At 40.7% G+C, this 143,658-nt stretch overlaps 6 protein-coding genes across 8 annotated transcripts; 3 read left to right on the top strand and 3 right to left on the bottom strand.

Annotated features, from left to right (window-relative positions):
- Positions 1 to 106: 106 nt before the first annotated feature.
- On the bottom strand, positions 107 to 3,749 carry LOC100921946 (C-X-C chemokine receptor type 1). The gene is made up of 2 exons (XM_003765941.2): positions 3,662 to 3,749; positions 107 to 1,852 (listed from the first exon to the last, which is right to left on the bottom strand). The coding sequence occupies exon 2, from the start codon at positions 1,847 to 1,849 to the stop codon at positions 797 to 799; it is 1,053 nt and encodes a 350-aa protein (XP_003765989.1). The 5' UTR covers positions 1,850 to 1,852; positions 3,662 to 3,749; the 3' UTR covers positions 107 to 796.
- A 33,640-nt stretch (positions 3,750 to 37,389) lies between these two features.
- On the top strand, positions 37,390 to 66,769 carry ARPC2 (actin related protein 2/3 complex subunit 2). 3 transcript variants are annotated; one of them, XR_004232791.1, is made up of 11 exons: positions 37,390 to 37,448; positions 39,369 to 39,403; positions 40,637 to 40,749; positions 45,941 to 45,986; positions 49,272 to 49,458; positions 51,297 to 51,390; positions 60,959 to 61,085; positions 63,129 to 63,229; positions 63,566 to 63,666; positions 64,476 to 64,666; positions 66,291 to 66,479. XR_004232791.1 is itself a non-coding variant. In XM_031958067.1 (11 exons), exons 1-10 carry the CDS (start codon positions 37,405 to 37,407, stop codon positions 64,588 to 64,590), a joined length of 963 nt encoding a protein of 320 aa, XP_031813927.1. In that variant the 5' UTR covers positions 37,390 to 37,404; the 3' UTR covers positions 64,591 to 64,602; positions 66,291 to 66,489. The 3 variants fall into 3 exon arrangements, 2 of the variants coding, with proteins under 2 accessions (XP_031813927.1, XP_012401798.3); XM_031958067.1 differs by having other exon boundaries at positions 64,476 to 64,602; positions 66,291 to 66,489; XM_012546344.3 differs by lacking the exon at positions 64,476 to 64,666 and having other exon boundaries at positions 66,291 to 66,769.
- A 19,653-nt stretch (positions 66,770 to 86,422) lies between these two features.
- Positions 86,423 to 88,258, top strand: GPBAR1 (G protein-coupled bile acid receptor 1). The gene has a single exon (XM_031958064.1). It carries the CDS (start codon positions 87,018 to 87,020, stop codon positions 88,050 to 88,052), a length of 1,035 nt encoding a protein of 344 aa, XP_031813924.1. The 5' UTR covers positions 86,423 to 87,017; the 3' UTR covers positions 88,053 to 88,258.
- A 49-nt stretch (positions 88,259 to 88,307) lies between these two features.
- AAMP (angio associated migratory cell protein) lies at positions 88,308 to 92,583 on the bottom strand. The gene is made up of 11 exons (XM_031958062.1): positions 92,369 to 92,583; positions 91,806 to 91,964; positions 91,035 to 91,154; positions 90,769 to 90,908; positions 90,465 to 90,609; positions 90,136 to 90,219; positions 89,906 to 90,021; positions 89,642 to 89,745; positions 89,417 to 89,507; positions 89,139 to 89,293; positions 88,308 to 88,769 (listed from the first exon to the last, which is right to left on the bottom strand). Exons 1-11 carry the CDS (start codon positions 92,487 to 92,489, stop codon positions 88,694 to 88,696), a joined length of 1,311 nt encoding a protein of 436 aa, XP_031813922.1. The 5' UTR covers positions 92,490 to 92,583; the 3' UTR covers positions 88,308 to 88,693.
- A 266-nt stretch (positions 92,584 to 92,849) lies between these two features.
- On the top strand, positions 92,850 to 94,950 carry LOC116422227 (probable hydrolase PNKD). The gene is made up of 3 exons (XM_031958066.1): positions 92,850 to 93,009; positions 93,416 to 93,563; positions 93,665 to 94,950. The coding sequence occupies exons 1-3, from the start codon at positions 92,946 to 92,948 to the stop codon at positions 93,837 to 93,839; spliced, it is 387 nt and encodes a 128-aa protein (XP_031813926.1). The 5' UTR covers positions 92,850 to 92,945; the 3' UTR covers positions 93,840 to 94,950.
- TMBIM1 (transmembrane BAX inhibitor motif containing 1) lies at positions 94,538 to 132,429 on the bottom strand. Its single transcript, XM_003765938.4, has 12 exons — positions 132,313 to 132,429; positions 111,552 to 111,760; positions 101,863 to 101,963; positions 101,475 to 101,539; positions 101,068 to 101,121; positions 100,527 to 100,577; positions 100,237 to 100,276; positions 98,775 to 98,812; positions 98,193 to 98,280; positions 97,808 to 97,903; positions 96,379 to 96,432; positions 94,538 to 96,011 (listed from the first exon to the last, which is right to left on the bottom strand). Exons 2-12 carry the CDS (start codon positions 111,721 to 111,723, stop codon positions 95,865 to 95,867), a joined length of 906 nt encoding a protein of 301 aa, XP_003765986.1. The 5' UTR covers positions 111,724 to 111,760; positions 132,313 to 132,429; the 3' UTR covers positions 94,538 to 95,864.
- Between the last annotated feature and the right edge of the window lie 11,229 nt (positions 132,430 to 143,658).

Genomic DNA, 143,658 nt, shown 5'->3' with positions numbered 1-143,658 from the left:
GTTAGAAGAGATCTTAGAGGCCATCACCTCCTCCTCCTCTCACTTTACAGATGACCTCCTCCTCCTCTCACATTACAGATGGGGAAATTAAGGCCCAGAGAGCTAAGTGACTAGTCCTGAGTCACACAGCTAATAAATGTCTGAACCTGAATTTGAAGAGAGGTTTTCTTGATTCCAGGTCTGTCACTTCATCTACTCCACTATGCTGCTTTTTGGACGTGGTATGGTTGGATCATGACATGTCTTTTATGCCAATTTCCCAAGATATTCTTCTGGGGAATTTACATTATGGGCCTCATAAGCAGAATAACCTTTTAAGCCAGGATTGCTGACATCGATTTATTTTGTGCCTACTATTTTTAAGTGCCTATTTTATTTTTTACATTTATCAAGTGCCTACTATGTTCCAGGGACTGCACAAAACACTGGAAATATGAAGACCAAAAATATGCCCTGCTTTCACTGATAAACAATTATGGACAAATCAGATATACACAGGATAAATTAGAAGTAATCTCAAAGGGAAGGCACTAAGGTTAAGGAGGACAGAGATTATATTTCAGGCATAGGACATGAAGAAAATTATGACAACCACCACTTGATCTCTAAAAAGCTGTCTCTAGGCCTGCTTTGTGCGGCTCCAGCTATTCACAGTTTAAAGACAAATACAGTAAAATTCTGTTAACAGCTTTCATCCTCACATTCTAAGTTTCATCTTCCAATCCCATCAATCCAATGACTTCTTATTGGTAGAATTTTTTATCCAGGTTGTTGAGAAATGCTGAAATGATGAGACTCAAACAGCAGTAGAAACAGAAGAAGAGGCAAATGATGAGGATGAAATATTGCAACGGGCCAAGAAGTCTTTACTGACTATGCCATGGGCAGCCAGGATTTTAAGGAAGCTATGGCGGAATTTATGTCCGATGAAGGCATAGATAATGGGGTTGAGGCAGCTATGGAGGAAGCCCAGTACCTCAGTGACATTTATGGCCTGTTCAATCACCTCCCTTCGTGAACAAGTGTCCTCAATTAGGTGGGTCCTCAGGAGGGTGTCAGTGACCAGCACCAGATTGTAAGGCAGCCAGCAGAGTAAGAACACAAGCACTACAGCAAAGATGACCCTCATGGCCCGATGCTTCTGCCCCATGTGCGCCTCAAAAAGGGTGCGCATGGTGAAGCCGTAGCAGAAGAGCATGACCACTAGGGGCAGGACAAAGCCAAAGGACTGGGACAGCATCCTCAGCACCAGACGCCCTTTTTCAGTATTTTTGCCAAAGTTCTCATAACAGACATAGCCATAAACGTCTAAGAGGAATGCTTCACGGAAGAAAAGAATGGGTATGGACAGGAGCAAGGACAGAACCCAGATGCCCATACAGATGAACTTTACCCAGTGGCGTTTCTGAGTCAAAGCACGGGTAGCATGGACTATGGCTAGGTAGCGGTCTACACTGATGCAGGCCAGCAGCAGAATGCCACTGTAGAAGTTGACATCCTTCAGAAGGGAGATGAACTTGCAAAGAGTTGTGCCATAGATCCATCCTTGCACCTTGGAGGCAGCCCAGATGGGCAGTGACAGGGCAAAGAGCAGGTCAGCTATGGCCAGGTTGAGCAGGTAGATATCTGTGACTGAACGGTTGAGCCGGTTGTAGAGGATGACAAGCACCACCAGTGAATTTCCCAGCAAACTCAGAAAAAACACAAGACTGTAAACAACCATTACAAAATACTTGTCCAGTCTCCAGGAGTGCTGGGTGCAAGGAGCAGCATCAGTTGGTATAATATCAGTATAATTGTCAAATTCAGCACCCCAAATTTCCTCACTTACAATGTACTTTTCAGCCATGTCCTGTTGAAAATGTCAGAAAGAAAATATAATCAATTTCCTTGAGTTTAATGAATTCTTATTAATAGTGGTTGTGAATACATTGTAAAAAAAATGAACTACTTAAAAAGCCTTAGGAACTCTGATTAATGTAATGACCAACTGTGACTACAGAGGACCAGTGATGAAGAATATTACCCACCTCCTCACAGAGAGGTAAGGGACTTAATATGTAACACATCTATTTGGACATAGCAAATGTATGAATTTATTTTATTTGACTATTTATATTTGCTACAAGAGTTTTGTTTTTACTTTTTTAATAAGGTAGGAGATAGAAGAAAAAGAAAATTAACATTTGCAAATTTCAAATTTTTAAATGTAATTTTAAAAAGCAAGGTGTGTACATATATGTATGTGTTATTTATTTTTTTTAGGGGGATTGGTATTGGAAAAATTGACAAGGGCCTTTCTAAAAAGAATCATATATTTTGTGGCCAGCATCTTTTACACTTTATTAATTGAATGTCCCAGCTTCAGAATGGGCTAAAACTAAATATGGGAAGATAGCTTTAATTTAATTGATCTCTTCCAACCTCAGTTCTAGAATTGTAACAACCCAACCCCACTCATTCTCAACTCTGCTTTTTAGCTCTTTTCTCACCTGTACTTCTGTTCCCAACAAACAAATGGAATTAGGAAGTTAAGAAATGCCCAACAAGTACAGGACAAAACCAACCATAGAAGAAACTGTTTAGTGGTGAAAGGTGACCCTAGTCTTCTTCCCTTTCTTATATCCTTTTGTCCTTTGTGATTTCCACTCCTTTTAGATACCAGGAAATCACCATGATCTCTTCTCCCTATCAAATCTTGCTCTCAAGGAAGAAACTACTATTCATCATTTATACTTCAATTAAAAGGGAGGTTGCATTTTAAATTTTTTCTCTACTTGAGAAATGATACGTTAGTCTCTATTAAGGGAAATATGTATCAGATTATTTGCTTTCTTAGGAGAGAGGGAGGTAAAAAGGGAGGGAGAAAAATCTGAAACACAAAATCTTACAAAAATGAATGTTGAAAACTAAATATGTATTTGGAAAAATAAAACATTATTCAAATGTATATTTTAAAATAAATGTGAGCATTTAGGAGGATAGAACACTATTCCTGACCTGTCCCATGAAATCAAGTTTTAACAAAAAAGTAACCATGTCAGGAAAAAGAATATTAGAGCTAGATTTAAAGATAGTTTCTGTTCTTGACTTTGCTACTGACCAGATGCTATGACTTTGATCAAGTTTCTTCTCTAAGTTTCAGTTTTCCAGGTAATTTTTAATATTATGTATCTATAATAAATTAATTTCAACTAATTGTAAAATATATAAGGATTTTTCATTCATTTATTTATTCATATAAGCATGATAAATAAATCTTGTTAATACTATTTTCCAAGGGTCACAAAACACTTTTTCTCATAATCCTGAAAGGTAGAAAGGGTAAGAATCATTATCCCCATTTTACAGATGAAAAAACTTAGGCTTAGAGGTCCTCAATAGACACTTATTGAACTCAATAGAAAGTTTTCATTTGAATAGGAGACAAACTCTTAAGACAAAGGAGCAAGTATCTAATTTGTGGCAATTGGGGCATTTGTCCAAAAAGGAGAAATAATTTTTTAGATATGACTTTCTCAGTGCCACCAATTCTACCTTTGAATCTCTGGTCCACATTCCAGGAAACAATTAAATAAAAAAGCAAGAGAGGGAAATCAAATCCCAGAGTAAATTTCCTAACATTCAGAGAAAGACCCCCAAACCAGAGCTGGCTTCTTACCTGTACTATCTATACAGCGTCTCCTCCTGTTCTCCCAGAACAGATTCACAGTAGAGTTTGAAAAAAAAAAAGTGACTTTACATCTAGGCGGAACATGATGACTATAAAGGAAAACCACAAACCCATCCCTCCCTTCTGGGCTTTGCCCCACCTCTGGAGAAGGAAAAGAGGACCTAGACAGTCTTCTCCACTGAAAAATGTATCACTTCTCTATTCAAAGAAAATGCAGCATATAAAGAGGAGCTGAAGTTGGAGAAAGAACCATGTTGGGACCATGCATATGGTCCATAGCTTGGTCAGTGAGAGTCAGCAGTAATGCAGTGGCGGGGGGTGGGGAGGGGTGGGGGAGATTAGATTTGTAGTCTACGAACCTTGTATAGAAGCCCAGCTCCATAATTTAATAATTGTATGATGTTGGGAAAGTCATTTCCCCTTGTCTTTATCATCTGCAAAATGAAGACTGAGAAGGTCCTTTCCGGTTCCAAATCTATGATCCTACAATCTCCTTTCAGTGTTTGTCTCTGGGTGAAGACTTGTCTTGATTTGTGGCCATTGCCACTTGTCAATGCCTATCTCGTTGGGTCATTTTGTCTCACACCTGAAGTCTACCTAAGGTCTTCCATTAAACTCCATTACAGAAATTTCCATACCCACCACCATTTCCTTCTGATGGCACTATAATCAGTCTGATTGATCTTACTATCTCCCAGCCTGACTCAGCAGAATATTTAAAACAAACATATCTATAATGCCTTTAAGGTGCATATAGCATTTCCTCCTCCTTACAACATTCCTGTGAGCTCAGTAGTACAAATATTAGTAGCCCCATTTTTTACAGAAAGACTTGAAATTGAAGTTTGGAGGAGGAATGGCTCATTCAACCCATGTGTCTAAACTCCATATCCAGAATTCTATTTTGACTTATCTGAAAAGCAAAGTTACACCAGCAAAAGCAGACAGCAATTCCCTTATGGATTTGTTCTCCATAGCATCCCCAAAGTTCTCCCACTGATGCCAGAAATTCTTCCAGCAGCTACCTATTCATTCATTCTTTAGGGTAAAAAGTCATTCCTTGGGCCCTCTTAAAATCAAACTTCACTGAGTGGGTAACATTCATTCCTTAACCACTTGGTACAATGGAAACCCTTTAGAGAATTCTGAAAGTAAAAGAGTATAACAAGAAAAGAGACTTACTTAGAAAATAAACTTCCTACTTCTCAATTGTGCTGAGAATCTACGCTACTTAAAGTGGATTTTTGATACTGTATACCCCTATATCAGAAAATGTTCACTTCTTTTGCATCATGAGTCTCACTGTCCATTTGATAAAGCCTAGGGATCTCTTCTCAAACAATGCTTTTAAATGCATAGAATAAAATATATAGGATTACAAATTAATCCAGTTTTATTGAAATATAGCCATCAATGGGGCAGCTAGGTGGCACAGTGGATAGAACATCAGCCCTGAAATCAGGAGAACCTGAGTTCAAATCTGGTCTCAAACACTTAATACTTCTTAACTGTGTGACCCTGGACAAGTCACTTAACCTCAATTGCCTTAGCAAAAAAGCAAAAAAAGAAAGAAAGAAAGAAAGAAAAAAGAAAAGAAAGAAATATAGTTATCAAAACAATTTAACACAGAGAAGTTCATGGATTCTAGGTAAAGAATCCTTGGTAAGACTATTGTGCCATAGTTTCCCTGAATTGTTCAGCCTCAATTCCTTAATAGTTCTGCCTCAATCCCCCTGGTTGCAATCCCCCTTTCCTATTCACTAGAATTGAGATAATTAAGGCTGTGGAGATCTGGCATTCCAAAAGAACATAAAACTCCAGATGTCTTATCTCAGAATCTAATTGGCAGCCTGTACCTCTATCTCTCTAGACTTCCTGTCTCTAGCTTAATACATCCTTCACTTCCAATTTATCAGAATTATGGTCCTATCCCCAACCTCTTAGAACCGAATTGATGGTCCCTGCCTGGAAATTCCTGTGCTCACCAGTGTTCAGACTCCATCCCTTGCCTTTGTCTTCCCTGATCATTTGGAGCCATTCAATGCCGAATTCTTTGAGATGAAAGTCCAATTCAGCCCTGTGGGGCATGATGAATTCTGATCTGCCCCCAGAAAATCTCTCCCTCTCAGAAACTCAAATAAAATATTAGAAACTCTCGAATCTCTATCTTGTCTCAGTTTCTCCAGCATTACAAGGCTTAGAGTGATAAAATATAATTTATTTAATATCAAAGATTATTCCATTTCTTGTTGTTGTTTTTAATTTCCAGTGTCTAATATAGGACTTTGAAGTAGATGCTTAATTAATGCCTGTTGATTGAGTGCTCCATTGTCTTCCCTGCTCCTCTTATTGGAAGCTGCCTCACCTCAAAAGACCTGTTTAAGTCTAACCTGTAACATATGCTGACTGCAAGAATGACCTAAGGGAGGTTATTTAACCTCCCAGTATCCTTAGGCAATTTTTTAAGACTATGAGTGGAAAAGAAGGTACCAATCAGCAGAAGTAGAGTTTCCTCACTGACTATTCCCTAAATCATTGTTATCTCAAGCATAGTCTCCATCCCATCTACCCTACTTCAATTCACTTATAAAGTAGTTGGTTGGCTATCACTATTGTCAGTTGCCTCGATCAAAGCTTCTTAACCCATGGGTTGTGATCCTATATGAGATGGAGTAACTGAATGTGAGGATCATGAAATTATGATTTGTTATGAGTAATGTTTGATTTGTGTACCTACTTTATATACCTATATATCCTGGAGCAAGTAAAAATTTCTTGGGTGAAAAAGGAAAAAGTTTATGAAGGCTTGGTCTAAATCATAACATTCAGTGGAATCATGGAGAATCCCTAGCTTCTATTAAAAATCAACTACCACAGGTCTTTTCCTGATTCCTCCCCACCATTATCACCCAATAATCACTGTTCCCTCCCTTCCATAAGTATTTGCTTATCTGTGTGCATTTTATATCTCCTTATAAGTTTCCTTGAAAGCAGAAATAGTTTCATTTTTGTCCCTGTAACTCCAGCACCATACATCACCTTGTATATAATAGGTTCTTAATAAATGCATTTATTTTAATTGTATTGGTAGAAACATTTTTCTCCCAGATTGGCTATTGTTTCAAAGCCTCACTAATATTGTGTTTCTTATATATGACTCCTAGATAGCTACTAAAACTGCAGAATAACGCTAGAGTTATAAATACACTTAGAAACATAGCTGAGACATTAATGGTAACTACATTTGGATTCAAAGAAACAATTGGCAGTGCAATGGTATCCTGGCTGGATGGCTTTGAAACTCTGTCAAATCAGTTTGCTAAACCTCTACCATTAGCTTATTTTAAGATAATAATTTATAGGTTGCCCTAAGATTTGCAAGCACTTTACACATACTACCCTATTTTGTCCCTACACCAAACTGGTAGGTGGGAAGGAGAGCTATGTGCTATTATTATTCCCATTTTTATTTTAGTGGGGGTTTTTTCCTCTTTATTTATTTATATGTTTTACTTTTCAATTCCAAACTCTTGCCTTCCCTTTTAGTCTTTCTCCCATTCATTGAGAAAGCAAAAAATATGACATACATTATACATATGAAATCATCTGTCTTGAGTTTATATCCCTTTACATTCAAGGTCCTAGATCACCTATTGTTTTAGTCCCATCTCAATAAACTGATTCTAAACTCCTTGAGCACAAAGGATAATGTCTGGACTTCTTTCTCTTCCCTACAGACACTTACACATCATAGATGCTCAGTAAACTGATTGTTGAATAAATGGATAAATGGACTAGATGAAGAGATTTCCTTGCGAAAGGAATTCTACCCTTGTATTTTGAGGAAAAAAAGAATATAGATGGTAAAATTCTCCTAATAATGAAGGTTAAAAGATCTGCCAAACCTAGAATAAATCTTGTGAAAAATCCTAGCAATCCACACCTTGAGCAATGACTCCAGTAGCCTAGACTTTTTCCTATACTATTTAATCCTAAACTTTTTTCTTTTCTTATACATTTCTATTTTATGAGACAAAGGAGGTCATTTTTCTGCCTATTATCTCGTTGTTCTGCTTTGTTACCTGCTACAAGGCAAATCTTTTCGTTTTCTTTGAAAAAATAATCAGAATCTAAGAGGCAGCTTATGTAGACAAGATTAATAATGACAGATACTCTTCTTGGTTCTTAGCTCTGCTTCTTTGCCAATTCTCCCACAGTTCTCTATCCCTACTGGTACCTCAGCTTCCCTTCCCTTCAGCCTTGAGGGATTACGTTTGCTCACCGTTACCGCTAAATCAACCAAATATTTCCAAGCATAGACAAGGAATTGATTTGTTCCAGAGTTCAGAACCAGCTAAATCAAGGGTTGTAGTTCCAAGAAAATTCCAGCAGGGGGAAACATTAACTATAAATCCAACAATGGACTAAAGACTCCTGGGGTTGGATTCATATCCACACCTCTAGCCTCTTTATGCCTGGGAAGACCCTATGGACCTACAAAATATGATTCAGAAAACTTTTGAGATTTCCTGTAAAAATAAAAAATAGCAATTTATTTGGACTTAATTATTTTCTTTTATAAAAACATCCCAAAGATCCATATTTAAAATTATTTATCAAAAACATAAAACTATTTGATAGATTCCAATAATTTTTTTAAATTCAGTTTTCTATTATAATCTGTTAAGGAAGAAACAGAGAGAGAGAAGAGAATGAGGGGGAAAAGGAGAAGGAGGAAGAGGAGACAGGAAAATTTAGAGAAATACAAGAATAAAATGAGAGAAAAGATCAAAATATAGAAAGATAGAGAGATAAAGAGGCACTAACCCTGCATTCCTGTTATAAACATAGCCTATTTATAGTGTATGATGTTTCTGGAAGCATACCCATTTAAAATATTTATATACCTAATAATTCTGCACTAAACTTTATAAAGGAAAATCTTAAAGTCCAGTAATAAAAAAAAATTAAATTTTAGTAATAATGAGAAATTAATACCTCATTATCAGAATATGAAAAATCTAAAAACAGCTCTCTTATTTTTTTTTTGTTTTAAGTAAGAGATGTATTTATTTTGACAGTGAAATATTCTATCAATATCAAAAACTCAAAATCTCACATTTACAAGAGATCTTAGAGATCATCTCAAAATCACTGTATAGCAGTGCTCAGTTCACATTTAAATTGATATTTTAGTCGTGTTTCTCCAATGCAAGCTTTACCTAGCCCACCTTCATGTCATCTGTCACTGTTGTACCTTTACAAATCAAACATCAGAAAATACATCTTGTGGGAATTAAACTATTCAGCTTTAAGACTTCTCCCCTGTGGCTGGCTGTCATGATGTGAGAGCTCACCATATCTGGCCAGCACCACAACCAGCTATGCTTCTCCTTAACCATATTCTTGACATCTCCTCTGCCCACCATATCATCTCCTGTTTTCTACCTCTTCCTCTGAGAACAGTAATCAAATGAATGCTACCACTGCTGCTAGGGAAAATGTGTCCATTGGCTCTGCTTGCCATCTCAGTGATTTTCCAGACCACAACATCCCTCCCTAGACACTATTCCTCTCTCTGTTTTCAGTCCCTATATTAAAAGCAAGGTTTTTAAGGATAGAAACTGATATCTATATTTGTATATTCAATTCTCAGCACCATGTCTGGCACACAATAAACATCATAAATGTTTTTCACTCATTCTGTACTTGAATGAGTGATTTTTTTTAGTCTATTTATCTCTATCAAACTTCTATAATTCTAGCCTGAAATTTTTGGATCCTGATTCTGTTCTACAATTAATCAGCTATCCCTCCCAAGTTTAAATCCTCAGAAGAATTGATGGGCCTTTATCTTAGCCTTCATTTTTTTAATGGAACAAATAAGTGAAATTGACCAAAATAGGGTTGAAGAGAGAATTTTACAGTATTCTACAATTATTCCATTCGTCTAAATATATTGCCTTTTAACATTTCCCTTCTTCTAAATGTCTAGAAACCCTGCTTTAAAAAAGAGAAATTAGAATTATCTAGCCCATTCTAATCTTGATAAGCTCATTCTGGCTCTTAGTGATCACCACTTCCTTTCCTAAACATTTATAAGTCATCTTATACATTCTAGAAATTTGACTTCCATTTCAAATAATTTATCTTCTTCCCTTTTTGTGTAAATCAGGGTACTTTTTTTTGTAAAACAGTGGTCCTTCACTATAGCTGTCCATTATTTTTATTTTGTTTTTTGCTGAGGCAATCGGGGTTAAGTGACTTGCCCAGGGTCACACAATAAGGAAGCATTCAGTATCTGAGGTCAAATTTGAACTCAAGTCCTCCTGACTTCAGGGCTGCTGCTCTATGCACTGCACCAACTAGCTGTTCCTATCCATTGTTTTTTCAGAGACTATCAGCAGCAGCTCAGCCATCACATCCACACATGTACCACCTAATGTCATTTTCCCCACTCTAGTGACCTGAACATCTTGAAGGCATTTAAGAACTCCTCTGATTATTTTCTCCCTTATCTTATCTTTACCATTTTTGTTCATGTCCACCCAAGTTGAAGAACATTCAGAGAAAACAATAGCAAAAGGAAAGTTGAGAAGGAACATAGCTTATAGGATCATTGGGCTTATTGATTTAGAACTGGAAGGAGCTTCGATGAACATCTAGTCCAACTCCCTCATTTCACAGAAAAGGAAACCTAGATTGAGGCAAAGTTTTGAGTCTGGAGTTCTAAATCCTGGACACTTTCTAATTCATTGAACTTGACTTTCTAATCTTTATCCATTAGAATCTTTTCATCAACCATAAACAGGGGTCCTTTCTGATCTTTGATACTTTATAGTCACTAATAAAGTTTATTTTTTTTTATCCTTTTGAGAAAAACTCCTCATTTGAATCTTGTTCTGAACAATTAGAAGAATTGGTTGCAGAAGTGAAAATGGCAGTCACCCTGGAAGGATGTAACCATTGCATTTTAAAGTCAAAGAAATATAAGGATAGGGAAGCTGTGCATTATCTGACATAAATCCTAGATTTGGGGAAAACAGATTTCAATGTGCTTACTGAAAATATAGATAAGATTCTACAAGAGGGCCCACAATGGACCACAAGTCCTGAAGAGGTAGACCTGAATTCATATTCAGCTTGAGATACTGTGTGATTCTGACCAAGACATTTCACTTTTGTTTGCCTCAGTTTTCTCATGTGTAAAGTAGGAATAATAATAGCACCTATCTCCAAGAGTTGTGAGAATAAAATGAGATCATTTTTGTAAATCTTTTTAAAAGAAGTTCTACATAAATGCTGTTATTATTTGTATTTGCAGTGCTATTGTTCATGGTATTTATCTCTAGCCTTCACTACTTTTGAACTTAGTGTTCCTGGTATCCAACTTAATCATCATTTACCTGCTATCTTCTATATCCTACCATATTTTATAGACCTTTTTTTAAAAAAAATTAATTTGTGGCTCTTTTCAATAATGAGATAATTCAAGCCAATCCCAATAGACTTGTGATGGAGAGAGCCAACTGCATCCAGAAAAAGGATTGTTGGCTCCGAATGTAGATCACAACATATTTTCACCTTTTTGTTATTGTTTGCTTGCTTGTTTTTTCTTCCTTATCTTTTTCCTGTTTGATCTGATTTTCTTGTGCAGCATGATAATTGTGGAAATATGTTTAGAAGAATTGCACATGTTCAACCTGTCTTGGATTACTTGCTGTTTAGGTAACAGGGGAGGTAGGGAAGGAGGGAGAAATTTCTAGAACACAAGCTTTTGCAAGGGTGAATGCTGAAAATTATCTTTGCATGTATTTTGAAAAATAAAAAGTTGGCCAAAGAGTCATCATAGTTTTAGCAAAAACAAGTTGTGCCTGACTAATTTCATTTCCTCATTTTTTTTCATAATTACTGTGCTGATAAATCGGGGAATTCTATAATTAAAATTTACTTAGACTTGAGCAGGTAGTTGATTAAATCTAAGATGTCATTCTTGTAGAAAAGATAAGAGATATCATGTTGATATAATGAGTAATCTCAGCCTTGAAGAAAAGTTAAGAAAATAAGTTTCTCTCCCTTCTTTGCAGAGATGGAATACTAAGCTTGTGTGTCCTTAATTATCAGAGTTAATTTGCTCAAATCAGTTGTCAAAAGAGGTAGTAGCTTTGTTGGTCACCCAATGGCCCTTCCCTAGTCCAGGCCTGGCCAGTTCTGCCTGGCAGCAAGAGAACAAGGAGAGTTATTTCAGGATTGTGCTTTTCAAACTGATAATCAGGATTCCCGGAAAGTTTCAGGTAAATTCCAAGAGTCACATGATCTAAACCTCCTTTACTGTTGTTCAGTTCTCTCTTCCTGATCCCATTTGGGGTTTTCTTGGCAAAGATACTGGAATGGCTTGCCAATTCGTTCTCCAGCTCATTTTACAGATAAGGAAACTGAGAAAGACAATTAAATGACTTGCCAGAGTCATACAGCTAGAAAGTGTCTGAGGCCTAATTTGAACTCAGGAGAATGAGTCTCCCTGACTCCTGGCCCAGTTCTTTATCCATTGCTCCACTCAACTGCAACTTCCCTTATTTATACAAATATGGTCAAATGTGACCAACATATTGATTGGTTTTCCTGAACCAGTTTTTTTCTCCCTTATTCTTTTAAAAATCTTTGTTACTAGGAAAGGTTTGTTCAGGAGAGGACAAGGAAGAGATATAGTCAAAACTAGGCAGAGGGTGCAGTGGGGAAAAAAATTGAATATATGGTCAAAGATCTAAGTTCAAATACCAGCTCTGCCCCTTTGCTAAGTTTGTGAACCTGAGCAATCATTTCATCTCTGTGACTCAGTTTCTTTATCTGCAAAATGAGGGGGTTGGGCTAGGTGACCTCCAAAATCTCTTATAGTTCTAAATCAATGTGTGATTAAAGATATGAGCTTAAACAATTGTATCCAGTGTGGGAATCCTATCTATAGTATCAAAAAAATTTTAATTAAAAAACTAATTAGGTAGCTCTTTGTCAATAGAAATAGGTATCTGACATATCACTCCTCTGTTGATAAATCTAAGAAAATGGGGTAAATAAACAATGAAAAAATAAATGCAAAAAAAAGAAAAGAAAATGGGGTGGCAGTATCTAATGGCTGAAAGGACAAAGTTGGTGGCTGTCTTAGTGTAAGTCAACATGAGGATAGTTGGAGGCCATATCAGTTCTCTATGTAGGACACCACAGTCTCTGTCAGATGATCCTCCCAGATTCCTCCTGTCCTCCATCCTCTTCATCCTGGGTAGCTGAGAGTAGACCAGACAACTGCTCCTTTTCTCTTCCTTTACTCAGTTTCCTTATCTGGAAGGCAAGCTCCTCTCATATGGTAGCATGCCTTGTCAAGGCACATCATGGTTCTAGGAACATAGGAGGAATGTTAAGGCAACTGCTTCTAAAAGATCACCTGATAAAGGTCCAGGAAGAACCTGGAAACTCTGTGACCTGGCCTGATTCCCTCTGCTCTACATTTATTTTTAAAGCCTAAGTTGGTTGATGAGCAACCTGTGCATCCATATTGATCCTCCAAACAAATCCCATTTCTCTCCTTATTATCATTGTTTCTCTTTCAGTTTTTCTTCAGAATTTAATTCCCAAACATCTTCCATCCCTCCTGGCTTGACTTCTTCTCAAGCATTTAAGTCCATAGAAACTTATCTAGATTAGAGGACAAGAGATTGTGTAAGGGCTAGATGAACTCTTTTCATCCATCTCTGCTGTCCATCTGTCCCCCAACTCTTGCTTCTCACTCTATGAAGCTGTTGCATGGCAGGAGCCGTATCCTATAAACTATCTCAGCAAATGAGCTAAACTAGGTTGAGAATAATTGACAGATCTTAAAGCCATTGGCAAGTTAGGGAAATATCAGTCCCAAATATGTGAAGACTTCCCCTGGCAGAATAGTGAATGAAATAATAATTTGTTCTACCAGCAATGAAAGCAGCTAATGCAGGAGCTGTGGAACACTTAAAGCTTGGTCAAACATCAGAGACACCAAGGTCATCCTGGGGCCATCACCTGAGCCATCTTGACTTTTGTCTTGCCACTGGACTTTGATAATTTTGAAAGAGACAGTGAGACTGATAACTTCATACAATTCTGCCTCACTAAAAAGCAGTACATCACCCCATAATGTCACTGACCCTTTTTGAAAATAAAGAACAAACAATAATAATTTTTAAAAATTTTAGTGGATACTTTTAATTACATTAATTAAAAAAAGTTTTGCACAAATAAAGCCAATGTAACCAAGATTAAAAGGTAAGCAGAAAGTTGGGAAACAATTTTTACAAATAGTATTTCTGATAAAGGCCTCATTTCTAAAATATATAGAGGCCTGAATCAAATCTATAAGAATACAAGTCACTCCCCAATTCATGAATAGTCAAAGGATTTGAACAGGCAATTTTCAGATGAAGAAATGAAGTTATTTATAGTCAGATGAAAAAAATGCTTTAAATCATTATTGATTAAAGGAATGCAAATTAACCTCTAAGGCACCACCTAACATCTAGCAGATTGGCTAATATGACAGCAAAGGAAAATGATAAATATTGTAGAGCATATGGAAAAACTTAGACATTAATACATTGTTAATGGAACTGTGAACTGATCCCATCATTCTGGAGAGCAATTTGGAACTATGTTCATAGGGTTGTAAAACTGTGCATACTCTTTGATCCAGCAAAAACAATACCAGGTTTGAATCCACAAAGACTTCATAAAAAATGTTAAAGGACCTATGTGTATACAAAAATGTTTATAGAAGTTCTCTGTGTGATGGAAAAGAATTGGAAATTGAGGGGATGTCTATCAATTGGGGAACGACTGAACAAATTGTAGTATATGGATATAATGGAATACTATTGTTCTATAAGAAATGATGAGCAGGAAAATTTCAGTAAAATCTGGAAAGACTTATATGAAATAATACTGAATGAAATGAGCAGAAGCAGTAGAACATTGTATATACAATAACAGCAATATTGTACAAATGGTTAACTTTGCTAGACTATTCATCTCAGCAATACAATAATCTATAACTTGTAAATAAAAAGCTATTAAAAATTTTTAAAAAGAAAAAAATACAATAATCTAAGATAATTCCAAATTCTTTGATGGAAGATGCTATCCACACATCTAGAGAATGAACTATGGAGTCTGAAATCACATCAAAGCATACTGTTTTCACCTTTTTGTTGTTGTTTTATGTTTCTTGTGGTTTTTTTCCCTTTTATTCTGATTTTTCACAATATGACTAATGTGGGAATATGTTTAATATGATTGTGCATGGATAAGCAGATTATTTGCCATCTTGGAGAGGGAAAAGGGAGAAAAAATAGAAATCAAAATATTATAAAAGTAAATATTAGAAAGTATAAAAGTAAAAAACTAATAAATTATTTTAAAGGGGAAAGAAAAGAAAATTATAGGAAAAAAGGAAATAACATTAAAAATTTTTAGCAAAAGGGCAGTTAGGTGGTTAGGACCTGAGTTCAAATCTGGCCTCAGACACTTAACACTTCCTAGTTGTGTGACCCTGGACAAGTCAATTAATCCCAATTGCCTCAGAAAAAAAAAAAATAGCAGTGACTAAGATAAAGGTATAACTATTATAAAGTTTGCAGGTGAGGGGTGACTAAATGACACAATGGATAGAGCACCAGCCCTGAAGTCAGGAGGACCTGAGTTCAAATGCAACCTCAGACACTTATCACTTCCTAGTTCTATGACCTGGGACAAGTCACTTTAACCCCAATTGCCTCTCCAATTAAAGAAAAAAAGGGGGAAAAAAGTTTGCTGATGAGACAAAATTAGAAGAAATAACTAATATACTAAATGACAGAATCATGATTGAAAAATTTGACTGCCTAGAACATTGAACAAGGCAAATAAGATGAAATTTTGTAGGGTAAATATAAAATTTTACAGTTGAACTTAAAAAAAAATCACAAATACCAAGTTATTGAACAGTCTGTCTGAAAAAGATCTGAGGTTATGGTATGGCAAGGTACATGTGAATCAACAGTGTGATACAGGAGTCAAAAAAAGCTAATACAAAACTGACTCACCATGAAGACAGGGCTAGTACCCAAGAATAAAGTGATGATAGTTTTTATGTACATTAACCACTTCTGCAATGGAGTACTCAGTTCTAAGTACCTTATTTTGGAAAGACACTGATAAACTAGAGAATATTCTAAAGATAGCCAAGATGATGGGGAAACCAAGTTCATATCATATAAAGATCTTAGGAAAGTGCCAGGGATATTTAGTCTGGAGAAGAGAAGATTCAGAGAAAACATGAGAGGTTTCTTCATGAAATAGGGACTGGGCTTATTCTGTTTGGACTCAGAGGGGATGAAAAGTGAATGTAATAGAAAGGCAAGTTCAGGACCAATTATAAGGGAAAAAAACCTTACTGCTAGTGTTATTCAAAACTGGAATAAGTTGCTAACAAGTCAAATCAACATGCATTTGTTAAATTACAACTAAGTGTAAGGCACCGTGCTGAGCAATAGAAATCACCCCCAGAAGTGGTGGGCTCCTCCTCATTCAAACTCTTTGAATAAAGGCTATATGACCTCTTGTCAAGTATAATACAAAAGGATTATTATTCTGGTACAAGTTAGATTATATTGCATCTAAATTATTTTCCAACTCTGAGATTCTATGATTCTTAGTTCTGGGTGTATTTACATTAGGAAATATTCATTAGAATTATTTGTGAAAATTCACCCCAAGAATGAACCAGGATACTGGGCAAGCTCCTTCTCTTATGTCTCTAAGACAAAATATAAGGTGCCTAAACAAAGTGAATATATTAGAAATGCTTAAAGATGCCCCTGGAGAAAATACTACTTCCTCTACTATCTTTTCCATAAAGTATAAATTTGTCTTAAGTCCTTGTTGTCCCAATAATGAGGTGTTTGTTCTGACATTGTTGGTATCTCCTTGACAAGGTATGAATTATCTAGTCCTTTCAGTTGAGCTATTCCTTGAATTGGGTCTGTAAAAGAACTACCCAGCAGAAAACTGGAAAAACAATTTTACATCCAAGGTTTCTAATAAAGGCCTCATTTCTAAAACATATAAAGAACTGACTCAAATTTATAAGAATACAAGCCATTCTCCAATTGATAAATGGTCAAAGGATATGAACAAATTTCAGGTGATGAAATTAAAGACATTTATAATCAAATGAAAAAAAAAAATTCTACCATCTACCATCACTACCATTAGAGAAATGGAAATTAAGACAACTCTAAGATACCACTTCACACCTTTCAGATTGGCTAAGATGACAGGAAAAGATAATGATAAATGCTGGAGGGAATGTGGGGGAATTGGCACACTAATACATTATTAGTGAAGTTGTGAACTGATCTAACCATTCCGCAGAACAATTTGGAACTATGCCCAAAGAGCTATCAAACTGTACACACCCATTGATCCAGCAGTGTCTCTACTGAGTCTGTATTCTAAAGAGATCACAAAAAAGAGAAAAGGATCCACATGTGCAAAAATGTTTGTAGCAGCCCTTTTTGTAGTAGCAAACAACTGGAAACTGAGGGGATGCCTATCAGTTGGGGAATGGAAAAATAAGTTATGGTATATGTATGTTATGGAATATTACAGTTCTATAAGAAATGATCAGCAGCATGATTTCAAAAAGTCCTGGTGAGATTTATATGAACTGATGCTGTGTGAAATGAGTAGAACCAAGAGAACATTGTATACAGCCACAAAAAGATTGTGATGATCAGCTGTGATGGACTTGGCTCTTTTTAACAATGAGGTAAGTCAAGTCAGTTCCAATAAATTTGTGATGGAGAGAGCCATCTGTATCCAGAGAGAGGACTATGGGGACTGAATGCAGATCACAACATAATATGTTCACCTTTGTTGTTGTTGCTGTTATTTGCTTGGTTTTTTTTCTCATTTTTTTTCCTTTTTGATCTGATTTTTCTTATGTAGCATGATAAATGTGGAAACATGTTTAGAAGAATTTCACATGTTTAATCTATAATGGATTACTTGATATCTAGGGGAGGAGGAGGGGGAGGAGAGAGGAAGGAAGAGAGAAAATTTTGGAACACGAGGTTTTGCAAGTGTAAATGTTGAAAATTATCTTTGTATACATTTTGAAAAATAAAAAGATATTTTTAAAGGTGGGGCTACCCAGGAACTCTAGAATTTAGAAAGCTAGGGAGATGAAAATGCAGACGGACTTTATGTAGACATAGACCATTTCCTGAGACAAAGCCTGCACATGGCACCTCAAGGGAAGCACGTATACTGGGAACCCAGTGCCAAATGAAGATGGAAGGGGAGAGATCTACCTAGACCAAGTGGAACATTTCCTGAAATATGCAGGAATCAAAGTCAAATAGCAGTATGAAACAAAATCACAATGTAGAGGAGCAAACCATTCTTCATTGGGACAATGAATGATGGGAAATGTGCAGATGTAGGAATGAGAAGAAGACGACAAAGTGATCCTGAATTGTTTTCTCACCACAATACCAGAAGACCAATGTTAAAGCATGCTATCTATCTTCTGTCACAAAGGTAATGGATCCAGGATACAGAATGAGACATATAATTTTGGGGCATGGTCAGTGGGGGAATTTGTTTTGTTCATTATGTATATTTATTACAAGAGTTTTTCTGCTTTTTCCCATTGAGATGGAAAGAAATAAAACAGATTTTTTTTAATATTGGAGACGAATTAATTTCAATTAATGTTTATTAAGCACCCACAATGTGGCAGATCATCATGCTAAGTGCTAAAATACTAAGAACTTATAATAATAGAATCAAACAAATACATACAAAGCAAGTTATATATGGAATAAATGAAAAATAATTAAAAGAAGAAAGGTAATAGAATCAAGAGGGACCAGTAAATTCTTCTTGTAAAAAATTTCCTATACTCAATGTTTTGTGAGCTTAAGGGAACTTGATTGAATAATAAGAACTAAATTCAAATGTTCCCAAAGGAAATTCTAAACTGGGCTGGGTGACATGAACCAAAAATTTCCAACATTAAATTTAGTCAGTGTGAGTTTGGGGCTTGTGTCTTTTGTGCTATTAGGAGTATCCCATACCCTAGGAATTTGGCTTTTCCTATAGGAATTTAGCTCATAGAATCCTAATTTTCACTAAATTTTTAGATATTTGATCTCCACCCATTTAGGTTTTCAAGTGCTTACTTATCCTTAACTCTAAAATGGCATAGTCATTTCCTCTTAAGATTACTATCAGTTCCAAATCCCTGTCAGTTCTGACTTATTCATGAGAATCAAATCCAAAATAGCAGTTCCCCTCATTAGTTCCTCTACTTTTTGAAGAATTAAATTAAGACAGATTTTAAAAATATATCAGCTTTTCTGTTTTTAACAGAAAACTCAAGGAGATATTGAAATTATCACTGCTACATCATGCCTCCTTTTAAGATTTATTATCTATTTCCAAAATTTAGTATCCATTTTCTCCTTCTTGCCAAATGGCCTATAGTCTACCTCCACTACAGTATTACTTCTATTTCCCCTTCATTGATCCTTATTGTTTTCCACCATGCTTCCCTATTTAGGTTCATGGATTTCTACAAATAAGTATGTAAATGTTACTTTACTACCTCTTTCAAGTATTTTATTCATTTTAAATATGCAGGTCTTTTTAAATTCCAAATTCAGTGTAATTTCTACTATATCACTTGCTTGATTTCTGATTCAAAAGGGGGAATCCCTATCACTATCCATCTCAAGAGTCTCAAGTATCCAAAGGAGACACTAAGAATTCTAGGGAGAAATTTTCACCTGTCTGAACATAGTCAGGGAAAGAATAGAGCCAAGATGCCCAAAGTGGGATTTGTTGGAACCTGGGCCACCTGATAAAAGGTAGTCATATCTATAAGAATTGAAGTGAATTCATACTGTGTTGTGAGATAATACCTTTTCCTTCTATCTATGACTGTGATACTAGAAGGAAAAAAAATGTGTTTTTGTTTGCCAAAAATTTCTGGAGTTCAGAATATCTAGTGGTTCCCTTAGAAGGAATAGATATGTGAATTTCGCCATTTGATGTGGAAAGTGGGACTAGGAAGAATTATAGCTGATTTATTTTAACCAGACCAAAGAACAGTATTGGGCAGTCTTAATAGTGAACTCTTATTTTTTGACTTCCTGTAATAAATATACCTAAATTTAGTATGAGTATGTTTACCTTTTGGGTTTAGAAAATCTGGAGTAGAGATAAAACTTTAAATGTTGAAATAAGATACAAGCTACATCTGCAGATTTCCCAAGAGATTAATTAAGGAAAACATGGGCTGAATTTGTGAAAATTTTATGAAATAGTATGTGAAAACAATTACTTTACCTTTTAAAACTCTAGAATAAACCTAGAGGAACATGGACCAAAATGAAGGGGAAAATATTCAAAGCAGTTCAGAAATTTTCCTATCTTGCCCAATAAGGAGTACAAATTCTCTGCTCCTACCCATCTTTAGTTATAGGATTAAATTTATTATTGCATAACTGTCTAGGCTCTTCTGTATTTGTGATAAACAGTACAGCAATTGAAGAAATGAGAAAAGGTATTTAGTGAAGGGATGCAACAAATTTCTCAATGCAGAATTTACTCACTAAAGTTTGGGGTGACTGAGCTCAGAAAGCATAGCATCACAAGCCAGGAACCGAATGGACATGGTTTAGAAATTACTTAAAAATAGGACGCAGGGGGCAGCTAGGTGGCACAATGAATAGAGCACCAAAAGTTAGGAGGACCTGAATTCAAATCTGGTCTCAGACACTTAACATTTCCCAGCTATGTGACCCTGGGCAAGTCACTTAACCTCAATTGCTTCGGGGAAAAAAAAAAAAAGAAGTAGGACACAGGACCAAGGATGAGGGAATGGATGGATACCCCAAGGCACTTAAATGGTCTATAAATCCCATGACAAAGGACAAATCTTTTACAGATCCAAGCAGAACACTGTAGTTATGAGTTGGGGAGAAGCACAATATCCACTCTTCTGCCTTCATCCTAAGTGAAGGGTCCACTAATTGTTGCCTGCACAACCCTTTTCTCTCAGCTTTCCATCCCTAGAACTTCAGGTTGCTAATTTTGCTGTTTGATTTTCAATTAATGCTTCCCTCTGCTGGAAAGTCTTTCAATTACAGCCCTAGGGCAGAAGGAAGTGGCTCTTTGAATAAATAAATGAATTAATGGGTATTTATTAAGTATTTACTATGTACCAGGCACAAGAGCAATGATCCCTGACCACAAAGAGATTATATTCTGTGATAGGGCAATTGATTGACTGGTTCTTTCCAGAAGCTAGCCTTAATCATAGAATGGGTGTGGCCTCAGTCAGACTGAGACCTGTTAAAAGACCTTAGTCTTTGTAAAAAGACCAGTCTTCCATCGTACCCAGTCCTGATTTCCACTGGCCACTGGACTGAATGGGCTCTGGAGGGGAAGGTGAGGCAGGAGACATTGCACAGCCCTCCCTCACTTAATTCCACTTCACTTGCATATCATGGCATCATTTCCCAATGTCCAGGTTCTCTTCCAGAATGGACAAAACAATAACCACCACCCTTCAAGGAATGGATACTATTAGAGGTATAGGTAGAAGGTGGGAGATTGGGGTGGGAGATTTTTGAGAGTAATACACATAGTCTGACTGAGCGCCAGATATAGGGACACTCATTGATCAGAATCTTAGGTCCCTATTCAGTTTCTGATCTGGGGTATTCACGAAGGAACCATGAAATTTGTACAATTCAGTCTTTCTACTGAACTAAGTAAACCTTTCCTCCAGTTTCATTTTTCAAGGGCCAAAGGTGGGGTAAACTGAGATACCAGAAAAGCAAGTAACTAATGAGTCACCTTGTACATAAGTGATGAAACAGAAATAACTCCCATAGGAGTAGGAATTTTCTCTTTCTTATTTTCTCCTTTATCCATGGTGCCTCTTAGAACTCAATTGAAATCAACACTTTCTAATAATGATTTTTTAAGATTTTCCTAACAGTGGAGGCAGTATCTGTTCCATTCTGTCATTTAACAAAACAATGTCTCAGCCCCTCATAATTATAAGCATTAGATAATAGACCTCTAAAAACCAAGAGAACATTAGGCTGGAATAGTGTGCAAAATATCTCCAGATGTAAATCATTCCCCATGATGTTGCCATGAGGCAAAGAAACTGTGGCCAGTATGAGTTCAGTCAAGCCCCTAAGGACTTTGATTACCACATATTTATGACCCAGACACAAATCATAATTTCCCTCCTACCTCCACCCATAGAAAACAGGCCAACACACTCATCCTAAAACAAATCATCCTCCATCCATGATCAAATGAACCTGACAAATGGAAGCCTCACTCAACTGATAACTCCTCATTCTATGGCTAGTATAAGATTGAGAGTCACCATCTGCCAAGTCAAATCCCTCTCTGCTACCTCAACCCTATCATGCTCAGCTCTGGTCTTCTTTACCTTCTCTTTCCATTGTGACCCCTGGAATCACCTGCTTTGTTAACAATATCATGATCACCTTAGACCTCTTTCTTTTATACTCCTTCCGGAGAAACCTATCTTCTTCCAAAATATTCTATCTCTGGATACCTCTTCTGATGCCAGATTGTCTTCTTTCATGCCCCTAAACTCACTAGGCCAGAAGAGATAAGCATATTCATTAGTTCTCCCATCGAGAGCCTCCCACTGCTACCATCTCTCCTCCTTTATGGATCATTTTAATTCTACTTCACCCTTTTTTCATTGTTGCTATACTCTCTAGGCCTCTGGCTCATCCTCCTTTCTCAAGGAATTCTATATCTATATTAATCTTCTTTTTACTTCAATATCCCATTAGTGAGTAAGATCCCCAGAGCTTAAATATTATGTCTTCTCAGGGCTCTATGGGTAGCACTGAGGAGTTCAAAGTGATTCTCTAATGTCTATCATCTTGAACCTTTACCAATGTGTTCTCCCCAATATTATCCATTGAGAATTATTTCAATCAGCCAGACTTAAGCACCTTAAAAAAAAAAGATATATAGTAAGAACAGGAGATACAAAAATATCCCCTCTCCCTCCAAAAACGTTTGTGATACACTCTTCGACAAGTTACAGAGTCCAGTCAAAAAATTTATATCAAGCACATACTATGTTCCAGTAACAAAAAGAAGCAAAAGATAATCCCTGCTCTAAAGGAACTCCCAACTCAAAGGGGAAGACAATGTTCAAATAAATATTACAAAGCAAACTGTATACCAAATAATTAACAGAGGGAAGGCACTAGAATTAAGAGGGGTTGGGAAAGGTTTCTTGTAGAATGTAGGATTTTAGTTGGCACTTAAAAGTAAGCCAGGGAAGTCAGGAGGTAAAAATGAGGACAGACAGGATTCTAGACATGGAAGATAGCTAAGAAATGGAATGTTTTAAGGGACAGCAGATTCAAAGAAAAGTGTGCCTAAGGTCAGAGACTACATATGGCAAGAGAGTAACTCACAGTTTGATTATTGGAAGTCACTTTTTTACACTCATTGGGTTCTTGAGAAATTCCCTTTAGGAAATGGGTATTTCTTTACTAGATTGTAGAGTTTTGAACTTATGTTCATGCCTTCCCACAGTTCTCGATGCAGATGCTGTCATTGGCTGATCTAGATACACTACCAGGTTACTGATGGGAAGATGGGAAGATTGGAAAATCCAATATCCTCTTCACCCTCTGTAAATTGAAAAGTCCTCCTTCAGCCAAAAGGGATGAAAGGGAAGGAGATTTAGGTCAGGGTCAAAGCTAAGGCCTGTCTTTCCTCCCCTAACTCCCAATTAGATCATAGTCATGGATTTAACTTGAATACCCAGTTCATTGGGAACTCTCAGATGATTCCCTTCTTAACTCATTTTTAAAATGACCCCTATGGTATGACCAAGTTTTCTCAGCCTGATATATTAGTCAGGTACAAGATCACATCAATTCCAGGACCTATTGTACTTGATTTAAAACTTATGATTAAGATTGAGTGAGCACTTGGAAGCCATGACTTGGTTGAATAAAACAATCAGCCTCACCTTTACAAATATTTTACTTCTATTCAAATAATGTTTAAAAGATTTTAAAATATTATTGTTGTATAATGATTCACTTCAGAATTCTCTGATATACATGTTATTTTTTTTTCTTTTTTTTTATTATAGTAACTTTTTATTGACAGAATCCATGCCAGGGTAATTTTTTACAACATTATCCCTTGCACTCACTTCTGTTCCGATTTTTCCCTCCCACCCTTCACCCCCTCCCCTAGATGGCAAGCAGTCCTATATATGTTGAATATGTCCTAGTATATCCTAGATACAATGTATGTGTGCAGATCCAAACAGTTTTCTTGTTGCACAGGGAAAATTGGATTCAGAAGGTAGAAAGAATCCGGGAAGAAAAACAAAAATGCAAACAGTTTATATTCATTTCCCAGTGTTTTTTCTTTGGGTGTAGCTGCTTCTGTCCATCCTTGATCAATTGAAACTGAATTAGGTAAAAAATGCAAACAGTTTACATTCATTTCCCAGTATTTTTTCCTTTGGGTGTAGCTGCTTCTGTCCATCATTGATCAATTGAAACTGAATTAGGTCTCTTTGTCAAAGAAATCCACTTCCATCAGATTACATCTTCATACAGTATCGTTGTTGACGTATATAATGATCTCTTGGTTCTGCTCATTTCACTTAGCATCAGTTCATGTAATTCTCTCCAAGCTTCTCTGTATTCATCTTGCTGGTCATTTCTTACAGAACAATAATATTCCATAACATTCATATACCACAATTTACCCAACCATTCTCCAATTGATGGGCATCCACTCAGTTTCCAGTTTGTAGCCACTACAAACAGGGCTGCCACAAACATTTTGGCACATACTGGTCCCTTTCCCTTCTTTAGTATCTCCTTGGGTGATATACATGTTATAATAGCAAGATATACATTTAAAATCTGTGTATATATACATGTATGTCATTTAAACACTAGAAAAACAAAATAATTTGTATATTTTAAAGCTCCCTTAAACATCCTGGCTTCCCAATTCATCCTTCTCTCTTCTTCAGCTACATCCACATACAACTATAACTACATACAACTACATCAACAATTTAATTCAACTAAGCAGTAATTAAGCATTGTAACTACAATGCACACGATATAGGGAATTTAAACAGTCCCTGACCTCAAGGAGTCAATTCTACTTCAATGCTACTTCCACCTACAATGATAATCCTCTCTTTACATGTAGACCTCTCTACATGTGGGTTCTTTCCCTACACTTGGGGTCCCTCACTACATTTTTGCAAGAAAGATACAGTACTACACATATCATGATCAAGTATTATTTATACCAGGTAATCAACTAATCCCACCTATAGTAACTAACAAAATATGCTAACACTAATACTTTTATCATATGAGAACATCTCTATGGAATCAGCCAAAGCCATTAAATTAATTTATATTTTGTGGGTCTTCTATAAAATAGAAAACTAATTTGGAACCTACATTTCAAGTGTGTGACAATTTAGAAAACAAAATATTAGCCAAATCCTTGATATTAAATTGCTGTGAAGTTTGGGGAGGAGAGGAGAAAGCTAGTCTTAGTCTTCTTTCTTAGACAAACACTTTCTCAGTTGCTTTTCCCCACTGAAGGTCTGAGAGGTCCAGAAAAAAATTCCTCCCAGAACTTTCTTTCATAAAAGGGCTCAGAATTTCCAACCATTCATTTCTCAACAGGCATTTACCCGTCTTAAGTTAGCAAGCTCCCTCCTCTTCATTTTCCTTTTATGTGGTGTCATCCTGCATCAAATTGTAAGCTTCTTGAAGGTTAGAACTGTCTTTTATTTTTATTCTCAACACTTAAGTTGTAAGTCCTTAACATTTTCTATTTATTATTGACCATTGATCAGAACATAACCTCAAGAGGAATGGGGGATTTATACTTCTCAATGTGGTCCTAGCAGCATCACAGGCATAGTAGTGAACCAGAAAAATCTAAATTACACCTAAGAAAAAAGGGCTTCCTAGAACTGTGAGTTATACTTTTGTTACATCTTATGCACTATCTGCCTTAGATTCTGCATATACTTTGGGGCAAGTGTGGCCTCAGTTTGGAGAAAATGTTTGTATCAAATATTCTCACTTTAGTAAACCACTTTAGTAAATACTTTCTAAAGTTGTATAGCTGACTAAGGGTTATCAATAGTTATAGTTAATGGTGGAAGCACAGTAGTGGGACAATGGTGGGGAGAGCAGAGAGAAAAGGCTCATAAATACACACACCCCAAAAATCAAAAGTAAATATTATAAAATTACAAAGAATAAGTATGGCCCCAAAGAAGAGAGATTAAAAAAACACCTTCTCTCCCCTCACTCCTTTATAGAGATATGGAAGTAATTGATTCATTGAAAAGATTTGATTATATTTTCACATCTTTTCAACATATTGATATGTTTTTCCTCATTTTTTTGTTTTCATTCAAAATATATCTTTAGGAAGATTCTATGGGAAGAGGAGAGAAAGCATAAATTTAAGCAATATAATTAGGGAAAAGAAATCAACAAAAATGAAATTTAAAAAAGAATACGTAGTTATTTTAGCTCAGGGAACCCAGACTGCTAGGGTGAGTAGGGTTTGAGAAAGTGAGCCCAGAGTATGTGTTCCAATAGGAACACCAGGATGAGTCATTATAAGAAAAATTATATATACATATATATATAATATATACATGCATGACACAATATTAATAAAGTCCTTTAATTAATAAGCACTTATGTGTGCAGACACTATGCTAAAGATTGGGCTGGGGGGAGGAGGTTACAAAAGCACAACAGTCCCTATCCTTAGGAAGCTTCCGTTTTCATGGGAAGACATTATTGCTAAGGGTGCCCATCCCACTCCCGAGTGCTCTTGTACTTCTGTTGACTATGATCAGTCCTGGTGTGCCTGACCCCAGAAGAGAAATCATCTGACTTTTCTCTTATTGCTGGCTCAACTTGAATTATTCTAAGAAAACCTCCTTAAACAAAGATAGGTTTTGGCCCATGCCTAGGTTCTCCACAAAAGGGATTAATCAGACTTCCTTCTGAGAAAATTACTCAATGTACAAAGAAGAAGATATCAGGTATAGAGCAGTTATTTCTCTCACCTCAAAAGAAGTGTTTTAAACATAAATGTGCACTGATAGTTAAAACATGAATCTGGAACTCAATAGTCTTATTAAGTTCTTCCAGGAGATACTTAAAACATGAAACACTTTTGCAAGTGCTGACCAGGTTATTTCCCTCAGATCGACATTGCTTGGCCAATTCACTCAAGGGCCACATCTTTTCAGGCTGACATGCATGACTGTATTCCCTCTGTTGGTGATTATCTCCTCCAAAAAAAGTATACTTTTGGGAAGCACATCCTTCTTGGCAACCAGTCCCTAGACTCATCAATGATTCCAGATCTCTTAAGCCCAAGAGATAGCTACCAAAGACGGGAACATCCATTTTTCAGAATCACCTGAGCTCAGAGGGAAAAAAAGCAGAAGAGGCAGCCAGAGACTTGAGATCCAATCCTAGGCTCATTCAGTTTGTGCAGCCTTCTTAGTTACTACTGGAGAGGGAGGAGAGGCACACACATAAAGCTGTAAAGAGTCTCAATCCACGTACTCCCCAAGAAAGGAAGAAAGGCAAAGACAAACCCAAAGAAAGATGAGACAGAGAAAAGAAGGCAAAAAAGGCTGGAAAGTTATCTTTTAAAGCCAGAACAAAAGGTAATACTTCTCAGCATCCCATTATTAATGGATTTGCCCATGTCATAGACTTAGATGTCTTGATGCTTCTCAATAAGACGCCAATTGGCAGATTCAGTCTCTAGTGGAAGAGTCAGTCCAAAGTTTATAAAAGCTCAAGTCCAATAAACTCATAAAGTTGATTAGAGAAGTGCTAATACCAACCCCTACATTTGTTAACAGGGAATGATAATACCTGTACTCCCTATTACCTTTATTGTTGTGAAGAAAGTGTCTTATAAACATTAAAACAATATATAAATATGAGCTGTTATTATTCCCAAGTAAGGAGTGCTGACTGGATAGCCTAAGGAAAAACTAGGAAATCAATTGCTGATTACTAATACTTGGAATCAGGTGATCTTAAGTTTGGTTCTGCATTGCTTGGCACATAACAGACATTCAATAATGACCCAATGATTTATGATTTAGGCTCTCTGGATCTCTAGGTTTTCTCCCTTGTAAAAACGATGGGAATGGGCTGTTTACTTTGATCCCAGTGTTTATGTAATCTAAAAACTCCTTTAGTCATTCTTCATAAGCTCTTGGAGTTTGCTACTTCAGTTGTAGAACTTTGTTAACAGTTTCCTTGAGGGCAGAATTATCTTCATTCCAGAATTCCTTATTACATAAATATTTATGGAATGAACTCAATGTCTTCAGGCAAGAGTAACCTGTTACTAGGGGCTGGAAGAGGTAGGACAAAATGAAATTAGACTATAGGGATGGTTGGACTATAATTTTGTCTATATTTATTTTAGCATTCAATGCCATTTTACACACAAGAAAATAAAATGTTACTCAAGTTCATAAGGCACAGTTAAAATTCAAATCAACTGTTCTTCTGAATCCAAGTCTATTTCATCATTTTGATTTGTTCCTTGTCATTCCTTGTCACCGAGGCAAGAAGTGGTATAGTAAACATATTATGGTGCCTCAGTCATTTTATTCCAAGTCTAATATTCTCTCTCCTTCAGGAGTGTCAGGAGTGGGACTGTTCATTTGGAAAATTTGGAGGGTTGGAGAACACTCTTTGCAGTTCTATGCTTTTGTCTCCTGGTGAGTGGATGCATAACCCACGCATTCCCATGAATTCATTTGACATTTAAGATGTATCTGTACAAATCACCATAGATATGAAAGAAGTAACATTTAGCTAACAAGAGTAGCTGATATATGGATTTTCAAGCATATTATTTAATATGTATTATATTTGATCATGCCATCTGTAAAATCAGTAAAGAGGTATTATCCCCGTTAAGAGATGAGAAAATAATCTATAAACCTCTATTAAATACTTGCTGGGCACCATGCATGGCACTCAGGATACAAAAAGAAATAGCCCCTGTAACCCAAGAGTTCATATTCTATCAGAGGAGAAAACATAGACAGATATAAATATATACTAGACATATACAAGGCACGCACAAGATTACCTAATGCTAAGAAGGCATTAGAAGTTAAGGGGAATCAGGAAAAAGCCTTGAAAAATGGACTTGAACGAGCCAGGATAATAAGACAGATGAGAATGTTCTGACATGGTGAAACCAAAAAACACACAAGACAATGATGGAAAAGGGGCCAGGGGAATAGAACTTGGGGAATATACTTAGAAAACTGGAAAAACAGGAAGGGACCCGGTTGTGAAGATATTTGATGCTAGAGCTAATAGGGAGCCACTCGAGTTTTGAGTGTATTGGAAAGAGGAGATTACATGGTCATATCTGTGCTTTGGGAAAATCATTACGGTGGAGGATAATGGACTAAAGTGGGATGTTCAACAAGACTCATAGTCAAGAAGCTAGTAACCCGGTCCCATCCTGACTCCAAATAGCTTCCAATAGACCATATTTTTTTCAATATTTTGAGACATGAAAATAGTTTCCCTGCAGATTGCAAGCCAAAAAATCACAGAATTCCATGTGTAAGATCTTAAGAGAGCCTCAAAGTCCCTGCCAGGTTGTGACTTGCCGAAAGACATAGCATGCAGGCTTCTGCTTCCCAATCTCATCCCTTTCCCAATACTTTCCCCGGCTACTACTTGGTCATTTCCCTCAAGGCTCTTAATAGATCTAGCAAAAAAAAAAAAAAAAAAAAAAAAAAAAAAGATCAAGGGCAGGATACATTACATAGCACAGCCTAAATGACACAATTCTAAAACAGGAAATTTCAGCAAAAGGTGGAAAATATGCCAAAAGGTGGAGTAAGAAATTCAAAGGTGGCTTCCTGGAAGAGACACTCTACCCCATTTTTGGGGGGGAGGACTTTGGCAGGCTGTGGTTTTCAAGGAAGAAATTGTAAAGATTAGTGGGGGGGGGGGGAAAAGGGAAAAGGGAGGAGATGTGAGGGAAGAGAAGAGGAGGGGAGGAAGGGAGGGAAAGGAAAGGAGAAAGGGAGGAGGGATGGAAGGGAGGAAGGAAATAAAGAAGGAAGAGAGGGTGGAAGGGAGGAAGGGAAGAAGGAAGAAAGAAGAGAAGGAAGAGAGGAAGGGAGGAAGGGAGGAAGGGAGGAAGGAGGAAAGGAAGGAAGGAAGGAAGGAAGGAAGGAAGGAAGGAAGGAAGGAAGGAAGGAAGGAAGGAAGGAAGGAAGGAAGGAAAGGAAGAAAGGAAGAAAAGGAAGGAGGGAAGGAAAGGAAGGAAGGAAGGAAGGAAGGAAAGGAAGAAAGGAAGAAAAGGAAGGAGGGAAGGAAAGGAAGGAAGGAAGGAAGGAAAGGAAGGAGGGAAGGAAGGAAGGAAGGAAAGGAGGGAGAGAAGGAAGGAAGGAAGGAAAGGAAGGAGGGAAGGAAGGAAGGAAGGAAAGGAAGGAAAGGAAGGAAGGAAAGAAGGAAGGAAAGGAAGGAGGGAAGGAAGGAAAGGAAGGAGGGAAGGAAGGAAGGAAGGAAAGGAAGGAGGGAAGGAAGGAAAGGAAGGAGGGAAGGAAAGGGAAGGAGGGAAGGAAAGGAAAGGAAAGGAAGGAAGGAAGGAAGGAAGGAAGGAAGGAAGGAAGGGAAGGAAGGGGAAGGAAGGAAGGAAGGAAAAGGAAGGAAGGAAGGAAGGAAGGAAAAGGAAGGAAGGAAGGAAGGAAGGAAGGAAAGGAAGGAAGGAAGGAAGGAAGGAAAAAGGAAGGGGAAAAGGGAAGGGGAAAAAGGAAAGGAAGGAAAAGGGGAGGAAAAGGGGAAGAAAGGAAGGAAAGGAAGGAAAGGAAGGAAGGAAGGAAAGAAGGAAGGAAGGGAAAGGAAGAAGGAAGGAAGGAAGGAAAGGAAGGGAAAGGAAGGAAGGAAGGAAGGAAAGGGAAGGAAGGAAGGAAGGAAGGAAAGGAAGGAAAGGGAGGAAGGAAGGAAGGAAGGAAGGAAGGAAGGAAGGAAGGAAGGAAGGAAGGAAGGAAGGAAAGGAAGGAAAGGAAGGAAAGGAAAGGAAGGAAAGGGTGGAAGGAAGGAAGGAAGGAAAGGAAGGAAAGGAAAAGGAAGGGAAGGAAGGAAGGAAGGAAGGAAGGAAGGAAGGAAAAGGAAAAAGGAAGAAAAGGGGGGAAGGAAGGGAAGGAAGGAAAAGGAAAAGGAAGGAAGGAAGGAAGGAAGGAAAGGAAGGAAAGGGAGGAAGGAAGGAAAGGAAAAGGAAGGAAGGAAGGAAGGGAAGGAAGGGAAGGGAAAGGAAAAGGAAGGAAGGAAAGGAAGGAAGGGGGAAGGAAGGAAGGAAGGAAGGAAGGAAGGGAAGGAAGGAAGGAAGGAAGGGAGGAAGGAAGGAAGGGAAAGGAAGGAAAGGAAGGAAAGGAAAGGAAAAGGGGAAGGAAGGAAGGAAGGAAAGGAAGGAAAGGAAAGGAAGGAAGGAAGGAAAGAAGGAAGGAAGGAAGGAAAGGAAGGAAAGGAAAGGAAGGAAGGAAGGAAGGAAGGAAGGAAAGGAAGGAAAAGGAAGGAAGGAAGGGGAAGGAAGGAAGGAAGGAAAGGAAGGAAAAGAAAGGAAGGAAGGAAGGAAGGAAGGAAGGAAGGAAGGAAAGGAAGGAAAAGGAAGGAAAGGAAAGAGGGAAGGAAAGAAGGAAGGAAGGAAGGAAAAGGAAGGAAGGGGGGAAGGAAGGAAGGAAGGAAGGGGGGAAGGGAAGGAAGGAAGGAAGGAAGGAGGGAAAGGGGGGGAAAAGGGAAGGAAAGAAAGGGAAGTAAAGGGTAGGGGGGAGAAAGGAAGGAAAAGGAAAGTTTGAGGAAGGAAGGGGAGGGGAAGGAGAAAAGGGAGGAAAGGAAGAGTGGAAGGAGGAGGAAGGGGAGGCGCCCCCCAGGCGGGGTTTCGGCCGGGGGCGAAGCCCGCGGGGCGGGGACACGGGGACCCCGCGGGGAACCCTGCTAAGGGAAGGGGGGGGGCGGCCCCAAGCCGGGGGAAAAGGCGGGGGCCGTCTGGGCCCTGAAGCGGGCGGTGGGGCGGAGGCGGGCCCGCCGCGGCGGGGCTGAAGGGGCGGGGGGGGCCCTTGCGGGGGCCCGGGTGGGGGAAGTAGAGGGAAGGGGGGAGGAGGCGGGGAATGGCGAGGGCCGGCCCCGGGGCACGGGTGGGGGGAGGCGGGGCGGTGGGGGGGCCCCGGGGACCGGGGCGCCGGTGGGGGCGGCTAGCGGCGGGCGGCGGCGGCCCTTGCGAGGGGGGGGCCGGGTTCGGGCGGCCGGTCCCTAAACCGGGCCCGGAGGGAGGGGGGGCGGGGGGGGCGCCCGCCCCCCCAAATCCCCCCACCCCCGGGCGGGGCAGCCCCGGCCCCCCTTTTGCCCGGGGGCGGCCCCGAGGCCGGGGGCCCGGGGCCGGGGGGAACCGGGCGCCGCCTCGTGAGGCGGCCGCCGGGTGGGTGAGCGAGCGCGCCGGGGCCGGCCCCGAGCCCCGGCCTCCCCTGGGTGCGGTGGGGAGGGGGAGGGGGAGGGGATCGCTGACGGGGGGCGATGAGCTGAGGAAGTCGGGGAGGTCTGAAGGACCCCCTCCCCCTGCGCCTCGGAAAGCGCAGCGGAGAGGAAGCATGGGTGCCGTCCTCCCCCTTCCTTGGTCCAGGTCAGACCTCCTGCCGGGAAGGGGAGAGCGAGCTCCCTGCTTCCCCTCTGCCCCGGACCAAGCGGGAAGACGGGCAGCCCCGGCTTCCTCCACACGGGCACGCTCCCGCAGACACAAATCTGCTGCTGCATTCGCACCCTTCCTTATCTCTGGCGCGAGCTCCTCCTGCCCCTTTCCCCCACCCAGTGGCCTTCCTCTAGTGAGCTATCCTCCAAGCCCTACTAGCCTCCATTCTTCCCTCTTGGGCAAGTCACGGGGTGGCCTTCTCCCTCCCCGCACCTTGGAGACCCGGGCTTTTGGCTTGGCCCGTGGTGGCCCCGCATCCGCCCAACGAGCATGGGTTACGTCGGAGCTTCCCGAGGCAAGCTGCGCACGGCAGAAAGCTCCCCAAACCCGCCTCCCGCTCCCCCTCAAAACCAGGTCGCCCTTTTGGTATTTGGAGCGTGTGACCAGGGAATTGGGCTCCGTGTAGCGCGTGGCTCTCTCTTTGTGGACCTGGTTCCTCAGGGCAGGACTCGTTCGTTGTCTCTCTTTTATAGAGGAAAAATTGGGTGAGGAGCTCCCTTACTGACGGGAAGACTGCAAATGTCACTGCTTCTGGGGAGAGAAGTATTAAGCAATTTAAAATAAGCTGATTCAAGAATCAGTGAAAAGCATTTTTAACCATTGTTTCAGTTTAGTATAAGTACAAAAGTTTATTCACACTTTTTATCATTATGATACAAAGCATCTTCTTGTTGGAGTGATACATAAAATAAATGGTTCCGGAAGGGATTTTACTATTTAATTTTCGGGTGGTTTTTTTCAGCTTTCCCTGTTAGCTGCTTTTGCATTTTTAAAGTTGAAATGAATCAGCTCCAGTTCTTAATTTGGGTGACTTTGTTGTACTTTGAGTAATCTGGCATATAAGGGGAAGTTGAATTAACTTCTGCATTTTTACAGCTGATCTTAATGCCATCAAGTCTTGACAGGCTTGAAACCGAAGCAGGTTGGTTATGTGTAGGTCTGTGTGATAAATTCGTGTTTTCAAGCAGAGGCATGTCTTGTGGTGAAGGAATGCATTTTCTTCTAATTATATTTTAATTTATGACTGAACCATCCCATTATTCAGACTTGAGCCTTTTATTTTTCTCTTAAAACTGCTGCTACAAATGGCAGGTGGTTGATTCAGAAGGACGGAATCATAATGTAATGAAATACATTAAGTAGATAGCTCAGAATTGTTCACAAAGATAAGGTATGATAAAACACAAGTTGGCTTTTGTTTAATTATATGACTTGGGAGAAGTGGGTTGTGGAAGGCAACCAACACCAAAACTGGTAAGATTTTGCTCAAAAGTTCACTGGGAATGGCAGAAAAGTCCCATCTGCATAATTCTTAGGCCTCGTAGGAAGTAGGTTCTCTGAGTTGGCAAAAGGCAGCACTTCTCAAATAGATACTCTCAGATTCACTACCAGACATACTAGTGGAATGAGGTAGCATGAAGCATGATTTAGGTCTTATCAGAACTTCCACCAAAGACTCCAATGATGACCATAAACATTTATATTGTTCTAACAGTGCTCTAACCATAGGCAGCACAGAAAAGAGACATGTCGTGGGGAAAGAGCTTTTGAACAAAATAAAAAGAGTTTGAAAGAATGGTATCTTGGGGTGCAAGGTCCCAGAGAGACGCCTAGGAAACTATGGATTCCGAGCCTTCTTAATTGTATTTGGAGAAGTCCTGATTCAGAGTTCTTTCCAAAGTGTTAATCTTGTGTTCAGACTACTTAAACACAAGAAATACCAAAAGAACTTTTTGGAATTCTTATCTGAAATTCAACTATCCTAATTTTCTCTTATTATGAGTGATTTTTTTCCTGCAGTGATCTTTCAGATCACCCAGTAATTATTATAGTGGTATCTCAGAAAATGTCTGAATTTCCATCTGCTTACAGCACTATTATCTAAACAGTTAAATGAGTACATTTGGATGGTAGAAACTTTAATTTGGAGACCATGCAAATAAAACCTTGTATTCATTCCAAGAAATTTATCTTTCATTGTTTATTATTAATTTTGTGGGTATTGGCAAATTAAAAGCAACCAGATTTCTTCCCAAAATAATATACTTAATTTGTAAATTGTCATCTAATTTTGACAGCCTTCAAAGTAAGAGGGCATAATTGACTAGAAATTTATAGACAAGATTGAAAATTATTTTGGATTTTTTAAATTGGCTTTCCTTCTGCTATTCTGGATATTTGGATAAATGGTATTTGTCAGGCCACATGTTCACATCCTATCAGCAATACTGCCCTACCTTTGCATATAGAAAGGGCTTCCAGTCCACATAAGGATTACACAGCAAATAATCTGTCCATTCATGACTATATACACCATAAGAACCTTTTTAGACTAAAAAGCTTGTCCAAAGTTTGAGTTTTGGACTCCTCTTTTTTGAGGAAATGCTGTCAAATGAGGATGACTAGGGTGGCTATTGATTTTTTTGTTAACATTGGCTCCTTGCCACAGCCTGTGTATATGTGGGGGAATTGTGGTTACTCTAGGGGGAACAAAGTTGCATGGAAACTCACCAAATATCAGTGCCAGTTGGGGTGGACAAATACTGTGGGAAGACAAATTGGAGGAAAGTTAATAAATTCTGCTGTTACTTTTCCTTATTTTCATTCCTAAACACACTACAGATGTCTTCAGAGGAGCAGTCTAGCTTCCAGTAATTTTGAATTTGTTTCAGCATTTAAGGAGAAATAGAATAAAGGGACTTTACTTAGGTAGATTTGAGAGAAAATTATATAATTGATCTTCAAATTCACTTGCCCTATCAACATCCATTCTTTCTGAGTTGACTTTATGGAGAATGAATGGAACCAAGTGATTATTCCCATTAATAAAAATTTGGAATTGGAAGCAGGATAGTGTTATGGAAAGATCACTAAACCTCCTTGGCCTTAGTCTCATAATCCCCAAAATAGGAAGGCTAGACCTTTAAAAGGTCCCAGATTATTATTCTAGGTTCCTGGGACCTCGAAGATCATATAGCCCAGCTTCTTTCTCTTTAGAAATCTTATATTCTCCCCGATTTTCTGTGACTCTGTCCTTAATTTTGGCAGCTTTGGGGTGTGGGTGTGGCCCATCAATGGGTGTGGTGTGCTGCTTTGGGAGGGTTCTAGTTTTTAAACACTTAAAAGTTTGGTTCTACAATATTTACTAAAGGTCTACAGGGCCTACCTGTGTGCAAAGTATAATCATCTTGGAAATAAGGGAATGATCAGAAATCTTTAAAGTGAGAAGAGCCATAGAAGGAAGGAAAGGTGTTTCCATACTGATGCTTGCCAATTTCAAATGGGCCATCATTTAGGGATAACATCTGTATGACCCTTAAAAGAAAGGCTAAGTTAAGTTGTTAGTTCTTTTGATAGTACATTGCATTGTAGTGGCCAAAATAGTGGAGTTGACATCCAAAGATCTGGGTTTGTTCAGTATTTGACTTGCTCTGTGACTATAAGAGGCCACAAAACTTCTTTGGACGTTGGCTGTAAAATGAGGACTTACCACTACATGGCTTAGAAAAGCCTCTCAACTTTCAGTATATTATCCTCTGAATTTAATTGCCAGGGTCACTGATAAATGATACACAGGAAGTTCAGAGTCCTAAGAAAGAGTGAATTCTCTTCTTTGTGTAGGAAGTTTTAATAATAGTTCAGGAAAACTTTTGGATGAATTTAGATTAATATCATGTAAGTACCTTTCCTATTGAATGATATATTTTAGTTATCAGATAATCTGACATTAATGAGTCTGCATTTTCATCGTTTTTACTCACTGACCTGTTCGTGGTTTTGTGGGATAGTCTCTTTAGCTCCAGCTATAGTTTCAAGGTCCAGAATTTTCTTACTTTTCCTGATAAAGGGTTCAGTTCCAGCATTAGAAACTTGGGGCCAAAGTTAGATTAGACTTTATCTTTTGTCTGTCCCTCTTACCTCTCTCCATCAACCTGTGTCCATTATGGTAAGTTAAAAAAATACAAGTATCCTGTTTAGGATTGAGAAATTAAGTTACAGTTATTAAGTCTGTATCTTCCTAGGTGACTCCTTATGAAACTTTGATGATTGAATGTGCCAATATGGCTCTCAAAATCTTGGGGAGGGGGGCGACATTTCAGTTAGCTTCATTTTTTACAACATTCTCTGCAGCCTGTCCTTGTTCCCCTTTTATGTGGCTTTAAATAATAACTAAATATATTAATATTAAATAACTAAAATATTAATGGCAGTGACAACTATTTTGACAACTTTTTGGAGTTGTAGAACAAGGATTAGAGCTATAACTATAGATTTAGAGCTGAGAGATACATTAGAAAACGTGTAATCTAAATATTTAGTTTTACAGAAGAGAAACTAAGTCCTAAGGAGGTTGGTTAAATGACTGGTCCAAGGACACACACTAAGTGGTATAACTTATCTGACTCCAAATCTAATGACATTTTCCCACACCAGCACTTATTACCAACGTGTCATGTGTGGTGGTTAAAAAAGGAAATTAATTCAGTAACTAGATCCTTGCACTGCTTCTGAAGCTTCATGGTTAGGTGTCTGCATCCTGTCCCTACCCTGAACCAGGCAACACTGCTCGTCACATAGGCACAGCTCACCTCTGCCACAAACCAAGTTTCAGCTTAATCAACTGGCTATCTTTATTATTCATCTTTGGTGTTTGTTATTCCTTTTGAAAAAGGTAGCAACTATATTAGCTGTCTCATTTCATCTCTACTGCTTCCAAAACAATGTAATTTTGTGTGTGATTAATACATTTTACCTTTTCAGTGTAAACCACATAGAATCATAAGAACTGGAATTTCCTTTTAAGAATCATGAACCACCTTATTTTTTCATTATTCTTCAGTAATATCAGAAGGTAAATGAGTATTTTTAGTCCATTTTACATGGGCAACAGCTATAATGTGAAAGAAATTATCAACTTAATTGCATAATTTTGAGCAAAGTATAATGAAGAAATAAGAGTGAAAATCTGGGTTTCTTTTCTCCTGGCCGTGTTGCCAATTTGGAAAGCAATTTGAACCAATTTCACTGCAGGTAGTTGGGAAAGCTGGCTCTAGTATGTTCTCATCTGGGTCGTATCACTATATTTAAAGGAGAAAGAACCATTCAGTCCTTTTTTTTGTTGTTGTTGTTGTCTTTTATCTGCAGGACAAATTGGGTTAAATGATTTGTTTGATCATACAGGTAGCAAAGAAGCTTGATTTGAACTCAGGTCCTCCTGGCTCCATGGATAGGGCTGTATCCATTACACCACTTAGCTGCCCCCTCAGTAATTCTTAATAGCTTTTCTGTTAAGCTGATGAATGAGGTCAGTTATTTGAATTTGGGAGATGATAGGCTTTCTAACTAAGAAGTCAATATTTATCAAATTTCTATTGTGTGCAGAACAGAGAAAACAGTAGAAGCACTGAGTAATATCCATTCTTCTATTGATTAGACAAAACATACATTTTTTTTAAAAGGTACTTAATGCCATGTATTTATAAAAGTTGGACAGGGTGTCCCAAAGATATTTTTAGTCCCTTCACATTCATTCAATTTATCCTCAATAATAATGAACAATATAAGGAATTTGTTTTTATATCTTTTTGGAAATTAAAAAATTACGACTCATAGTAAATGATATGTTTGTGATCATCCAGTTAATCAGAAGTGACATTAGTACCAAAATGTACAAAATACTGACTTTTAGACTGGTTTCTTTCCATTAGAAGATACCACCTTATTTATCCCAATAATAAAAAACTAATACCACAGACATTTAATAGCACCTCCCTGTATGTAAGAGCTCTGTGTTAAATGTGGAGAAATACTGAATCCCAACAACATGAGTTTCTCTCCCTCAGGAACCCTATAGTCTAGTAGGAGGTGGGGCATAAGAAACAAAGCTAGACAGGTATAATACACAGTACTTTCATGGTAACTGTGAAAACAAAGGTTGTCGAGCAACTTGGAGGGAGGATTCAGATCAGAAGAGGTGTTACATATGTTAGGCTTCAGGGGATAGACAAGAATTTGTCAGGCAAAGGGAGGAAGGACTTTTAAAGCAGATAAACATTATGAAAACAGTATGGCATATGTGCCAGGAGTGAACTTATCCATGTTTTGTAGGAATTACTGGTTAACTGAAATAGAGGTGGTCTGGGAAGAATTCATGAAAAGGATAGTGGCTTTGGGGCAAACCTGAAGAGAAAGATGTAATTTGGCAAAGAGGAATAAAGTGGGCATTTTAGTGTGGTGAAATAGGATCTTTTAATCTGAAATAAATCACCTTGCTGTTTTGTTTTGAAATCAAGTTTAAACCATCGTGGAATGATACCTGTAAATTTATCTTACTCCTGTCAGAATGTACTTTCTCTGTCACAAGTGGGATTGGGAAAGCAACCAAGATTTTTGTTTGTGTGGAGTTTTTTGTTTGTTTGTTTTTTAATTTGTCAGCCCCTCTGTCCTGCTCTCAGATATTGAACGAAGTAATCAGCCAAGTAAGAAACATCATAGTAGCCATCAGTCTTTGAGAAGACCCTGAAGTACTTGTGCTTCCTTTTTCCCCACCTCAAGCACTAATCAAGGACAGAAACTAAGTGGACATGATCGAGTGGGCTATGAAAAATCAGTATCAATAATCAGTTGACAGAGAGCTCATAAAACCAGCTTACGTGTTTCAGAGGTTTATTTTAGAGATGGAGGAAAATCAGGTTCTTTTCCCCCAGTTCTTGAAGGTGAACTGCAAGATGATTTTATTAATTGACCTGGGAAATTTCTTTCTATTTTACAGAAACAAACCAGAAGCCGTAGAAGTAACATTTGCAGGTAAGTTTCATAATATCAGTTGTAGTATGGGAAAGTGAAAGACAAATATAAAATGGAACCATTTGTAAAGCAAACACTAAAGATCTTAATATGTTTGCCAGCAATCAATTTATATTCCCCAACAGCCAGAAGAAATTTTTAGGAAAAAATTTAAGGTGTTAATGAACATCAAATAAAGTAGCATACTGGAAAAAGCATAGAAGACATGAGATTCATTCCAACTTTACTACATGTACTACTCATGCAGCTTGGAGCACACCATTTCACCTTTGTTTTTTCATCAGTAAAATGAAGAAGTTGACCTAGATCATCTTTTAAGATTTCCCCATCTTGGCAGTCGGCTTTTGTTGTGTTGCAAGTAAATCTTTGGGTTTTGTCATCCCAGAAAATGTAGAAAGCCAGTGAATGAGATAATCTGCACTTAAAAATTCACAAATAAAAGGTTACCTGACCATAACTGAAGATTTTTGTTAATATGCCAGTCTTCTCTAGTAGTCCCTTACTAAATATCTTGTAAATTGAGATTGCTAGTCCCATTGTAAAACTTAAATTCCATTGCATAGGTAAATTTTCTGGTTCAGTATAACAAATGGATTTTTCCTTTCCTTACCACCTGTAAATTTGCTGTTTTTGAATTATATTTATACTTTTATCTCCTATATTTATTTATGTTCTGAATTTTCTTATTAACATATGAACAGCCTTCTGCAGGGCCCTAATCTAATTGGAAATCTGTCACGTGTATGTATGCACATACGTCCTATCCAAAAATGTTATGCCTTTCCCTGAAAATGGTGAGATACCTTTTTTGTCACTATAGAGGAAATTTTGAGAGAAAATGACTTATAAGTTTAACTATAATTAAAGTACATTCTGGTTCTAACAAGATAAATCGTCAGTTGACTGGTTTTGGCAATACCATATTTGCCTCTATGAATCTTGTTACATCTTAAAAGTGGCTAGGATATATGTGTGGTTCACAAAACTGGTTCGATCTTTGTGGAAATAAATACGATTAGGAAGGTCAGTACTTAAAACTTCTAATCATAGTATTGCCTCTAACTTCCACATAAAAGTAAAATGTTTTACTCTGGTTTTTATTTTTTGTTTCATTTCATGCTGACCTGTCTTAAGAAAACATAATGATAATCATCCCAAAGCATTCAAGTAGAATGTGCTGAGTAATGTGCCCCTTAGCCAGCTAAACATTTTTACTCTATGCTTCTCCCACAGACTTTGATGGAGTCCTTTATCATATTTCAAATCCCAATGGAGACAAAACAAAAGTGATGGTCAGTATTTCTTTGAAATTCTACAAGGAACTGCAAGCACATGGAGCTGATGAGGTAAGTGCCCTGCTATTTTTTCCTAATGACTCTTTTGCATTCCATCTCGCCTTTCATTGTCAGCTTCCCACAGTAGGCTAAATCACCTCCATTTTCTTGATTGTGCCACACCTACAAATGCCAGTCAGGACTTTTGACCCTACCTAACTAACTATTAAACTATTAATCTCATAATGAACTGTGGCATTTCTTTTTAAAAATGATCACCACTCCCAAACTCTAAAGAACTTTGGTGATCTCTTAAGCAAAATATATTGATCAAACACTGAATGATATACTGGCTTTTTTGAAGAAAAGCAGATAAGCATCATCCATATTTCTTGACCATTAGAAGAAAGAATGGTTGGTACAAGATGTGTTTGATTATGTTTTTATTTCTTTTATATTTAGTTGTTAGAACCATTTTGACTGGGGATGCTACCCAAATGTTTCTACCAAATTTAAAAAAAAAAGTTTGAATTACTTCCCCATTCTAGAAGTTAAAAGAAAAGCCCCTTTCTTTTTGGTTTTGCAAACTGATCATTCTTTGTGCCTGGACTCCCTTCTGATTTTTAACTGTCTTAGAGGAAGTAAGAGGGGGTGTCTAGGCATTATGAAACTCGTAACTGCCATACTTTGTTCATTGGCTGTTAGCTGATCTCTACAGTGACAGGTTTAGTTCCTTTTGAACTATATTTGCTCTGGGGAGGGCCATTTATGGAAGAAAGAAAATGCTTTTACATTACTGTATGCATGCTGTGGTTGACTTTCAAAGCAGGAAGTATGACTCAGTTCCTGAATTAGTTTTCAAATAGCCTAGTTTTAACAAACTGAGTCCTTGCAGTATTGAAGGAAGATGTAGCTATTTCTATTCATTTTTTTTTTCAATATAAAGGAAACAGTATTGTATTATTTAAAAGGATTATTATAATATAAATTTTTAAAGGGACTACTTAATATTTTTAAATGTCAAAATAACTTTTAATAGACTGGGATTATTCTAAATGTTTTTCTTCAGAGTTGAAGGATTAGAGAAGTAGAGATGATCATTTCCCGTGGTGGTTATGATTTTTACTCCGTCATGAGAAGTCCAAGAAGAAAAAAATGTTAGGAATAAAATTCTTTAATCTAGAAAAGAGTTGAGGAAAGGAGGAACTGACATTTAAACACAATCTTCAAGTGAAGGTTTGTCACAGAAAAATTCTAAGCAGTTTCTGTCCCCTGAATGCAGCACAAAAAGAAATGAACTAATGTTCCAGGAAGAAAGGGTTTTACTATCAGAAAACTGCCTAGCAAAATTATTAAGTGCATCAGGCAGCTGAAAGACATTTTGTAATAATTTTGCCAAGCATAGAAAACAATTTCTCTTTAATGGTCTTGATGAAGAAAGGGGAAAACTACTGAGCTAGGATTCTTCTGGATCCTCTTCTGTTCCATGATCATGGGAGGAAGGGAATTTAGATCAGGTTGTTCTGTTTAACAGCCCGGGTCAAAGAGCAAACATCTCCTGCTTGGGTGGAGTGAGGAACATCCATGGTCTTGGAACCTCAACAGCAACAAATCACTCCCTGAGTCAGTTAAACAGTTACCAGAGTGTGATAACGAGAAGCATTTTGTTCTGTGTCTGAGGATCTCGGACTTAGCAGGCTTCTTCAGAACAGAAGGCATCTCCTATTGAAAGGGGAAAGATGTGACAGTGACAGCTGCCTCCTGATGTCATGTTGGAAGAGGGGGCGCAAGCTGAAAAATAAATCAAAGTTAAAGTGTATTTCTGGAATTGTGCTGAGGAGTCGATGGGTTTGCTGATGTGGGAGGGAAGGGGCAATGACAAAGTGATTAGATACGGTATGAATTGAGTCTTGGGCAACTGTTAGATCTAAATTCTGAGGTTTGGGTTTTACTTGCTTCTCATTTACCTTTTTCTCATATTCTTCAGGACATGAAAGAAGTATAAAGTATTTAGAAGACCAAATTATAATTTACTGGCTCCTCTATCTTCTGGGTACACATATGGCTTATTTTTCAGCTCCTTCTGTACCATTTAAAAGTCTGTGATCTTGCACTGGCCCTGTAATCAGAAGGGTCTGAATTCAGATCCAGCTTTAGACACGTAAGAGGACTTCCAGGCTATGTATGACTCCTGGCAAGTCACTTAACTCCAATTGTCTCACAACAAACGCAAAAAAAAAAAAATATGACCTTAAGACTGAATTCACTTCCTCTCCCATAACACTTAAAGAATAGAGATTTAATGCAACAAACATTTATTAAGTGGCTACTTTGTGCTATGGATAGTGTACATTGGAGGATACAAAAACGAGTGACTATCTCATTTATGTATAAGTCAGAGAAGGCTATATGATCACTAAATTGATCTCTGCATTTCTTAGTAGAGTGCTCTTACAGAGGAGAGCCCTTAAAGTACCAGTTAGCTGTTGACTTGGCCATTAGAAAGAAGACATTTCCAAGATCCTAAACAAGTTAATGTGATTATAGTGAGATTAAGATATAAATTGCCCAGCCTGAGTCTTATCACGGACTTGCTACCTCTGCTTTAATGTTACCCAATAGAAAATGAACAATTACCTTTAGCACATAAGACAGATTAGGGTTAATTAAATAGGTTGCATCTGTACAGTACAATTAATTAGGCAGTAAATGAAAAATATTTATAAAGACCAGAAAATACTGAAAAGGTTGTTATATTGGTGACAACTTCATCAATAATGTCTCTTCCATCCTCAGATACAGTCATCCCTTAACATTTGCAGATTTCGTGTGCATGGTTTTGCTTATTTGTAGATTGGCTATCAATAAATGGGAATTTTGGGGGATGTTAAGTGACACACATGTTTAAAAAAATTAGTAATCCATAAATGCATAAATATTTTATATTTTTAATGTATTTTGTCATTTACTACTATAAAAATACATACACAAAATTTATTACAAATAGTTAAATTTTGATAAAAGTTTCAACCCACTAAAGAAGTATGGGCTCTCCACTCCCTTTGGGAACAGCTCCTCTTTGTCTCGCTACCATCCAGACTCTTATCATGTAATTTTCACCCAGGAGTAATCTTTGTGGGAGGTTTTAATATTTTATTTTTCCCAGTTACATGTAAAATAATTTTTTACACAGTTGTTTTTAAAACAATTTCTCTCCCTTCTTCTCTCTTCACCCACCCATTGAGAAGCCACGTGTGAAGTTATACAAAATGTTTCCATAAAAGCCCTGTTATAAAAACACATACACATAGATTCAAACTATTAAAAATAAGTTTGAGATGAGGCCTAGAATTATTCTCAGTTTTTCACATTCACAGAAGTCCTGTGCCCCTAACAACCTGCAAATGTTGAGAGAACTGTAGCTGCTTTACTTCTCTACTTCAACTCTTTGTTCCCTTTCTTTCCATTCTACCTCTCAGACACAGAAGTGAAAGGAGACATCTGCTTACTCTGCTTAAAAACATCAAGCTTTCGGTTGGACATGTCAGAAAGAGGCAAGAGGGAAGGAAAGGTTAGGTCCTTAATGATAGGCTGGAGAAGTCACCAATCTCTTGCTATATGGTGGGTGAACAGTGAAATGACTGAGGGGGAAAAAAATAAAAAGTTTGATCTTCTGAGCATATCATTTTATTAAGCAATGTATGCCAATTGCCCAACAAATCAGGATCAGTCCTTAACTTAGGGCTAGATCCCAAATATAGGAGGAGATAGATTTATACATTCAAAACAATTGAGTAAATAAGGCGAATTATCTAAAAGAAAACTCCACATCAGGTATCTGATTTCTAATTGTGTGAAAGAATAGGGACTTTCCAAATTGGGAGGAGAAGAGCAAACAGGTACAATTCCTTCAATCAAGAATAAAATTTTTTTTAATAATCAAAGAAACATGGAAACAGTAACTGATTGATCAGTACAGGATCATTTTTCAGATAAGACATATGGGTTGTTTGAGATATACAGTTGTGAGAAAATACTGAAGTTTCAACATACCATGTTCTTTTCTTTGTTGCCTTCCACAGAAACAGAGGAAAAGCCCTTGGGTTGGCTAAAAACATGATTTGGAGTTCCTGGGTAGTTACAAATATTGACTTAGCTAAATTGAACAATGGCTATCTCCAAGTATTAATTAAATTTAATCAAAGCCATACATCTTCCAAAATGAAACTTGAAGGGCAAGAACTACATCATTCTCACTGACTGTGCACTGAGGAAAGATGGTGCTAGGATGAGTACAATAAGATCCTGACTATATAGCTTAGCTATGTTTTCACCTTATCTCTGAACTTAAATTGTTAGAGCTGGAAGCATACTTATCCTAAGAGAACGTATAGTACAGCCCCTTGTTTTAAAGATGATGAAGGCCAAGTGATTTATCTGCCCCCTGCCCCCTCCAAAGGGCGAGGGGGGGAGGGAGGGAATCAGAGTTAGACCAAAACCTTCGTTTCTTAAAAGTAAATTTGAGGAAATATAAACTATCAAAGATGGAACAGCAGTGGCTAAAATTCATCTATTTATGCCCTTTGTGGTCTTTTTTTTTTTTTTTTTTAACTACAACTTCAAAATTTTCAAAAACAAAAGACAAGCTGCTAACTGAAATCAATCTTAATCATCTTGATTTTTGTCTTGGAATTTTACTTGGAGTTAGTGGATTGACTTGGGCAACTGTTTTCACAGTCAGGTTAGAGGAGACTTGTGCCTAATGTGGCAGAACTTTGAGAAAAGGTGGACAAAACAGAGGGGACAGATTGTCCTATAGGGATAGGTGATAGGATTCTGAGAAGACAGTGTCAGATCTGTCTTGCTTCGTAATTCTTGAATGAGTACCTCCTATTCATAAAATAAGAGGAAAGAGGGGTGGGGGATTACTGACCATTATTTCTGAAAAAATAACAACTTGATTTCCCCCTCATTTTGAAATTATTTCTTTTTTGAACATTCTCATACCGCTCAGGGCATTTTCTTTTCCTTTTTCTCTTTCACCTTCCTTTCTTTTTCTTATTTTTCCTGTAGTTACCTTAATAATGTCTTAACTCACCTCATCCTCCTTTACACCAGATTGTTGAGTTTTTATAAAGCAAATTTTGTTTCTAGAAACTAGCACATAATAGACCCTAAATAAATGAATTGAACTGAACTTTACAAATGAATGATTAAAAAAGATAACCTTTGAGATGACATTGTGTTATTTTTTATTTTCCAGTTGTTGAAGAGGGTATATGGAAGTTTCTTGGTAAATCCAGAGTCAGGTAAGCTTCTGTACACTAACACTTTAGACCTTAGCTTTTGCTAACGGATTTAATCTGAATGTTGTCCTTTCTTTCTCTCTTTTTTTTTAATGTTTACATTTCGTTTCATGGACCCAGTTTTCCTCTGTATAAAAAATAGGACTCAGTGATACTGCTCTTTCCAGTATAGAGAGAGATGGATATATCACCACAAAAATATCACGGCCAATTGCTGCCTTGATTTCCAGCCCAAAGCCTGCCATTGCAAGCACTGATTTTTTTTTTTTTTTTTTAATAGTATTTTTTTCCCTGTCTGCTTGTTGGAGGAAGATTGTAGCTGAAATTGGGAGAAAAATATTTGTCTCCTCTTAGTCTACTATTGATGGTCAATCTACTGATGGACTTTAGAAGAGTTGAAAATGTCTGTGACCCACTTTGATGGGCAAAGCTGTGAGTTATTAGAACTCTTAATTGGGAAAAACTAGAGACTATATTATATCTGTGATTGATATATATTTCCATACCCTGAAAACGGCCTCATTCCATGTTGAATAAGATTTTAAATTGTAAAGCTATTTGAAGGGTAAGATATTCTTAGAAATATGAGCAATTGGTGTTCAAGTCATGCCACAATTATGTCTTATTTTAAATGCCTTCTGGAAACGAAGCTGCTATTTATGTAAAAAATGACAAATAATGCTAAACAGTATTCCATTGTTTAATGATTTTTTTTTTAATTATGTTAACTAATTATTCCTCACTTTCACCCCTTTTCTATCTTGGGATATATTCTTTATGACCTGTTATATTACTACACCTGATAACAGTTTCTGACAAAAAGAGTATGTTGAAATACACACTCTTTGTAAAAGAAACACACAAAAGAAAACAACTTCTACATACTATCCTCTTTTTTCATTTTCAAGGATCAAATAAAATACAAAAGTTAAAATTCAGAGAGAAATCAGATTTTGATAGTTTTGGTTAGGAAGGAAATGTTTTCTGGGGGGGGAGAATAACCTTGGACCTACACCTTTCCTATTTTTCTCCTCAGCAGAAAACCATAGGGGATCCTTTTGTGACATGTATATAATTGCTGCAGAAACCAGATACAGTATACTGTTAAATGCCAAATTTAAAAAACAACTGAAATGTCTGCCTCTTGTTACTTGAGGATCATTTGTCTAATCCAGTTTAGAAATCTTAACTGTATATTACTGAATTTTTATTTGAACACATTGCTTAGCATTCACCATTCATTGTCTTCCTTCCTTAAAGTCTGAGACTTGTTTTATCTGGCTTCTAAAATGAGTAAACTTCAGCTCTGAAATTATTCCCTTTGTTAGATTCCCCCAACCCATCTGTTTATCTGATTCCCAGGTACACAAAACAGGGAAGTTATTTTAATTATTTAATGTTAGAGAGCCACCAATATATTAAAATACTATCCAGAACAGAAATTTAAAGAACTCATGACTTTAAGGTTAATGATCAGAATGATCAGGTCCAAAAAAAAACCAGAATGGAATACTCTTGGTGAGAAGAACCAGTAATAGCACAGAAGTCTGGTGCATTCAGCAATTTTAAATTCATACCATGCTGGTAGAAACAAATACTGTGCCCAAGTCTCATCAGTTGCCTCGAATATGAATTGGCTCTATTCAGACTTCTCTCATTTATACCCAAATGTCTCTTTATACACAGTCCCATATCATTTGAACTTTTGGATCATATTAGCAGCATGTATATCTAATGACTAGTTTCTGCATTTCCTAATTCTTACAGTGCTTATTAGATGCTAATTATGTTGATTCTTGGCATGTTACTCTGGTAAGAAGATGTCTCCTTACTTGCCTTGAACCTAAAGGAATATTTTTATGGATACATTTATATTTCTGCCTTTATATTGATAATTTTTAATGGCATGTTCCTTTTTCACAAATGTCTCTGGAACAAACCACATTTCTTATTGAAGTTCCCAGATTGTGTTCTTGGAAGCAGATTCTTTGTCTAAACTGTAGGTGTCAAACATGATGTCAGTAATACTCAAGGGAACCAGATTAAAATGAATAGAATATAGATGGTGTTAATATGTTGTTTTCTAGCTCAATATGCCACCTTTTGCTGGGATCTTTTACATATAGTTTAGTAGGTTCCTCATTCTATATGGGCTTGATATAATTGCTCTCAACTTCAGCCATTTTGGTGTTACTTAATTTCTATTTGCTATTTAAGTGTGTTATATTTGTCAGCATCTTAGAAGACTTCTACATAGTGTGGTACAAGGATATGGGTAATACTCTGCTTGTTTTACAGATGGGGAAATGAGGCCAGAGTTAACTTTATGTGAGTTAATATTGAAATTTTAGAGCTTTTATCAAGAGATTCTGCCCTTGTAGTGAGGAGAATTTAATGGGCTTTTTTAAAAATTAATTTTATTCAATTAGCAAAAATCGATTTTCCCTTTCCACTTGTTGTCAAAGTCATACAGATTCCCACACTGACCATGTCCAAAAACTTTTTTTAGTCTGCATTCCAAGTTGATCACCTCTCAGTTCAGAGATGGTAGCAAAGCTTCAGCATGTGTACTCTGAAATTATGGTTGATTATTTCATTGTTCAGAGTTTTTAAGTTTTTCAAAGTTTTTTATCTTTACAATGTTGTTATGAAATTGTTTTTCTGATTTTGCTCTGTAGAATCTTTACATCAGTTCATATCAATCTTCAGGTTTCTCTGAAACTGTTCCTTAGATCATTTCTTATGATACCAGAGTATTTCATTACTTTCATATATCATAATTTGTTCAACCAGTCTCCATTTTATAAGTATCTCTTTGTTTTTCTATTCTTTGCCACCACAAAATAACCTTCCCCCCCCCCCCAAAAAAAAAAAAAAAAAAACCTTTACACATATGTTTGTGCATGAGTCCTTTTCTTCAGCGATCTCTTTAGGATAAGGCCTAGTAATATCACTAGGTATGCAATTGAATAAATTTTGGGGCTTAGTTGCACTTTGCTTTCCAGAGTGACTGGACCAATTCACAGTTCCACCAACAGTCTTAATATTATACCTATTTTTCAAGGCCCCTCCAATATATTTGTCATTTTCCTTTTTTTTTTTTTTTTTCCATCACCTCTGCCATTCTGATGAGTGTAAGACAAAGTCTCAGAACTGCTTTACTTTGTATTTCTTTTAATTGTTAATGATTTGGATTAATTTAGTGATTAATTTGCAGACTTGATATGTTGGAATTCTTTAATGGTCATTTTAAACAAAATTACACGTTAATGGATTTTCCTTTCTCAGGATACAATGTCTCTTTGCTATATGACCTTGAGAACCTGCCTGCATCAAAGGACTCCATCGTGCATCAGGCTGGAATGTTGAAACGAAACTGTTTTGCCTCCGTCTTTGAGAAATATTTCAAATTCCAGGAAGAGGGAAAAGAGGGAGAAAACAGGGCAGTAATCCATTACAGAGATGATGAGACAATGTGAGTATGACTAAATAATGCTCCTGAGAGGTTATTGATAATTTAGTATGGGATTGGGAAAATTGTGTATCAGAATAATAGGCCTGTTAGAAATCAATATTTTTTAGTTATTCTTCCTGTGACCATATGGGGCCTTATTTCTCCTGCCCTCCTCCTTCTCTCTCCCATCTTCTGGAGGGTCATATTAGTAGACTGTTTCTTAGTAGTCAAGACAAGGTATAGGGTATTTACTATGCATCACAAATAATATATTAAGCAAAGTCAAGCAAAACAAATTCTCACATTAGCAGTGTCCCAAAATTTTGTCCTAATCTGCAGACTTGAGTTAATTCTTTCTAAAAAAGTGAGTAGTAGTAGTATGCTTCAGCATAGGTATCTTGGACTCATAACTGTTGAATAATGGTTCTGAATTATCAGATTTACTCTTGATATTCATTTACAGTGTCACTTGGGGAGAGATGATAAGCAGTGTGACATAAAATGCATTGGTTAGCGCAAGGGGAAATGTACAAGATTTGTAGGTATGACAAAGTGATAATCCTCACAAGAAAAAAAAGGAATTAATTTTATACCCTCATATGATGCCAATTTTATCTCTGCCTTATCCCAGATTCTGTGTTAAAAATAATGCTGGAAACCTAAAGAACTCTCCCATTTTCCATGGCATATCATACTCTCTTGTATACTCAGTACAAATGAGTTCTGTGTTGTAGACCTCTCTTTTTCCAAGGCAGGTCATCCATGATTGTTCCCCCACAGCCTACTTCCTGACAGAGACTATCTAGGAACCACAACTAGGGCTCTTTCATCATCACAGAAATAAAAACAAGCAATATGATAGCAGTCCTGTCCGGTGGTTAACTTTCAGCAATCCCTGACTACCAAAGGATTTCACATCCAGCAGCAGCTCCTATGGAAGTACCAAGTACTCTGAAGGAGATGTGTTTCCTTCCATCTCAGCTTCAAAAATCAGATTTGGACAGTTGGTGGGCAAGCTTCTTCTTCTTGGAGAAAGTAAATCCCTAGAGTACTTGGGAATTTTCCAGTTTCCTAATAACACCATAATGAAGACAAATCCCATGCTCTTTTTTACTATCCAAGTGTAGCAGTCTCTGTCACTTTATTTACTTGGTACTCAACAGAAACTTTCAAGCAACCTGTAAAATATATTAAAAAACAATATATTACTATTGCTAAAAAATACTAAAAAGTGTGAGAAAATAAGTAAAATTAAACACGTGTTCAAAAATTCTTGTTTCAGAAACATTAAAATGGTGTCAGGATTAAATTGCAGAAACAATACTTTCATTTCCCAAACTTTAATTTACTATAGAATGTTAATTAAGGTAAAGGTTGCTTTAAGTAGGTCTTAGTGGGCTGCCTATACTTTGGGGTCATTACTGCTTAATGTAGTTGACTGTCCTCAGTTTACAAATTTTTAGATTTCCTTTCTTGCCTTGAGTTTCCATTTGTGTAAAGTGAGTTACATTTTACTAAATCCAGAATTAAAGATCTTTGAGTTCCATTCTTTAATGTGTTTTCTTTATAATCACAAATAATATGTGCATAAAATGAAAATTTGTTTTATTCAGTGTTTATGATGTAATTCCTTAACTTCAAGCTCTCTTAATACATAGACATATCTCACTATTGTCTCATCTAGAAAAAAGCTTTTGGTGTCACCTTCCTGTCATAACCCTATGATTCACAGAAGTAAATTGGCTGTTACCTTCATGGTTTTTATATAGTTTCTTCCATCTTTACTTCATTGATAAAATCTTTAACATGGCCCCCAGAGACTCTTGGTTTTTTCATGTCCTCTGTTTTCTTTTCCACAGGTATGTTGAGTCTAAGAAGGATCGAGTCACCGTTGTCTTTAGCACAGTATTTAAGGATGATGATGATGTGGTGATCGGAAAGGTGTTCATGCAGGTATGGAAAACAGCCTTGGGAGAAAATAAGGCACCCTGGGGTGTAGAGCAGTTGTGCGGTCATGTCCAACTCTTTCTGACCTCATTATTGCAAGTGATTTGCCATTTCCTTCTCCAGCTCATTTTATATGAGAAAACTGAGGCAAAAAGGGTTAAGTGGCTTTTCTAGCATAACAGCTGTTAAGTGTTTGTAGCCAGATTTGAACTTTGGAAGATGAGTTTTCCTGATGCCTGGTCTGGCACATCATCCACCATGCCATTTATCTGCCTCAGAGCAGGAATAGTTTCCTGTGTTATAAAAGAACGGGTTTCAGGGCTTAGTTCTGAAAGGGCACCAATTGATTCAGCCCTGCTCAGGCCACCTAGTGGCACAATTTACTCAGCAAATATAATCTGAGCTTGAATGAAATCACCTTAGGGCATACCTAATCACCCTCCTCAGAAAAAAGCTAATCTAATAAAGAGCACTAAAAAGGTTTACTGGGATGTTTTATAATTGGATTTGTGGTACTGTAGAGCTCAACCATGAGGCCCATGGCTGCCTTGGCCTTGATGCCTTGGCCATTCAATTCATTTATTGAATGAATGTATTAAGCTTTTTTTTTTTTTTTTTTTTTTAGTTAAAACATTCAGATTTTATTTTCTGAAGTTTTTAACCACTATATAGTGGTTAAAGTCTTCAGAAAATAAAATAATACTTTGGTTTTGTGATGTATGTCAGTGATAAATTTGAAAAGATAAAAGAAACCGGGTTTACTATTGGGGAGCTTGCTTACAAGGAGACTGTATTAAGGATAATTTGTGTTCTTTAAGCAAGAAAAATCCCATCTGAGTGCAGCTTTAATATACTGTCAGCTTTTTTTTTTCCCCCCTCCTTTTTTTTCTGTTCAGGAAGGGGGAGAGTTAATTAGAAATTCTAATATTTTTAAATGTCTTATTCCTTATTTAGAAAAATTAGATGAGTATTTTAACTCTATAAAGCAGTACAGTAACTAGATGTGAATACCTTTTCAGACCTCGAAATCAGCCTTTTGGACAAGTTTTTCATTGTAGTTTATGCAAAATTGACAGAAGAGTGAAGGCCAAAAACATAGGAATTGGGTTAAATCCAGATCCACAGGCTAATTTTAAAGGCCACAAATATGCTGCAGTACATATTTAGAACTGGCTGGTTTTACTAGTACTGTACCATTTTATTCCAGGAGACATCTTAATTTATTTTTACTTTACTCAGGTCCCTTCATGGATGGTTTATCAACAATCAGGTCCTTTGGAGAATCTGCAATATTTAACTTTTGTCTTTTAAGTTTAAACCCCACCTTTACAATTAAAGACATTAGGATGGTTATCTAAAAGGAAAGAGAGCCATCTGCATATCATTGCATATTTGCAAAAATATATCTGGAAACCTAGATGTGAAATCATAAAGCTTTCTGCAAAGTCAGAGAACTGAGAGAATTTACTGGTAATGACCAAAAATGACCCGCTGTTTTGCTAGTCTTTGAAACTATTCACCAGAAACCTGCTTCTGGGCTCTGGTCATTTAAATATTTAAGATGAGACATACAGGTACACAGCACAAAAGAAGCATGTGGTTGATTGAACTTAAGGTCAAGAGTAGTGACTCTTTGTAGCAACCTATACTGCTGTCTAGATATATCTGAGCAAAATAAATTACCTTTATTAAGGACCTGAAGTTCCATCCTTTTCTCCCCTATCTTATATAGTATGTTCCACTTTGGCCTATTTCCTTTGTAGTCATACAGAACCAACTTAAAATTAGAATATGGAACGGAGTCTGATAAAATGTTCAATCTTATTTAGAAAGCTCATGCTTTCAAAGACAGCAGTCTTATAGTGCAAAGATTAGAACATAGTTATGTTCCCTTTTATATGCTAAAGTGCAATAAATTAGTACAACAGCTAGAAAAATTACTCCTAGTCTTTTCTAGGTTTAAAGAAACAAATGTCTTAGCTTTACTATGCCATAGCATTTTTGGAGAGAAGAAAAATGACATTGTACCCAAATCTGAATAGTGGGAATTTGTCATAGTTGCAATGAAGTACACCAAAGAGAAATAGATGGAAGGTAGTGGGGGGAGAGAGGGTATGTGATTTAGGAAATAAATAGGAGGCTTCAAAAATAATGACATAAGGTAGACCAAACTGTTTACAAAATCTCTATATTTCAAAATGTACAGAATTGATTTGGCTTTTTATTTTGTTTTATAAACATCCATTCATCTGGCTATAAATAATGAACATATCAGTGAACCTTAAGGTGTATGAAAGAAAAGACATTGCCATGGTGTATCAAGAGAAGCTGAAGTAGGGTAATTTAAACTGAAACACCATGGCAATGTCTTTTCTCTCATACAATGTTACAGTGCTAAGATATCAAGGTTGGGATCTACCTGTTCTAGAGAATTGTGCATCTTCTCAGGTATGCAGATACTATTACTGCAACATTATTAAACCAAAGATTTTGCATTCAGAACTGTTTGTATACCCCAGTAGGTAATCTGTCATAAAATACTCTTGTTTACACAAATTATCTTTCAAAAACCTTCAATCAAAAAAAAAGTGTAAAAAAAAGTATATTATTCTGTTTCTTCTGGTCATGCTAACAAAGCAGTTGGATTATATTTTGAACATTCTGTAGTTCTTGTTCTAGCTGCACAGCAGTTGGAACTAATTGTACAAGAAATGACAGAAACTTGAGTAGGAAGTTACATTGATTTCAGTTTGTGATTGACAGAGTAGAGAAAAATAACTGCATGACATGTAACCAAGATGGGGCATGGATGGGTTGATAAAACCACCAGAACTTACATATTACTTAACCAAAATAAAGTAAGTAACCAAGAAACCTGGAAGAGAAAGAAAGCTGTGATGGAATCATATGTGTAAATTCTTTCTTCCTTGTAGATTTTTGTCAGTTAACTCTAGAAGAATGTTGTCACTTATTCCGCTGTATAGATTAAGAGTGTGATTTATATCAAGTATAAGAAAAAATGGATAATTCAGCTGATTCTGACTTTAATGCAGACCTGTGATCAAATTTAGTAATGTTTACCAGCCAGAAATATCTCCTGCATGCTTCCCACCTGAGATCAGTCACAGAATCTGGTAGAAAACAGGAGCACAGTGTCCATGCCAGTACCATATGCTGTATTTTCAGCCCTTGTCCAAATAGATTTTTATTTATAGAATCAGCCAGACTGTGTGGCATGCCTAGAATCCTGCTACCAGGGAAACAGAAGCTGCTGAGCAGCTCCTATTAGGTAGATAGAGTTAATTCTCTCTTCTTAACAAATGAGGAAACAGAGTCTTAGTGGTTAAGTCACTGACTTTAACCCAGCTGTGCTTTAGTCACTTTCACTAGTGTCCAACTCTTCATGGCCTCCTTTAAGGGTCACAAGATACTGACAAATACTAGAGTGGTTTGCCATCTCCTTCTCCAGCTCGTTGTGCAGAGGAAGAAACTGACGTGAACAGAGGCACACAGCTAATAAGTATCAGAGGCCAGCATCTCCAGACCCAATGCTCTACCTCCTGCCCCATTAACGCAGCTAGAAAAGGTTATAGCTTGGACTTTTGAGTGTCTTCATGCAAGATACCCTTTTTCTTTCTTTCTTTTTAATTATAACTTTATTGACAAACATGCATGTAATTTTTCAACAATGGCCCTTGTAAAACCTTCTGTTCCAACTTTTTCCTCTTTCCCCGGACCCTCTCCCCTAGATGGCAGGTAGTCCAATATATGTTAAATATCTTAATGTATATGTTAAATACTATATATATATATATATATATATGCAGTTATCTTTCTGCACAAGAAAAATCAGATTTAGAAAGAAGGTAAAAATAACCTGAGAAGGAAAACAAAAATGCAAGTAGACAATTAACAGAAAGAGTGGAAATGCTATATTGTGGCCCACACTCATTTCTCAGTGTTCTCTCTCTGGATATAGCTGATTCTCTTCATTACTGAACAATTGGAACTGGTTTGAATCATCTCATCGTTGAAGAGAGCCACATCCATCAGAATTAATTGTATAGTATTGTTGTTGAAATGTATAAAGATCTCCTGGTTCTGCTTATTTCACTTAGCATCAATTCATTAGGCCTCTACAGACCTCTCTGTATTCATCCTGCTGGTCATTTCTTACAGAACAATAATATTCCAATAACATTCATGTACTACAATTTATTCAGCCATTCTCCAATTGATGGGCATCCACTTAGTTTCCAGTTTCTTGCCACTATGAAAAGGGCTGCCACAAACATTTTTGCACATGTGGGTTCCTTTCCCTTCATTAAGCTCTCTTTGGGATATAAGGCCAGTAGTAACACTGTTGGATCAAAGGATATGCACAGTTTGATAACTTTTTGAGCACTGTTCCAAATTGCTCTCCAGAATGGTTGGATCCGTTCACAATTCTACCAACAATGTATCAGTGTCCCAGTTTTCCCACATCCCCTCCAACATTTATCATTATCTTTTCCTGTCATCTTAGCCAATCTGAGAGGTATGTGATATCTCAGAGTTATCTTAATTTGCATTTCTCTGATCAATAATGATTTGGACAAGGCACCCTTTTTCATACGACAGCATATCAGTGTCAAGGCAGACCTCAGACTCTCACTTGTTTTGCCTGCTATATAGCAGTTAACATTATATCATAAAAATAAGTTGATGTTCTCTCTGTTCTGCCAACTCTGAGCAGCAGCAGTCAGTCCTATTCTGTTGTGGTTCTAATGTACTCAAAGGCTTCCAGGATCTCAGAAATTTGAATGTTCCTTCCAATGAAGCAGCTTTCAATCCATTCATGCCTCATGTCAGTTACATTTCATGAAGTTATTTTTTTTTCCTACCCTGCCAATCCCAAACTGAAATCAGTGTCACTGCCTACTCAAAGTTTTTGTCATTTCTTGTATAATCAGTTCTTATTGGTCAGAATTAGGTACAGAAGACCAGTTCCCCTTGTTACTAAAGTGAGCTAAAGCAGAAGAAAAATTTACATGATGGCAACAACTTGAAGAACCTTTAAGAACTCTAATCAGTAAATAAAAGACCAGATTTCCAGTGGGACATAAGATGAAACATATTACCTATCTCAAGAAAGAGGTACTAGACTAAAAGAGAATAAAATGTCTTTTTTTTTTTTTAACATGGTAACTGCATTTGATTAACTTGCTTATTATTTATGAGAGTTTACATTTCTTCCTCTTGATTTTTAATGGAAGAGAGATAGAGATAACACAAGTGCCAAAAAAGAGGACATTTGACACTTTGTTTTAGTGCAGAGACAGAAAGTCAGAAGATAGCATGAACAAGCGTGCACCCCCTTCCCCCAAAAAAAGTCAATGATTTGAAATGGAGACTCAGTTTCATATATGATCCTCTTATGTTCTGTGTCTGCAGAAATGATTTTTTATTAAGTTCATGAGATTTTACATGAATGAACTGAGCACAAGTTTCAGGAATGTATTAACAGTTTGGTCTTTGCAAGAAGTCTTAGGGTCACTGCTGTCTTGCCTCCTTAGTTTGTGGTCTCTTTCCAGAGCTCAGTATCTGTTTTCTAATCCTGTTTGAGTTTCCAATGCCTTGCATTCACATCAGGAGAGCACTTGCTCCTCCTATTAGGTCTTCCCTTTGTGGATTTATTCGTAAGTGTGCATCTGTTGAAGTATGCTGCTAATCCAGCTTCTTATTTCATCTTGTGTGTATGATATATATATACTTTTAATGTCATTGTTGTAATCATCAGAAATATCCAGACAACTAAGCAGTACTAGTGTTTGGGATATACTTTTTCTGTAGATTTCTAGTTCATTTAATTCTCTTACTCTGCATTTGTGGATAATCACTTTGGAAATAAAGGTCATTAGAATTGACTCCCTTCTTGGACATTGTCTCAAGTGAAATAATGGCTACCTTCTCTAATACCTTCTTACTATATTCTAACTTTTCTTGTTTGTGTTTGACTTTGGAGAAGTTTATGGGCACTTCTCTCTCCATTTTGAGTTTAAAGCAAATTTTCTTAATGGATTTTTGTTGTTGTTACAAAGAGTCTTTTGACAGGCTGAAGCCTATGGACCCCTTCTCAGAATAGTATTTTTAAATGTATAAAATAAATAATTCTTAAATTATTTTAAAAAGAATACCAGGAACTCCTCATTTAAGGCTTCTTGAACAGACCTACAAATCTCTGAGAAAATACATTTTTTTTTTTGCTGCTTTCAGTTCCCAGACAAAAATTACATAGATAAAATGCCATTATAGGTAGAGCTTTTTCCCCATTCTCCCACCTGATAATGCTTTTCCTTCTAAGCCGTAATCTCTATCTTTTACAAACCAATTTATATACACATCATTCCATTAGAATATACACTTCTTAAGAGCAGGCTCTGTTGTTACTTTTCATTTTCATGTGCATATGTATTAAATTTTTCAATACAAAACTGAAGTTATGTAGCTACACTAGAGTTACAGTGAGTTTAAAAAGACAGTGTCTGTTTCCTAGAAACTCCCATCTCAGTTGAAGTTAATATTTATTATAAAGTTTGAGATTTTTGTTTTCAAGTTTCTTAAATTTAATTGGGTAGTGATGCAGTTCTTGGCCCATCATAATAACCTCACTTAACCACTTCTTAATTGATCATTTCTTTATTTTAAGTTCTGGTCCAGAAATTGAAATTCTGTTAATACTAACTCAATTTGGCTTTTGTGTGTTTTTAGCACTTTAAGATATAAATTCTATTTTATTTGCTCTGTAGAATAACCCTGTAAAAGTAGGTAAGTTATTTCCATTTTGTAGGTGTGGAAATTGGCTCAGATAGTAAGTATCTCAAGCAGGATTCCAAACCAGGTCCTTCTAACTTCTTGTCCTGACATTTGTCCATCATACATACAGTATTCTCTGTCACTATCTTTTTATCTAACTACCCCAGTTTTTTCCTTACTCAAAAAGAAATTTACCCACAACCTGAATCCTTAGCCATTAGGCTGATCCACTTAACAGATAAAAAGGGAAAAGAATAAAAATAAAGAAGCTGTTTAAATCTTTGGCAAAATAAAAAGGTATTTTCTAGAGCAAATCAGTTGCCAAAGAAAAAAATACCTTACTTAGCTGTTCAGAAGCATCTGTAAAAACTTACTCCCCAAGCCACAGGAATTTCCACTCTGAGTCAGCTCTCTTTCTTTCAAAGCAGTTCCCTTTCCAACAATCAGCTGAGTTAGAAATGTGAGCCTGTTTCCTTTTGAGAAGAGAATGCATCTAAAAGGAAACTAAACAAACCCAAATCAAGTCCACAAGAATTTAAGTGCTTACTACATTTTAAACCACTGTGCTAAGCACTAAAGAATCAAAACCAAGTTATTCTTCTCTCTTCTCTTCCCTCCTAAAAGTCACTACCCTTAAATATCTTATATTCTAAGGAGAGACAGCCTGTAAACAAGAGATACATGATGGAAATGAAAGGCATGATCTTAAATAGGCAGGATTTGCGCTTGGTTTTGAAGGAAGTCAGGTAACCCAAGAAGTAGAAAGTATTTGGGTATTTCATGAAGGGGTGCCAAAATTATGGAGAAGGATTCCAGGTGTACTAGTGTTGCCATGATAAAGAGTAATGGGAAGAAAGTAAATTGTGGAAAAGAACTTTGCCAAACAAAGGACTTAAAACAGAATCCTGGATGAAAGTAAGCCACATTTAGTTTGAAATGACATACAGTTCTTGATGTCCAGAAGGCAGGTCGTGATTAAAGACTAGAGTTAAACTTTTAGAAACTATTGAATTTGCCAAGCAAGAGTTTAAAATAAAAAGAGAAGGGAAGCCCAGGACAGAATCTTGGAGACAACCATATTTAACAATCCTGACAAGGATGAAGAACCAGCAACAGACTCTAGGAAAAGATGAGGTTAGATAGATAGCAATGTCAAGAAAATGTAGAGAAAAAAGTCTCTAGAAAGAAAAGCTGATGAATAAATAATGTCAAAGGCTTCAGAGAAAGAGGGCCCAAGAAGGGTCAGAATTGAAAGAGACCATTAGATTGGCAGTTAGATCATTAGACGACACATAATAATATAAAATTTTTTCCAATATGTTGATTGGTTTTGCTGAGGTGTTTGTTTTTTTCATTCTTTATCATAAGAAGACATGGCTGGCTGAGTAACAGAGAGGAATCATACAGAGGAAGTTTATAGAAGTGATAGAAAAACAATATCAAAAAAAATTTTTTTTTAATTTGAAAGAGACAATTGGTAGCTGTGTCAGTTTAAATGGAATGGTGGCATAAACCAGATTGCAGGGTTTAGAAGGAAGGAAGGATAACTTGAAATGGAGACATCACCCTAAGACATCCATTACTTTATAAGCCACTCAAGATTGGGAAGCAGTGTGGGCTGTAGGTCAGCAAAATGGGAGTAGTGGGGACATGTATAAACTATCTAAGAAGAATTTCAAATGCTAATCTAAGGAGCTTATTTATGTTTGATCCTGGAGCAGGAGTTTTAACCTTTTTGTATGTCTGGAGTCCCATGGCACTTTTGTGAAACTGTATACCCTCTTCTAGAATAACATTTATGAATGTTTGAAATATGTAGAATTACGAACAAAATCAAGGTTTTGCAAGAGTGAATGCTGAAAACTTTTTGCATATGTTTTGAAAATAAAATTTTTTAGAGAACAAGTTCATCAATCCTCTAACTCTGACTTAAAACTTTTGTCTTAGAAATAATGGGGAGCCATCAGGAGTGGTAATATAATCCGACCTGCCTTTTGCTTTTCAAGTAAAAGTAATAGATAATTACAATATAGGTCTTAAAGGTATTTTTAATTTATTGGAAGTCTGCTAGGATATATAATATATTGACATTTACTCACTGTTTTGTATTGACCCAGGACTTCAAGGCCAAAAGCCTTTGAAAGTTAAGCATTTGATTTTTAACTTGGTATTTTCCTTTAAAAAGCAGAAAACTACTAGTTAACCTATACAGGGATAGCTCAGAGATATTGCAGGTTCTGTTTCAGATCACCAAAATAAAGCAAAGAGCACAATAAAGTGAATGACACAAATTTTTTTTTAATTTCCCATTGTATACAAAAATTGGTGTTTACACTATACTGTATTAGAGTTACATCAGAGATCACTGATCACATATTACCATAACAGATGTAATAAAAATAGGAAAAATTTGAAGCACTGTAAGAATTAACAAAATGTGACGAGAGACATGATGCGAACATGTGCTCTTGGGCAATAATGTAGGTAGATTTGTTAGACACAGACTTGCCAAAAGTCTTCAGTTTGTTTTTTAAAAAGGCATTTTCTGCAATGTGCAATAAAGGGAAGCACAATAAAATGAGATATGCTTGTAATACACACTTAAAATTCTCTACTAGCAACCATCAAGAAGTTTTCCATTATCACCTGAGTGAAGATAAACCCATAATTCTGCTTCCTTTCCCTAACTATCGCAACAGTTCCAGGTTTCCCTCAAACATGGATTTGCCTTCCATCTAATATTAAGTTATCTTCTTTGCCTTTTCTTTTGTCTTTTAAGGAGTTCAAAGAAGGACGCAGAGCCAGCCACACAGCCCCACAGGTCCTCTTCAGCCACAGGGAACCTCCTTTAGAGTTGAAAGACACAGATGCTGCTGTGGGTGATAATATTGGCTATATCACTTTTGGTAAGTTCAGAACAGAGTTAAGACTTGGTGTTTTTGCCTTAGTAATGACTTTTAACTGCTGTGCACACTTGCCACATGGATCGAGATTCTTAACTTTTTGTTTAGGAGATGAAGGGGGGGAAGTTAGAATGATTTCAAGAAACATCAGGAATTTTGCACGAGCCCACAAATGACTGCTTTGACAGTGTAGTTAACAGAAGTAAATGGAAGACAAAACTACTACAAACAGATATAAAAATGAGTACCTCAGTAATTGCCTGGATCTAAAAAAGTGAGCCCCCATAATTGGAAGACACAGGATCCATTAGATAAATGGGAACAAGAGACCAACCAACCTGTTTGTGCAATATAGTTTTATTTGTTTTTGTTAAATATTTCTCAATTACATGTAAATAATTTTTTTTCCATGTACTTGCTTATTTTTTACAAGTCCTGTTGAGATTTTTCTTTGATATCACTTGCTGGCTCCCTTTTAGAACATTAAGAAACACAATGCTAAGAAGCTCAGAAGAAGAAAAAAAAATTTTTTAAACTTATTTTCTAAACAAAGCCAGTCACATAATCTCCATATTGGAGAGAAACCTTCAAGGTCTACTGATGCATAGAACCTCAGAAAACATGTAGAGAAAATCTGCATTTTTACTCCTTTGGGTAAGGAGATTTCCCTGAATTATGTGTTTTATTTAATCAAATCCAGTGTCATTCCATTCCTTTCAGCAAAAACAGATAAAATAACTACTGTATGATGTGTTAGTTGCTGGAGAAATAAAAGCAAAAGGCAAAACAATTTCTGTCTTCAAGATGCTTATATTCTACTTTAGTTCCTTTTTTTTTTTTTTTTTTTTTTTTTTTTTAAGCTTTTTATTTACAAGATATAGGCATGGGTAATTTTTCAGCAGTGACCCTTGCAAACTGTTCCAACTTTTCTCCTCCTTCCCCTCATCCCCTCCCCTAGATGGCAGGTAGTCCAATACATGTTAAATATGTTAAAGTATATGTTAAACACAATATAGGTATACATATCCATACAATTATTTTCCTGCATGTAAATAATTTCTAACAGTCATTTTTTAAAATGCTGTGTTCCACATTCTCCCTCTCACTACACCCCTCTTCTTGAGAAAGCAGGTATTTAGTTACCACTTGTACATGTGAAATCACACAAAGTACATTTCCATATTAGCCATGTTGCAAAAGAAAACGCAGAAAAAATAAAGTTTGAAAAGGTATTCTTCACCTTGCATTGAGAGTTCATCAATTCTCTCTCTAGAGGTGGATTGCATTTTTCATCATAGATTCTTGGGAATACAGTTTTTTTTCTCTCTTTTATGTATTTTATTTTTAATTTATGAAATAAAACAAGCATTTCCATAATATAGTATAATAAAAAACGATCACACATGATACTGTGAAACTTATGTACAGCTTGCTATTTCTTTTAAATATATAATAGCTATCATGTAAATTTCTTTTTTCCCACCTTACTAATGGAATTTTAAATGATATACACAGTGTCTCTCAAGAGCATCTCTTTACTTCAAGAATAAAACGAGTAAGATGGGGGGGGGGGGGGGTTGGCTCTTTTTCCTGAGTGATTAATGTGTATTATTTCCCACAAAGTAATCCATCACTGCCTCCACTCCACAAAGAATTGTCTGATGCCATTCATAGGAACCAGTAGCCCTGTCATAAATAGAAGACAAATTCCAAAAAGAAATGTGTGTTCCTAGAATTGTGAACCAGAATGACAGTTCAGAGGAGAAATCCTGTCCCTTTGTGGAGTTTGATTCTGAACTAGGTTTTCTTTTGCCCTTGGTTTCCACAGAGCTTCCAATCCTTGCTCTCACTTCAGGATGAAGCCATTCATTGCCACAGGGTTAATTGAGATTACCTAGGAAGCAGCCCCTGTAGCTTGTATGTGATTAAGTGAGTGGGTTGTGCCTAAGAAAAGGAAAAAAGGGACCTTGCTGTAACTTTCTGTTCCTTCCACACTTCTTGGGTTTTTATAGAACATACTGGTAATTTCTTTTGTTCCTTCTCCAGTGCTGTTCCCCCGCCACACCAATGCGAATGCCAGAGACAACACCATTAACTTGATTCACACATTCCGGGATTACCTGCACTATCACATCAAATGCTCCAAGGTAAGGGACTTAATGAGCAGCAAGAGGAAATGTTCATTTCTTCTGTTTGCTATCAGTCTTCCCACCATGCATCAGGGCATGATCGTATCCTTCCCTGCCTTCCACAAGTAGAGGCTTCAGCCTCAAGCTTACTGCTGCCCTCCCCAGCCATGTTAGCCCCCAGGGCATCCCTGCCATGAGGGCAGGCGGATCTGACTTCAGGTCCTCTGCACCTGATAAAGGGCTCCAGGAACACGCTCCTCACATCTCTTCCCTAAGGAGCACCAAAAGAGCTTCATGTGATACTTAATTTCAAAGCTGAGCCTCCCCTTCAGTGCCTACTTTGTTTGCTTCCAGGCCTATATTCACACACGAATGCGGGCAAAGACATCTGACTTCCTCAAGGTGCTGAACCGCGCACGCCCAGATGCAGAAAAAAAGGAAATGAAAACGATCACGTAAGTGTGCTGGCTTCTGTGGGCTCTCCACAGTCTGCTTGGGCCATTTGTGGGGAAGATGGAGTGAGTGTGTGTGATCTTTTAATAAACTAGGCATCCTCAGGCTGAAGAGTCATGTAAGGGGCTGAGCTACACTAGCGGCCCGCCTGCTCTGTCCTCAGGAGAGAGGTTACCTGCCTGAATAGCTGGGAACCCCAGGGACACTCAGCCTCTGTGTGGTGCCTGCAGTGTTTGTTCATATATGATAGTACCTGCCACATGTGCTAGACAGTGGGGGGGAATCCAGAACAAAAAAGGGACTCCCTGACTTCGAAGGAGTGTGGTCTTAGGATCCGAGCTGTCGGCTCCCCAAGTCTGTGTGATGAGATGCTCAAATTAAACTTTGTCCTAGTCTACATCTGGCAGGTAGACACTTGCTTCGGGCCTTTTCGGGCAAATCTTCCACTGCTGTTGTTGGAGAGGGTGCCCGCCCCGGGCCTCAGTCCCAGAGGCTTGTGTTGGAAGTGCTCTCTTGTCTCTGGGAAAGAGGGCCATGCACTTTTATGTCAGCTGTAAATTGGTAATGGAAGACTCTCAGCTCTTTGGAGTTAAGCCGTCCAGTAAACTTGCCACCCAAATCTGAGCAGGTCCTTCTAACAGACACCTGAGGGCTCCTGTCTGCCACTTCCTTTGCTGCTCCCGGGTAAATCTCTGGATAGCCTGGGCGAGGGGGGTGGTCAGAGCAGCCTCCTGCTGCTGCTGCCGCCTCTTTGAGTTCTTGTCCCTTCCTGAGGTTCACAATGTCCCCTTTCCCTGCTTGCTCTTCACAGGAGTTCCTATTTCAGCAAGTACCACATGGGTGACCTCAGTCGTGAGGCCTCTAGCTTCGAGCTGCATTCAGGGCCCAGTGGAGAGCCAGTCAGTAGTGTTGAGGCCAGGAGATGAGACGGCAGATAGGTACAACAGAAAGGAAGCTTGTGTCGGTCAGCCTGTCAGGACCCAGACAGGAAGGCCGGGTAGCGTAAGTAGATAGTTACAGGATTGCCCGTGAGACAATTCTACCCTGGTAACAGCTGGTCTACCTGGAGGGAGAACCAGACACAAACCTCACTTGGTGCCACTTGCCTTGTCAGCCAATAAATAGGTGTATTTTGAGATTATCTCCCTATGTAACCATGTCATCATCAAATGTTCTTAAGGGCCAAAAATCCCCATGAGAACCAATGGTTTTCGATTTCCTTCCCACCAAAATTTTAACAAAAACTATTAAAGAAAAACAGGTTAAATATAATACTTAACCTCTGTTTCTTAATAAAATACATAAATTTTTTAAAAGGCATGTATAGAGGCAGAAGGTAATTGGGGAGGAAGCAAGGAAAATGGCTAATTCCCAGACTATTTAACCTTGACCAGGAGTCATCAGAGGATTCACAGAGGAATTTGAGCATACATTAAAAACAAGATTCTACCTAATGAGATAGACATTTTCCTGATCTGGAAGAAAACAATTCTTCCATAGCTTTCTACATCCCTTTTCCACTGCACTCAGAGACTGGATAGCTCTGGAAATTAAGTGAAAAAGGATGTTGAAATTGTTGATCTTGAAATTAAGTGAAAAAGCCTTTCTTTGGTAGAAATGGGAACTGGACACGAGAGTGCAGCCTGCTTCTGGATCTTTGAGACTAAGTCTAAACACTCAAAACTTTTTGAAGGACTTGTTTGGGATGGGTTGGTGGTTGAATTTTTGTTTGGGGGTATTTTGTTTTGATTTTGTCAAGGGGGAGATTTAACAGTGCCTGAAACTTTAAAACAATCAAAATAAGTATTAACCATCATTAACCACCAGTACCAGACACTACACAAGGCAGTAGCATCCTATTTCCCACATAAAATCTGGGTTCCTATGGTTTTGGCTCCAGCAAAGAAACTTTACAGACCAGTGTGCAAAATGACTTCTAGGGGTCAAATATTAGGGGTGCTTTTGGCTCTGGTCTGGTCCCAATGAGGGAGAAGGATGCTTCTTTTAGCACTGAAGGGCTGGGGACAAGACCAGGGATCCCTTCCTGACACCCAGAGGCCATTACCTGGGGCTCTTTCACAGAGCCAACTTTCTCCAAATCTAGTAGTACAAAATAATAATGGCATGACATTCTTGTGAGCGAAGAGCTCAGCTCTTTAATAGCATTGAACTAAATGAACCCTCTGGAGCTCTTAGCCTGGGACCTGATTCCCTCCCCATGACTAAGTACAAGACTGACACCTCACCCATGCACATGCTCAGGCCGAATGGGAACAACCTTTCTGGGTTAAGGGCTGAAAAGAACTCAAAAGACAATTCCAGTCTGAATTGTGAGTGATTTCACATGGAGCTGGCCCCAGTCCTCCCATCCTGTCAATGCCCTTGGGTCTCCCCTGACTGTGCTGCTGAGGACTCTGGAAAGCACAAAAGGCCAGTTAAAAGACTCCCCAGAGCCCTCACGGCACTGAAAGCACACTCTTCCCCTTCCCTGGCCAAGGCTACCCCTGAAGTATGACCCTTCCACCTCCCCTTAGGCCTGGCTTCCTGGGGTGGCCATCTTAGAAATTCTGTGGGGGGGATATTGCCCAGCCAGAGCCCAACTCTCATGCTGCTTCTCTTCTCCAAGGGGGAAGACGTTTTCATCCCGTTAAACTCATGGGAACAGGCGAAGTTAGAGGCTGAAGACAGAAGGCTGGAGCGCTTGCTACTGGATAACCGGAGCTCTGAATGTTGCACCTCTCCAGATTCTAAAGGAATTCTCCCATTTTGGTTCTATTTTGTACGTTTGGAAAATAATCTGCAGAATCGAGCTGTGCTTGCAAGGACTTCATAGTTCCCAAGAATTTAAAAAAAAAAAAAAAAAAGGATTCCACTTTGATCAATTTAATTCTTTTTCTTTATCCCTCCCTCCCTCATCACCACCACCACCACCCTCTCTCACCCTCTCTCCAAGCTGTTTCGCTTTGCAATACGTTACTGGTAATGAGTTGCAGAAAATACAATATTAACTTGTTTTTCTCCTAAGTATTTGAGTTTAAAACTCCTGTATCTAAAAATACGGTTGGGGTCATTAATAAAGAAGAATCTTTCTATCTTAAAGTAGAAGTTGGTGAATTTGTAGTCTGATCATAAAGCTGAGGGACCTAGAAGAGGGGAGCCTGACCCAGAGAAAAGGAAACTAGACTTGAAGTTAGAAATAGTCGACACCTGGCTCTGTTGCTGGTGATTTGAGGCAAATCATTAAACCTCTCTGGACCTCACTTCACCTTATCCATGAAACAGGAGTGCTGGACAGACCAGCTTGAGCTGTGAGTCCCTGAGTTTTGACTTGAGGCCTAGTTTGTCTCATACCATTGGTGCCCCCATGGGAAATCCACAAACCTCAAAGATGCCTCCATTACCAGTGTATTACATATGAGATGGAAAGGTAGCTAGCTAAAAGTAGCCATTCTCACCGTTCGCCCCTTCACTGTCACCTTCATCTAGGCTCAGCCCCTGAACAGGCTTCCATGAAGTTGACAAACCAGAGTAAAAACATTCCTTTACCTTCAATTTTCTGCATGTCCCTTACTAAGTGCTAGAAATTCATATTGAAAAGGCAATCCTGACCTTTCCAGAGCTTGAGTCCGAAAAGGAAGTTGTGCTATCTGGAGTTGCTAGAACAGCTAATTAGTATGCTCTCTTTAGAAACAATAATATTGCTGCGTTGATTTGAGTACTGTGCCCAGAGCAGAAGGTCTGTCTGGCCGACAGATGGCAAGATTGCCAAGGTGGATGACCAGGTGATTGTGAGTGGAATCTAGCCTGCTGCTGTCTAGAGATGGTTAATTTGTTTACATTCATCAAAACATCTTGGCCCCAGGAAATATTCTTTTTTTTTATGTTAAATCCAATATATGCATACATATTTATACAGTTATGCTGCACAAGAAAAAGAGAAGCAAAATAAAATGCAAGCAAACAACAAGAAGTGCAAAGGCTATGTTGTGAACCATACTCGGTTTCCACAGTCCTCTCTGGGTATAGCTGATTCTCTTTATCGCTGAACAGTTGGAATTGGTTTGAATCCTCTCATTGTTGAAAAGAGCCACATCCATCAGAATTGATCATTATATAGTCTTGTTGCAGTGTACAGTGATCTTCTGGTTCTGCTCATTTCACTTAGCATCAGTTCATGTAGGTCTCTCCAAACCTCTCTGAAATCATCCTGCTGGTCATTTCTTACAAAAAAAATAATATTCCATAACATTCATATACCACAATTTACTCAGCCATTCTCCAATTGATGGGCAGCCATTCAATTTCCAGTTTCTAGCCACTACAAAGAGGGTGGCCACAAACTTTTGCACATGTGGGTCCCTTTCCTTTAATATCTTTGGGATTTAATAAGCCCAGTAGAAACACTGCTGGGTCAAAGGGTATGCACAGTTTGATAACTTTTTGAGCATAGTTCCAAATTGCTCTCCACAGTGGTTGGATCTATTCACAGTTACACCAACAGTGTATCAGTGTCCCCATTTTTCCACATCCCCTCCAACATTTGTCATCTTAGCTAATCTGACAGGTGTGTAGTGGTATCTCGGAGTTGTCTTAATTTGCATTCTCTGATCAATACGGATTTAGAACACTTTTTTTATATGACTAGAAATAGTTTCAATTTCTTCATCTGAAAATTAGTCTGTTCATATCCTTTGACCATTTATCAATTGGAGAATGGCTTGAATTCTTATAAATTTGAGTCAGTTCTCTGTATTTTTTAGAAATGAGGCCTTTATCAGAACCTTTGAATGTAAAAATATTTTCCCAATTTATTGCTTCCCTTATCTGCATTGATTTTGTTTGTACGAAAACTTTTTAACTTAATATAATCAAATTGTCTATTTTATGATCATCAATGATCTCCAGTTCTTCTTTAGTCACAAATTCCTTCCTCCACAGATCTGAGAGGCAAACTATCCTATGTTCCAATTTATTTATAATGTCACTCTTATGTCTAGATCATGAATCCATTTCAACCTTATTTTGGTATACAGTGTTAGGTGTGGGTAAATGCCTAATTTCTGCCATACTAATTTCCAATTTTCTCAGAATTTTTTGTCAAATAGTGAATTCTTATTCCAAAAGTTGCGATCTTTGGGTTTGTCAAACACTAGATTGCTATTGACTATTTTGTCCTGTAAACCTAACCTATTCCACTGACTATTCTATTTCTTAGTCAGTACCAAATGGTTTTGATGACTACTGCTTTAAAATAGTTTTATTTTTAGATCTGGTACAGCTAGCCCATCTTCATTTGATTTTTTTTTTCATTAATTCCTTTGAAATTCTTGACCTTTTGTTCTTCCAAATGAATTTTATTATTTTTTTCTAGGTCAGTAAAAATTTCTTGGGAGTTTGGTATAGATAAATAGATTAGGTAATATTGTCATCTTTTATTATATTCTCTCGATCTATCCAAGAACACTAGATATTTTTCCAGTTGTTTAGATCTAACTTTATTTGTGGGGAAAGTGTTTTGTAGTGTTGCTCATATAGTTCCTGACTTTCGCTTGGCAGGCAAGATTCCCAAATATTTTATACTATCGACAATTATTTTAAATAGAATTTCTCTTTGTAGCTCTTGCTGTTGGATTTTGTTAGTGATGTATAAAAATGGTGATGATTTATGTGGATTTATTTTGTATTTTGCAAACTTTGCTAAAGTTGTGAATTGTTTCTAATAGTTTTTTAGTTGATTCTCTAGGGTTCTCTAAATATGCCATCATATCATCTGCAAAGAGTGATAATTTGATTTCCTCATTGCCTATTCCAATTCCTTTAATCTCTTTTTCTTCTCTTATTGCTGAAGCTAGCATTTCTAATACAATATTGAATACTAATGGTGATAGTGGGCACCTTGTTTCCCCCTTGATCTTATTGGGAATGGTTCCAATTTATCCCCTTTACATATGATGTGCTTACTGACAGTTTTAAATAGATGCTACTGACTATTTTAAGAAAAAGCCCATTCCTGTACTCTCTTAATTTTTTAATAGGAATGGATGTTGAATTTAATCAAATGCTTTTTCTGCATCTATTTAGGTAATCATGGTTTTTGTTAATTTGGTTACTGATATAATCAATTATGCTAATAGTTTTCCTAATATTGAACCAGCCCTGCATTCTTGGTATAAATCCTACTTGGTCATAGTGTGTTATCCTGGGGATGATTTTCTGTATTCTCTTTGCTAATATTTTATTTAAGATTTTTGCATCAACATTCATTAGGGAGATTGGTCTATAATTTTCTTTCTCTGTTTTCAACCTACCTGGTTTAGGTATCAGTATCATGGCTGTGCCATAAAAGGAATTTGGTAGGAGTCCTTCATTCCCTATTTTTTCAAATAGTTTATTTAGCATTGGAATTAATTGTTCTTAAAATGTTCAATAGAATTCATATGTAAATCCATCTGGCCCTGGAGCTTTTTTCTTAGGAAGTTGATTAATAGCTTGTTCTATTTCTTTTTCTAAAATGGGACTATTTATTTAAGTAATTTATTTCCTTTTCTGTTAATTGGGGCAATTATATTTTTGTATATATACAAAATTTCACTTAGGTTATCAATTTTTTTGGCATAAAGTTGAGTAAAAAACTCCTAATTATTGCTTTTATTTCCTCTTCGTTGGTGGAAAGTTCTCCATTTTCATTTTTGATATTAACAATTTGATTTTCCTTTTTCTAATCAAATTAACTAAAGGTTTATCTATTTTGTTGGTTTTTTCATAAAATGAACTTTTAGTTTTATTTATTAATTCAATAGTGTTTTTTAAGCTTTCAGTTTTATTAATCTTTTATTTTTAGAGTTTCAAGTTTGGTATTTGATTGGGGGTTTTTAATTTGTTCTCCTCCTAGCTTTTTTAGTTGTAAGCCCAATTCATTGATCTTCTCTTTCTCTATTTTATGTAAATAAGCATCTAGAGATATAAAATTTCCCCTTATTACTGCTTTGGCTGCATCCCACAAATTTTGTTATGTTGTTTCATTATTTGCATTCTTTTGGATGAAATTGTTAATTGTGTCTATAATTTGCTGTTTTACCCATTCATTCTTTAGGATGAGATTATTTAGCTTCCAAATGCTTTTTGATTTATTTTCCCTCCAAGGGGATATTCTCAAAAGAACACTGGCCAGGAAATCACCTCGTAAAAGTAACAGTACATTTGGTCACTAAGGATAAAAAACTTTGTCTAGGTTTTGGGGAGAATCTAGTGGATCACTTTTCCTTATAGACATTGTCAGCTGAATGTTGTGTAAAGTTATAGCTCCCCTTTCACTCTGTTCACTATGGTTCTCCATATACCATAAGTTTATCTTGGGAGAGCCAAAGTTCCAAGTGAGGTGATTTAGCATGTTAATAGTACAAATGGTGCCATTCCATTTATCACATTAGCTGTTCATAGAGCTTTATGAATCTTGGATTTTTACATCTGATTTCATCAAAGACATTGGAGCCTTGTGTGTTCCTATTCCCCTGCCCAAGAATACATATCTTGAAACTTCAACAGAACCAGTATGTTTACACATTGAGAAAGTGAGAGGATAGAAGAAGAAAACCTAATGGGGAAGTGCACTCGAAACCCTCAAACCCCTGGTGGTGACAGACCAGAAGCACAGTCTGGCTTGAGGGAATCTCGGGTGGTCCAAAAGTACTTGTCTTCCCTCCTTGCAGAACTCAGTGATGACCTTTGGCCTTCCTAAGATTTATATTTTATAAAAATACTGTAAAAGGCTAAATTGTGATGTCCTATCCCCTCCACAAGAATGGAGAAAACAGGATTTTATGGAATCCCAAAATTTACCAAACTCATCCTTTTATTTGCTCCAAATTGCATGGAGCCAGGAGCTCATAATGAGGTTACCTAGTACCTAGACAAACCTGAAGTGTTATGGGAAATGAGAGAAGGAGTGGGGAGAGGCAGCTGTTGAGGCAGAGCTCCCAACAAAGTCCAGAGCCTTTTGCCTCCCAGAATAGAGCAGGCACTGGCTAAACCATTATTCTCCCTGATTTTTCCTTTTAATAACATGAAGGGCAGGACTGACGTACAGAATGAGACAGAAAATCAGATAAGGCCATGCCATGAAGAGATTTTTTTTTTTTTGTAGAGGCAATAGGAAATTATTAGAATTTCTCTACTAGGGGAGCAGCACACAGTCCTAGCCGAGTACTGAGCTTAGAGACTATCAGTTTAGACAGTCATTTTTATCCATAGGCAAAGATAAAAACCTTGTATATTCTAAAAGTGCCTTTACTAAATTATTATGTAAATTTTGTGTTTGTTCTGGGATAACTAGTGTAAAAATTGTCATCACTGACTCTTTATTTGATGGAATTGATCATGCAGAGATAACAGGAGGTTTGAGATGATCATTTGACCTTCAAGTGCGAAGTCCACAATGGAAAAGAGAGTTTTTTAGTTATCACTACTTTTTCTGGCAAAAAGAAAATAGAGTGCTCTTTTTCTATACCATCTTTGTACAACAGTGGGCTAGTCAAATATGGCTGTGAGGCTTCTTAGAAGCTGGAATCCTTTTTTAAAGGTTTCGCCTCCCAGTCCAGAACTCCAGGAGGATACCTGTACCTGTTATCACCCTCTTGCTCTTGCTCCCTTCCTACGCTGTCCTGGCCACCTGACTGTGTCCAGAGACAACCAAGAGATCTAACAGAAAACTTTTGCTTCCAGATAGGTGGGTAAGATGACAGAGTCCTAAAATCTACCTCCCAAAAGTTAGCAATTTATACTCGATCCAAGGGACAAATTCAAACAGGAGCACCTAAGATGCTCTAATGATTTTCTAGCCCTCTTGTTATTCTCTGGTTAAAAGCCAGATTGCTGAAAGCAACACAATGTGAATTACCCTGGGCTTAGATGCTTCTGAAGTCCAAGATCAGGACATGGGAAAGAAGGAAAAGAGCTGGACTTGCCCGACTAAAGAGAAGAAATAACAGAATAATGAGCCAGGTTTTTTCCTTATCAAGAAGGCAAACTAACAGTTAAAGTATATGAACAAAGAAGAAAATTGAGATCCATTTTTTCACACTTCTAAGAAAAAGACATTTTCATCCAACACATTTAATTACATATTATTAACTGATTAATAAAGTATAAGACTGCTAAATTTGGGGATACAAAAACACATGAACCAGTCCTTCCCCTCCAAGAGCTTACATTCTATGAGGGAAGAGGGGAATACTGCGTACTTGTAAATTTAAAGAATATGGTTCTGTAAAGAGGCTGGGTTTGGAATCAGTATACTCTGCCCAGGCAGAGGTCAAATATATCAAACTTGTCATTGGTCTATATGAATCTAGTTAGTCCCTTAAACTCCCTGGCCCTCGGTTTCTTCAAAAGACCTATGAGAAGGTTGATCATTCCAGCTCTATAGATTTAATGCAAATATAAATTTAATACAAAGTGACTTCAAGGAAAGGGCATTTGGAAGTATGGGAAAGGTGGTGGTCTCAGTGCCTTCCGGAAGGTATGTAAGGCGGTCACTATATGCTGGGCTACAGCTGGTGCTGCCGGGTTAGAAATGGCCCAGGATAGCCCAGGTGAGTCCCATCCCTTCAGACAAGGGGCAGTCCTTCCCAGCTAAAGATGCTGCCCATACTTGTGAGGTAAGATTCCATCATTCCCAGTAATGTCAGGGATTGGTTTGGTTGGGTTTTTCCCCTTTCAACATTTAACACATTGCTTGGCACAGAGTTGCCTGTTAGTGAACATCTGCTGATTATTTTCAGTTGTAATTCTACATAGGTTAGATCATGAAATCCCTGTCAAGTTTGCCTTAGTAATTGTTTCCAATCCTTTTTCCTTCTAGCACCTCCAACCAAGCTCTCACACCCCAATGATAGCAGTTGACTAAGTCTTTCACTACAAGTGAAGTCATCTGATTTTAGCCCCCTCAGTTCTTTTTCATTCTTCAAAACATGTTGCCAATCCAACATTGCAATAAATTTCATGTCACCAAGCATTTATTTATTGACATTTTCTTTTCTTTTTTTTTTTATTGTAACTTTTTATTGACAGAGCCCATGCCAGTGTAATTTTTTACAATATTATCCCTTGCACTCACTTCTGTTCTGACTTTTCCCCTCCCTCCCTCCATCCCCTCCCCCAGATGGCAAGCAGTCCTATACGTGTTAAATATGTCACAGTATATCCTAGGTACAATATATGTGTGCAGAACCAAACAGTTCTCTTGTTGCACAAGAAGAATTGCATTCAGAAGATAAAAATAACCTGGGAAGAAAAGCAAAAATGCAAACAGTTCACACTCATTTCCCAGTATTCTTTCTTTGGGTGTAGCTGATTCTGTCCATCATTGATCAGTTGGAACTAAATTAGATCTTCTCTTTGTCGAAGAAATCCATTTCCATCGGAATATATCCTCATACAGTATCGTTGTTGAAGTATATAATGATCTGGTCCTGCTCATTTCACTCAGCATCAGTTCATGTAAGTCTCTCTAGGCCTTTCTGAAATCATCCTGTTGGTCATTTCTTACAGAACAATAATATTCTATAATATCCATATACCACAATGATTAGTGCTACGGACTATGTAAGTAAAAGCAAAGTCCCTATCTTCTTAAAATTTATTTTCTATCTAAGAAAAACAACAAATACACAGATAAGTAAATATGAAAAGTTTATAAAACAGTTCAGATTAATGTAATCCAGTTCAAACTAATTTCAACCAGGTCAATTTGGTTCAAATCACTTTAATCCAGTTTTAATATAAACCAGATTAATCCAGTTCAAACCAGTATAAACTAGTTCACATTAGTATAAGAGAATATAATAAACCATTTACCTATGTTGATGTATACTATTTTTCTACTCATTCAAATTAGTTTATACTATTTTGTATTTATATTGAGCTGGTTTATAACATATTGGTTGAACTGACTTATAATGTTTTATACCAATTGGAATTTGTGTTGAACAGATTTATACTGCTTTGAACTCGTTTGTACTGGTCTATACTAGTTTGAATCAGTAACAATTAGAAGAGGGAAAATAGAAAAAAGTAAATGACTATTTGAACCATTGTAAAAGGCAACTTGATACAATAGCAAGAATACTGATCTCTTGGAGTCAGGAGAGGCTTCAAATCTTGGTTCTGCCACTTTTTATCTATTTATTCCTCTACCTCTTTCTCCACTTTTTATCTATTACTGGATAGTGGAAATCAACTTCATTTCTCAGTCTCTTTAAATCTCTGCCTTGCCTAGGAGAAGAGGGGGGCAGTGAGATTATGAAAACTCAGTAGAGGGACAGCTAGATGGTGCTGTGGGTAGAGTACCTGCCCTGAAGTCAGGAGGATCTGAATTCAAATCCCACTTCAAACACAATACTTCCTAGCTATGTGACCTTAGGCAAGTCACTTGACTCCAATTGCTTTGCCAAAAATAATAAGATAAAAAAAGAAAGCTTTAAAAAAATGAAGATTGAATGGAATTAGGAAGAGTCAAAATGTAGGTAAACTATAAAGTGCTTTGGAAACTACAAAGATTTGATTACATTTAGTAATTGTTTATTGAATTGAATAGAACAAGAAAAAGAGCACTATTTGGCCACATAGATTTAAAGATTTGACTAGATTCCTTTCCGGCTTTAAATCTATGTGGCCAAATAGTGATCTTTTTCTTGCTCTATTCAATTCAATAAATGATTACTAAATGTTTACTATGTGCCAGGCACATAGTACCAGAGGAGAGGAAGGGGTAGAGGGAGAGAGAAGTAGAAGGGGAAGGATGAGAAGAAGAGAAGGAGGAACAGAAGAAGGAAGAAAAGGAGTTGGTAAAGAAGAAAAGAGGAAAATAAAAGGAAGGAAGGAAGGAAGAATAATATTGTTTCCCCATTTTTGTCACTTTGCTCCCTTTCCCTGAGCCAAAACTACTAGCAGAAAATTTTGCAAATCAACAATCATCTGTAATGTGTTAAACACCTGATATGGGCTAGACATTTTACCTACTCTAAAGAAAAACCCTCAAGGTGCTTACGTTCTAACAGAGGAGACATGTTCAGTATACTTATTTACAAAATGGATGGATAGGTAGGTAGATAAATAAAGAAATATAACAACCTTAAAGGGAGGTCATTAGTAGCTAGGAGAACCCAGAAAGGTTTACTGTGTATCAAACTGGATGCTTAACCAGTTGACAAAAGTTTTTCACTTTTCCCCTCTAGTCAGAGCAATGGTGAGCTGGATCTGGAATCAGAAAGACAAATCTGGCCTCAGACACTAACTAGTTGTATTTTCCTGATTAAGTCACCTAATGTCTACCTAGCTCCATTTCTTCATCTGTAAAATGGGGATAATAATAGTACCTATGTTCCAAAGTCATGAGGGTGAAATGAGATAATATTTGTAAAGTACTTACACAGCACCTAGCACATAGTTGGTATTACTAGTTGGATTGTCATTGTTATTATTATCATTATTATTACTCAGACTTGATTATAACCTCAGCAACAGAACCATTTTCCAAAGCATTTTGACTCATTTTTAATCCTTACCATTAGTCTTCCTCCTGTTCTCCAGCTATTAAATTTTTATTGATCCTTTAAAGCAGAATTCAAATACTAACTTGTCTAAGAAGGCTTTGCTGATCCTGATAACAGCCTGGGACTTCTCATATAGCATAGCATATGAGAGATTAGGATCTCATAATATCATTAAGTGTATATTTACAGAGTCTTGCATATGTTAAACATTTAGTATGTTTTACATTGCTTCATTCATTCATACAACTAGGAATTTCATGTAGGCAGAGATCTTCTATTTCTAAATCTATCTCACCTAGGACCTAGCTGTACACATGGACAATCAATCAATAAACATTTATTAAGCATGCAATTGAGTTTTATGTGTGTTACATCCACTTTACTTAAACTGCAAATTCTGGAACACTGCCTTGTAGAAGAAGGGTTTATATAGCTCAATGAAACTAGGAGCTATGTCCTGCAGGGTTACCCAAGACAGAGTGGAGAGCTCAGACGCAGGGTGATCCACTGGAGAAAAATGACAAATCACTCCAGTATTTTTGCCAATGGACAGCCATCTGGGATACTATCGTCCACAAGGTCACCAAAAGTCAGACATGTCTAAATGACCAAACAATTACAACAAGTTCTTTGAGAACAGCAACTTTACCTTACATTCATAGGCACAGAATCATAAAACATAAAACTATAGTTATTTTATGTAAAGAATCTTAAAAGACATAATTCAACTTAATCATTTGACAGATGAGGAAAGAAACAGAGCTTAAGTGATTTAACTAATAGTTTATAATACTTTAAGGTTTGCAAAGTGCTGTATAAATATTATCTCTTTTATTAGCAATCTTGGGATGGAGGTGCTCTTGTTATCCCCATTTTATGGATGAGAAAACAAAGGTACAGAAAAATTAAGTGCCTTGCCCAGAATTGCACAGCTAGTAAATATCTGAGACCCATTTTTAACTGTGATTCCATATTTGGCATTCTGTCCAAAGTATACTGTCTCACATTCTTATTGTCCAAGTCAGTGCTCTATAATCAATGATTCAAAAATGATTGTCATATAAAATGAAACTGAACATAGACAAATAATAAGAGATCTTGCTGACAGTAATATGTGTTTATGCATAGACTGAGTTTTTCAACATTGGCAATCCACTTTGTTTTTGTTTTTTTTACTTTAATTTTTCCCCTTCTTCCTTGCCTCCCCCAAGAGGCAAACATACATGTATATATACCCACACACATATTTTATTACACCCAAACCATTTATTTACACATACCTCTGTAGATTATATAATCATACACATATACATTCATATGCACCTATGTAAAACTATATTATGCTTGCTTGTTCTATTTCTCTGAAGATGGATAACATGATTCTTCTTCAGTCCAAGTCTTTCCACATTTTTCTAACTACCAACTTAGCATTTCCTGTCCTATAGCAACATTCCAACCTCACACTATCTGGTTATTTTAAATAGTCTAAAACAATATTGATTAATATGACTGCTATATAGTATAGTTTCCCTATTTTTCTCTTGATTAAATTATTTTTCTCTTTAATTTTGTGGCACCCCATTTTTTCTCTTTCCTGGGGTTTCTCAGTCATATCTCCTTACCTTCTCCCAACTGATGTGGGTCTTAGGGAAGGAGGGATGAAGTTCAAGTCTGCACAGGTAAGTTTAAGGCCTTTGCACTTCCCAGTTCATTTCCCTCCCCACAACTACAAAGCCCTATACTGAAAAATTGCAATCTCTCTCTCTCTCTTTCTCTCCCTTCCTCCGTCTCTTTCTCTCTCATTCTTTCTCTCTCTCCCTCCCTCCCCCATCTCCGTCTCTGTTTCTTTCTGTGTGTGTCTCTCTCTCCCTGTCTTTCTTTGTCTCTGTGTGTGTCTCTGTCTCTGTGTGTCTCTCAGTTTCTGTCTCTCTGTTTTTGTCTCTCTGTCTCTGTGTTTCTCTGTCTCCGTTTCTGTCTGTTTTTGTCTCTATCTCTGTCTCTGTGTCTCTCAGTTTCTGTCTCTCTGTTTTGTCTCTATCATCTCTGTGTGTCTCTCTGTGTGTCTCTGTCTGTTTTTGTCTCTGTCTCTGTGTTTCTCTGTCTCCGTTTCTGTTTTTGTCTCTATCTCTGTCTCTGTGTCTCTCAGTTTCTGTCTCTCTGTTTTGTCTCTATCATCTCTGTGTCTCTCTGTCTGTCTCTGTGTGTCTGTTTTTGTCTCTGTCTCTGTGTCTCTCTGTTTTTGTCTCTGTTTTTGTCTCTATCTCTGTCTGTGTCTCTCAGTTTCTGTCTCTCTGTTTTTGTCTCTGTCTCTGTGTTTCTCTGTCTCCGTTTCTGTCTGTTTTTGTCTCTATCTCTGTCTGTGTCTCTCAGTTTCTGTCTCTCTGTTTTGTCTCTATCATCTCTGTGTGTCTCTCTGTGTGTCTCTGTCTGTTTTTGTCTCTGTCTCTGTGTTTCTCTGTCTCCGTTTCTGTTTTTGTCTCTATCACTGTCTCTGTGTCTCTCAGTTTCTGTCTCTCTGTTTTGTCTCTATCATCTCTGTGTCTCTCTGTCTGTCTCTGTGTGTCTGTTTTTGTCTCTGTCTCTGTGTCTCTGTTTTTGTCTCTGTCTCTGTTTTTGTCTCTGTTTTTGTCTCTATCTCTGTCTGTGTCTCTCAGTTTCTGTCTCTCTGTTTTTGTCTCTGTCTCTGTGTCTCTCAGTTTCTGTCTCTCTGTTTTTGTCTCTATCTCTGTCTGTGTCTCTCAGTTTCTGTCTCTCTGTTTTTGTCTCTATCTCTGTCTGTGTCTCTCAGTTTCTGTCTCTCTGTTTTTGTCTCTATCTCTGTCTCTGTGTCTCTCAGTTCCTGTCTCTCTGTCTCTGTCTCTCTGTCTGTCTCTCCCCCCCCCAAGGCAGGTGCTCCATCCCCTGCACCCCCTAGCGGCCCCACAAAGTCAGTGCCTACCACCAGCGGGGATCACTTCCTGCATGGCTTTTAAGAGCCCTTTTCCAGGGCCCTCTGCCTGCTGTTTACTCAGGAAGAAGCAATATGTCCCCTTCCAGGCTAACAGGACAGGGAGGGGGCCAGGGATTTCACTGGTTCTGCAAACTCCCAGGAGGCGATTTCTTCGGATTCTAATCTGGGATGTAGGAGGCTCTAATCCCTGAGAAGTTACGGGACGTACCCAGAGGCACGAGGCCAGTTCTTTATCAGAGGTAACATCTGAACCCTGGTCTTGCTGACCAAAGGCAGCAACCTGAAAAAAAAAAAAAAAAAAAAGCTGAGCAGGTAACTCAGGACAACAGTGCCCCCTTCCGGGGGTTGTTAAGCCTGTGCAGTTTTCTGATGTTATCTCATCCCCGCTCCATCCTACCCATCCTCCACGTCCCCCCAAAAAAGGCTTCAGTCAAGCTCGGCCTCAAATCCTGCCGACAGTGACCCAGGATGCATCAAGGAGAGAGTCAGGACCCTCGCCCAGCATCTAACAGCTAATGTCAAGTGTCCGAAGTTAAATTTGAATTCAGATCCTTCTGACCACAGGGCCAGTGCTCTATCCACTGCCATCTCGCTGCCCCTGCCTGAATCCCTTCTTAATGCCCAGTCCACATAACAGCCCCAGTCCCTAGTGCCCTCCCAAAATTATCTTGTATTTATTTTTGTATTTACCTTTTATATACTTATTTATGTATATTCTGTCTTCCCCAACAGAATGGTAGCTCCTCTTTGTATCACTAGTGCCTGGTACATAATAGGGGCTTAAATGATGGACCATGGCAAGTCACAGCTTCTCTTAAGCCTGTTCCTTATCTGTAAAGTAAAATATAATGCTGCCTATAATATATATCACAGGTTTGCTGTGAAGTCTAAATGAGCTAATACAAAATTGCTTTGCAATTTTTATTTTTTTTACTTACAAGTTTTTTGGGTTTTTTTTTTGTTTGTTTTTTTGTGAGGCAATTGGGTTTAAGTGATTTGTCCGGGATCACACAGCTCAGGAAGTGTTTAAGTATCGAAGGCTGTATTTGAATTCAGATCCTCCTGACTCAAGGACTGATCTCCTGTGCTTTACAAAATTTAAAGCTCTATCCTTATTTAAAATAAGTTTTTATTGATATTTTGACATCACTATAGTTAGCCAAGTGTTTTTACCCAGTCCTTCCCAGAGGATGATCCCCTATGAAACATAGTATTTTAGGGAGGAGGGAAAAAGGCAGCACAACTGAGCAATACATTAGGAAAAGTCTGAAAATATGAAATATGTAGCACCTGTGGACTTGCACCTTCACCAAAGGGGTAGGTTGAAGGCATCTTTTCATATCTTTTCAATTGAAACTTGCTTGATTTTTATAATTTTGTTACATTTTCTTTTTTATTTTAAAAAATTTTATAGTTCTATTTGTATTGTAGTTAAACAGTGTGTATTGTTTGATTCTGCTTCTTTTATTCTGCATCACTTCATATAGTTCCTTCCATGCTTTTCAGTATTCATCACATCATTTCTTACAGCACAGTGGTACTCTATTACATTCTTGTAAGAATATAGTCTTTTCCCTTCAAATGATGTTTATCTACTCTGTTTACAATTCTTAGCCATCACAGAAAGTGTTGATACTAATATTTTGGAGAATGGGGAACCTTCCTGTTCGTTGGGATATAGGCCCAGTAATGGAGTCTCTGGTTCAAAAGATGTGTGTATTTTAGGCACTTTGTTTACAAAATTCCAAATTGCTTTCCAAACTGCTGTCCCATTTCACAGCTCCATCAATAATGTGTTAGTGTGCCTACTCTACAACCCCCTCCAACACTGATAGTTGCCATTTGGGGCGGGGAAAGGGGTGCATTTTTGCCAATTTGCAGGGTATGAGGTAAAACCAGGATTATTTTGATTTACCTTTCTCTTATAATTTGGAGCATTCTTTTATGTGGTTGTGAATACTTTATAATTCTTCACTTAAGAATTATTTATTCACTCCAATAGACTTGGGACAGAAAATGCCAGTTGCATCCAGAGAGAGAACTACGAAGATTGAATAAGGATTGAAGCATACCTTCATTTTATTTTTTTCTCTCATGTTTTTTCCCCATTATAATGTCTGATTTTTCTTGCACAATATGGCAAATATGTTTTAAAAGATGGCACATATTTAATTTATTTCAGATTGCTTTCTGTCTTGGAGAGAGGGAAAGTGAATTGAGAGGAAGAAAAATTCAGAACAAAGGTGGTTTTGCTGTTGTTTATTTTAATTGAATAATTTCCCCCCTGAGGCAATCGGAGTTAATGACTTGCCCAGGGTCACACAGCTAGGAAGTATTAAGTGTCTGAGATCACATTTGAACTCGGGTCCTCCTGACTTTAGGGCTGGTGCTCTATCCACTGCGCCACCTAGCAGCCTTGAATAATTTTATCTGAATTATTTAAATCCAAGATATGAATTATTTGAATAATATTTTCAAAATACATGCAGATGGTTTTCAGCATTTACACTTGCAAAACCTTGTATTCCAAATTTTTCTCCCTTTCTTCCCCCACCTCTTCCCCTAGACAACAAGCATTCTAATATCAGTTCTTCTATACATGTTTCCACAATTATGCTGCACAAGAAAAATCAAGTGTGTAATGGTACCTCAGTTATATCTTAATTTGCATTTCTCTGATCAATAGTGAGTGAGCATTTTTTATGACTAGAAATGGTTTTAATTTCTTCATCTGAAAATCATCTATAGAACACTAAGTTTTACAAAAATGAATGTTTTCTTTACATGTATTTGGAAAAATTAAATACTGAAAATTGCCATATCATTTAGCCATTTACTTATTGGGGAATGATGAAATCCTAGCTCAACCCTAAGAGCTGTCAACTGTGAGCACTACATTGCATTAGTGGGTCATTAGTATTTCTAAGTCATCAGTCGGGAAGAATCTCATTACCTCCAGACAGGCAGGGGTAATACTTCCCTCTGCTTGCCTCTCCTTCTCTTCCCTAGATTCTGCTTTGAGGAACCCAGAGAAGAGTACTCAATAATTACCTAAGGAACAGGGAAGTTCTTGCCCAAACCCCCTCCTCTTCCCCCTCATCTTTTGGTAGGAGAGATGTGAGCCAACCAGAATTCTTGGGAGGGCCTCCTGGAGTCCATACTAATTACACCAGGACATCCTGAACCTTCACCAGATGGCTCAGAGGAATTTAAATATTTAGAAAAATGAAGAGAGATTAGCAAAGAAAGCAAAGGACCTAGATCTGGAATAGAAGCCCTGGCAGCCATCACCTAGACAGCTAACTCAGGGAGGGAACCAAGGAGAGGCCGAGGCACGAAGGGTGGGTAGTTGGGAAGGCGGCTTAACCCAACAAAACCGCCATGTCTGGTCCCCCCAGTGGGAGAAGGACGAGCGAGCCAGTGCCAGAAGATATAAGAGGAGGATAAGAACTGAATCATGCAGAAGACCAGTGAAGGGTCTGGTGGGACAGAGGCCAGAACAGAACCCAAGCACGCTGGCTGGCTCGGAGCCCCCTAAGTGTTTAAACAGCCGAGAAGAAATGCAGACATCCTTTGTCCCAGCAGGATGGAGGCCAAGGTCGGAAACAGGAGGTCTGTTTATCCCTAGTATCCAAGGGCCCTATGTCCTACATCTCTCTCCAGTCCCACATCTCAATTCCATATTTTCCCAGGACCATCTCCTTTTTATCCAACGGTGGGAGAGTATGAAGGTCATCTTTTGAGACCCACCATCTTCCTACCCACCAGGCTCTCTAAAAAATGTCTAAAGGTCAGACATTTTCTTCCTTCCAGTTTTATGTTTAGAATGGTTTCCCCCTTTGTCCAGGCCCCTGTCTCTCTCATCTACCCCTCCCATCAAAGTTTTCCCCAGACCTTAAGGAGAAGGAACTTTTAGCGGTGACTAATATATTACTTTGTCAGTTATTAAACAGATTCTTCAGGGGTCTCAGAGAGGGAAGGAAATCAGATGATATTCCTCAGACTCCCTCCAGAAGCCCTGACATAAAGCCCTAATGCGGTGTGCCTTCAAATTATTATTATTCTTTTCTTTCCTATAAAGCTTTTTATTTTCAAAACATAATAATTTTCAACATTCACTCCTGAAAAACTTTGTTCCAAATTTTTTCCTTCCCTTCTCCCCATCCCCTCCTCTAGCCAGCAAGTAATCCAATATATGTTAAACCTGTGCAATTCTTCTAATATTTCTAATATTAAATATATATTTATATAAATATAAATATTAAAAATAAAATATTTCTAAGATTATCATACTCCTGCTCTAGTTATTAGTAACTTTGTGGTCCTGGACAAGTCACAATCTCTTAGAATTTCAGTCATGTATATTTATGTCATGGAATTAGTCAGCAATTATTATCCTTCCCCCCATGATTTCCAGCCTGCTTTTCCTGTTGTAGACCTCTCCGGAGCTGATCTCCTGATTTCTCAGATGCTTTTCTCTCCCTAGCCCTTAGTCCCCAAACTCATCATGTTGGGAGAACGGAGATTTAGGGCTCTTAGTTCCATCCCTTTCTTTTTCTGCCCCTGAAAGTAATGTTCCTACGGAGCATTTCCTTTCAACGTTTGGAGAAGGGAGGAAAAGGAGTGAGGTCTCGAACATAAGGTTGTAGATTTAAAGCTGGAAGGAACCTCAGTTATTTAGTCCAATCCCCTCATATTTTTTTTCTCAATAGTATTTTATTTTTTCAAATACATGTAAAGATAGTTTTCTACATTCATTTTTGTGATTCTTTGTATTCCAAATCTTCCTCCCTCACTCTCTTACTTCCCTTCTCTCCAAAATAGCAAGCTGACATAGGTTAAATATGTGGGGTCCTTTTAAACATTTCCACAGTTGTCACATTGTGCAAGAAAAATCACAATAAAAGAGAAAAAAACTCCAGAAAGAAAAAGCAAAAAATAAAATAAGGTGAAAATACAATGCCTCAAGCCACATTCAGACTCGTTTTCTCTCCAGATGCGGATGGGATTTTTCACCTTAAATCTATTGAAATTGCCTTGAATCACCATCGCAGCTGATGGACATCATCTTCCAATCCCCTCATTTAACAAGTGAGGAAACTGAGGCTTTGAGGTCGTGACTCTCCGGAGGTGAATGAGATAGTTCACCCTCAGCATGTCCTGCATTGCCCTCTGGGGCTCTCATCTCCTCACGGCTGACTCCCTGGAGTCCCACAATTAGGCTTCAGATTCGTTGTGTGGGGGCAATCAGGGTTAGGTGACTTGGGTAAGGTCACACAGCCAGTCTGAGGCTGTATTTGCATTCAGGTCCTCCCGGGTCAGTGGGCTATGCACTGGGCCATACTAACTGCCCTTCTCTCTTTCACTGGGGAGGAAAAATTGGAACACAAGGTTTTGCAAGGATTAATGTTGAAGAATTATCCATGAGTATGTTTTGAAAAATAAAAAGCTTTCATTTTTAAAAAGTGAGAGAAAACCAAAAACCAAAACAAAACAAAAACGCCCTTCACTGGCTCTACCTCTTGATCTTAAGTATTGCCTGAATCCTTCCTCCCTTCCAACCCCTATTTTTCAGCACCTCTCTCTCTATATATATAGGGCCTCAGACACTAGCTATGTGACTCGGGGCTAGTAATTAGCCCCGTCTGCCTCAGTTTCCTCATCAATAAAATGAGCTGGAGAAGGAAATGGCAAACTATTCCATTATCTTTGCCAAGAAAACCCCAAATGGGGTCAGAGTATGACACAGGCAGTCTTCCTTTGTATGTAATTTCCTTAAGGTTCTACCTTGCTTTTATATTTTTTTTAATATTTTTATTATTTATATTCCCGGAGGAATTCAGTAAACAATAAATGCAATCATGTGTCTGAATAAGTCAAAATAAGAACTGGTGGATAGTAGAATCAGGCTCTGAATATAGGATCATTAGGTACAGGATTGGGAACCCATTCCAAAAATCTTTCCCCTATCTCACTCTTTTGGATTAAGATATTGCAATAAAGAAGTAAATGTTTGGGGGCAGAGGGAGGTGGGGGGAAAGAGTTAACACACTAAGCCATGCTCTTTGCCTAATTGAAATTAAAGCAGTCTGTTTAATGAAGCCCTCGGTCCTCCCGACCCCTAAGACGGCATTTGATGCCATAAGCTAGGGCCAGCAGGTCCGGGCCTGGGCTGCTGAAGGAGAGGGGGCGGCCCGGGCTCAGGGCTGCATGAGACCCCTGAGAAAGGAGGGGGCCCTGAGTAGCAATGGAGGGGCAGGGATGCTCACCTCCTTGCAGGTTCCCGGCCTTGGCAGCTGCTCCCTCACCCTCAGCCCCGCGGGTGAGCCAGATGCCAGCTCCTTCTCCACCTCCTCCCTTGAGCCCACCCCCCAGCCCGCCTCATAAGGGCGGACCTTTCCCTCCCTCCCTCCTTCCATGGTGGGGGCCCGGAGGCAGAGCGGGCCTGCAGGCAGCAGTTTGTCCTCATTCAGGTCCCACGGGCCAGATGGAGCCCAGGGCAGCTCCCCGGGCCTGGAGAGCAGGACTCACAGCTCCCATCTGCTGAGGCTGGTAAGTAGCCGTTCCCCCTCCCCAAGACCCCCGTGGACAGAGGGCCCACCCCCCAAGCTTGCGCTCCCTGAGAGGTCCCGGACTCTTCTGGCTCTGCCTGTGGAGCCCATGGCTGTCTGATGCTGGAAGCCGCTTAAATGGGGAGTCACAAGAACAGAGTTCAAATCCCGGTTCTGCCATCTGGAAGATCGCATTTCCCCCTCCCAGCCTCATTTTCCTTCTCTGTACACTGGGATGCCTTCCCCTTCTCGTGCATCTCCATCCTCTGGGCTCCCCTGGATGAGGATGGGGGGCAGGCAGAGGGGATGAAGGGAGGTTGCTGGGGTTGACTTTATTGGAGAGGAAAGCGCGGGGCTGGGGGCTTTCCCTCCCCTCCCTGGAGTGGAAGGCAACGGACTCTAAGGGGCATCGGATCCCTGTTTTGTGGAACCCCTCTGGGGGAAAGTTTGGGGCAAGGCAGAACCGACTGGATGGCGGAGCGGGCGCGGGCAAGAAAGGGGGGTGGGGAGCTCTGGAGGGCCCTGGGGCAGGGAAGGGCACGAGGCAGTCCCCGGACCTTGGGCTCTCCCTGACACGAGGGGAAGGCAGAGGACCCCGAACTGGGAACGTGAGACTCAGACCTGCAGGGAGAAGGGGGAGAAGTGGAGGGAAAGGGAGGGGACCCTTTTTAAAAGGAAATGAGTCTAGAAAGTCTAGTTTTATTGACTCTGTTCCCAGCAACGCCGTTCCCGTCCTATTGACAGAAGCTGTGAGCTGGGCCGGGCAGGGCTGGGATGGCAAGGTCCCTGCTTTCCCAGGGTGAGGTCAGCCTGGCTAGGGCCTCGGAAGGAAGCCCCGGAGATGGCCTCAGGGACCAGTGGGAGGAGCCGAGGGCCGGAGGGAGGCGTCCAGCCAGAACTAAGACCCAGAGCCCCCTCCTCCCTGCACCTGCCAGCCCGGGGCCCACTCTCCCTGCCACCCTTGCCCGCTCCCAGGAACCTCACGCCGCCGCCCTTCCCCGGGCCCCTTGGGCTGCCCCGTGCTGTTCCTGTTGCTAGAGGAGCCGGGTTTATGGGCTGGAAGTCCGACCAGGAGGCTGCTCAATGATCTGTGACACACGGGGAGTGTGGGGAGGATCCGGGAGCAGTGCCGCCCTGGGGCCCCGGCTCAGCCGAGGCAGCGATGGGCAGGAGGGTGGCAGACAAAGGGCTAGGGGTGGCTCCGGGCCCAGCCCTCCTGCAGTGCCCGGCCTGACCTGCGGTCCCTCCCTCCCTCCTCCCCAGGGATCGGAGCCGCTGCCCCAGAGCCTCTGGGCGCCACCATGGCATCTAACAGCACGAGGGAAAGCCCGGGCCTGCTGCCCCAGGCTGGGTTTTGGTTCTCCCTGGCCCTGGCGGGCCTCATCGTGGGTGCCAACGTGCTGCTGGTGGTGGGAATCGCCCGAGACCGCCGCCTCCGCAGGCCTCCTGCCGGCTGCTTCTTCCTGAGCCTGCTGATGGCCGGACTGCTCACAGGGCTGGCGCTGCCCATGCTGCCCCTGCTGTGGGCTCGGAGGGGGCATGGCTACTGGCCCTGCCTGCTCCTCCACCTGGCCCCCAACTTCTCCTTCCTCTCTCTGCTCGCCAACCTCCTCCTGGTGCACGGCGAACGCTACCTGGCCGTCCTGAGGCCCCTCCGCCCGCCCCGAGGAACCCGCTGGGCCCTGGTGGCGGCCTGGGTGGCCCCACTGCTCTTTGCCAGCCTGCCTGCGCTAGGCTGGAATCACTGGGCACCCGGGGCCAACTGCACATCGCAGGCCATCTTCCCCGCCCCCTACCTCTACCTTGAGGTTTATGGCCTCCTGTTGCCCTCTGTGGTGGCCGCCGCTCTCCTCTCCGCCCGGGTGCTGGCCGCTGCCCGGCACCAGCTCCGGGACATCTGCCGGCTGGAGAGGGCGGTGTGCCGCAGTGCCCCTTCACAGCTGGCCCGGACGCTGGCCTGGCGCCAGGCGCGGGCACGGGCAGGTGCCACGCTCCTGTTTGGGCTGTGCTGGGGCCCGTATGTCACCGCCCTGCTCCTCTCAGTACTGGCATTTGAGCATCGGCCACCCCTGGGGCCTGGCACCCTCCTGGCACTCAACTCTTTGGGCAGCGCCAGTGCTGCCCTCGTCCCCGTGGCCATGGGGCTTGGGGACAGCAGGTACACAGCCCCTTGGAGGGCGGCGGCACTGAGATCCTGGGGAGCGCTGCGGAGAACAGCTGGCCGCCCCAGAGCCCGGCAGGGCCCCAGGCCAGGGTGGCAGCCTGCGCAGGGCCAATGCCTGAATGGGGAGGCAGGGGCACCCCCGAGCCCCGCCACAGGGCTCCCACTTCTCTAGTGCATGGCCCCCAAGAGCCGTCTCCCTGCTGACCCCAACCATGGACTCCCCGCCCACAGTTGCCTGGACAAGTCCATCTGTCCCAGCCCACGGTGGTCCAAGGGAAGAATCTCACAGCAACAGGCGAGATCATCCCTCAGAAGGGGGTCCGGTGCTGCTCCCAGTGGGTGAGGCAGGGAAAGGGGGCCTCAGTCCCGTCCCCACCCACTCACTGTCGCCTCTCCCTCCCCCCCCTCAACTCCCTGTACGCCAGGACTCTGGGAATCATAGTTTATTTACATTTTTTAAAACCTCTATAATCATAAGTCCCTTCCTTCACCCCCAGCCCCCGCATCCCAAGGTCCTAGAAAGCCTGGAGGAGAGGGGAAGGGAGGGGAGAAGGAAAAAGCTTCTCAGGAGCTGCTCCCCATCTCCCACAGCCCCCAAGTGAAATGGAGCCCCAAAACACCACAGGTGAAAGTGAGAACAGCAGAGCTAAACTTCCCTCTGGAAGGTCAACACAAGGGAGAGGAGGGCAGTGTCAATGTGGAGAAAGGCGGGGGTGGCAGCCCCCCTGGCAGCCCCTGGGCGGGGGGAGCCAGCCCCCCTCCTTCCCCCTTCTCCCTATAAAACGAGAGCCCAGAGCGGGGACGGCAGTAGCACTAACGGTCGGGTCTCTGGACGCAGAACACTTTGGCTTTGTGGTCTCCAGACGTGGTCACCACCAGGGAGGCGTCTCTGCGGGGAAAGTCCCAGGGAGCAGTGAGGGCTGGGAGGGGCCGTGGTGGCCTGGCTCCTGCCCACCCTGCCCCTTCTCGGTCTCTGCCCCCTGGCGGGCTCCCCTCCAGTGCTGGCCCCTGGGATGGGCCCCTCTGCGGCCCCTGAGCACTGCGACCTTCCCTGTGGGGTCTCCCCCTCCCCCCCCGGCCCGTGGGCTCCCTGGCCACACGCTGCCGTCTCCATCAGGCCGGGAGCTCCTCTCTCTCCCTGGTGCCCAGCCCTCGGCTCGGACATAGCAGGGGCTTAATGAGCACTGACCAGTCTGGTGGGGACGGGACCCCCCCCCCCCCCCGGGGTCCCTCCCCCTCCTCTCCCCCGCGCACTCACTTGCTAAGGGCAAAGTCGAGGATCTCGGCCGTGTGGCCCCGGTAGTCGTTGAGCAGGCGGCCCGTCCGCGCGTCCCAGAGCCGCACGGCCCCGTCGAGGCTGCAGGTGTACACCACGGCCGCCCCCTCCTCCCAGAGCAGCTGCACGATACCCGACTGCGGGAGAGAGCGGGCCCTGAGACTCCCTCCCCTTCTCCCTCCGGGGGAGAGCGGGGACAAAGCACGGGAGGGGGAGGGGCCGCCACCAAGTGAGCCCCCCGGGCCCCCCGGCTTCCCTACCTGGTGCTGGCACCGGTGTCTCAGGCTCTGTGTCGACAGGTCATAGATGGCCAAGGTCCCGTCCAAGTAGCCCACGGCGGCCAGCGGCATCCTGGGACGGGGGCAGGGTCAGGCGGCACGGCCCCCAGGGCGCCCCCTGCCCTGCCCCCCACGCCCCACCCCCGCATCTGTCGTCAGTGCCTCCCCTTCAGTCTGAGGCACTCTGGCCCAGCCCCGGCCACTCACACATTGCAAAAGCCCAAGGATTCCACCGAGTTGGATTCACTTTCTTCGTCCTCCCCGGGGTTGGGCTGTGGGCCCACAGCGTCCGGCCTGAAGACACCCACCACCTGGGGAGAGGGGCCACAGCCCATCAGAGGCGGGAATCCGCGGGCTGTGCCCCCTGGCTGCGCCCCCTGACCCTCCCTGAGCCTGTGTGGGGGTCTGGCCCGGGAGGGACTGGGCCAGGGGTGGTCGGCAGGACCGCAGGCCTCGAGCCCCCCCGCTCACCTTGCCGGTGGCCACGTTGACCAGCTTGGCCTGACAGTCCACGGAGCCGGTGAGGATCAGGCTCCCGTCCAGGTTGGCGGCCACGCACGTCAGGGGGCCCTGGTGACCGTCCGCTCCTGGGGCACAGAGGGAGAGGCGGGGTGAGCCCGGGCCTGACCCCCTCCCCCGGCCCAGGCCCGACTCTCCCCCTACCCCTACCCCCCCCCCCCCGGCCTTTGTGGGGCCCGTACCTTTGAGCACGTGGACAGGGCTGCCCTGCTTCAGGTCCCAGATCCGGACGGTGCCATCCTCGTAACCGACCACAGCCTTCCTCCCTGGGGCCCCGGAGAGAGAGGGGGTGGGCTCGGGCCGGGCGCAGCCCCCCAGGAGCGGGGTCAGGGAGCACATCCCACACCTGCCGCGTTGCTGGCGAACACGCCTGCCCGGCCGCAGCCAGACGGGAGGAAGCTCCCGCACAAGCGGCCAGCCTGGGACTTGGGACGGGGCCCCCTTCTTCCCGACCAGCCCCACCCCCGCCGCCGCCGTCCCCCACCCCCGCCCACGGAGCCAGGGCTCTCACCGTCAGGGAGGACGCGGCCGCAGGTGGCGGGGCAGCTGGGCCCCTGGAAGGTCTTGCAGTCGCCGCTGGGGACCTTCCACATCCAGGTGTTCCCGTCGGCCGTGCCCGCCAGGAGCACGGGCGCCCGGGGGTGCCACTCCATCCACTGGCAGGCCGGGAAGGAGGGGCAGCGGTTAGCCAGGAGGGCCCCGGGACGTCCCTCCCCCGCCCCCGCGTTCCCGGCCTCGGGGACAGCCCTGACGGGAGCGGGCCTGGGGCAGGGAGACGCAGCCGGCGCGGCGGAGCCCAGCCCCAGTGTCCTCACCTCCAGGTCCCCCACCTCGAAGGACCAGACCTCCTCCTTAGTGTCCACCTGCCAGACTTTGAGCAGGCCGCTCATGTCCCCGGTGGCCACCAGCGCCGAGTCGTGGCTGAAGCCCGCGCAGGTCACCGAGTCCTTGTGGCCTGGGGGGCGGGAGCTGGTCACAAAGTGGCCGGTGGGGCCGCGGACCCGGCCCTGCCCCCGGGGCTGGGCCATCAAAGCCCCCGGCCCGGGCCTGGCTGCAGCCCTGCTGTCCCTTCCAGCCTCACCCGGACACTCCAGGAGCAGCTCCCCGTCGCTGAGCCGCCACACAAAGGCCTTGTCGTCCTCGCCCCCCGTCACCGCCAGCGTGTTGGTCTTGGGGTCCAGGCTCACGCAGAACACAGAGGCTGCTCCGAGAGAGACACCCAGCAGTGCGGAGGGGCCCCCCACGCCCCGCAGCAGAGACCCTGGGCCCGGGGAGGCGCCCGCCTGCGGCCCCCAATCTGGGCCTAGGAGGGCCGGGCCACGCAGACCCTGGGCCACGGGGAGGCGCCCCTGCAGCAGAGACCCTGGGCCCGGGGGAGGGCGCCCCGCCCCTCGCAGCCCCATCTGGGCCTAGGAGAGGCCCGGGCCCACTCAGACCCTGGGCCTCGGGGAAGGCGCCCCCTGCAGCAGAGACCCTGGGCCTCGGGGAGGAGCCCCGCCCCCGCCACAGGGCCCCACCCACCCAGACCCTGGGCCTCGGGGAAAGCGCCCCCTGCAGCAGAGACCCTGGGCCTCGGGGAGGAGCCCTGCCCCCGCCACAGGGCCCCCCCCATCTGGGCCCAGGGGGCCCCACCCACCCAGACCCTGGGCCTCGGGAAGCCCCCTGCAGCAGAGACCCTGGGCCCGGGGGAGGGCCCGCCCCCGCGACCCCCCCCCATCTGGGCCCAGGGGGCCCCACCCACCCAGACCCTGGGCCACGGGAGGGCGCCCCCTGCAGCAGAGACCCTGGGCCCCGGGGAGGGAGAATCCCCAGGCTGGGGCGCTGCCGAGGCCCCGCCGGGACCGGGCCCTACCTGAGTGATGGGCAAAGGTGACCTCGCTGTCGTCAGGGCTCTCCATGCCGCCGACCACCCCCTCGTCCGTCTCATCCCCCCAAGCCTCGTCGGCCCCCTCCCCTTCTTGCTCCTCGTCTTCCTCGAAGTCCACCCCGTCCATCTCTTGGGCTAGGTCATCTGCTTTGGGGACGAGAGCGCTGAGACCACCCACCTCCCTCCTTGCCCGGGACGGCTGGGGGAAGGGGGGGAGGGGCTCAGGGTCGGTTTGGGGGAAAAACACATTTAATGATGATAAAGGCAGGAAGTGCTAAAGAGAACTAGAGTTAGTAGAAGAGATAGAATGTTCAAGGGACGCAGAAAAAAGGCTAAAGTTCAAAGGTCATCAGATATGAGGTTAAAAGTCACGACCTCAACAGATGCAAACGAAATGAAGGGGAGTGAAACCGTGGGGGGAAAAGGGGTCGGATGCCCCCGGGATGGGGGTCGTACAGGTGAGGTTAGGATAGAGAGGTTGCGGGCCGGGGTGAGGTCAAGGGTCACAGGTCAGGTCCCCGCCGCTCCGCCACGGGGCCCGCTCTCACCCGGGTCGGGAGGGCCGGAACCCAGCTCCACCACCTCGATGATCTCCTCGTCGCCATGAAAGTGCAGGGACTCCGGGGAGGCCGCCCCGTCCTCGGGCCCGGGATCGGGATCGGGCTCCATGAGGCTCAAGGAAGCCGCTCCAGCAGCCGGGGCCCAGCCGCCTCAGGAGCCACGGCCGCGCGACGACACCTTTCCACGGCCCGGCCGAGATGGGGCAGGAGGCGGTGCTCCGACGCCAAACGACGCTGGCCCCGCCAATAGCAAAGGGGCCGGGCCGACGAGCAGCCAATCAAGAGGAGCGGTTGGCCGACAGCGTGGGGGTGAAAGGGCAGGATGGAAGGGTTCGAGAGCTCGCTCCGCCCCCGCACGGCCACAACTTCGCCCGGGTACCGCGAGAGCTTGTGGGAAGGATAGTTTTCACGAGGTTGCCGCGCGGGATTCTGAGAGATGTAGTCTTCCCTTCCCTGACTGGGCGGAGCAGAGGGCGAGGATTCCGCGTGGTCCGCTCCGTCGCCGCGCTCGAATCTAAACTACAACTCCCAGCAGGCAGCGGGGCGGAGCTTGGGGACCTGGAGCATGGCGACGACGGTTGTGGCTGGGCTGAAGCACCCGGGGCTGAGGGGTGCCCTAGGGTACAGGGGTAAGAGGCGGGGCCCAGAGACCCCATCCCTAGCTAGGAGGCTATCGGCCCCCTTCCCTTCTCGCTGTCCTTCAGCCTCACGGGGTCTGGACCAAGCGCTTGTCCGGAATCATTGCAGCCGCGCCCCTGGCTCCGAGCGCTCCCCCGCCCTTCTCTCCCCGAGCGCGCTCTCCCCCCGTTCCCCCAGGACGGCAAGGTCGGGATCAGGCCCTTGTTCAGCCGCTGTTCCGGCCGTGCCCTCCGCTCTCTCCCCGCCCCCATCCTTAGTGCGGCCATGCCCCCGTCCCAGAGTCCCCTTCTCGGTCCGTATCGCCAGCCGCTTCGCTCATGACTCCCGGAGCCCGCTAGGGGGCCCTGCCCGGGCCCCCCGCCGGCTGCCGCGGTCTCAGCGCCCCCTCCTCCGCAGGGTTTCTCCGGGGCGCCTGCGCCCGCGGGGCCCAGCTGCAGCAGCGCCCGGACCCCCCGCAGTCCGAGCCCGGGCCGTGGCCTCCGGGCGTGGAATACATCCCCAGGAAGAAGGCCAAGAACCCCATGAAGGCCGTGGGGCTGGCGTGGTGAGTCCCGGCCGGGCCCGGAGCGCGAGGGGCGGGGCGGGGGGGGAGGGCCCCGCCCCCACGGGCCGGGCCCCACTGAGGCCCCTCCCTCCCGCTCCCAGGGCCCTCGGCTTTCCCTGTGGGATCCTCCTCTTCCTCTTCACTAAGCGCGAAGTGGACAAAAACCGCCTGAAGCAGATGAAGGCCCTGCAGAGCATGCGCACGGCGAACCAGGGAGACTACGAGAGGCAGAGGTTCAGGTCCTCGGACCCCGCACTGGGAACTGAGGAGCTGTAGAAGCCGCTGCCAGGCCCTGCCCCGGAGGCGCAGGATAAATTGGAGGCCGCCAATAAAGTCACACTATTTCCCTGAAAAAGGAGCCCGGAGCCTGGCGTGCGGGGGGAGGCGGGAGAGGGGCCGGAGCCCCTCCCGGGACAAAGGCCGGGAACCCTCGCGCTCGGCGTCTGCCCCCTGGGTAACGGGCCGTTAGAGGGCCCGATGTAGCGGCGGCCAGGCCCGGACTCGGAACTGTCCGTCCTCTTTCTCACCGCCTTCCTGCCCCGGGCCCAATAAAGCATTTTCTCAGTCGCGTCCCTCACAGCGGGAGCATTGGAAGCGCCCGCCCCTCTCCCTGCCCCCCACCTCGGGGTCCCTCCCAATTCCCATCCTCGCGTCCTTGGGCCCGTCCTAGAGCCAGGGCGGAGTGAGGGGACAAGCTGCTCGTGCAGGGCCTGGGGTGCCCAAGCCGGGTGCTTCAGCTTCCTCGTGTGTCAGGTGAGCTGGAGAAGGAAATGGTGAGCCTCTGATCACAGAGTCTCTCTGAGGAGAAGGAAATGGTGAGCCTCTGATCACAGAGTCTCTCTGAGTACGGGGTGACGGGTCAGATGTGCGCTTTAGCATCATCAGTTAAGCAGCTGGGGAGAGGATGGAGGGAGCCACCAAAGTGACCAAGCTGGCTCCCCCTCCCACAGAAAGCCAGAAGCAGACCCTTGGTTTCTAACATAGTATTTTATTATATTTTCCATTATAACTCTGTGTGGTGCTCAAAACTCCAGAAAGGTTGCATACAGAAGCCCTTTTTTGACCCCTGCGCCGGCCGAAGTCAAGAACACTGTTCCTTGAGTCCCTGCCTCCTTCATAAGGCACTTGGTGTTAAAAGCTTAGCCTGTAGCTTCCTGCTCCTAGAGCAGGGAAGGGAGGTCCTGATGGGGGGAATAGTAAGGGGAGCAATATCCCAACAAGCACCCCAGAACTGAAGGTTGGGATGAAAAACACCCAGGTTCTAGCAGTAGCTCTGCCACTCTTGTGAGACCTGGGGCAAGCCGTTTTGCTTCTGGACCTCAGTTCTTTCATCTGTGCAACAGAGGACTGACTCTAGAAAAGTCTAGGTTAAAATTCTGTGAGAAGAGGCCTAAGGCAAAAACTCCTGGGATGCTCTGGGTAAAAACTGGGTTAAGTAGCAGCAGAGACATGAAACCCAGAGAATGTATTGCAGAGCTTCTTCCAGTCCCAGCTCTGTATCCCTGCTGGCTCCACTTCAAGAACCCCAATGAGATTTCAAAAGTGGGGGGGAGGGATGGCCCCCTCTCCTATCGGCCTATTCCTACACATCCCTTCGCTGTAAGTCTAGGAGGCCAGGAAGGAAAATCAGAGAGACTCATCCCGCTGCCACTGGCCAGTCCCCATCTGGAACAAGTCCAGGCTGGGGATGGTGGGAAAAAGCCAGATGGAGAGGGGTGGAGACCGAGGTTTGCCCTCTGGCTGTGGGCCGAGGTCAGGGCAAGGGCTGGGCACTGGCATATATTGTGCCTGACCCCCAATAAACCATATATACACATCACCGGGTCATGTCTGTACAAAAGGGTGAGCGGGAAGGGGAGGACTGAGAAGACAGGATTTGGAGCTTTGTGCAAGACAGAGAGCAGACGCTGGAGAGGATGCCAAGGAGGAAGGGTGTTAAGAGGCAGCAGCTAAGTAGGGAATCCCCCGAAGAGAAGGCTCATCACCGGCCCTCACAATCATCCGCACATCTCGTTTCCCTTTAGATATCGAGACTAAATGTCCTCGTCACAGATCCCCGACAAGGGCAGTCACGACAGAAGAAATCCTGGACCCAGCCTTGGACAAGTAAGAAGTCACTCCCTGACTTCCCCTGTGTGGCGAGTTCCTCCCACAGACGAGCTCCAAACAAGACCGCTCCCCCAGATCTCACCAGCCAAAGTGAAACCTTTCCTGGGGGAGTTAGGGAGAGAAAGGGGGCGTGGCAATGCCGGGCCAGCCCAGAAAGAGAAAGGAAAGGAGCTGGGGAGGAAGGGGGGCCCCTTAGTTGTGATCCCCCAGAAGCTGCAGCACAAAGGTGAAGATGTAGACGATGTCCGTGTAGATTTGCAGGGCACCTGTGATGTATTCCTCTGGGCTGATGGTGTGCTTCCTGTTTCCCAAGACCAGTTGTGTGTCATAGGCCAAAAACTGCAGGGAGGAGAGCAGTAATGAGGACCCCCCCCCCCCTTGTCTCTCCCCATGGCCCCCGCCCCTCAAGGACAGGGAGCTTCTTCCCCCAGTCACTCAGTGTCCTCTACATGCCAGGCACAGAACCAGGTGTGGGAGATAGATAAAAACAAAGAGCCCTTTCCTGGAAGGAGCTATACATCTGGGAGGGAAATGGGAGAGGAGCTGGGAAATGACTCCAAAATAACGAGGCCGGGGGTGGGGAGAGGTTGCAGGGAGGCTGAGACACAGGAGATGTGTTCTTGGAGTGGGGAGCAAAGGCACAGAGAGGGGAGGAGGGGGCTGCAACCAGGCCCCCCAAGCGGGGAAGAGATGGAGGGCCACTCACCAGAGTAAAAGCAATAGCCCCGAGCGCCGCATACAGCATGTGGAGCCAGTATATCTGTGGGAGCAAAGGGTAAGAGTTAAGGGCCCACTGAGTGGGGTCCAGAGAGCCAGGCACCACACCGCCCGACGATGGGGAGGAGGCTGGCTTCGTGTCTTTGAGGGGGTGTTTCCTACATTTTATTCAGACCCATATTAAAGCTAGACTTCCCAGCATGGATCACCGAGGCTAATGGAAGTACAGTAAAGATGAAAACCTAGAATCTGTCCCGGGATAATCCACTTACACTGACTTTAATGATAGGTTTAGCTCTTAGATTAACAATCTCAAAAAAAATTTACCAAATTACAGGAATTTCAGCTGTACTTTTAGAAGGGAAATCAGTGGTGAAGATATCCAAGGTGCTTGCTGGGGAGGGAAGGACTACTGTCTTTTATTTCCCCCTCCAAAGAGGGATCTCCCCAGATGGGAGTGTCCCTCTACCTCAGGAAGGAACCAGAAGGCAGTCTCCCTCTTAAACCCCCCCTTCATAACCTCAAGAGAAACTGCCTTCTCTCTAACTTAGATGTAGTATCTTTTTTTGGCTCATTCCAAACCCAGTCTATTGGTAACCTGTGTCATTCTCCTAATCTCTCAAAAGTCCTGTTCTCGAGGTGCCCTTCCTCCCATAGACTCCATGCCCTCAGGTAATAGGATAGCTTAGGGTCCCCCAACCCAAGCCTGACCTTCCAAGGCTCTGGTACTCTTTTCCAGTCTCACTACACACCTCATCTCAGATAACTCAGAAAGCTGTAATCCAAATTATTTCCCACTACAGCATTACTGATAAGTTTAATTTCCCTTTTGTTATTTTTTTTAAAACAAGATGCTATCAAAAAATTAAAAAAAAAAAAAAAAAGATGCTGTCTTAAATCCAAAGGAATTGTTAGAATCCTTACAAAGAGTTAACTCCTTAGAGTTGATAGAGACAATAATTATCTAATTTAGTATGGTTCAGTATGATTGTTCTGATCCTACAAGGAGATGTTATGGGCCAGAACTTGAAACAAGGTACTAAGTGGAACTGAGGAGACAATGTTTAAATAATCATACAACAGAATAAATGACTAATTATATCTTTTAAGAAAGTATGATCAATGAAGGGGAAAAAACCTATGATCAGTGATGAAGACTTGGGTGGAGGGATGCCTAACTAAAACTTCCAGATTTTTAAAAATGGATTATTTTTAAAAATTGTGAGTTCTGAATTCTCTTCCTCCTGTTCCTCCCCAACCTATGGAGAAGACTATATATATCCATTATATAAATCTAGATTATAATATCTGAAATTCACAACAAATAGGCAAGTCCTTATGGTACTCCCCCCATGCCTAAGGCCTGTTTTGGAGCCCAGAAATCCTCAGCTCTAAGAAAGGGAAGACTGTCTACTCACATATTTGAAAGCCAGCACAATAGCAGTGATAATCCCAGTCACAGTCAACACAATCCCAAGCACACAGAAGAGTCCGGCACAAGATGTGAAGTCCACCTGCCAAAGGAAGGAGAAAAAGGGGCTGGTCAGGAATTCACAGGAATACTACTTCAGCCTTCATATCTGCACCAGAAGAGAAATGTCAGTAAATTATAGGGAAGGTGGACCATTTTCATGGAGAAAAGCTTATTGAAGCTAAGCGGTTGGATCTGCAGACCTTAAGACAGAAATAGGATCCCCTTGTATCCCCAGTCCTTAACTGTCTCCCAATCTCTGGGGTCTGGGAGAATGGACTGAACGTGCTCAAGTAAAGGTGTCTTGCAGTCTGAGGCTTGAACGCCCTCACCTTGGTCTGGAAGCAGAATATGGTGACGGCAATGGTGACAATGGCAGTGATAATCATGGCCAAGAGGACTGCTTTCGTGCTATACATACTGTGGGGAGAGAGAGAGATGAGTGATTGAAAGACTGATCCATCCACTTAAATCATTCCCAGTCCATCAGGCCAATGTGAAAAAGAGAAAATTCAGCAGAACAATCCTCCCTATTTAAGGGAAAGAGTGAGAGAGAACCCAGAGCCTATTCTCTACAGTCCAGGAGTGGCTTATGAGCAATGATCCTCAGTAGAGGGATACCTTAATAAAATTTCCAGATTTTAAAAAAATAAATTATTTATTTTTAACATTTTTTTTGAGTTCTGAATTCTCTCCCTCCAGTTCCTCCCCCAGCCAGGGAGAAGGCAATCAATATATCAGCTGTATAAACTTCCAGATTATAACATCTGAATTTCACAACAAACAGGCAGGCCTTTACTGTACTTCACCCATGTCTAAGGCCTGTTTTGGAACCCAGAAATCCTAACACCCCCACCCCAAACTATACACCTCCCAAAGGTAATGGGTTGGGGGTATTGCTCAAATATACATACCTGGCTATGCAGCCAGTCATGAAACTCATTGCTAGGGTCTAAAAGAAAGATCAAAAGGAAAATAAGATATCTAAAATATGAGAAATTGATAGAAAAATGACCTCTACAACATCAAAGCTAAGTAATCATCAACTAATATAAGAAAAGATAGTCAATGCAATCAAAAGAACTAGACCTGCAGCCAGGAATATTATATCCGACAAAATTATCCATAATATTGAATGAAAAAAATGGACATCCATTAATGAACTTGAAGATTTTCAGGACTTTTGTTTCAACTAAACCTTAACTTAATAGAAAATTTAAATTTAACATACCAATTCATGCATGAAAATGTATGCCATATATTTAACATTGATAAAATTAAAATTGGGTAGTTCGAAAGAAAGATTGGAACAGAGTTGAGTATGATTTGATTCTAAAAAGCAAAACTGTCTAGCAAAAGGTAAAAAGTGTAATTATAGGAATGGGGTTCAGAAGAACAACTAATAAAGAGACTTTAGGGAGGAGAGGAAGGCTTATAGTTCTGAAAGCCGATTCATATCAAGAATGGGTTAAATAGGGAACTCTGTGTGTGTGTGTATATATACGTATGTATGTGTATGTATATATACATACACATACATACATACATACATACATACATACCATGAAGGGTATAGCTCCCTTCAAAATCTAAAAAGAATTAAGGAGGGAGGGAATAATACAAAGTGAAGTATAGAAGAACGGGTAGATTTATGACAGTGGGACAAGGTGTATAGATTAATGGAAAGGGATAAAAGGGAAGGAAGTAGCATAGGATAAGGTGGAGTACAGAGGGATGTTTAGATTAATTGGAGTGGAATAAGGGGTGTGGATTAATGGGAATGAGACAAAGAGGGAAGGAAAAGATAGGGGAAAGGAGGAAAAAGAAGTCCATGGATAAGAGGAGGTTAAATAATAGCAAAGCAAGTTTAGGAGCAGAATTAAAGTAGAAGAGTTAACAGGATAAGAAATATGATATATACAGAAACACTACAACAAAAGAAAGTGTGCAGCAGAAAAACAGAATAATCCACAAGGAAGCAAAGAAAAGATACTCATGAATATAATTTCTATTATGACATATGCTTTCTTGAAATGGAAATTTGTTACACATTTTGAATCCTCCCTGATGTTCTGTTAGGCACGTGACAACGTTTTGTTTTGTTTTGTTTATTTTCCTTTTCTGTTTTTCCTTTTCTATTCTGTTTTTTCTTATTTTGTATTCAATTCAATAAAAAAAAGTTTTTAAAAAGCTAGCCAAAAATTTTTTTTACATTAAAAAAAAAAAAAGACAAGAAGGGCAGTGGCAAATACAAGAGATCCTCTTCAAAGAGCCTCTCTCACTGGACACTGGCCAGAAGTCAACCTTTCCCCTTCATCTCCTTGCCCAATCCTCCCAGCCTCCCTTTCCCATCCCACTCCATTCCTCTAGACTCACAAAGATGGTCAACAAGATGATGTTCCATGGGAAGCGGCGCCTGGAATATAAAAGGAAAAGGGGGTCAGGAATCAAAGAGGAGTATCCTCAACAAAAGCACATTTCCCATAGTCCATGGGGGAGCCTCAGGTCAATGTTCATTTTTGGTACCTGATTATCTGTTCACCATCCTCTATCTTTCATCTTGGGCCCCCTTCTACTCTAGAGATCCTACCCTCTGCTACCCTTATCTTCCTCCATCCCACCCCCATCACTACACATACTACACTGCCCACACCCTCAGGACTCACCTGGGTCCCTGGCAGCAGACAAGGGTCAGGTATGTGGCCAGGAAAACAGCGCTACAGAAAAAAGAACAGCCGTCTGTTTTTCCCTCCAGTCTAATTCCCCCTCCAGCCCACTCCCACACAAGGGGTTAGCCCTCACTAGTCCCACGGGGCTGAGATGCAGGAAGCTATTTGGAAAATGTGGGAAGACAGTGGCCCAAGGAATGAGACCAACATGTGGAAAATATTAAAAACCTCTGTCGTGGGGGTGGGAGAAGAAGGGTCGGCACAATGAGACGTGCCTGCAGGACTGTTCACCGACTACTACCATCAGCTCTTTCTTAAAGACAGAGAGAGTAGTCCCATACTCCCATCTGCCACAGAACTAAAGAGCAACCACAAGTTTGTAAGAGCACCCATGGCTAAGCCAGGTGATGGAGATGGATAAGAGAATGCCACAAAGGGACACAACCTAGACTGAGAGTGGAAGTCACGCTATCTTGTCCCATGGATTTTCTTTCCTCTACCTCCCTGATCTTAAGTCTAGGCAAGAAGGCATACTCACTAGGAAGCATAGTAGACAGCCACATTCCTCCTCACAAAACTGCGAACAGGATCCCTGAGTGATGAAGGAAGGGGAAAGAAAGATCAGGAGAAAAGTCAGCCCAGCTGTGTCTGTGCAATGTACCAGAGGCAACCACTTTCCCCATGGCCTCTTCACCAAGTCCCCAGTACTCGGTCATTCTACCTCCCTCCTCAGTAAAGGATTCTGTCTCTTTTCCCAATAAAGGGCTTACTCAAGTCCAGGATCCCCCAAAACTGGAGAACTTCCCCCAAGTCCCCAGTGCTTGGTCATTCTCAAATTCTTTTTGAAAGACTCTCTCTCCCCACTAAAGTATCTACTCAAGTCCAGGATCCCCAAAACTTGAGAACTGGGGGAGGAGAGTAAGAAAAGAAGCCTCAGACACTCACGAAAAAGTGAATATAGCAATGATGGCCACGGTGATGAGCAACTGTAATGAGATGATGGCGTAAACCTGAAACACAGAAGGAGATGATTATTCCCTCTCTCCAAGGAATTGAAGATTTTATCCTGAAGAACATACTATGGAAAAGACTAAAAATGTGTCAGGAAAGGCCTGATTTCTAGATGTCCCAAGAACCAGACAGGAATGCTGGGCAACGCCTTGGGGAGAAGGAACAGGAATCTTGGTGCGGCCTGAATTACATGCTCCCAGGCGGTAGCTGGTGCAAACAAGCAGGAATAAGGCGCTCCTTCCTCAGGCCTATGGGGACCCTGATCCTCCAGGCCCACAAGGAGTAAACAGAAATGTCATTTACTCCCTGTCTCCTTCCTTACCTTCTGGATGAAGCGGTGTCGGACCTTCTTGTCCTCCCAGTCTCCAGTCCCAAAGCTGTCACTTGCTGCGGGTTCTCCCGCGCCATAGATTTCAGATCTGCCTGTAGGGACAGTCCCTCAAGTTATCCAGTGGCGCACACATGCTCTTGGATTACAGACCCAACCCAACACTAGAGAGCACAGGAATAAATGGTGTTTTCCTTAAAATAATCAGTAGCATCTATTTAAAACCATCAGCAAGCATCATATGTAATGGGGATAAACTAGAATCATCCCCAGCAAGATCAGGGGTGAAACAAAGTTGCCCACTATCACCATTACTATTCATTAATACATAATACTATTGTATTAGAAATGCTGGCTTTGGCAATAAAAGAAAAAAAGATTAAAGGAATTAGAGTAGATAATGAGGAAACCAAATTATCACTCTTTGCAGATATGATGGTATATTTAGAGAATCCTAGAGAATCAACTAAAAAACTACTAGAAATAATTCAGATTACAAACACACAACTTCTTACCCTCAGTTTTCCCCACCACACAACCTTCTCCAGCCCATTTAAAAATCCCTTCAACATCTGGACATTTCCCGTCCAGCTCTATTACTTTAGAAATCTTCATTAAATGCTAAGCAAAGGGGGCAGCTAGGTGGTGCAGTGGATAGAACACCAGCCTTGAAATCAGGAGGACCTGAGTTCAAATCTGGTCTCAGACACTTAACACTTCCCAGCTCTGTGACCCTGAGCAAGTCACTTAACCCCAATTGTCTCAAGGGAGAAAAAATCCTAAGCAAAAAGTACTGCTAAATAGGCTCCAGTGCCAAGCAATTCAAACCCAAGATCCTTGCCCAATTAAATCAATGAATGAATATATAAACAAATAAGTAGCAAAAATCACCTATCTAATAACTAGTCCTTTAAGGTTAACAAAGTTAACCATGAACAAGATAAGGTAAGATCGTAATATGAAAGATGTAAAAATTGAATAAGGCTTCATCTACTTTAGAGTTGGAGTAGGCCTGAAGGTCTTTGAGTATTGATTCAAGGGCATACCTAAGTCCCCTTCCTACTATCCTCCCATGACATTTTCTCCCTATTTCAGTCAAATATGGGCAACTATGTACTTATTGGTCAAGTTCAATTTCTTGGGTAGTTCCCTTGTTTAGAATGTGAGACCCTCAACCAATGAGGATGAGGGTCAGTGGTGGGAGGGGTGTTAACTTTTAGGGATTTAAGTGTAAAACCTGTCCTGAAAGGTGCCTCCTCCCTTCGATTGCCTGCTTGAGGGATGGGATGCCCCATCTCTGGAGAACATACAACAAACTTTTGTTTTGCTCCTAGAGATCCCTCCAGCTTTTTTATTAATGGTGACCCCTCACCATTCTGAGCCACACAGTTTTGGGGGCTAGTCTGGGATCACATGACTTGGTGGGTAGGCAAACTGTTGGGTGCTAGTGGGGTGGCACCCTGCCCTGATTTAGGCAGCCCGCCAGTGTCTGGAGGCTTCTCCTTGCTCCCCCAGGTTAAGTGGGCCTAAAGTGGAGAAACTTGGGGCAAAGCAAAGGGAGAAACTCTGCATTAAAATTCTGACTGGCTTGGGGCAAGGACAGATCAGTCAAACATTTTGCTGTGCAGCAACCCAGGTAAACCTCCTATGAGCCCCTTGAGTCACATTACAGACACTGGAGGAGTGCTCTGGACAAGCCGGGACAGGCCTTCTTGGGTGACTGAGGTCAATTGGCCACAATTGACATGTTTGGGTGTTTTGGAATTTAGATTCCATCCAAATTCAATGAGTGTGGCCCAGTCCCAGCCAACCCTTGGGGAGAGAAATGATCAGAAAATACCAGTAGACAGTCCCTTGGGAGATAAATTAAGTAATTGGAACAAACTGCCAAAATATAAAGGAAAAAGCATGAAAAAGGTGATAAGGTATTGTTGTTTTGTAACAGCAATATTGGTGGACGCACCATTTGGCCTAAGTATGACTCCCTTGAAGACTGGGTGTGCTAACAACTAAATTTGTATGTTAATAGTAAAGAATCTGTTAATCCAGAGGAGGCCTAATAAGCTGGACTATAGCTTTCAGGGGCCCCAATAATGCTGAGTAAGAATCAATGGGACCCATTGTTATCTCTCCCTCTTCCATATTTAGCTCCACCTCAGGACTTAATTCAATCAACCCTCCAGGGGCCCTGAGGGCACAGGAGGACTTAATTCAATTAACCTCACCCAGGCCTCTGCAAAGGACCATTTGCTTTCACTAGCAGCTTAGTAAATCTGAATTGGGATCACAATAACCCCATATATTGAGGAAGTATAAGGGGTCTTAGAGAACTGGTAATTACAGGAATTTGAAATGCAGTGCCAAAGGCACCGAACATAAAAAAGGCCTTTGGGGTGACTCAGGGGAAGGCAGTCACCAGCTGAATATCTAAATAGACTAAAGCTAGCATGAGTAAGTACTCTGGATTTGATTCATACGAACATACAAAAAGACTGCCCCCAGCAGAGGATGGAATGGCAGATCCGTTCCCTTGATGAAGATTAGGGGAGTTGGGGGTTCTTGTAAGATTCCCACCCAGAACTCTTGGTAAATTTAAGGGTAGAACCCCACCAGGAGGACTCTTGTTCTCTTAGACACCAGAGCATTGAGATCTTCAGTGACCTGTTTGCCTGAGGGGTTAAATTATCTAAGGAGATCCTGGTGATTTATGGGGTTAAAGGAGAATTTTTCTTATATATGGGATAAAGGGAAACATTGGGCAGATTTCTGCTCATCTCAAAAGCAGGAGTAAACTTTCTGGGCAGAGATTTAATAACTAAACTGGAAATTGTGTTGATTCCACATGGATCCAGCATATACCCCAGTAGAATTGATGTGGGAAAGATTCCAATCTTTGATTCCCAACCCCTCCTAGTTAATGTAAATTACCCTTTGACTCACAAATCCTGGTCCCTTTGAATTCCAATAAAAGATCTGGACCTATCCCAGCCCCACCCGGATCTGAGCCAACTTTGGGGCTACACCCAAAAGCCCCTTGAGCTAAGTCTCTTACTATAAAAGGGCCAGCTGGGAACCCCTCTTTGCAGAGATTCCAAACATGCTAGCCATGTGAGGACCCTCTGTCCACTAGACCCTCTGTCTGGTGTCCTCCTTATCTCTACCTTCACCTATCTCCTACTTCTAAACTCAATAATAAACCTCTTTTATCAATCTAGCTCTTGGGCTAATAAATGCTTTTATTGGGGACTCGTGCCGCTTTACCGCCGTATCCTTGTGCCTGAATCTAAGGGGGTTAGGGTTAGCTCTGTTTGACTTCCTGTACCCCAAATCTGCCACTAGACCTTAACTAAACCCTAATTTCATTTAGGCACCCCAAATCTAGACCTCAACATTTGGTTTACAGCTCAACAGAATGACTCTAATGAATGAAGAAGGGCAGACTAGGATAAACTCTGAGGTTTGGGTGGGACCTGACAATCCAGATAGCGTCCAGATAAAACAATCACATTGAAAGAGCCTAGGGAGCCACTAAGAATCAATATCCAATTTCACTAGAAGGAAGGTAAGGTTTGCAGCCTGTGATACAAGGCTTATTGAGAAATGGATTAATAGAACCCTGCATTTCACCCTTCAACACACCCATACCTCCATTCAAGAAAGATGGGAAATTAGGAAATACAGGTTAGTTCAGGATTTAAGGGAGATTAACAAAATGTTAGCTTCCCACCCTGTGGTTCAGGACCCATAACCATCCTGGGCTGGATTCCTAGTTCTACTAGAAATTGAATCTGAAGGATGCATTCTGGAGCTGCCCTTTAGAAAACAGCAGCAGAAATCTCTTTGCCTCCCAATAGGAAGATCCAGAGATTGGAAGGAAGCAGCAAATGAGGTGGCGTGTCCTCAGGTGACTAAATTATCTTCAGAGACCCAACTACCTTGGACTAAATGCCTTCCTCTCGCTGTGATCAGAATCAGAACCTTGCAAGCCATGTAGAAATATTGGACTTTCACCTTGTGAATTATTGTACAGACATCTTTTCCAGGCTTATCGTTTGGGAAACTGGGACTCTATTTTAGAGACAGAGGATTTATTTCTTAAGATATCTTAAGTCATTGCTAAGACATTTACAAGAACTTCAACAAAAGGATTAATAGCTCAGACTCCTCTAGGGTTCCCTGTTCATAGAATTCAGGTGGAGATTGGGTGTTGATCTGTTCCTGGAAGGATGAGAAGCTGACTGTGCCGGGACAGACGGACCCTACCAGGTGATACTGACCTCGGACACTGCTATTCACACCTAGGAACGAGGCTGAACACACCACACCAGAACAAAAGGACCTGTGGCGCTACCTTTATCTGAGTGGACAGTGAAAGATGGGGAGACCTCAAATTACACCTGAGGAGGGGACCTTCACTGAACGGGAACGCAAATTCTGAACCCGGTGCATTGTAACTGTCTATGTATCACTCTTCTTATTACCTTGGGCCTCTTCACCTGTTTGGGAGCTGATATATTTTCCCCTAGGAATTTCACCTAAACCTCACAGTGTACTCATCTACCTCTTAATTGGACAAGGATCTGCTATATTGGATCAATAAGGCCAAATTTTTTCCTTCTTCCTGAACAAGCAGACAAATATTTAGGGATTCAGTTATATGTTGATTTGGGAAGAGGGAAATGGGGTTTAGATACCTCCATAACCCAGCCTGGAGATGCAAATGGTTGGGGTGACACCTGGCCCCCAGAAAGAATAGTTAAAGAATATGGGCCAGCCAGCCAGGCTCAAGATGGAAGTTGGGGATATAGAACCGCAACATATATATATGTTGAACAGGATAATTAGACTTCAAGCAGTTGTAGAATTCATCACCAATCAGACAGCTAAGGTACTAGATCCAATTGATAACTACAATAGTCCAAAACTCATTATCCAGAATGATTAGGTTGGAAGGGAAAGCTGAAGGGTCTATTAGATTGATGGTGCTAAAAGGGTGGGAGTCAGTGCCCCAAGAAAACCGACAGGAACCAGAAGGGGATGAGGAATTAGACAGGGAATGTGAAATTATGTTACAAAAATTTGAAGAGATCTCGTGTACAAAAAAGAGGGGGGGCTGAACGTGATCTCTCAGGACAGTTGTGAAAATCAAGTAAGGCTTCATCTACTTCAGAGTTGCAGCAGGCCTGAAGGTCTTTGAGCAACGATTCAAGGGCATCCTTAAGTCCCCTTCCTGCTATCCTCCCATGACATCATTTTCTCCCTATATCATTCAAATATGGGCAACTATGTTCAATTTCTTGGGTAGTTCCTGCATTTAGAATGTAAGCCCTCAGCCAACGAGGATGAGGGTCAGTGGTGGGAGGGGTGTTTGTGATAGGGATTTAAGTGTCAAACCTGTCCAGAAAGGTTCCATGGGTGGGACGCCTGATCTCCTACAATAAGCTTTTGTTTTGCTCCTAGAGATCTCTCCAGCTTTTTTTTTTTAAATGGTGACCCCTCACCATTTCTGAGCCACACAACCAGATGATCCCCTGGCCTTGCAAAAAAGGCAGCCTTCACCTCAGGAAGCTTACTGCCTGACTAGCCTAAAAAATAATTAGAAAATAACTAACCAGTTTAGTCTATTTTTGAGATCATCACTTGATACTGTAAAGTAACAAAGAGGTGATCACAGTAGGTTAAAGAAACTGAGGAAGGCTTTTGTGGAGAAAGTGGCTCTTAACCTGGGCCTAGATAAGTGTGTCTGATTATATTATGAAATGTTTCAAACCCCCTCTCCACTTATTCCCGCCTCCCCCCAGCTGGAAGGTGTGGAAGACTCTCTATATATAATAGATCAGCAAACAACCTATAGCTATAACTATGGAGAATGGTACTGATGACAGAACCACTCCAAACACTCCAAACATGCACAAGCTCATCCAAAGGATGTAACGTATAAAAATTCTTATACTTTACTTTCTTACATCTACCTAAAGTAAAGTGTTTGGTGTCAGAACAAACTTAATTACAAAGAGCTGTTATAGATTTTGGAAAATTTATGCATTAGTTTGTCTATATGAATTATTTTTTTTTATCACACAAGGAACCAAGAAATAAATGAATTCTACTTGCAGATAAAAGCAGAGCTCATACAAAAAAATTGTTAAGTCATCTTTGTTAAATGTAGCTGTGATAAAAACAATAAGCTAGGAATTGGGCTTTACATGAATCTAATTAAAGATGTCCCAAAGATGTTTGGAAATACCAATTTATAGCACCGAGATTTTGGATGGAATGACAATGCTATTAGGAAGTTCTATTCTATATAGGAAAAATATGAATTTCACGTTTTGCATTAAGGGCAATTAAATTCAAGGTTCAGTTCTTGAATAAACTGCACACACCCAGAACGTGATGAAATTCAAATCAAGAATAAATTGCAGATTCCTGAACCTCCTCCCAGAAACAAACTAAAAGTGCCAGAAGAAAGGTGTTAACAGGGAGAAGGGGGAAGATAAATAAAAGCCAACCTACTGGATTCAATTGTGTGCTAAGCTTGCCCAAGGCACATGGTGGAAGCTATCAGAATATCAGAAGAACATAGTGGAAAAACAACATACCTGGGGGCAGGAGAGACTTGGGGTAAACCTGGCTAGGTGACACAAGGCATTGAGCACTGGATCTGAAGTCATAAAACTAGAATTCAAATCTGAAATTCAGGGGTTTGTTTACTAGCTGTGTGATTCTGGGCAAGTCTGCAGTTTGTCTCAGTTTCTCCATCTGTATGTAAAATTGGGATAATAATAGCATCTATCTTTCTGGGTTGTTGTGAGGATTAAATTTTTTTGCCCTTTTAGTCTCATTTTTCTTGTACAACATGATAAATATGGAAATATATTTAAAAGGATTGCACATATTAAAGTACATCAGTTTGCTTGCTATCTGGGGGAGGGGGAAGGGAGGGACAGAGATAAAATTGGCAATGTGAAAAACTCATAAATAAATATAAAAAGAAAGAATGTTTAAGTCTAGACTACCCTGGAGCTAAAGAATGAATGCCAATTCCATATCCACCTGTCTTTTGCATCTATCCCCTTCTAACAAAGCCTCTTCTCTAATTCAAGAATCTCTCTCAGACTATTGCAGCAGTCCCCAATTGGTTTCCCTGTCTCTAGTCTCTCTCCTTTCTACTCCATCCTTCACATAGCTACCAAAATGATCTTCCTAAAGCATAGTTCTAACTTTAAGAGGAAGTTTCAAGAAGCTTCAGTGGCTCCCTATGCTTGTGAAGAAAAAAAAATAATAACTACTCCATTTGGGATTTTTTAAAACCCTTCACAATCTGTCTCCAATTTTTTCAGGCTCATATCATATTATTTGGCCGGCTTATTGTTGCTTTTACATCATATTCCATCTCCTTCCGATTCCATCCTTTGCATGAGTTGTCCTGTCTCCAGTACCCGGAATTCTCTCCTTTCTCACTCCCAACTCTTAAAATCCCCAATTTCCTTCAAGGCCCCTCTGAAATGCCATTTCCTTTTTTGTGAGAAAGACTTTCAGAAACCCTTCAGTTGTCTTTTTCCCCATCGATATTTTTTAAAAAGAATTTTTTCTTAATTAGATGTAAAAAACAATTTTTAACATTAGTTTTTTAATTCTGAGTTCCAAATTCCCTCCCTTATTGCCTCTCTCATTGAGAAAGCAAGTAATTTGATCTAAATTCTACATATGTAATTACTTAAAATATATTTCCATATTAATCAGATGATGAAAGAAAACAGACAAAAGCACATTGGCACGTGTGCGCACACACACACAAACATAATATAGCATAAAAATATAGCATGAAATAGTATGTATTGATCTGCATTCAGACACCACCGATAGTATTTTTCATCACTGATTCTTTGGAATTGTTTTGGATCACTCCATTACTGAGAAGGGATAAATCATTCTGAGTTCATCTTTGTTCAATGCTGATGTTATTGTGTATATACAGACTTACACAAACTGATGCAAAGAACTAGTTCTGCTCATTTCACTTGGCATCAGTTTGTATAAGCTCTGCGATCTGTAGCTTTAGAGGGCTGACTGGAACACAGACAGGTTAAGTGACATGCCCAGGATCACACAGCCAGAACGTGTCTTGGATGAGATTGTAACCTAAATTATCTTGACTGGCACCAATGCCCAACTCCCTGTGCTAAGCTGGCAGCCACTTTGGATTTACCATGTATCAATTGTATCTACTCATCTGTAGATATGTTGTTTTCCCCTGCAAAAAAGAAGCCCTCTTCCCCATTTTTGGGAAGGGAGTAATGGAGGATGGAGCCTCAGCCAGTAGCTTAACACAGTCCTTTATAAACACCATAGGTTTTCTGAATTGAATCCACCAGACTTGGATCCAAGTGTTTCTCCTCGGCTTCCAAAAGTGAGCCGGGAGGGAGATTACGCAACCCCAGAGGTACCTGAGGAATTTCTCAAGGAAGAGTCCCACCATGGTAAAATGAATGGTTGGGGAGTGGGGATGGGGAAGAAGGTAACAACTTCCCCGGGGATAACTTTGAATAAGATCAGTATCTCCCAATTATAGAGATCAGAGTTAGACAAAGCATCTCCTCACAACCCCAAGGTAGGCCAGTTAAAAGGTATGCAAATTCTAGATGACTAGAAAAGTTCCCTTTCAAGTCCCTGAACAAGTCCACAGTGTCTAAAAGAGAGTAAGCACTTAATAAATACTTATTAAATTGAATTCTTATCCCAATTTTATTGGTAAAGAAGCTGAAGCTCAGAATATGTGAAGACCCAAGATCATTGGTCTCTTGGTTCCTTTCCAGCCCACCTTAGAGATATAACTTCTAGCTTTTTACAATCAGTCTTCTCAGAGTATGTGTTGTTCCATATGTTAAAAAGCAGATACGTTATGAGATATTGTCTGGAGGGAAGGGATGGGGGGATTTTTAGGAGGCTGGCAATTCCCTTTCCTCTGCTTAGTCTCAGAAAGCTTCATGGAGTAAACAGCCTTATATATTAGGTATCCAAGCACTTATTCCTGACTTAAGTATCATGAGAAAAATGATAGAAAAAATGATATAACCCCTACCATACCAGTTACCACCCAAAGTCCTTCATGATCTGTGTGCATCTAACCTAAAGCTGTGGCTTTTGAAGTTTGTAGACTTTTGAAGACTGAATTAATTTTCACATATTCCATTGTGCTGGGTAAACCAGATTTGCCTTATCTCATCCTGCCAAAATGTTCTTCCTGCCACTTTTTTTAATCTATGGCCCCATCAAATATGACCCATCCTCCTTCTTGGGTATCTCATGTGATATCCTTTCTTATCTTTTATGCTCTTATCATGACCTAATTACAGACTATTGATGTATAATCATATTAAGTATAAGACAATTTGTTGAATGGAAGTAAAGAGTCTGTGATCTTTACAAAGAATACATAGAAAGCTGCCCACACTGAGCACAGGAGAAGGATTATGGGAAGGGACCCCTTTCCACAAAGTCAAAACTCTAGTCTAGAAAGGAAGGGAGCTCGAGGAAGAGAGGAGACAGGAAAAGAGAGAGGAAGACAGGGAAAGAGGAGAAGGAAGAAAAAGATATTGATGAAAGTCTGAAGGAAGCCACAGATGCAGATGGAGATATTTATTGTTCTCATACTCAGTGCTCCCATCACTCCAACTTACCAAAATTCATGGGCATTGGATGGATGGGGGGCATCGGCTGAGGATAGCCAGCTGGGTGTCCATACCCAGGCTGGGGGTAGGCTGGGTAACCCCCAGGGTATCCTCCTGCTGGAGGAGGAGGATAAAGGGGGTTTCGGTCTTCATATGGAGGTGGAGCACTGGGGTTTGACATGGTTGCTCAAGATTGAGAGGATCTCAGCCTCCTGTACCTAGAGTAGAGAGACAACGAAAAATATCATCAGTATCCAATCCATTTCTCCTCTTTATGCTTTTTCTTTAGAGTGTTGTCCCCCAGTAGGACATCCCAGACCCCTTCTTATAAATATTACCTTCATGTGTAGACAGGATCTTTGCTTTTTACTTTCTAGACTCTGTCCCAGTGTTCTCCCTAACTCCTTTCCCCCCCACAATCCCCTCAGACCCTATCCCTCACTCAGTACCCCTTCCCCCAAGCCTCCCTCCCAAAGCCGCCCAGTCCTCTGCTCCTTCCTCCCTGCAAACTCCCTGGGTCAGCATCACTCATTGTCCCAAGCACTTTTCTGCACTGAGAGGAAGGACAGCAAGAAGGTTGGAGGTGAAACGTGGAAAATTCCTGAACATCAGCAATGTGGGACGGAAGTCACTGAGTCTATGAAATCACTTTATTTAGGGGTGTTCCAAAAAACCTTCTAAGGCCGCTGTTTTAGGGCAGGGCTTTATGGAGGCGGGGGACCGGCCACAGTCAAGTCACAGTTTCTTCCAGCCCAGGGAAGCACTGAATCCCAGAGCTAGCTGGGGCCCATGGAAGGGGTCAGCCCAGCCCCCAGAGCAGCTGACAGAGAACCGCAGGGCCGGGAGCCAGGCTGGGGTGGGGTCAGGGCTCTTAGCCCAGCAGAAAGAAGAAGAGAAGCAGCTTTCAGAAAATAGTCAAACAGGCTCAGGGTTGGAGAGGCCCTGGCTGGGGAGGGGGTATGAAAGAAGGAAAAGGAGGGATGCAAGTGGCAGCTGGGGGGGCAACTGAGGAGGTGGGGGTAGGTGAGAGAGCGTGGCAAACGGGGAAGGGAAGGGCTGGGACAAGACTTTCTGGTTTCTTCAAATAACAGACATGACTCAACTGACGGGCGTGGGAGGGTGGGCCTGGGGGGAGGTCTGTTTCCATGAGTAATTTTAATGTTGAGCTTGAGCTAAGCTAAAGTGGGGCAGACATTCTCATCACCTCTGAATCTGGGTGTGTCAGTGGTCACTTGTGTGGGGTATGAACTAGCAATTTTACTTAGGATAGCCAGAGAACCAAGCAGACTAGTATGAGGTAAGCAACAGGGAGCTACCCAAGCTTCTTGAGCAAGAGAGTAAGTCAAAATTGTGCTGTAGCAATAAAATTTGGCAATTGTGGGGAGGATGGATGGGGAAACCAATTAGAAACTAGAGGATATCTGTAGCCCAAATATTTACAGAGTCCAAGTTCCTCTTATCTCCCTTCTCCCTTTCTCCCTCTGCCTCTTTCTTCCTCCCTCCCTTTTCCCTCTTTCTTTCTCTCCTTCTCTGTCTCTGTCTCTCTGTGTGTCTCTCTCTCTCCTTTCCCTGTTCCTCAGCCTCTTTCTCCCTCCTTTTCTCCCTCCCTCCGCCTCCCGTCTCTCTGCTCCCTCTCCTTCTCTCCTTCTGTCTCTGTCTCTTCTCGTCTGTCTGTCTCTCTCCTTTCCCTCTCCCTCTCCCTCTCTGTTCTCCCTCCCTCCCTCTTTCCTTCTTTTCCTCCAATATCTCTCCCCCCTTCCCCCCTTCCCTCTCAGAGTCTGTCTCTCTCTAATTCAGGGGTCCTCAAACTTTTTAAATAGGGGCCAGTCCTCTGTCCCTCAGACTGTTGGAGGGCCAGACTATAGTAAAAACAAAAACTTTGTTTTGTGGGCCTTTAAATAAAGAAACTTCATAGCCCTGGGTGAGGGGGATAATCGTTCTCAGCTGCTGCATCTGGTAGTTTGAGGACCCCTGCCAGTCCCCAAAACTCTACAATGAAGCCATATAATCATACAAGACCACCTGGAAAAGCCACAAGATGCCATGCTCACGCCTAATCTTTCCAGGGTCCACAACAGGCTCTGTGGCCCATTAGCCCTCACCCTAGAATTTGATCTGACCCGGGTGGAAAACGAACTGAGCACTTGCAGGAAGTTATTAATTACCTTCCCAGCAGGTAAGAGATTACTCACACGAAGGAAAGTCCTGGGATTTAGAGTAGACAAAAAGTTACTGGGATGACCTCCTGGGCTCCCCATGCTACTTCCTTCCCAAAAAGATGCTCTCCCCAGTCTCAGTTCCTTTACACAAACAATCCCCACCCTTCTTATGTAAATGGGGAAAGGAGGCAGGAAGAGGGCTGAGGAGTCCCTGAGCCATTCCCAGGGCCAGCACTCATAGGAATATTGCTAGGACTCATATAACCAGTGCCTGCTCTGCTCAGCCCTTCTGAGGGTGGTGCATGGGGTTAGGACAGGGGTCTGTTCTCAGAAAAGGCACCAGAAAACACTGGAAAGAGTCCTGAACTTGAAGACCTTTCAAATCTAAGTTTGCCCCTTGCTGCTGCTAACAGAATGACTTTGGATAAGTCACTAAAGAGTCACAAAGCCTCAACGGGACATAGTTTCATCTGTAAAATGGGGAGGCTGGAATAAATGAATTCTGAAGATCTATGATCTTGTGGAAAACTTTTGGATTTCATGAAAGATATACCAGTTATATCAATCACAATGCCAGAGGGCCACCGATAAAGCATGCTGTCCAGCACCGGATAGAGAATATACCAAGATCAAACTTCTTGAATATGATCAGAAGAAGTGATTTTGCTTTGACTGTGAATATTTGTTTTTATTTTCCCCCACACTGAGATAAGGGAGTGGAAGAGAAAACAGATTGAAAAATGTTTTAAATATCCTTGCAGACATGGCTATTATTAAAATGTTTTGCATGGCTGCCCATGTGCAAACGGTATCAAATTCCTTGCCATCTTAAGGAAGATGAGAGGATGGATCAAGGGAGAGAATTTGAAACTCAAAATATTTTGAATGAAAGTTAATTTTTTGGGCATGTAATTAAGAAAAGACAAAAATTTTAAATTAAAAAAATTACATGTGAATATTCATGTATATGTATACATACATGTGTATGTTTTTAAATGTGTGTAGATATAGATATATTTCTCCATCCTTGCGATCTCTTTTAAAAATTAGCAAGAAATAATTTTCCAGGTCTCCATGATGTCTCAGGGGAAAAAAATGGATTATCTCATCTCCTCTCTTCTAACTTACAAGCGGTATGATTCAGAGAAAGGAAAGCTAGGAGGGAGGGAAGAGATTGAATAACAAGGCTTTGAGTCTGAATGGGTATTATCAAGAATTAGGAGTTATTTTCTACTGAGTCAGACCCATACAGATGAAACAAGGGGAAGGACTTCCTGATACAAGAGAACAAAAAGAATCCTCACCACAGAAATTCCTAAAAATATAAGTGTAAGTTGTTTTTTTGTTTGTTTATATTTGTTTTTAAATATCACGGGGATGGACTGACCAAGTGGGCTGAGTGCCCTACAAAAAAATGAATGAACAAGAGGAGAATGAAAACCTAAATTGATTGTATATATAAAAATCACAAAATACAGAACTGAATGGGGGAAACTAAGGCCTAGGGAAACTTTGTCCACAAATAATCAATTGTAAGAGCCAGGATTCAAACCAAAGGTGTTGGTCTACAAATCTAGCATTCTTTATTTTATTTATTATTATATATTATATGGCATAACAATATATTATGTTATATTAATGATATATTTAATATTAAATATTTTTTTTCTATTTCTGCTTCCACAGAATATCAAAGCAAGTAGAAAGTGCATTAGGCATCTAGTCCAGCATCTTATACTGTAGGTAAAGACCCCATAGGGGTTCTCATAAGTGAATGTGGAGGTTGTGAAAATTATGGTTTATTATCACTAAATATTTTATTTGTATACCTATTTTATATACTTATAAATCCAGAGTCACATAAAAATTTCTTGGGTGAAAAAAGGTCTTAAGTGGAAAAAGTTTAAGCCCTGATTCTAACACTTTCATTTTACAGGTTAGGAAACTGAGGCCCAAGGAAGATCTGCCTTGCTTCAAGTGAGAACCAGTTAGAGGGTAAGCAAGTGTATCTTCCTAATTCCCAGTCAGAGCTCTTTCCACAAACCAGACACACTCTTCACCCCACTCCCACCCCTGCCAAACTATCATTAGTTTAGTGTTTGTCGAAATTTTTTTTTGTTTATTTTGGTCACCGTGGACAAGGATAACCTTTTTACCTCTCTACTGTAAAATGGAGAAAAATTAGTCATTTAATAAAATGGACACCTACGAACTCACAGGGTTCTTGTGAGGATCAGATCAGGTAATATTGTAAAAGACGCTCGGCACTTGTAAGTGATATAGAAATGCCTTTTCTGATTATACATGTATAGCCTATATCGGATTGCTTGCTGTCTTAGAGAGGAAGTAGGAAAGGAAAGGAGAGAGGGAGAAAAACTTCTAACTCAAATGAATGCTGAAAATTACCTTTACACATAATTGGGGGGAAACTGTTTAAAAATGCTTTGACGAATATGGAAATATGTTTAGAAGAATTGCACATGTTTAATCTCTATCAGATTGCTTGCTATTTTGGTATGAGGGGAGGGAGAAAAATTTAGAACACAAGGTTTTGCAAAGGTAAATGTCGAAAACTATCTTTGCATGTATTTGGAAAAGTAAAATACTTTTAAAATTTTTAAATAAAAAATAAATGCTTGTTTTCCCTTATTCCTTCTATAAAAAACTTGTGATATTTCTACCTCCTGAAGATCATGACCATCCATCCCACCCTCACCTGGGGTTCCCCACAAACTGCCTCTCATTTCCTTGTCTGGATTAATGGAAAGAAAAAAAATGAAAGACAAAGAAGAGATAATATCTGGAGACAGGGAATAAGGACTTTAATTCTGGTTTCACTCTATGTGACGTTGAGCCTGTTCTAGTCACCTGTAAAAATATAAGGGTTGGGGCAGGTCATCTTCAGGTATCTTCCAGATCTCTAATTACTCTTGAAATCATCTGAGACCATACTGTCTGGAGGCAGGGTATAGGCCAGTGGCCACAGGAGTGTAGGGAATCTGTAATTATCTTTTTAAAAATAGATCATTATAGATAGCTGTTGTTTTTACATCACCTAGATTTCCCCCAGTCTCTCTCTGCCTCTCCTTCTTCCAGAAAGCCATTCTCTGTAAATATCTTAATAAAGGGATGTGTTACTCTAGTATTTCAAATGGATCAGGAAGACAACAAAATACAAAGCAGCCTTAGGTTCTCACCTTTCATTTGTATAAACCTTACATTTCAAGGAGAGGAAATAACATGTACACTGATAGTAAATTTCTAAAAATGTGCATACACAAAGTCTTATAAAAATGAATGTTGAGAAAGTATCTTTACATATATTTAAAAAAATAAAATAATATTGAAAATTTTAAATGAATAAATGAAAGGATGGGGCATCTAGGTAGAGTTGTAGACTAGCCCTGAAGACAAGAGGACCTGAGTTCAAATGCAGCCTCATATATTAGCTGTATGACCCTGGACAAGTTACCTAATCCCGATTGTTTCCTAAATAAATTTTTTTAAAATGTGTATAGTAATATTATAATCACTATATATATACATACTGCTTCAGGGCAAGGGGAGTTAATTGAGGACAGACCTTTGTAAAGGAAGCAGGAAGAGAGAACATTACAAGACAATCTATTCAAAGGCATCAAGTCAGGAAATGAAGTGTCATGTATAGGGAATGGCTGAAGAGACAGTTTGTCCTGGATGTAGACTTTGGGAGGGGACATAATGTGAACACAGTCAGAGAAAGATGGATAGATTGAAGCCAACAGGTGAAGGATTTAAAATGCCAGATAATTTTGTATAATATATAAAATATTATTTTAAAATGTTTTTAAAATAAAAATAAATGCACATTCTCCCTTATTTCCCCTAAAAAAAAGCCCATAGAATCTCTAGCTCCTGAAGATCATGGCCATCCATCCCACCTCCACCTAGGTCTCCCCACAGACTGCCCCCCATTCCTTTCTTGGATTAGTGGAGAGAGAAAAATGACAGACAAAGAAGAAATAATGTATGGAGACAGGGAATTGGGGCTCCAATTCTGGTTTTAGTATTTTCTATGTGACTTTGAGCTTCTTGAACAAGTAACACCCTCAGACCTGGCCACTTGAGAGGCTAAGTAGAGAAGGGACTAATGCGGGGAGAAGCTGAGGGCAAAAACAGAACTACTGACAGAGACCAGGAAAAGGGTCACCAGAATCTCAGCAAAGGTGGGGCATCCCAGTGGGAAAAAGGGGACTGCAGGGAGATTGGGGAGGTGGAACCAAGAAGGTCTGGCAACTGAGTAGATAAGGGGATGAGTTTAGAATGAGGAATCAATGCTACATCTCTAAAGTTGCTAATCTGGATGACCCAAAGGAAGTTGACAAAAATAAATAAGTTGGGGGTTAAAAAAAAAATGGATTTAGGGGCAAAGAGAATGAATTCCATGTTAGAGAGGTTCCACAAGCCCATGGGCATATCAAACTGAAGAGTCCATTTGTAATGGAGAGTGGGATTTTAGGAGGAGGTTGGATTTATGAATTTGGCACTTGTTAACATAGGGATAACAACTTATGACAGGACCACCAAGGGATAAAGTATAAAAAAGAAGTTCAAGGCTTAAATTCTGGGGTTCCCTGCAATATGGATGATCCAGCAAAGAAGAGTGAGACAGGTAGGGAGTCAGAGGAAAAAGTAATGTCACAAAAACCGTGGGAGAAGCAATATGATTCCCAACTCTCCTTTAAAGCCTTTACCCCAGAGACTGAACGTAAATCAACACATTTTTCCTTGTTTTTTTTTTCATCTCGTGATTCTTCCCTTATGTTCTGATTTTTCTCTCAACATGATTCGGAAAATGTATATTTTTAAAAAATTAATGTACATGTAGAACCAAAAAAAAAAAAAAAAAGAAAGAAAACAATTTTAAAAAAAGAAAAAAAAAAGCTTTATTTTATATTAACAGCAAAGTTATAGAGTTCTTTCCAAGGTTGAGATGAACAGTTAGATGAGTCCATGGAATGGAAAGGGAAGAAAAGACTGATGTGGAGAATCCTAGAGCCAGGGGAAAGTAGGCTTACCAGCTCTGGCCTTAACCAGTTGAGGGTCCTGGACAAAACAAATGCTCTTCCTCCTACGGCCTTCCAGATGCTTTTTCTGATTGTTAGTAAAGGGGGCTGGACTAATTTCTGAGATCCCTGCCAGCTCAAACATTTTGTGATGAGACATTTTCTGAAGGAGCTTGATATTTAAGGCCTGCCCTTTGTTCTATCCAGAGGCTGATTCAGCCTTCTTTTTCTAGACAGAACAGTAGCAAACTGATTTCAATACACTCCCATAAAAAGCCCTTGATGATACCACAGTGAGGGGTGACCCACAGAGCAGACTACTGGGAGGAGCAGGACAAGTCTGGCCTTGGGCATCCTCAGCTTGTTTAAATAGGTCATATTTTAATAGCTGCCACAGTTTATCTTTTATTCTTCTCATTTGGTATCAAGTTCTATCTCTGCTCCAACAAGTTAAACTGGAAATATCTACCACTTCGGTAACCAGTTATTTTCTGTTAATCTATATTCATAATTTATTTCTGGTGATAATATTTGATATTTCAAGACCTTGTGGCTCTAATTCCCTTTCTTCTTGGAGAAAATGTTCATAATTATAAGCATCTAGGTATTCAGTACTTGGAATTAGGAAGACCAGAGTTCAAATACAACTTAAGACACTGTGTGATCTACTGGTCATCCTGCCATTTAGGGGAGGGGGTGGGGGGGTAAGAGGTGAAAAATTGGAACAAGAGGTTTGGCAATTGTCAATGCTGTAAAGTTACCCATGTATATATCCTGTAAATAAAAGGCTATTAAATTAAAAAAAAAAAAAGACACTGTGTGATCCAAAGCAAGTCACTTAACCTTTGCCTCAGCTTCCTGATCTGTAAAATGGGGTAGTAGTGATAAAATGAGATATCTGTAAAGCACTTTGCCAACCTTAAAGGATTTTTTATATATATATACACACACACACACTATTATTGTTGTTGTTATGTGGTAGTATTTCTTTTTTTCCCTTTTTTTTTTATTAAAGCTTTTTATTTACAAAACATATGCATGGGTAATTTTTCTACATTGATCCTTGCATAGCCTTGTGTTCCAAATTTTTCCTTCCTTCCTTCCACCCCCTCCCCTAGATGGCAGGTAATCTAATACATGTTAAATATGTTAAAATATATGTTAAATTATATATACACACACACATACATATTTATACAATTATCTTGCTGTACAAGAAAAAATCAGATCATAAAGAAAAAAAAAACACTGAGAAAGAAAACAAAATGCAAGCAAACAACAACAGAAAGAGTAAAAATGCTATGTTTGGGTCCACACTCAGTTCCCACAGTCCTCCCTCTGGATGCAGATGGCCCTCTGCATCACAAGAGTATTGGAACTAATCTGAATCATCTCATTGTTGGAAAGAGCCATGTCCATCAGAACTGATCATCATATAATCTTGTTGTATGGCAGAATTTCCTAACCTGGGATCCATTAACTTAAAAAAAAAATTTTTTTTATAATCATATATCAATATAATTGATTTCCTTTGAAATTCTATTTACTTTGTATATTTCATTGTTCTGAGAAGGGATCCAAGGGTTTAAAAAAGGTTAAAAACAATGGATACATAGATGTGAGGGCTTTTACTAGTCTTTCTGTTCTTTCTTAATCCTTGAGCCAATTTACCAATTTTGGGGGGGATAATGTGTGTTTTAGGGTTTTTTTTTTTTTTGGCCATCTTCCCCTTTTTAATGAAGTCACAGACTAATCAAAGAACTTGGATGGTCTTACAGAGTTCTTGGTAGAGTTAATATTATCATCAAGATAAACAGTGGAATCAGAAGAATTAGTACATTTTAGGGGGAAAGGGTAAGCTCAATTTGGAACCCATTTTATTTAGGTTTCTGATTGTGGCTCTTCATTTTTGAAGAGGACCAAAATGGCATCACTATGTTAGAATCGAGTTACAGTGTGTCGGACTGTGGCTGATCAGACCAACACAAGCCTGGAATGCTCTGCCATGGGTTGGACACAAATAGTCCACATGAACATTTGGGATAACTTCTCTAACTCTGCATATTTCAATAATGTTCCAATGGAGTCACCGAAGTCTGAGCTGCTGGGGAAGAGTAGAGAAGGATAACCATTTATCAGGTATACTCTCGAGGGGAATCAGGAGCACTGAATTTGGAATTAAAAGAGGAGTTCAAATCTTATGAGATTCTGAGCAAATTTCTTCATCTCTATGGATCTCAGTTCCCTACCCATAAAATGACTTCATAAATGTGGTCCCTTCAAGTTCTAGATCTAACCTCTGAAGTGACAGGTTTCCACTGAATCCTGGCTCAGAGGTAGGATCCTCCTCAACCCCTCCCTATTGCTTTCACTTTTCTCATCTGGGAAAACAAGAATCTAGAAACAATGACTTAGCTGAAACCCAGATCTGGGAACTACCCATGGAGGAAAAAAACAGGCTCTAGTCCTAGGCTGCCAGTTCCTCCTAGAATACTTTCTCACCAGAGGCAGTTAAAAATACAAAGTCCTGGAAGAGAATGGGGGAAGGGCATTGGGAAATGCCCGGAAGTCTCAGATTCTGACTTAATTCTATTCCTATTGGTGATCCATGACAAATTACTTTGCCTGTCTGGCTTCGGTTTTCTTATCTGGCTAATGAGGGAGGATTGAGGATTGTCCTAAATGACCTTAAATATCCCTTTCACCTGTAATTTTTTTTTTAAATAATAGCTTTTTATTTTATCAATACACGCTAAGATAGTTTTCAACACTGACCTTTGCAAAAACCTTGTGTTCCAAAATTTTCTCTCTCTGCCTCCCCACCCCCTCCTATAGATAACAAGCAATCCATTATATCACTTGTAAATCTTAAGATCTAACAGTAAATCTACATATTTGATGATACTACAGTAGAAAGCAATTGTTCTTCTGCAACAATACAGAGGCTGGGACAATAAATACCGCAAGTTAACCAAGCTGACTTCCTCAAGATTCCATGATATCCTGACAGCTGTCAGAAGAAAGCCGGTGAGCCAGTTAAGAAAAAAATCATAGATCCAAGACATTAGGGCTGGAGCAGACTTCTGAGATCACACAGTCCAACTGCTTCACTTAACAGGTAAGGAAACCAAAGCCTAGAGAACTACACTTACTGAAGATTTACCTTAATTTTACTCACGTTCACCTGGCAAGTTCATGGCAGTCCTCTGCCCTTTTCATTACATCATGCTGCCTCAGGAAAAAAAAGTAGTCCATAAGCTAGGAAAGAAAGAACTTCAAGACTGACCGTGACTTATTAAACCCCAATCCTGGGTTTACTGCCACCATGGACCTCCTTGCTCCTTATTCTCATGCTGCTGAATGTGGCTACAAGATCCGGTTGGTCGACAAGAAGTCACCCCAGACTTCTACGTTCTGACTTTTGCTGGGTCCTCATTACACAACAAAGTTTTTACTCTGATGGAATTGATTCAACATCCCATTCCCCAGGGAGATGGTTTCTAAGATTATCTTCTTTCCTCCAAAACCCAAATCCTTCCCTCAGTGGTCTCACTTAAGGACCATCCGGGTACAGCCCGCCCTAACACATTCTCTCCTCTCTTCTCTGAGAATATGGTGACCTTTCTCCTGATCAAAATCAATTCTTCTCCTCCTTCTTTCTCCTTTTTTTCCCCATTCTCTAAGAGGATCATGACATCAGTAAGGTGACATGGAAGTGAACTGGATTTAAGTGAGGGAAAAGCTGAGCAAAATCACCACCCTCACTTTTTCCTCTGGAGCCATCTGGGTTCACTGACAAGATACAGATCAGAACAACTAGAGATGGCCCCATGACCAATCCTCCTTGGCATTCCCTTGAAGCCCTCATCAATCTTCAAGGACTTTCTCATACTGGTTCCTTTCCTATGGCTTACAAACATACCAAGTCTTTTTTCCTTCTTTCACAATACCATCCCCTCACACTATCATCCCATCTCTCTCCTGGATTTCTTAACCAAATTCCTAGAAACAGTAGAAGCGTGAGTGACTGTTCTGAAATGTTAACTCACAACTGTATTTAAACATATTTTGTGACCTTTCCTTTGGGTCAAAATTTCTAAAAATATTAACACAACTTGGGAAAGAGAAAGCACGGGAGAGCTTGGAAGGACTATGTAGATCTGGATATTTTTCTAAGCTAAGAGAGATTGAATTTAGAATAAATTTATATAAAAATTGCTTCTGGCTGAGTGCATGCCCATTAGTTGGAAAATGGCTGAATAAATTGTGGTATATGAATGTTATGGATTATTATTGTTCTGTAAGAAAAGATGAGCAGGATGAATACAGAGGCCTGGAGAGACTTGCATGAACTGATGCCAAGTGAAATCCTGAGCAGAATCAGATCATCATCGTACAAGGAAACAAGAAGATTATACCATGATCAGTTCTGATAGACTGATGGAAAAGAGCCGTCTCTTTTCAACCATGAGATGATTCAGGCCTGTTCCATTGCTCTTGTGATAAGGAGAGCCATCTACATCCAGAGAGAGGGCTATGGGAACTGAGAATGGATTATAATATAGCATTTTCACTCTTTTTGTTGCAGTTTGCTTGAATTTTATTTTCTTTCTCATTTTTTTATGTTTTGATCCAATTTTTCTTATGCAGCAAAATAACTGTATAAATATGTATGTCTGTCTTGGAGTTAACATATATATTTTACCATGTTTAACATATATTGGATTACATGCTATCTAAGGGAGTGGAAGGAAAATTGGAACACAAGGTTTTTTAAGGGTCAATGTTAAAAAATTATCCTTGCACATATTTTTAAAATAAAAAACTTTAATTAAAAAAGAAAAAACAAAATAACTGTAAACAATTAAAAAAATTTTTTAAATTACTTCTGGTAGACATGTGCCAAAATTTCAGAAACCAGTATTAATTTTTTTTTCTTCAACAATGTAAGGAGCGAGAAAGTGTACTGAGCTTCAAGACATCTGTGTTTTCTTATCTTCCTCTTACATGATCACTTTTCTAGGCCTTAAGTTCCTGAACTGACAAAAGGGGAGTAGAGGGGGCAGAAAGGATGGTCTGGTCAGAATATCTTAAAGGGCCCTTCCAGTTCTGACATCCTATGATTCTCTGATGTTGGCAGAGAAGTAAGAGGGCTGCAGCTGCAACAGAAGTGATAGAAATTGGGAACAATTAACTTCCAGAAGCAAAGATCAAAACCTTAAGAAGGAATAAACAAAACAAGTGGAACCAGGAATGCACTGTACACAATAACAGCAAGATTGTGCAATGATCAGCTATGAAAGACTTGGTTCTTCTCAGCGGTTCAATGATCCGAAGCAATCCCAATAAACTTTGGCTAGAATATGCCATCTATATCCAGAAAGAGAACCATGAAGACTGAATGTAAATTAATACATGCTATGTTCACTTTATTTCTTTTTCTTCTACTTTTTTTTCTCTAGCGGTTTTTTCCCCTTTTGTTCTGATTTTTCTCTCACAATATGATTCATAAAGAGATGTGTATTTAAAAAAATAATGTACAAGTATAACAAAAAAGTGATTTAAAAAAAGGGAGGGGGAATAAAGAAAGAAGGAATAAGGCAAAGTTTTACATTCAAGAGAGCTCTCTGTACTCTCAATCTGGAGCAAAGACCCAGAGTGATTGATGCTCCCAAGGAACATCTATTAGATCTCCAAACCAGTCTGGAAAGTCAGTGACTATTTGGAAACTTGGTCTCCAAATAGCAAAGAGGAAGCCCCAAGAACTTTGGCACATGGAAGAGTTATTGTTCCAGGATCTGCCAAACAAAGACTCTACTCCTAGTGTTTAGAAAGAAGGCATGAAAAAGGAAGAGCCAACCTATCCAGGAAAGCTGCCTAACTCCTTGCCAAAAAAATCATGTCCAGGGTGGGACTGGAAAGAACTGCTCAGAATGGGCTTTTCTCAGAAAAACCCCACCCCTCTCTACGCTTCTGAGAAGCTTAGCCCTAAATCTTACCCTGGCCCCAGTCCCACAGCTCACTCTGCCTCCTAATCCAAAGGATTCTACCCCAGTCTATTTCCCCTTCACTCAATCCATCAATTCACATCACACCATTCATTTTATTTCGTACACAGGAATACCAGAAGGGGTGAAGTGAGTCAGAAAGAGTCAGGAACAGGTCATACAAAAGCACTGCTAACCATACTTACTGAAGCTTTTGGGGTATGGTTATGAAATTCCTGATCCAAATATGGACCTAACAATCTAGAACAGATTATGGGGGGAAAAACTATGGAGGGAAAACTGGAGGCTTGGAAATTCTTACCCAGGCTATGCAGTATCCCCTTGGCCATAAATTCCCCTCATTTCCGACCTAGCTTTGGCCATTATCTAAAAACATAACACTTATTCTCCCTCTCTCTCTCCATTCCAGGAGAGCCCAGGAATGTCACAAAAGGGAGACACCCACTCTTCCACTTCACACGTGTCCCTCTTGCCCAGACATGTTGCTCTCCCTAAAGTAAAGGAGTAAATAAGCCTGGTATTTGACATCTGATTCCTGTCTTCAGCTCATGTCACAGAATCACCAACTTTTCCAAATGTCATTGCCTGTCCAACCCTTGTCTATGGAAAAGGAAGCCCCTATCTCCAATCCAGTTGGAAGCAGAGAAGGCTCCCCTGTGCTGACAGGGTTCCCAAAAAAGGAGACACAACTCTCGGGGAAGTTAAAAAATTACTCTAGGCAGTGAGAGGGAGGAGCCAGAAACTCACAGTAGCCCCAAATGCCACTAGGATTGCCTTCACTCTCCCTAAAACTGGCCCTTTCTGGGCATTTATTGATAAAGGGTCAAGAAGGCTTGTTTAAGTATAAGTGTGAGTCTCCTCCCATCCTGCTACTATTTCCCCTAAAGAGAAGGCCAGCTAGGGACAGGAAGGGGTGATTTCAATAAAATTAATGGTCTGGATCTACAAGATAAAAAGGCAAAGGAAACAGTTTTCAGAAGGGAAGGCTGACAACAAACTGGTAAAACAAAACTTAGGGGGTCTACTTGCAATTTCAGATTCACTGACTAACTACAATGCTGACCTTTTATCTATCCACCTTTTTTCCCCAACTTTGAACCTTATTAAGTTTATAAAATTAGAACTACAAGAAGCCTTGGCTGGCCCCTCTTTCCAGTCCCTTATTTAACTGATCAAGACACTTAGGTCCCAACTACTGAATCAAGTTCACCAAAGGTACCTAGGTAATAAAAAGTCCAGTTGGGATTCAAATCCTGGGTCCTCTGACCTGAATTCTTTCCACTAGTTCCTGCTGCTTCTTTTCCTCCATTTACCTTTTCAAGGCAGGAAGGATGGATGGCCATGATGAACAACAAACCAGAAAGAGAACAATACCCTCTTCTCATCCCTTCTCCATTCTCCAGGGATTCAACCTCCTCAATTCCACCGAGACTAGGCCTGCAGGCGGAGTCATCCAAGAGATGAATGAAAGAGGGGACAGGCAAACCACAAAAAGAGGAGACAAGGAGAGACCTGGGGAGGAGGGTAGTAAGGTCCATTTTACTTAAGGTCAGCCCAGGGAGAATGGCTGAGCACCTGTCACACTGTGCCCTACACTGTCTGTTGTTAAGAGGGGAGCAAAGAGAAAGAAAATGCTTCTCGAGATATACCAGTAAGGGAAACACTAACAATATAAAACCTATTCATTTGGAAGTGAGTTATTCCTTTCCCAAAGGAACATAAATACATCGAAATATATTCTGGTCTTGTTATTAACTCTCATGTGAAAAGAGGTCAAGAAGAAGCAAGTTTTATTTTCTGCACCATTCCTGGAAGTGAAACAATTGGATGTGGAAATATATCTATATTGTAGTGACATTATTAAGACTAATATAATCTGCAGGTTTGTTGAATCCAATCTTTCTGGACCTCAGTAGACTAGATCATCTCTAAGATCCTTTGCAGCTCCAACAATCTATATCCTGAAGTCCTTTTCTATGTTAACATTCTGTCTTAAGATCCTTTCCAACTAAGAACATACTATGTTCTAAAGCATCTTTTTTTCTTGATTTTTTTTTACGGATACTTTTTTTTTTTTTAAACATCATTGTCACTTCCCAATGATTAATGATTCTTCCCAACCTGCCTTCATAACAAAGAAATACAGACAAGCAAAATAAATGGATACACTGATCATGACTACAAACGTATGTGTTGTTCTATACCCCTAGTCTAACCCTCTCACTGAGAAATATGCTTCAACACAACTCTATTCCAAGAACAAAGCACTGATCAATTCTGAAGCCTTTTTGTATTGTTTTTCCTTACATTATTTTGACCAATGTATGAATTTTAGCCCCTTAATTCTGCTTACTTCTTTCTTTTTCAGCTCATACAAGTACCTCAAATTTTTCTGAATTTTACTTATTTGTCATTTCTGACAGAACAATAACAACCTATGACATTTCTATACCAATTTGTTTAACCACTACCCAATCCACACATTCTACTTCCTACTAATTTTTTTTGATATTACAAAAATTTTGTTATGAAGATCTAAGAGCTTTCCCTCTGTGTTTGCATTGCTCTGCAAGAAACCTTGGACTTGGACTTTTGTTAACATCTTGTAAATTAAAAACGAACTCCTCTGTACAGTAAAGTATACTATACTACTATTTAACAATACAAAGCTGTGTAACAATAAATAGCTTTGGAAACTTGGGGAAGTTCCCTTGGGGGAAAAAAAGAACTTTCCTTCTGTCCCTGACCTCCTTGGGGTCAATGTCTAGTAATAGTATCACTGATTTAAAGGGTATCTAGGTTACTGACTTTTAAGTATAATTCCAAATTGTTTTCCTGGATGGTTATACAAAATTCATTTCCATCAGTAGTGCACAGAGTGTACCTGTCATTCCACAGCTCCATCAGCATTTCGATTTAAACATTTTCTCTTTTAGATCCTAACATTCTATGTTCAACTCATTCCAGAGATGATATTTTATGATTCTAAGTTTGTATTTTATTCCAGAAGACTAAAGGGTAGAAATGATTCAATTCAATTTCATTCCTTTTATAGTTATTAACCTGAAAGAAACTAATCTCAAACCCTCTCGTGTGGGAGATCTGCAAGCCTTGAAACTCCAGCTCTATAGATACTTGTAAGAATCAGAATAGGTAAAGATGACAGTATTCGCCCACATATAAACACAAACAAGCTGAAAGGAGGCAGCCAACATGAGATCTGAAACTAAATGATTTCTAAAAAGCCATCATGAGGTGTTATGCAACATTATGAGTAGTATTCGGGTTAAAGGACCAGAGATTATTTTCCATCTATATGGCTTTTGTCTGAGATCCCAATGTCTGCTATTCAGCCTCTGAAATTTAATAGCTTTTTAACCCTGGGCATATTTAACCCTTCTGAGCCTCATTTTCCCCATTTGAGAAATATCATGTTGTCATAAAAAGAAACTGAGACACAAAGTTCTAAGTAAAAACAATTTATTAGCAAAGGATGGGTTTGCTAATAAATAGGGTCTCAGCCTCTTCAGCAAGTCAATTCCTTGAATGAAGGCTGATACATCATTTTTACAAACAAAAGGGGGAGCATCCAAAAACTAGAGGCTAGCATTACAGATAGGGGAAACAAGAAAATCTTGAAAATCAAGAACTTAGTCCTTAATCAAAACTTTTTTTCCCCACTTTGTCATTAGGAGTGGCAGACCAATTGACTATATCAGCAAGAATATCTATTGGTGTATAGATAACAGAATTCTTCTGTGGTATAAAGACAGTTAATCGGTATAGAGATAATAGACTTCCCCTTAATTAAGGTGATTTATTTATAGGAAAACAACTTTCATCCTTAACTCAGAAAAAAAAACTGAACTTTAAATCTATAAATTTCTAAACATATCTCAAAGACCAAGAAATATGACATATAAAATGCAGGAAAGTTATATGGAATAGAGGTGATTACAAAATAGAATCAATTGATTTTCTCAGTAACTACCTACTTCATAGGGGGAAATGCTTTGTAAAACAAACTAAAACATTTTAGGCTACTTAAAATCAAGAGAGAGAAGAAACAAACTGACTTAGCTGAAAGAACATTGGACTTGGGAGTAAAGCTATAAGGGTCTAAATTCCACTACCAGAAGTTGCTGGCTGGGAGCTAGTTACAGGGAAAGTCATCTTAACTTTTCTGTATTTCAATTTCCTCATTGATAAAATGGGAATAACAATGCACATATTTAGTATATCAGACACATTGTAATGTACTTTATATCCCACACAGCACTACAGAAATGTGTTATTAGTTATTATACAATCCCTTACCTATGTTAAAGGATTGTTATGAAGATCAGTGAAAATCTTTTTAAAAAAAATAGAAAGCATGACCACTCTTGGCCCTAGAGAAAAAAATAAGATATGCACACATCTCCCTCCTTTCATTGGAGAAGTGGGGACAACTGTGGGTGTGGTACATTGCTTTATGTTTCATATATTAGACAGAGTTGAAATGCCAGTTTTACAGAATTATTTTCTTTTTTAATTTTTGTTTCCACGGAAGTATTGTGGATCAGGAGAAAGGCAAAAGGACATTTTTTTTTTAAATTTAAATTGGAAATCTAAAACAAAAATTTTCAACAACAAAATTTTTAAGTAAGAAATACTAAGTCAAAGTCATTTGCATTATACTGAAAGGTCTACATGATAATAGAAATAATAGATATCTGGGTTCTAATCCTAAATTGATTATCTACTTTTGCATGCTAGATCCCTTTGGTAGTCTGGGGAAGCCTATGGACCCTTTTCAGAATGTTTTTAAAGGCAAGCAATAAAATATATGGGATCACAAAGGAAACAAAGTTTATTTAAATAGTCATCAAAATAGTTTTTTTTTTTTAAATGTTCACAGACCCCAGGTTAAGAATCCCTGCACAATGATGATGATTTTAGTGTGCTTTTCAGTCAATTAACAGGTGATATTTTTGAATGCTGTTATCTAAACCTCTGAGGAATAAACTCTAGAAAGATTCTTTCTATAAGAACCTTTAAGAAACAGCCATCATCTCCTGCTAAGGCAATCTAAGTTCATTCAACCATACAAATGAGTGGTACATGTACAACCATGTACCATCCTCCCCCTGGGGTAGTCAAAGATTAGGGATCCCTCCACACACACACACACACACACACACACACACACTTCTTATTGAAGATTTGAGGGAGAATGAATAGAATAGATGTCCTTTGTTAAAGTAAATTCTTGGCTGGAGCCTTTCCCTATTCCCAGAGATAGAGTGACTCCACAGAGGTGATCATTAATTACTTCCCAACTCATTTTGACATCTAAGCATCTCCAAGCACCAAACCCTGTCATTATTTTGCAACTGAAGCCCCATGACATCTCTCTCACCCTGAGGAAAGCCAAAGATGCAGAAAGCCAAGAATCATGTCTCTTGATGCTGGACAACACAGGGCTCCCCTTTTCCAGGTTACAAACTGGAGGGAAGGGGTCCCTTTAATCATATCCAGACTAACACAAAGTAATCTGACAGAAGCACCTGGCTCTTTAGGCAGCCACAAACCAGGCCAATCCAAATCGAAACCAAATCTGCCCCATAGGATGAATATTTTAGGCCCCAGAGAACCAGACACCAGAGCTGCCTTCCATGGCTTCGAACTCTGCCCCTGGCTCCCAGTCACAGAACTCATTCTGAGCCATGACCCCATTATCCCCAACACATACAAGCCCAAGGTGGGGGGAAGGGAAGGGAATGAGCTACAAAGAGACACGGAGGGAGGAGGAGCCAGGACTGAATGCTGACTCATTAAGACCCCAGCAAACTCTACTAATCAGGCCTGAATTTGCCATTTCATCTCCCCCTCACAATGTACCCTCTATTCTACCTTTACTTTCCCATAGTCCCTCTCCTCTATATTCCTTCTCTACACTAACTCCCCCACTTGCCTTCAGACCCCTCATTCTACTGCACAGGAAGCTGAGAAGTTTAGTTGGAAATGCAGGGCATCCATCTCCCAAGGCTAAGTCCATTACAAGGTGACTGAAAACAGAAATAAAGCCTTAGGGATGGAGTGCCCACTTGCCTGCTCCAAGAATCCAGGGCTCTCCCTCCACTGTCCATTTCTTTTTGGTCTGTGAGTAGCTCCCATTCCAACATCCCATTCCTACACAAATTAAAATGATGCTCAAGTACCAATTTCAGTGGGAAAAAAAAATCTGACAGTAGTCGTAGGACCCGGTCCGATTCTGACTTTGTATTTGTGAGATCCTGAATAAGTGTCTTAGTTTTATGTTAGGAGAAGGTTGGATGAGGTGTCCTGGAGTGCTAAAGTCTACCAAGGTGTACTTACTATATATCAATACCTATATATCCAGGGTCAAGTAAAAAGATTTTTTTTTTTTTTTTCAGTAAAAAGGGGTGGAGAATGGAAAAAACTTCAAGAAGCCCTGCTCTAGGCAGTCTCTCTTTTGGTAGCCTTGGAGATTACTCAATCACACAACCAAGAGATGCGTAAAAACCCCCGACCGACACACCCTGGCAGGCAGCCAAAATAATAAAACAATAACAAAATAAAAACAAAAACACAATGGCAGAGGGAGAAACGCGCTGGCCAGGGAAATACACAAGTACACATTCATATATAGTACATAAACACAAAGAATACGTACTAGGATGAAACGAGGCCAGAGGCCCCCAGAGCTAGGGAGTCACCCGCCTCAAATCCAAATAAACTAGTAAGGAGAAAGCAACAGATCCAAGACCCCTTATCTCGCCAGCTCCTATGAAAGCTGAATATAATCCTGGGCAAACTACCCAAGTAGGGAGAGGACAGAGAAATGCGGGCCGTCCCAGGCTTTCCCCTTCCCTTTTCCCTTTCCCTTCCCCTTCTCCGCCCCATTGCCATACACAGCTCCAATCAACCAACAAAATTATAAATAAGCTTCGATCACTGGCCAGGCACGCCAAGTTTCTCAAATTCCAACCGAAGAGACCACGTCCACGGAAATGGGGAGACAACCAATACACAGCGACGGGACGGGGCAGGGTCGCGAGGGAGCTCCCCGGCAGCCGGTGGCTCGCGCTCCTGAAATTGGGTCTCGAAGGCAATTAGGGATTCCAGGAGATGGGGGTGGGAAAAGGAAGCGTGTTCCTGGCACGGGGATAACGAGAGCAAACACTCACACAAGAGGGGAGGGTAGAGTTTCGTTTCGTTTCGGGGGCGGGGGAAGACAGCAAAAAAGCCAGATTGAAGGGTTCCGAGAGTCCACGGAGGGAAGTATCCAAAGTCTGGGAAGTTGCGAAGCGCTCGATTCGCGTGGAGTTTTTATAACACTGGGTCTTAGAGGCAACAAGGAGCCACTGAAGTAAGTAGGAGTTAGAGGTGACGTGATCAGATTTGGGCTTTAGGGAAATTACTTTGGCGGCTGCGGGAGAAAAAGCTTGGGAAGGCCTAGCGGAGAGAAGCCCCTTCCCACCTCCCAGGCCGGACCCCTCCCCATCCTTCCTGCCCCCTCCCCAGGCTCCCTCCCCGAGAAGCTCCTTCCTACCTGGCGGCCGGCTGACCCGCGCAGCTCGCTACGCCTCCGGACACTCGGGGTCTGGCTGGGCTTAGTTTGGAACTAAGTCCTCGCTGCCCCCACCCCCGGAGCCGCCCCGAGGAGGGCGGGGCCACAGGGCTCCCATCGCTCCCCACAGCCTTCTTGCCACCCCCTGCCCCACCCGGCAGCATCCGCTCTGTCCGCAGAGGGCGCTGAGGAGTCTCGGCCGCGCCTCCACTGGTACCAGTGGCCGCCGCCGCCTGTGTGCCGGCTTTGCCCAGTGCTGCCCTCCCCCTCCTTGTGTGATCCCACCCGTGCGCTCTGGCTTTCCATTCCCCCCTCCTCTAGTTCAGTGTGTGTGTGTGTCTGTCTTCCCTCTCAGTCTCTCTCTGTCTCCATCTCTGTCCCCTCCTCTTTTTCTCTCTTTTCCCCTTCCTTCAGTCTCTTTCTGTCTCTGTCCCCTTTCCCCCCCTTCTGTCTTTTTCTCCCCTTCCCTCTCAGTCTCTTTGTGTGTCTGAATGTCTCTATCCCCTCTTTTTTCTCTTTATCTACCCCCCCCTTATCTCTGTCTGTCTCTCTCCCTCTTCCTTCCGCCTCTGATTCTCTGTAAAACCCCTTCTGCTTCTTCCCCTACTTTGTAGAACTTCAAAGTCAGCTGCTGAAAGTCTAAAATATTCTTCTTCTCGCAGGCTCCATTTCCCAGCAATGAAAATCAGTTAATGTGCTCCACCAGGCTCCAGGGACCTTTGCTGACTTTTCCGGGAATGCCCTCCACTACTCTCCCAATCGAGTCCATTGGTGTCACGGAAGAGCTCCGATCTGCCAACCTGCCTTCGAGTAACAGCTGGGAGATGCTACATGTGTTCTGTGGGGTTTCCTAAATTACTGGAACAATGGCAGGAAGCCTCATTGTGCCCTAGAATACATTTCATGAAAAATTCTGTCCAGTGAGACCTCCATGACAGCCAACCAAGTTAAGATGTGGGACCTGAGGATCTCATAAGGACTATCCTGTTTATAATTAGGAATAGGGAATTCTCTGATCCTGGGATCATCCCAGCAGACTTTCCCCGCCTTTACCCAAGAATCCACTGAACAGGGAAGTGGAAAGTAAACTTGTGTTTATTGGAACCAGTTCTTAGTAAAAGCAATGGTCAGCTTCTACCGGTGAACTCCTGTTCTCAGCTGTCAGATAAAGAATACTTTCTAGGGATGGAGGCCAACGAAGGTAAAACAGTAATTGGTTCCTTGAATGCTCCATTGGCTTATTCGGTTCTCAAAGTGTCAAGTCAGAAGCCATGCAGCTGTAGTCCAAAGAGCCTCAACTTTAGAATTGAAGGAACTTTGTTGGGAATAGAGATATAACTAGAAATTATGATGCCTTGGGAAAGCAATGTGAAAGGGATCTGCCCCAAGGTTACTAAAAGAGAGACTGCCCAGAGTAGGGCTTCTTGAAGTTTTTCCATCCTCCACCCCTTTTTACTGAAAAAAAAAAGAAAATCTTTTTACTTGACCCTGGATATATAGATATATAGCATAGGTAGAGAAATCAAACATTTACTGACAATAATTAATCACCATAATAATATAATAATAAATAATATCAAAACCTCCCATACTTTTTGTTTGCCCATGATATATACAATTACATCATGCAGACATCCCCATGGAGCCCAGACCCCCTGCAGAACACCAGGATACACACAGTAAAAGATCAAAAGACAATTTAGGGAGACTAGAGACATTCATCTTGTGCCTTATATCAATTACTCCCTTGAAATGATTAGGCTGCCTTGCAACTCCTTCAGATGTTATGATCCACAGCTGTGGAGGCCCTTAACATCACCCCTTGGAAATATCAGTTTTTGCTACAAAAGAGGCACCCACAGCAGTTCTTCATCAAGGAGACATCAAGGAGACAGTGTGATAGAGTGTGTGAACTTTCCAGCACAACCAGAACAAAGCCTTACTCCTTACCCAGTGCTTGTGGCTAGAATTTTATTAAAGGTCATTAAGTGAGCAGTACAATTATCTGGGATAATACCTGACAAGATATATATCTTTTATACTGATGCACAAATTAATGTATGGTGTGAAACCATCCCAGAGTGGCAAATTTTCTTAGCCACAGCTCCAAATTTTACACACAGATCTTCATTAAAGATAATCCGATTATTACATGATTGGCAATGAAGTTTTGAAGAAAAGGTTTCTAAGATTCCTCTTAAAGGACCAACTACCTTTACAGATGCTTTCAAACATAACATTTGTGCTGTAAACTCTCATGATTTAATTATAAAGAGAGTAGTCAGAATTCCTTTTCAGTCCACTCGGCAAAACCAAACCAGAACATTATATTTATCTATTTACTTATTTATTTATTCATTCTGGGAATAGCCAAAGCCTTGATTTCCTCCTGCACCTTCATTTACCCAATGGACTGGACTTCTCTCTCCTCTTCTAATCATTTTTCTGGTCTTCCTAATCTGCTATTTCTCAATCCCTTGCAGCCTGGGTCTCTGAGTTCACCAAGTGATAAAAATGTTTTCTCCAAAGAAAATGCTTTTGCTACACCCAATGGCCTTTCCCCAGTTCTCCTCCTTTTAATCCTGGTGATCAGCCTCTCCACCCACCCTTATTTTAGTGACACTGATTGCTTTTACATTTTCTACTTAACTGTCTTTGTTCCTTCTCAGATTCCTTAGCTGACTATGGGCAAAATTTTGAGGTCAAAGTTTGTCTTTCGAGTTAATCCCTTTGAATTCTTGGCTATGTCTTTTAGTGTGTAAGAAGTCAGTCAACAAGTGTTTGTGGAGGTCATACTATTGCTACTGTTTTAAGTGCAAGAAAACAAAAACAAAAATCTCGGTCTATATCCTTACAGAGCTTCCATTCTAATGGCAAAGATACATATCAATATGTACATAGAGTGAAAATACAAAGTAATCTCAAAGTTCATACTACTGCTACAGTTCTAAATGCAAGGAAACAAAGTAAGATAAAAATCACAATTTATATCCTTACAGAGGTTCCATTCTAATGAGAAAGATACATATAAACATCTACATAGAGTGAAAATACAAAGTAATCTCAGAGTGGGGAAGAGAGAGAGGACAGCTAATAGAAGGTGATTTGGAGGAAGGCTGGGGAAGTCATGTGGCTTCCCCACATCTAGTCTCTTAGTCTCAAGTCTTTCTTTCTCCAAAACATTCTCCTCACAGCTGCCAGAGTGCTTTTCCTACAGATCACTCGTGTCACTGACATGTCACTGACCTCCTTAAGAAACTCTTGGCTCCTCTTTGTAGTGGCTAGAAGCTGGAAAATGAATGGATGCCCATCAATTGGAGAATGGTTGGGTAAATTGTGGTAGATGAATGTTATGGAATATTATTGTTCTGTAAGAAATGACCAGCAGGATGAATACAGAGAGACTTGGAGAGACTTACATGAATTGATGGTAAGTGAAATGAGCAGAACCAGGAGATCATTATATACCTCAACAATGATACTGTATGAGGATGTATTCTGAGGTAAGTGGATTTCTTCGACAAAGAGAAGATCTAGCTCAGTTTCAATTGATCAAGGATGGACAGAAGCAGCTACACCCAAAGAAAGAACACTGGGAAATGAATGTAAACTGTTTGCATTTTTGTTTTTCTTCCCGGGTTATTTATACCTTCTGAATTCAATTCTCCCTGTGCAACAAGAGAACTGTTCAGTTCTGCACACATATATTGTATCTAGGATATACTGCAACCTATAGATGGAATAGGGACATCGTTCAAATCCTGGAGGGCAGCCAGTGAATAGGTACAGAATTAGAAGATGGGGTGTTGTCTATAAAGGCGAAGTAAGTCCATGTAGCTGATTGTATGTGGAGGGTAGTAAAGTATGAAATAACTAAAAAAAAAAAAAAATATATATATATATATATATATATGAAAACGTTCATATACCTTCCCAGGAAGGGCTTGAAAGGCCAACCAGATGATTTGATCCTAGTGATAATAATAGGCAACCACTGAAATTTATTGAGTTGGGGAGTGAAATGGTTAGACCTGTTTTATTTGTTTGTTTTTTAGGGACACCACTTTGACAACTAGTTGAAGGATGAATTGAAATGGAGAGAGACTTGAGTCAGGGAGATCAATCAGAAAGTTACTGAAATAGTGCAGCTGTGAGATGCAGAAGGAATGTACATACCAAGGTGGTGACTGTGTGAGTAGATCAAAGACATAAGTGAGAGATGCAAAGGAAAAAATGACAGGTTTCAACAAAAGACAGAATATATGGGATGAGAACAAATGAAGAGATGAGGTTGACATTGAAGTGGCTTGCCCTGGGTGGCTGGGAGAATGGTGGTACCTTCAAACATGACAGAAAAGTTGTATTGTAGAGCAGCTAAGGACCTGAGTTCAAATCTAATCTCAGACACTTAACACTGCTTAGCTGTGTGACCCTGGGCAAGTCATTTAACCCCAATTATCTCAGCAAAAAAAAAAAAGTTGTATTAGAAGCACAATTTAGGGGGAAAGATATGTTCTGCTTTGAACATGTTGAGTTTGAGATGTCTATGTGGTAGTACAGCAAATAGAGTACCAGCCCTCAAGTCAGGGGATTCTGAATTCAAATCTGGCCTCAGACATGAGCTGTGTGACCCTGTCATTTAACTCAGATGGCCTTTTAAGGAGAGAGAGAAAGAGAAATATCTATAAGACAACTAGTTTGTAATATCCAACAAGCAGTTGATTATGTGAAACTAGATAGAACTCAAGAGAGAAATTAGGGTTATATATGTACATCTGGGGATGGTATTCATAAAAATGATAATTGAACCCAGGGGATTTGGGGCCCTACACAAACACACACAAGAGAATTCACTGATGTAGCCCATATTTTCCCTCTCCCTCTCCGTGCTAATCTTTTAAATGAAATGCTTATTGATAAAAATTTTAATAAATTATTAACCAACTCATGTTACATATTTGCTTTATTGGGACCTTTATCAAAAGGGTTTTGTTCAGTGTTGTTGTTCAGTTGTATCCAACTCTTCATACTCAGTATGGAGTTTTCTTGACAAAGTTATTGGAATGGTTTGCCACTTCCTTTGCCAGTAGATTAAGGTAAACTTAGGTCAAGTGACTTACTGGGGGGGGTCACAAAGCTAATTAGTTCCTGAGGTTACATTTGAATTCCTGGAGTAGTATTCCATCCACTATACCAGTAGCATTCTCAAATTAAAAGAGACTGCCTTAAGTCAAAAGAATGAATATGGGGCAGTGGAGTTTAAGATGTGAAGCATACTAGGGTTAGGGTTTTAGTTCCTAGAAATCTCTCTTCTTTTTAAAAACTTTTATTGATGCCTTTAAAAAAGATCATACACTTGTTTTACATAATTTCACATGGGCCTTCTCAATGAGGGGGAGGAGGGGATAGAAGAGCAGGGAGAAAGGGAAAGGATCTGGAACTCAAAGTTTTAAAAATAAATACAAAAAAAATTTTTTTACATGTAACTTGGATAAGTAAAATATTAAATTTTTAAAAAATCACACTCATTCCTGAGAAGCCTTTCCCCAGCCCATAAGCCTTCCCTTGTAACAAAGGAAAAATAAAACAGTTAAGCAAACTAAGAAACACATCACCCATTGCAGGAGGTATGCAACATTCTATACTGATAGCTCCTGATGTCACCAACCTAAGGAAAGAAGTGAATCTTCTCATTTCTTCCTCTTGGAGTATCCTTCCTAGGACCACTTCCGACAATTTAAATTCCTGGTAATGTTCTCTACTCTTCACTCTGATACCACACATCCAAAAAGTTGCCAAATTACATCAGTTCTGCCTTTACATCTCTCCCATCTGTCCCCTCCTCTTTACTCACCCACCTTTTCCTGTTGTTGTTCAAGCCCTTATTCCCTCTCTTGCAACAGCTTCTTAATCAATCTCTTAGTCTCAAGTCTTCCTTTCTCCAAAACATTCTCCTCACAGCTGCCAGAGTGCTTTTCCTACAGATCACTCATGTCTAACATGTCACTGACCTGCTTAAGAAACTCTTGGCTCCTGTTTGTAGTGGCTAGAAGCTGGAAAATGAATGGATGCCCATCAGTTGGAGAATGGTTGGGTAAATTGTGGTATATGAATGTTATGGAATATTATTGTTCTGTAAGAAATGACCAGCAGGATGAATACAGAGAGACTTGGAGAGACTTACATGAATTGATGGTAAGTGAAATGAGCAGAACCAGGAGATCATTATATACTTCAACGATACTGTATGAGGATGTATTCTGAGGTAAGTGGATTTCTTCGAAAAAGAGAAGATCTAGCTCAGTTTCAATTGATCAAGGATGGACAGAAGCAGCTACACCCAAAGAAAGAACACTGGGAAATGAATGTAAACTGTTTGCATTTTTGTTTTTTCTTCCCGGGTTATTTATACCTTCTGAATCCAATTCTCCCTGTGCAACAAGAGAACTGTTCGGTTCTGCACACATATATTGTATCTAGGATATACTGCAACCTATTTAACATGTATAGGACTGCTTGCCATCTGGGGGAGGGGGTGGAGGGAGGGAGGGGGAAAATAGGAACAGAAGTGAGTGCAAGGGATAATGTTGTAAAAAATTACCCTGGCATGGGCTCTGTCAATAAAAAGTTATTAAATTAAAAAAAAATAACAACTAGAAACTCTTGGCTCCTTTTGATGTTAGGATCAAATATTTCATTTTTATTGCTGCTTTTTAATTATTCTTTTTGCATAAGTTTTATGATGTATGTAATAATTTACATGATGGTATAGTTTAATTTAATTTTAATTTAAGTGTAATTTAGAAATAAGTGATATCAATATATCTATGTACGTAGATACATATCTATATTTATCTACATCTATATCTATAGCAAAATTTCTTAAACCATGGATCACGATGCCATATGTAACTGAATGTGGGAGTCATGAAATTATAATTTCTTATCAGTATATGTTTGATTTGTATACCTATGTTATAAACCTATATGCCCAAGGTAGCATAAAAATTTCTTGGATAAAAAGGGGTTGTGAGTAGAAACAGTTTAAAGAAGCCCTATAAATAGATATCTATCCATAATTTGGCTTTTTGTTTGTTTGTTTTAATGTTTTGATGAAAAAAGTGTGAAATTGGAAAAAGTTTGGAGACCTATTATCTTCCACTGACTCCAGATCTCAATTCTTCTTTTAAAATTAGGCATTCTCTGATAATCTTTAAAGGTCTCCTGGATGTTATATGCACAAATTTATCAGTCAAAGTCTGAAGGAGACACACCTTTATGTCTCAGTTTTTCTGTTCTTGGTTACTTACTTCAGGTCACTTTTTTTGAGTGCATCAGGAAATCTATTGATCAGGGTTGTCCTCATTAAGTCCCTTCTATCTTCTGGAACTTTCTCTCCATCCTTTCTTCATTCTATCCTCATCGTCCTAGTGGGTTATTAGAAAGCTAAATTTAGAATGGCAGATTTAATGTTGATCAGGTCTCCCTTTTATGGTTCTGTTATCTATTAGGAAGTTTGTTCCATTAAGGTAGGACTAAGTTTCCATTCTGTTCACCAGTTTGGGCTATGCTAATATTGACTAAAGATCATTACATTGCCCTTCACACATTCTGGTGAAATATAAACACATTAGTTATCCTAGCAAGCTGTTCTAAACCAGGATATGGCAGTTCAAAAAAAGCAGTGTTTTAATTGGTTAGGAAAGGATAAATGAGGCTGACTTAATGAGTTTGTTAATGAATTTCCATGGTTGAGGATTTTTTTGTGTATAACTAATGCAAGTTCTACCTGGCTCCTTCTTCTCCACTGTGGCCAGGTCTGCCTCTCACCCTACCACAACTTTGCCCTATTACCTCAATCCAACAAATTCTATTTGCCTTAATGAGGTAGCCTTCTGAGTCAGGGATGACTTCGGACTCCTCTCTCTTTTTTGCTCTCTGGAGCTTGGTTCTACCTTTCCCTTCCCTTCCCATCCCATTTTATTCCAATCTCCAAACTCTGGGTGTCTTTCTTTCCTGTCAGTTACATTTTCCATTATTCCTGATAGCTAGTCAACTTCATTTCTTCTCACTATTTTACACAATCAAGTTAGAAACAGGGTGGTTTCCTGAGCCCACCAGTTTCCTTTCTGTGAATCACTGATTCAGTGTCACTCAAGAAACAGAGAGAGCCCTTCCTACAACAGGAGCTTCAGTTGTGGATGCAGCTAGGCTTCCTTCCTGGGTGAACCCAACCCCCAAAAGTTAGATTTTTCTCATGATTTCTGACTTATTATGTCCCAATTCTTTAAAGTCAAGTATGATTCATGTTTAGAGTTTCCCCTAAAAGGGGCCCAGTGAAAGGTATATTCCAAGTTTAACAACCTAAAATAAAACAGGTTCTTTTGAAAAAAGATGTGTATATAAATACAAAGTTTCAGATAATTATTTATTTCCTCTACTGAACACAGATAAAATTCTTAAAAGACAAACAGTGGACATTAAAAATGCTTAAAATAGCAAACATAACCTATCACATCAGAAGACTTTCCTAGTTCTTAAATTTAACCTTTGTATATCTTAAATGTTTTTGCATATGTGTCTACCCCATTAGACTTTGACCGCCTTTGCACTTTGATCTCCTGGGGTCAGGGACTGTCTTTTGTTTTTTGGGGGGGAGTTTTGGGTTTTTTGGTATCTCTAGAGCTTTCAGTGCCTGACACATAGGAGGTACCTGATAAATTCTAGTTAACTGACTATCCACACTATACTCTCCTGGGATGGAAAAACAATTCTCCAGGACTGTAGGACATATTCATATTCACCTTTATCTGTAATCTCTGATCAAGTGAAAAGGTTCAGCTCTGCTGGCAAATCAGGATAGGGCTGGGTTTTCTGTATTTTTACAGCTGTGTTATGTTTTTGTCATTGTGACATGGCACCCCAAAAGAGAATACTGTAATCCTCATCAGACCCCACCTGAAGTATCAAGTTAAAGTCTGGGTTCCAGGATTTAAGAAGGCATTTAGTAAACTGGAGAGTTTCAAGAGTAGGACCTCCAGAGTTCTTGGCATATAAAGACCAGTTGAAAGACATAATAGTAATAATAATGATAGATAACATATGATGCCTAAAACATTGTACTAAGTTATCATTTCCCTTGCTCCTCAATAACCCTGACTAGTAGATGCTAATATTATCAGCATCCCCATTTGACAGATAAGGAAACTGAGGCTCAGTGTTCAATTCTGTTTGACTCAAATCCCTGAACAAGCCTGGATAACACAAAAGCAGAAAATGTATTGGGTTTGGAGCTAAAGGAACTGGATTCCAGATCGAGCTCTGTTATTTACTAGCTCTCGTGTATTCCTGGGCAAATCACTTACCCTACTGGGGTCCAGTTTTCTCATCTGTATAAAATATATATAATGAACTCTGGGTTTCTTCCAATCCTAAATCTGTGAACCCATGATCTAGATTGTCATAGGGTACTAGCAGTGCTGACATTAAACTGACCATGAGTCAGAGCTGTGACTCTGCTATGAAAAGATTATGAGGTCATTTCCCCATTATAACCAGCCCTGCCCAGACTCATGTCAGAGAACTGTGTACAATTCTAAAATGGCTTGCTAAAGAGCAGAGAAGGAGTTAGGAGAAAAACCAATGGGGGAAAGAACCAGATAAAAATTAGTTTTAGTTATCCATAAAAAATACATCTGAAAAGGAGCCTCCATTCTTTTCCTGTCTCTCCTGATCCTATTCTAACCAACTACTCCACTTCACAGTGATCTTTCTTCTCTGAATTTCTATGGGGTTCATTTATCTGACATTTCCTATACAATCTTTCCCTGTAAATTCACTTTCCATTTATGCAAAGTGGTCTAAAACGCTCAGAGGATTGTTTCTGGCTACAAAAACATAATTAAGGCAGGAATTTTGAATAAAAAAATTTGGTTTTCTGCTTTTCTTCCTCCCTTTTATTTGCATGAGACATCTACAGAATTGCAAGCTAAAGAGAAAGTATGGTACTTGAGATATACATAATTCTTTTCTTTTTATAATAGCTTTTTATTTTTTAAAACACATGCAAAGATAGTTTTCACTCTTGGAAAACATTGTGTTCCAAATTTTTCTCCTCCTCTCCCTACCTGCCCCTTCCCTAGAAAGCAAGTAGTCCAATATAGGTTAAATAATACATTTAATTCTTGTAGGCTCAATACCAGACACATAGTAAACTAATCCTTCATGTGCCCTGGATACACAGGTTCTTTTTCTATATAGCTATATAATATTTAGTGTATATCAGGTGTTTCCACAAGTGATATATCATTTTTGTGAATCTATACCAGGTTTATGGGAGAGATAGTCTATTGCTACTTTTCTTATTCTTCATACTTTGATTAGCTATTTTTGCTTTGAACTAATAACATCACCTGTCTCAAAAATAAAAATAAACACATTGATGGGGGCTCAGGAATTATCAAGTCTTTTATATTGAACGTAGAACACCAAGTACCTCAAACCAGATCAGTTTTTTGCCCGACTCCCGGAATAGGGAACATAGTTCCTATTCATGTAAATATCATGCATTATGCTTGATTTGGAGTAGGAAGACCTGATAACCAAATTTAAATTTGAGCTCTGCTACTTACTATTTTTGTGACCCCTGGGAAGTCAACTAATCTCTGAACTTTCCTCCTCTGTCAAATGAAGAGATGGGAACAATGATATCTAGCTAAACTGATGATCTTCAGGAGCTATAAATGTATATTTTATTTTTCCAAGTGAACTATAAGTCCCTTGAGGGCAGGCTTTTACCCACTCCTTTCCAGCAAGGTAGCTTTTCATCTAACAGAGGATTAAGGATTGTTGGTGGGCGATTGAGAGTGATTAGTGATTCTCTTTTATCTTTATTGAGACAAAATTTGGCTTCAAGGAACCAATGAGATTCATTATTTAACCAGTGAAAGTCATCCCCTTCCCTGCAACTTATAGCCTCAGATAATTACCTTGGGGTAAGGCCCTCAGGGGTCATATTTGCCCAGGGTCAAATGGTCACTTTGTATAAAAAGTAGGACTGGAACTCGGCTTCCTAACTACTCTGCTAAATTGTCTCTCAGAAGCAGCATAAAAGAAGCAATGCTATGATTTCGAAGGGTGCTGGTTATCTGGTTAGCTGGTTATCAAATAACCAGCTATTGATGTGTGATGGAGAGGAAGGACCCTTCCTGAAGAAGAAGGAGCCTAGTTGGCAGTTCCAGAAGGCCAGAGCCAGTTGGCAGGCGGAGCAAAATAGCAGGAAGCTATTTCCTGTACAAAGTTAGCTGTTAGCAGTTCCCAGAAAGGATC

This window comes from Sarcophilus harrisii, chromosome 3 (assembly GCF_902635505.1).
Source record: "Sarcophilus harrisii chromosome 3, mSarHar1.11, whole genome shotgun sequence".
Taxonomy (NCBI): Eukaryota; Metazoa; Chordata; class Mammalia; order Dasyuromorphia; family Dasyuridae; genus Sarcophilus; species Sarcophilus harrisii.
The sequence above is the reverse complement of the archived record's forward strand: the minus strand, read 5'-3'. Positions and strand labels throughout refer to the sequence as shown.

Coding starts and splice junctions, on each gene's coding strand:
- AAMP (XM_031958062.1), bottom strand. CDS start 92,489: ATGGAGCCCGATCCCGATCCCGGGCCCGAGGACGGGGCGGCCTCCCCG. Junction 90,022..90,135: donor CCCTGTCCACGTGCTCAAAG/GTACGGGCCCCA, acceptor TCTGTGCCCCAG/GAGCGGACGGTCACCAGGGC. Junction 88,770..89,138: donor CTCGACTTTGCCCTTAGCAA/GTGAGTGCGCGG, acceptor CTTTCCCCGCAG/AGACGCCTCCCTGGTGGTGA.
- LOC116422227 (XM_031958066.1), top strand. CDS start 92,946: ATGGCGACGACGGTTGTGGCTGGGCTGAAGCACCCGGGGCTGAGGGGT. Junction 93,010..93,415: donor GGGTGCCCTAGGGTACAGGG/GTAAGAGGCGGG, acceptor CCTCCTCCGCAG/GGTTTCTCCGGGGCGCCTGC. Junction 93,564..93,664: donor AAGGCCGTGGGGCTGGCGTG/GTGAGTCCCGGC, acceptor TCCCGCTCCCAG/GGCCCTCGGCTTTCCCTGTG.
- GPBAR1 (XM_031958064.1), top strand. CDS start 87,018: ATGGCATCTAACAGCACGAGGGAAAGCCCGGGCCTGCTGCCCCAGGCT.
- LOC100921946 (XM_003765941.2), bottom strand. CDS start 1,849: ATGGCTGAAAAGTACATTGTAAGTGAGGAAATTTGGGGTGCTGAATTT.
- ARPC2 (XM_031958067.1), top strand. CDS start 37,405: ATGAACCACCTTATTTTTTCATTATTCTTCAGTAATATCAGAAG. Junction 39,404..40,636: donor CGTAGAAGTAACATTTGCAG/GTAAGTTTCATA, acceptor CTTCTCCCACAG/ACTTTGATGGAGTCCTTTAT. Junction 40,750..45,940: donor AAGCACATGGAGCTGATGAG/GTAAGTGCCCTG, acceptor TTTATTTTCCAG/TTGTTGAAGAGGGTATATGG.
- TMBIM1 (XM_003765938.4), bottom strand. CDS start 111,723: ATGTCAAACCCCAGTGCTCCACCTCCATATGAAGACCGAAACCCCCTT. Junction 101,122..101,474: donor ATTGCTATATTCACTTTTTC/GTGAGTGTCTGA, acceptor TTCATCACTCAG/GGATCCTGTTCGCAGTTTTG. Junction 96,433..97,807: donor TTGTGCTGGCTTTCAAATAT/GTGAGTAGACAG, acceptor TTGCTCCCACAG/ATATACTGGCTCCACATGCT.